The sequence below is a fragment of the Delphinapterus leucas genome, chromosome 1 (genome assembly GCF_059928025.1).
Source record: "Delphinapterus leucas isolate spDelLeu-1000000601 "Yukka" chromosome 1, BTC_Dleu_Yukka2, whole genome shotgun sequence".
Classification (NCBI taxonomy): domain Eukaryota; kingdom Metazoa; phylum Chordata; class Mammalia; order Artiodactyla; family Monodontidae; genus Delphinapterus; species Delphinapterus leucas.
In genome coordinates, this window is record NC_143129.1 from 71921614 (window position 1) to 72065792 (window position 144179).

Below are 144179 nucleotides of genomic sequence, written 5' to 3' on the forward strand. Positions count from 1 at the left end.
ACTTCAATCTTCACTCTTCAGCTGGCACTGATACAATTACAGAATCTAAGTGAAGGCAAAATAAGAAGGAAAGAACAATTCTAGAAGTCTTGTAAATTCATGTGGTAGTTCCTGCCAGGATGAATTCCTCTGAGTGTAAAACTTAATTTTAAAGCTACATGTTTTTTAACTTATAATTAATCATTTGACTTGATGATTAAGGTATGACTCAGTAACTGTATCTGTTTCTAGAAAGGTCAGGTTTTGAAGAAACACTGCAACAAAATCCTATAAAGAAGACCTATCTGAGGAGTACCTATCAAGTTCTGCCCCTTGCTTCTGAGCTCAGCGTCACCCAGTTAAAGATCGTATTCACCTATATCAAACTATAGGAACAGCTGCCCTTCATTTCAAAGGAAATCACAATGATTGAAAAGGTCTCATAATGCTGAGGTGTTGACCTAGAAACAGGATAGGGTGTCCCACAATATATAGTTCATGTACTTTCATTGATTTTGCAGGAGTGTTGATGGGTTTATGTTGAGTCATAAAATGGTCTCAGCCATTTCCTCTTAAAATAATCCTTCCATTTCTATAACACTTCACAGTTTGTGAAGCACTCTTTCCTACATTATCTCATTTGCCTTTCACATCAAACTCAACATATCCAAAATTGAAATAATTTCCCCTCTCAAAGCTACACTGCCTTCAGTGTTCTTTATTCCCGTCAATCCACTCCTACACTGTTTTTCACTCTGCTCTTCCTCTCCATGTCTCATTGCCTAGTTCAGAGACCCTCCTTGCCTGTCCTCTAGAACAGACGTCTTCATTTTTTTTACAAGTAGGAGTGCTCCTGTTTCAAAGTCTTTAGGCAGAACATTAGTATATAGAGCAGAGTGACATGAAGCAGCTGGTGAAGGAATTAAGAAGAGCTTTCCACCCGTTCGGAATATCCCCTGAAAGCCCTAAGGTTTTATTGGAACATAGCCATGTCCATCCATTTGTTTTGCTGCCTATGTCTGCATTCATGCTACAGTGGTTCAGTTGAGTAGCTGCAATACAGACTATATGGCTAATGAAGACTAAAATATTTACTATCTGGCAGGAAAAAAAAATGTGTTGAGTGTTAGCTTACACTAGAGCAATAATATGCTAAATGGACTTCCACATTAACTCTTCTCTCTCTAATTCATCTAATAAACTGTCATACTTGCCTCAAAAACTTAATACTACTAATTTTCTACAAAATAAAGTTCAAATTTCTTAACCAAGACTTCCCGAAACAGTACTTCCAAGTACCTTTCCTACACTAATTTCCCTTCACATTAATTAATCCCTTCACAAACACTCTGAAATACGTTTTTCTCTCTAAGTGGTCCATGCTTTCTTACACCCAAGTCATTTTTACCTGGAAAAAGACTCCTTGCTTTTAGTTGCCCAATCTTCAAACTCAGTACTCCCTCAGGAAGAGTCTTTTGAGCTCACAGTTAAAAGGGACCTCCTGGGGCTTCCCTGGTGGCGCGGTGGCTGAGAGTCCACCTGCCGATGCAGGGGACGCGGGTTCGTGCCCCGGTCCGGGAAGATCCCACATGCCACGGAGCGGCTGGGCCCGTGAGCCATGGCCACTGAGCCTGCGCGTCCAGAGCCTGTGCTCTGCAACGGGAGAGGCCACAACAGTGAGAGGCCCGCGTACTGCAAAAAAAGGGACCTCCTTTAATGAGGCTGGAGTGAAGATGATAAAACGTAGGGTCTCATTTTATTGTCACTTAAGGGTCATGAGAAGGCAATAAAGAACGCTGGATGTGAAAGATGAGAAACCTGAGACTGAGAAAGGGAAAATGCATATTCAGGTCACAGCATGGGGAACAAACCTCATTACAGACAAGATCTGTGCATTCTTCCAAAGGCCAGGAGAAAATCTTGACCACCCCCATAACATCCTTCATTTAAAAAAAAAAATTAAAGAAGATTAGCCACTTCTATTTAGATTAGTTCTAACCCTGGCTGCATGTTAAAATCACCCAGGAGCTTTTAAAAAATACATCTCCTTTAAAAAGAAAAACAAAAAAAAACCCTCTTCCCTTCTCTTCTACTTAATAAATGACCATAATCATGAAAAAAAAAAAAGGGACCTCCTTTCAATTTCCCAAAGTACTTTTATCACTACCTAGTATGGCATTAAGCAATTTCTGTCATAAATTCTAATCACAGACAGTCCCTGGCTTACAATGGTTTGACTTACTATTTTTCGACTTTACGATGATATGAAAGTGATACTACATTTCTACATTCAGTAGAAACGATACTATGACTTTTGGTCTTTTACTGGGCTAGCGGTATGTGGTATGATCGTCTCTCATGATACTGGGCAGCAGCAGCCACAGCTCCCAGCCAGCCACACAATCATGAGGGTAAACAACCAGTACACTTACAACCATTCGTTTTCACTTTCAGTGCAATATTCAATAAATTACATGAGATATTCCACGCTTTATTGTAAAATAGGCTTTGTGTTAGATGATTTTGCCCAACTAAAGACTAATAAGTGTTCTGAGTACATTTAAAGCAGGCAAGATAAGTTATGAGTTTTGGTAGTTTAGGTGTATTAAATGCATTTTTGACTTAACGATATTTTCAACTTATGATGGGTTTATTGGAACATAACCCCATTGTAAGTCAAGATGTGTGTGTGTGTGTGTGTGTGTGTGTGTGTGTTCTTTATTGTCTCATAAAGTCATTGATGATAAGAGGCTGACTATATTTTCTGCTTGCAGAACCTGCTGGCACCTAACATGTGTCTTGCATTTAACAAGCTTAAGCTAAAGAGTTGCTGAATGAATAAACCTGTAATCCTGTGGAGTAAAAACTATTGTAACATACATTTTACATATGAGTAAACTAAGACATAAGATGTGTGTCAATCAGGATAAATTAGAGTATGCTACAGTAACATACAGCCCCCACCCCCCACCAAATCCAAATGCACTTGAAAGAACAGAACCCTATTTCTTGCTCGTACGTGTCCTTTTACATCAAGTGTGGCTGTGTTCACTATTGTCTTCACTCCAGGACTACAGGCTGTTGTCTTGTCTTGGAACAGCCTCTGTCTGGAATATTGCTGGTATTCATGGTGGAGAGAAAGGAGAAAACATAGCAAAATATACACTATTATTGAAAGCTTCTGCTTAGAAGGGACACATTAATTCTGTTTATATTTCATTGGCTCAAGCCAATCATTTAGCTAAGCTTGATGTCAAAGGGGCAGGTCAAGATAATCTCCCCCCTAGGAGGGGCAGCAAATATTTTCTGAACAATAACAAAGTCTACCACAAGGAGACTGAATGGTTTGTCCCAAATGACACAACTAGCAAGTGACAGAATAAGCACTTGAAAGGAAGTCATTTCATTTATAAATGCAGTCTTCCTTTTCATTTTGTCATACAGCAAATAATCAGAGGGAATAAAGCAGTGCCTATAGAAGCAACTATGCTTTAACCACTTGAACTGACCCACCAGCTAAGAACCTTTGAAGGGGCAGAGAACAAATGAGATCAGTCATGTGTTTAGGTCAGTTCTTTTAGCATATCACTATTGGAGAATCAGTAGTGGCCATAGATGGAAATACAGGAAGTGACAGCTTCTATTATTGCTGATTGCCTTACGAGGATGCTGGAAACAGTGAGAATGCAGTAAATGGAAAAATCTTCAACTGCATTACCTACACTTTAAATACCATTACCAGCACTCAGGAATGAAAAGACCTGGGGAAACATGACAGCACAAGTGTTAGAGGGACATTTATAAGGATCAGGGTGACTTTGCTCATTGATGTCTCTTTAAATTTGTCTTCCTATTATTTAAATTTGGTTTATATGAGCAAAGCAGATTTTTGTTCATCTCTATGGAGAATTCAACAAACAGTTTATTAGCTTCTACTATGTTCCAGGCATGATGCTAGGACAAGGGAAAAAGATAGATAGAGTTCCTGGTTTCTGGAGATTATAATCTAGTACAAAATGCATACATTATGTAACACATCATTACAGGAGTGTTGAGAACAAAAAGGGAAGACCAGGGCTGTAGTAGACACTATTGGTGACCAGACAGGATTCTCCCAAGTCTCTTTTACTGTTCCTCTGAGTTTCTCTCCCAAGATTCTGAGAGCATTCACTTCTAATTGCCTGAACCTGACCCTCTTCTTTGAGGACTGCTTTCAGAATACTGGAGCAGCTTTGGCAGCAAGTACAGAAAGGTAGAGTTTCCTTTAAGACAAGCAAAAGCTAAAAGAATTCAGCACCATCAGATGAGCTTTACAACAAATGCTAAAGGAACTTCTCTAGGCAGGAAACACAAGAGAAGGAAAAGACCTACAATAACAAACCCAAAACAATTAAGAAAATGGTAATAAGAACATACATGTCAATAATTACCTTACATGTAAACAGACTAAATGCTCCAACCAAAAGACACAGACTGGCTGAATGGATACAAAGAACAAGACCCATATATATATTGTCTACAAGAGACCCACTTCAGACCTAGGCACACATACAGACTGAAAGTGAGGGAATGGAAAAAGATATTCCATGCCAATGGAAATCAAAAGAAATTGGAGTAGCAATTCTCTTATCAGACAAAATTGATTTTAAAATAAAGACTATTATAAGAGACAAAGAAGGACACTACATAATGTTCAAGGAATCAATCCAAGAAGAAGATATACCAATTGTAAATATTTATGCATAGGAACACCTCAATACATAAGCCAAATGCTAACAGCCATAAAAGAGGAAATCAACATTAACACAATAATAGTAGGGGACTTTAACACTTTAACACCCCACTTTCACCAATGGACAGATCAACCAAAATGAAAATAAATAAGGAAACACAAGCTTTAAATGACACATTAAAAAAGAAGGACTTAATTGATATTTATAGGACATTCCATCCAAAAACAACAGAATACACTTTCTTCTCAAGTGCTCATGGAACATTCTCCAGGATAGATCTTATCTTGGGTCACAAACCAAGCCTTGGTAAATTTAAGAAAATTAAAATCATATCAAGTATCTTTTCTGACCACAACGCTATGAGACTAGATATCAATTACAGGAAAAAAAAACTGTAAAAAATACAAACACATGGAGGTTAAACAATATGCTACTAAATAACCAAGAGATCACTGCGGAAATCAAAGAGGAAATCAAAAAATACCTAGAAACAAATGACAATGAAAACACAATGGCCCAAAACCAGTGGGATGCAGCAAAAGCAGTTCTAAGAAGGAAATTCTTTTTTTCTTTTTTTTGTGGTACGCGGGCCTCTCACTGTTGTGGCCTCTCCCATTGCAGAGCACAGGCTCCGGACGCACAGGCTCAGCGGCCATGTCTCACGGGCCCAGCCGCTCCATGGCATGTGGGATCTTCCCAGACTGGGGCACGAACCCATGTCCCCTGCATCGGCAGGCAGACTCTTAACCACTGTGCCACCAGGGAAGCCCTAAGAGGGAATTTTATAGCAGTACAATCCTACCTCAAGAAACAAGAAAAATCTCAAATAAACAACCTAACCTTACACCTAAAGCAATTACAGAAAGAAGAACAAAAAAAAACCAAAGTTAGCAGAAGGAAAGAAATCATAAAGACCAGATCAGAAATAAATGAAAAAGAAATGAAGGAAACAACAGCAAAGATCAATAAAACTAAAACATGGTTCTTTGAGAAGATAAACAAAATTGATAAATCATTAGCCTGACTCATCAAGAAAAAAAGGGAGAAGATTCATATCAGCAGAGTTAGAAATGAAAAACGAGAAGCAACAACTGACACTGCAGAAATACAAAGGATCAAGAGAGATTACTACATGCAACTATACTCCAAAAAAATGGACAACCGGTAAGAAATGGACACATTCTTAGAAAAGCACAACCTACCAAGACTTAACCAGGAAGAAAGAGAAAATGTAAACAGACCCATCACAAGCACTGAAATTGAGACTGTAATTAAAAATCTTCCAACAAACAAAAGCCCAGGACCAGAAGGATTCATAGGTGAATTCTAACAAACATTTACAGAAGAGCTAATACCTATGCTTCTCAAACTTTTCCAAAATATAGCAGAGGGAGGAACACTCCCAATTCATTCTACGAGGCCACCAACACCCGGATACAAAAACCAGACAAAGATGTCACAAAAAAAGACTATAGGCCAATATCACTGATGAACATAGATGCAAAAATCCTCAACAAAATACTAGCAAACAGAATCCAGCAGCACATTAAAAGGATCTTACACCATGATCAAGTGGGGTTTATCCCAGGAATACAAGGATTCTTCAATAAATGCAAATCAATCAATGTGATACACCATATTAACAAATTGAAGGATAGAAACTATGTGATCATCTCAATAGATGCAGAAGAAGCTTTCAAAAAAATTCAACACACATTTATGATAAAAACTCTCCAGAAAGTAGGCATAGAGGGAACTTACCTCAACATAATAAAGGTCATATATGATAAACCCACAGCCAACATCGTTCTCAGTGGTGAAAAACTGAAATCATTTCCATTAAGATCAGGAACAAAACAAGATTGTTCACTCTCACCACTATTATTCAACATAGTTTTGGAAGTTTTAGCCACAGCAACCAGGGACGAACAGGAAATAAAAGGAATCAAAATTGGAAAAGAAGTAAAAATGCCACTATTTGCAGATGTCATGATACTATATAGAGAGAATCCTAAAGATGTTACCAGAAAACTGCTAGAGCTAATCAATGAATTTGGTAAATTTGCAGGATACAAAATTAATGCACAGAAATCTCTGGCATTCCTACACACTAATGATGAAAACTGTGAAAAAGAAATTAAGGAAACACTCCCATTTACCATTGCAACAAAAAGGATAAAATACCTAGGAATAAACCTACCTAAGGAGACAAAAGACCTGTATGCAAAAAACTATAAGACAATGATGAAAGAAATTAAAGATGATAGAAACAGATGGAGAGATATACCATGTTCTTGGATTGGAAGAATCAATATTGTGAAAATGACTATACTACCCAAAGCAATCTACAGATTCAATGCAATGCTTATCATACTACCAATGGCATTTTTCACAGAACTAGAACAAAAAATTTCACAGTTTGCACGTAAACACGAAAGACCCCGAATAGCCAAAGCAATCTTGAGAAAGAAAAACGGGGCTGGAGGAATAAGGCTCCCTGACTTCAGACTATACTACAAAGCTACAGTAATCAAGACAATATGGTACTGGTACAAAAACAGAAATATAGATTAGTGGACAGGATAGAAAACCCAGAGATAAACCCATGCAGCTATGGTCAACTTATCTTTGATAAAGGAGGCAAGAATATACAATGGAGAAAAGACAGCCTCTTCAATAAGTTGTGCTGGGAAAACTGGACTGCTACAGTCCAGTTAGAACACTCCCTAACACCATGCACAAAAATAAACTCAAAATGGATTAAAGACCTAAATGTAATGCCAGACACTATAAATCGCTTAGAGGAAAAGAGAGGCAGAACACTCTATGACATAAATCATAGCAGGATACTTTTTGACCCACCTCTTAGAGAAATGGAAATAGAAACAAAAATAAACAAATGGGACCAAATGAAACTTGAAAGCTTTTGCACAGCAAAGGAAACCATAAACAAGACCAAAAGACAACCCTCAGAATGGGAGAACATATTTGCAAATGAAGCAACTGACAAAGGATTAATCTCCAAAATTTACAAGTAGCTCATTCAGCTCAATATCAAAAAAACAAACAACCCAATCCAAAAATGGGCAGAAGATCTAAATAGACATTTCTCCAAAGAAGATATACAGATTGCCAACAAACATATGAAAGGATGCTCAACATCACTAATCATTAGAGAAATGCAAATCAAACCTACAATGAGGTATCACCTCACACCAGTCAGAATGGCCATCCTCAAAAAATCTACAAACAATAAATGCTGGAAAGGGTGTGGAGAAAAGGGAACCCTCTTGCACTGTTGGTGGGAATGTAAATTGATACAGCCATTATGGAGAACAGTATGGAGGTTCCTTAAAAAACTAAAAATAGAACTACCATATGACCCAGCAATCCCACTACTGGGCATATACCCTGAGAAAAACCATAATTCAAAAAGAGCCATGTACCACAATGTTCACTGCAGCTCTATTTACAATAGCCTGGACATGGAAGCAACCTAAGTGTCCATTGACAGGTGAATGGATAAAGAAGATGTAGCACATATATACAATGGAATATCTCAGCCATAAAAAGAAACAAAACTGAGTTATTTGTAGTGAGGTGGATGGACATAGAGTGTGTCATACAGAGTGAAGTAAGTCAGAAAGAGAAAAACAAATACTGTATGCTAACACATAAATATGGAATCTAAAAAAAAAAAAAAAAAGGTTCTGATAAACCTAGGAGCAGAACAGGAATAAAGACACCGACATAGAGAATGGACTTGAGGACCCAGGGAGAGGGAAGGGTAATCTGGTACGAAGTGAGAGAGTGGCACTGACATATATACACTACCGAATATAAAATAGATAGCTAGTGGGAAGCAGCTGCATAGCACAAGGAGATCAGCTTGGTGCTTTGTGACCACCTAGAGGGGTGGGGTAGGGAGGGTGGGAGGGAGGGAGATGCAAGAGGGAGGGGATATGGGGATATATGTATACGTATAGCTGATTCACCTTTTTATACAGCAGAAACTAATACAACAATGTGAAGCAATTATACTCCAATAAAGATGTTAAAAAAATAAAGAAAATAATAAAGAAAGAAAAAAAGAAAGAAAGAAAGAGTTTCCTCACGGGTCCGTGCCGCGGAGCGGCTGGGCCCGTGGGCCATGGCCGCTGAGCCTGCGCATCCGGAGCCTGTTGCTACGCGGCGGGAGGGGCCACGGCGGTGAGGGGCCCGCGTACCGCAAAAAAAAAAAAAAAGTGTCATCCTTTTACATTCCCACCAACAGTGCAAGAGTGTTCCCTTTTCTCCACACCCTCTCTAGCATTTATTGTTTGTAGATTTTTTGACGATGGCCATTCTGACCGATGTGAGGTGATATCTCATTGTAGTTTTGATTTGCATTTCTCTAATGATTAGTGATGTTGAGCATCCTTTCATGTGTTTGGGAGGGAGACGCAAGAGGGAGGGTATATGGAGATATACGTATAGGTATAGCTGATTCACTTTGTTATACAGCAGAAACTAACACAACAGTGTAAAGCAATTATACCTCAATAATGATGTTTAAAAAAAAAAGTGTCATCCTTGTCCTGAGAAAATAGAGTGAACAGCATGGAGGCCTGTGTTCTAGGGAAATTAATTGGAAGCTGGGTGGGTATAGTATGAACAGAGAAAGACTGGCAGTATGTCTCAGGATATACTGTGTAGATTTGTCTTCCATGGTCCCAGTAGGTGCTATAGTATGAGATGTAAGGACTGCATTATTTAGATGTAAGAGGAATGACTGTACTTACTGAATTGGAAAAGGAAGGAAGGCAGGTAAAACTGACTTGCTGAATTCCACACACCTTAATTCTCTGTTGTACTGTTGAAGCTGCATTCAACTTTTAGGAGGAAAAGTCAGGTTATATGGGGAAGTAGTTACATTAAAAATCTACTTTCAAAAGCTTCCAGAGTAGGATCTAAAATCAGCATACAGTTGGCCCAAGCTCTTTCTCTGGGCCCCTCCTCTCCCTCCCGAGGATCCTACTGCATTGATAAATAAGAATTAATGGTCATGCTCGTGTTCCTACAAGCCACTGAGTCACCAGAGATTCATTTATGCTTCTCACACATTCTCCCTTAAGGCAGAAAATGGATTCGTGCACTTTAGAAAGATTTTTAGTAATAAGTCTTGAATCTGAGATGTTTTTCCTCTTAAATTTCAGATAATTGGGAAATGAGGACATGATGATTATTAACTACATTTTGGACCTAATTCTCAGTGAAAAGAGTAGTGCTAAGTATCATGGCTGATGTGAAGACAAAGAAGATAGGGCTTCCGGTCTCAAAATAGATACATACAAATGATGAGATAGAAGGGAAGGGAGAGAAAGAAGAAACATTTAGAGTGTGGATTCTGGTAACCTCAATGTCTCATTTCAAACACTGATGCTATCATGAGTTTCAATTTTAAATCCTATCATGATTTCCAATTTTAAATCCTATCATGATTTCAGCAGCAAATTATTATCCTACCTGAAACTAGAGGTGGATGCCATTAGTTCCAGGTGTTTTTAATCATTTTTGCTCCCTGGTTTTCTGACTTATGCTGAGAAAAAAGTGGGACAGAAGCAAAAAAGTGTTGACATGATAGACAATATTCTCTGCTGCCTCGTTTTTAGAGATTCTACTTTCACTCAGTCACTCCATGACTCTCAGCTAATCTAGACACCAGTCTCACGACCTCTGCTCCCAATCACTGCTATCCATCCACAGAATAGGCATTTATTGAGCACCTACAGTATTCTAGCCCCTTCATACTATGAAGACACAAACTATTTGTGTCAAGAGACGAGTAGCATTAGTCCCTTACATATTCACAATGTTTTTTCAGTTTCCAACATGATTTCACATTTTGATCATGGAAATGTGTCTCATTTTTCTCCTCTTTGGAGGAAATAGGGATGAGTTTGCTGTTGGAAATTTCTGAAAAGAAATTCATTAATATTAGATTATTCATCCAAGAAAGGAACCTGGGGACACTTCTCATTCTATATGAAGTTTTACTCTCTAGATCAGAGTTTTCTCTGCTTAATAATCAGAAAAGGAATGCATGGCTTCTACAAAAACTTACAACAAACACAGTGTGAGAGATCTGTACAGACCCCTCAAGAAATCAGGAAGCATGCATGGGCCATGTCTTGGAGCTTCAGAAAGCTGGCTCAAATCCCAGGAAATTCATTTCTTCTCTCTTGACCCAGCACAGTGCCCACATGCTTCCACACGCGTATTCTAGTGTAGCCCTCGTAATAAGTTGAGCACTGGGGGTGGGATAAGGGAAGGAAAACAGTCTTTAAACCTATTTTTTAGACAATGAAATACAGTTCAGAGAGATTAGGTTAGGGAATTATTGAAGATAATAATTAGTAAGTAATAACTAAGACTGGTACAGATCTTCTGACTTTAATTCCAGTGGTCCTCCTGATGACTCGCAACTGTTCTCTGAAATGTGGACGCTTTGAAGCCTGATTAGAGACCCATATAGAAATGGCAGGGACTTAAAAAAATTATTTTTAATTGAAGTATAATTGATTTACAATATTGTGTTAATTTCTGTTGTCCAGCAAAGTGACTCAGGGGTGTGTGTGTGTGTGTGTGTATATATATATATATATATATATATATATATATATATATATATATGACCTTGTTGTTTACTCATCCTATATATAATAGTTTGCATCTGCTAATCCCAAATTCCCAATCCCTCCTTCCCCCACCTCCTTCTCGGCAACCACAAGTCTGTTCTCTATGTCTGTGAGTCAGTTTCTGTTTTGTAGATATGTTCATTTGTGTCATAGTTTAGACTCCACACATAAGTGGTATCATATGGTATGTGTCTTTCTCTTTCTGACTTACGTCACTTAGTATGATCATCTCTAGGTCCATCCATGCTGCTGCAGGTGGGATTGGCAGGGACTTTTTGACAATGGCCATTCAGTTTCTGCTCTTACTTTGTAGAAAGCAAGCAGGAAAATGTACCAAGCTATTAGAAATTATACCATTAGAGCACTGTTGATGGGAATTGTGGGTGATTTAATCTGCCTGGGGATACCAAACAACATCCAACAGCAGGTTGCTATGGCAATGCTAATCTTATTTTAGGGGCTTTAAACAAAAATATCTCAAGAGTAGAGTAATAAGTAGATCAGTGAGTCTGTGCTGTTTCATGCAGTCATTTTCTAATGATTACCATTTTATTGTTGTGACTTGTGTTCACAGTCCTACCTAATACTGCAATTCTCCCTTGGGGGAAAATGTGTGTGTGTGTGTGTGTGTGTATGTGGTGTGTGGGTGTGATGGAAGCAGTATCTCTGATTAACACCTGCCCCCAAAACTCCTTTAGCAGGTGGCGCCATATGGCAGGCTCCCACTCAAGTGCAAATGTGATGATAGAAGAATATGTAAGACTGCAAGATACACACACAACCTCAAACTAGGTTTGGCAGGGAGTTATGAGAGCATTGAATGCTTGTCGATGTCACTTGACTAATTCCCTCTGAATCAAATTGTCATTTCCCAAGGCTCTGGAAAGGTCTTTTGCTTCTATTTCTAATGGCTGGCATCCCTACCTACCCAATCAGTCACCACCACCACCCTCCCCACCCTCCCCCCTCTTCACCCCGGAAATATAAAACTCTCTCTTTGAATTGCTTATTCATCCTAGGAGAATGTTGCCAGAAAGTGCATCAAATTCCCTGGGCTTCCTGTTGCATCCACTCCCAACATGATAGAAAAGATGAAAGAAACTGATTTTTATTGAGCACCCACTATGAGCAAGGCCTTTAGTCAGTCTTTGGATGTTTTCTCAGTAGGTCCATCCTCTCAGTAACTCAGGTAAGAAACCGAGACTCATAGAGGTTAAAAACAAATCCCAGACACACAAGGCTAGTAAGTAGCAGAGCTGGGAATATAAACTCAGGGCTGAATGAGCCTAAAGTCTTGTGTTCTTTCCTTTATACCATGTCGCCTTACTTAAGGAAGGTTTATATAGTTAAGATGTGGAAGGGTCAATAGCTCGTTGTCCTGCTCTGCTTTGGTCTACTTTCTAGATTTTTAAACACGACCTCTAACCATTGGTGACTCTCAACCAGGGTGACTTTGCCATCCAGAGGACATTTGGCAAGGATGTCTGGATCCATTTTTGCTGGTCATAACTTGGGGGCGGGGGGAATGCCACTAGCATCTAGTGGGTCAAGGCCAGGAAAGCTGTGAATCATTCTGTAATGCACATAAACAGCTCCCAGAACAAAAAATTATCCTGTCCAAAATATCAGTAGTGTCTAGGTTGAGGATCCTGATTTAGGAAATCCCTATGGATTCTCAGGAGCTGGGTAATATTGTGCCTATCTTTTACATACGGAAGTAAGTTTACTGATTTCTATACAGTCTTCAATCAGATACGACAGTCTAGAGCACAAACCTATTTTGGGGAAGACCCTGACCATCCTTCTTTCATTAGAGCTGTTGGTAAGTGTTAACACAGAAGTTAAGAAATTAAGTACAGTGGAAAGAAGAATAAGAACTGTTACAAAATGATATGATAACTTTGCAGGGGATACACAAGGAATGTAGTATTTGCCCAGGAAGTCAGGGGATGCAAGCTTTACAGAGGTGACAGTACTTGACAATACTTGAACTGAGACATAAAAAGAAGGCATTCTCCAGGTAGAGAAGTAAAGAGGCAGGCATTCTGAGAAGAGTGGACAGTGTGTGCTATGTTGTGGGTGTTTGAAAGAGTGTGGCCTGTTTGGGGGACATCGGTAGTTCAGTCTGGAGCATAAGGGAGTGGCAGGATAAGAAACTGGACAGGTACCTAGAAGCTAGATCTAAAAGGACCTTGTATGGAGCTTCAACTTTGTCTTCTAGATACCAGGAAGCTTGCTCTACTGGTTCTCAATTTCCACTTAGTAGAGGCATGATCATCACAACCTAAGGACCTCCTGCAATTCCCCATAACAGCTCATAAGAATATGCTGATGTGTTAGTTTCCTATAACTGCCATAACAAAATACAAACTGGGTGGCTTACAACAACAGAAATGTATTCTCTCAGAGTTCCGGACACTAAAAGTCTGAAATCCGTTGCCAGCTGGGCCGTGGTCTCTCTGAAGTTTCTAGGGATGATCCTTCCTCATCTTTTCTAGCTTCTCACAGTTGCCAGAAACGTTTGATGTTCCACCCCAATCTCTGCATCCATCATCACGTGGTACCCTCTCTGTGTCCAAGTTTCTCTCTTCTTATGAGGACACCAGTTAGACTAGGAACCACCCTAATCCAGTATGACTTTATCTTTACATCTACAAAGGCCACATTGACAGGTTCTGGGGGTAAGGACTTCAACATGTCTTTTGGGGCACACAATTCAAACCCACAACTGATCAGGCCATATTTCCTTCCTTATAGAGTTCAAACCCCTTTGAACTGGGTCTAACAACTGTTTGTTGCGACCTCAGCTCAAACGATACCCTATCTCCTTTTTCACATTTGTGTTACTATCTGAAATGGGATACATAAAATCTACTGTGTAAGGTTTTCTGGAGGAATTAAAATAAGTTTTATGCCTGAGACTGCTCGATTTAGGCAACATTTCACAAAGCTGAATCTGACAAGGTAAACTGTGCCCTGTCTTTGCAGGACTATCTCCCTGGCTTTTTCAGCCTCATGAGATGTGCTACTAAGTATTTTTCCTACAGTGGTGTCACAGGGGAAATTAGAAGCAGAAGTTATTATTATCATTATCTGAAACAATGTAGCTCCATTGTCACTAGGAGGGTGCTTGAAGAGTTTAGGTGTTATCTTGTTCTGTTGGTTTTCTGTTTGTTTCCAAGGCTGCCATCTAAATACAAATGTTGCCCTTGGGAAGAACCTGTGAGTTGGTTTCATGCTTTATGGGCTCCAGCTTGTAGGACAGCGTAGTGCCATGACTAAGGAGACAGTAAGGCATATCGGAATGGATTCTGGCATGAGAACTTGGACTTGGAGCTGCCATTAATTTGCTGCATGACCTTTAATAAGTCAACTTCCTCTAAACCTCAGTCTTCTTATCTAAAAATTGTGATAATAAGGCCTCTCCATGTCTAACACAAGATCATCATGCAGAACTGATCCATTAGTGTTCAGCTTCTTTTGCTCTAACCTGGAACATGGTAGTTAGCAACATTTTTGTTTATCTTTCATTATTGACTTGAATATACTCCCACCTCATTTATTCCATATAATTAACTATGAATTCTTCCTCAAATCACCTATTCACTTTCTTAAGGAAAAGTTGACATCTTACTTTACAAAACTAGTCTGGATCATCAGGCATATCCCCACACACATCTCAGCATATACTCACTGACCCTCTCAAGGTTTTCCTTAATTCTCAAAAGTTGATCCCATCTATATAAGAATGCGTCAATGCCAAGTCTCTAAGCAAAGTAAACTATGTTTTATAAAGTATTATCAAACTCTTAATTCATTCAGATTATTGAGATGTACCACAAGATTTAAAGCTGTGCTCCTCATAATTTATATACCTCCAGGTTGCACAATGGAACCTCTATTTTTCACATAAAAGGAAAGGTACACACACAAGGAAATTTGGTAAAATTAAGAAGTCATTCAAGTTTGTCTTCAACTTTCTCCTCCACATCTTTTAGGTATTCTGACTTCTATTCAGTCTATAGCTCCATGAAAATCAGAAAAGTACTTGATACTCTTTATTTATTTAAAAAACAATTTGCTGAGTACTTACTGTGTGCTAGTACTGGTATTACAAAGATCAATCAAATATCCTATGAAAATCAAGGAGACCACAGTCTAGTTAGGGCAAAGAGTAAAGCAAATTAATAAGGTGCAATAGGGCTGCATGTACCAATTTGGGACCAGTATAGCTGAGGGCAGAGATATTGGTCAGTCCTTTGCCCCTACGACCTGTTTCTACTCACAACACTTCTGACACCAAATATGTGGGGGTTTTCCCCCTCCACACCAACCATGTCTCCAACTCTACAGACCAACTGAGTGTCCTACAATTCAATTCCAACACTAACTACCCAAAGTTAGTGCAGACCTCACAGGTTAAGGCCCCTTACTTCAGATACCAGTCTCAAGTTCTAGGTTGACACCTGTACTTCTAACCAAATGGCTATAAGTTGAGAGTTCCCACAACCCCCTCCTCAGTTTTGATAATTTTCTAGAAGAGCTCACAGAACTTCGGAGGGTGCCGTATTTACTATTACTAGTTTATCATAAAGTAAACAAATGAACAGACTGATGAAGAGATACACAGGGCAAGGTCCCGAAGCTTCCTGAGCACAGGAGCTTCTATTCTCATGGAGTTAGGATGTACCACCCTCTGGCATGTGAATGCATTTACCAAGACAAAAGCTTCCTGAACTCCATGATTTTTAGGGGTTTTATGGGAGTTCCATCACAGGGGCATGATTGATTATTAACTTAATTACCATCACCACTCCCCTCCCTGGAGGTTGGAGAGTGGGGCTGAAAGTTTCAGGCTTCTAATCATGGCTTTGCTTTTCTGGTGACCAGCCACCATTCTGAAACTATCTAGGGACCTGCAAAGAGTCACCTCATGAGAACAAAAGATGCTCCTATCACTCATGAAATTCCAGGGTATTTAAGAGGTCTGCGTCAGGAGGAAAACATGGGTTTTAGGACCTCTGTGCTAGGAACTGGGGGATCTATCCATTGTTGATAGTGGAGTATTGAAGTCCCCTACTATTATTGTTTTCTAAGGGGCCTACAAAGGATGACAATACTGCAGCTTTTTAAGGTGTGATTATCTTGACCAGGTCTCTCCCTATGTGCTTCAGGACCCCATCCTTCTAGGAACTCTCCTGAAACACTATCTCCCGGATGATGATTCACTTTTGGCCAAATTGAGCCTGAGGTATCTGAGCACCATTAATGGAAATGTTCGTGAGGTGTTGGGAGTTGTATACATATACAAATATAAATATACAAATATACATATACATACAGTATATTTATTATATTGCCTGTGTTAGTTTTGATTCTTTTTGTAAATAACCATGGGCAAAAAATCCAAACCCCTAACATTTATTTTCATGACTTAAGGTAAAAATACAAACCACAGCCATTTTTTCAAGTAATAATTATGTTCTGTGGAAAAAAGTGGGTCTAATTCACCTTCCAGCTCAAACAATTACACAAGTGCTATTCCTTGGGGCAACCATTGTATTTCAGTACACAGCAGAAGCGCTTCATGCAAAATTTCCATTTCATCTTACAGGATATTTAAAAGATATGCATTCAAGGCTTAAGAAAATTAATAATTTTACTGCTTACAGTTTTTATAAAGAACATTTTTTTACATCTTTATTGGAGTATACTTGCTTTACAATGGTGTGTTAATTTCTGCTTTATAACAAAGTGAATCAGTTATACATATACATATGTTCCCATATCTCTTCCCTCTTGCATCTCCCTCCCTCCCACCCTCCCTATCCCACACCTCTAGGTGGTCACGAAGCACCGAGCTGATCTCCCTGTGCTATGTGGCTGCTTCCCACTAGCTATCTATTTTACGTTTGGTAGTGTATATATGTCCATGCCACTCTCTTGCTTTGTCACAGCTTACCCTTCCCCCTCCCCATATCCTCAAGTCCATTCTCCCGTAGGTCCGTGTCTTTATTCCTGTCTTACCCTTAGGTTCTTCATGACATTTTTTTTCCTTAAATTCCATATACATGTGTTAGCATATGGTATCTGTCTTTCTCTTTCTGACTTACTTCACTCTGTATGACAGACTCTAGGTCCATCCACCTCATTACAAATAGCTCAATTTCATTTCTTTTTATGGCCGAGTAATATTCCGTTGTATATATGTGCCACATCTTCTTTATCCATTCATCTGATGATGGACACTTAGGTTGTTTCCATCTCCGGGCTATTGTAAATAGAGCTGCAATGAACATTGTGGTACATGACTCTTTTTGAATTATGGTTTTCTCAGGGTATATGCCCAGTAGTGGGATTGCTGGGTCATATGGTAGTTCTATTTGTAGTTTTTTAAGGAACCTCCATACTGTTATCCATAGTGGCTGTATCAATTCACATTCCCACCATCAGTGCAAGAGGGTTCCCTTTTCTCCACACCCTTTCCAGAATTTATTGTTTCTAGATTTTTTGATGATGGCCATTCTGACTGGTGTGAGATGATATCTCATTGTAGTTTTGATTTGCATTTCTCTAATGATTAATGATGTTGAGCATTCTTTCATGTGTTTGTTGGCAGCCCGTATATCTTCTTTGGAGAAATGTCTATTTAGGTCTTCTGCCCATTTTTGGATTGGGTTGTTTGTTTTTCTGTTATTGAGCTGCATGAGCTGCTTATAAATTTTGGAAATTAATCCTTTGTCAGTTGCTTCATTTGCAAATATTTTCTCCCGTTCTGAGGGTTGTCTTTTGGTCTTATTTATGGTTTCATTTGCTGTGCAAAAGCTTTTACGTTTCATTAGGTCCCATTTGTTTATTTTTGTTTTTATTTCCATTACTCTAGGAGGCGGGTCAAAAAGGATCTTGCTGTGATTTATGTCATAGAGTGTTCTGCCTATGTTTTCCTCTAAGAGTTTGATAGTTTCTGGCCTTACATTTAGGTCTTTAATCAATTTTGAGCTTATTTTTGTGTATGGTGTTAGGGAGTGTTCTAATCTCATACTTTTACATGTACCTGTCCAGTTTTCCCAGCACCACTTATTGAAGAGGCTGTCCTTTCTCCACTGTACATTCCTGCCTCCTTTATCAAAGATAAGGTGACCATATGTGTGTGGGTTTATCTCTGGGCTTTCTATCCTGTTCCATTGATCTATATTTCATTTTTGTGCCAGCATCATACTCTCTTGATTACTGTAGCTTTGTAGTATAGTCTGAAGTCAGGGAGCCTGATTCTTCCAGCTCCATTTTTCGTTCTCAAGATTGCTTTGGCTATTCGGGTTCTCATTTATGACAAAAACCCTGCAGAAAGTAGGCATAGAGGGAACTTTCCTCAACATAATAAAGGCCTTATATGACAAACCCACAGCCAACATCGTCCTCAATGGTGAAAAACTGAAAGCATTTCCACTAAGATCAGGAACAAGACAAGGTTGCCCACTCTCACCACTCTTATTCAACATAGTTTTGGAAGTTTTAGCCACAGCAATCAGAGAAGAAAAGGAAATAAAAGGAATCCAAATCGGAAAAGAAGAAGTAAAGCTGTCACTGTTTGCAGATGACACGATACTATACATAGAGAATCCTAAAGATGCCACCAGAAAACTACTAGAGCTAATCAATGAATTTGGTAAAGTAGCAGGATACAAAATTAATGCACAGAAATCTCTGGCATTCCTACACACTAATGATGAAAAATCTGAAAGTGAAATCAAGAAAACACTCCCATTTACCATTGCAACAAAAAGAATAAAATATCTAGGAATAAACCTACGTAAGGAGACAAAAGACCTGTATGCAGAAAATTATAAGACACTGATGAAAGAAATTAAAGATGATACAAATAGATGGAGAGATATACCATGTTCTTGGATTGGAAGAATCAACATTGTGAAAAGGACTCTACTATCCAAAGCAATCTACAGATTCAATGCAATCCCTATCAAACTACCACTGGCATTTTTCACAGAACTAGAACAAAAAATTTCACAATTTGTATGGAAACACAAAAGACCCCGTATAAAGAACATTTTTAAGAGAAATTGACTTTTTTCTGTAAGTGAAGAATATAATGACTACAAGCACAGTTTAGTAATTTGATTCATGCTAAAGTGCTAGAAGTTTTACCCAATATTTCTTTTACAACATCAGTTCAAATGAAAACATAATTTTTGCCTGGAAAAAATGACTGACATAAAAACTATGGCAATTCAGACTTGGGTATTTGGTAGACATTTTCTCAAAAATGAACTAAATGAGCCTATAACTTCATGGGAAAGAACTGACAGTATTTGTTGCCAAAGAAAAAATTGGAGCTTTCAAGTGAAAATTAAAATTTTGGAAAACTAGTATCAGCCACCATGAGCTTAACAGCTTTCCATTACTTACTGACTTTTCTGATGAGATGACTGGTAATATTAATGGATTTTTTTAATATTGTATAAGGAAATATGTCAATGTTTGGAAGATCTGCATAACTCAGGGAACCAATATTTTCCAAAAGACCAAAATCATGCATAGCTAAAACAATCATTCGATTGCAAAAATGACGAATGGATTTTAATGTAACAAAGTGTTAAAATCGCTTTGATATGGTTTCAGAATTTAGGCTGCAAAAAATTCTCTAAGAAATTACCACCCATCAAGTTTTGGTATAGAAGCAAAGAAGAATATCAACAATTATGTTAAAAGGTTATTGAAATCTTTTTTTTTTTTTTTTTTTTTTTGCGGTACGCGGGCCTCTCACTGTTGTGGCCCCTCCCGTCGCGGAGCGACGCGCAGGCCCAGCGGCCATGGCTCACGGGCCCAGCCGCTCCGCAGCATGTGGGATCTTCCCGGACCGGGGCACGAACCCATGTCCCCTGCATCGGCAGGTGGACTCTCAACCACTGCGCCACCAGGGAAGCCCTAAAATATTTCTTTTTTTCCAACTACATATCAAGTCAATTTTCTTTCAGATGCTTCAATCAGGACCATTTATTATGATAGACTGAATGTTGAAGCAGATAAAATCTAGCTGTCTTCTTTTAAACCAGACAATAGAAATATTTGTAAAAATGTAAAACAATACCACTCTTCTTAATTTTTGTTTTGAAAAATATAGTATTTTTCATAAAAATATTATTTATACTAACAGTAATGGGGTTTTAATTGTTATTTTAAAAATATAAATATTTTTAAAGATTTTAGTTTTAAGTTCTAAACTAATTTGAAGACAAAAAACACTAAAAATTTAAAGATACGCTACTGGGCATATACCCTGAGAACATCATAATTCAAAAAGAGACATGTACCACAGTGTTGACTATAGCACTATTTACAATTGCCAGGACATGGAAGCAACCTAATGTCCGTCGACAGATGAATGGATAGAGAAGATGTGGCACATACATACAGTGGAATATTACTCAGCCATAAAAAGGAACGAAATTGAGTTATTTGTAGTGAGGTGGATGGACCTAGAGTCTACCATACAGAGTGAAGTAAGTCAGAAAGAGAAAAACAAATACCGTATGCTAATGTACATATGTGGAATCAAAACAAACGGTACTGATGAACCTAGGGAAAGGGCAGGAATAAAGACACAGACGTAGAAAATGGGCTTGAGGACACAAGGAGGGAAGGGGAAGCTGGGATGAAGTGAGAGAGTAGCATTGACATATATACACTACCATGTGTAAAATAGATAGCTAGTGGGAAGCAGCTGCGTAGCACAGGGAGATCAGCTTGATGCTTTGTGATGACCTAGAGGGGTTGGATAGGGAGGATGGTGGGGAGGCTCAAGAGGGAGGGGATATGGGGACATATGTATACATATAGCTGATTCACTTTGTTTTACAACAACTAACACAACATTGTAAAGCAGTTACACTCCAATAAAGACCTTAAAAAAAATAAAGATACATTAAGTGAGATTGATAGAAGAGAACCCCTTCTAAACTGAAGTGGAGAGACTAAAGCAACTCTGTCCGACTCTTCCTTCTTACTGATCTTAAATTTCAAATATCAATGAGAAAACCTTCCCCCCCCATAATTTTTCCTTGTTAGTCCTCTCTGTCAAAGGAATCTTGGTGAAAGACAGTAAAGGGGTACAAATGTATCATCAGAAGGGTAACAAAGTATGATTAACCTTATTCAGCCTCCATACAGCAGGAAGTCAGTCCTCCTTCTGCTACTGGCCTGGAGTGAGAAAAATAATTCAGTTGTACCTAAGTGTAGCTTAGTGCAATAATTCAGTTGCATCTATCTTCACCTCTGGAAATAACCTCCCCTGAATTCTTCCTCTAACTCCCTCACCTAAATCAAAACTAAATTCCCTTGCCTCTATGCTTCTATAGCACCTTATACTTCTATTAATAACATATATCATTTTTTCTTTGTAAGTCTTATTTTTACATGTCTTTCTCATCATTAGATTATCAATTTCTTTAATATGATGACTGTGTTTACATGATTTCTTTCTTCCCAATTAATTGGAGTGCATTAAATGTTTGTTGGATTGAATTAGCCATATGATTTCCACTGATTGTAACTGTGAAATTTCTGTGATGAGGATGCTGTTGCACATTAAATTATCTCAAATAAATACTAGATGATCCCACCTTGTCCACTTGGCAAATATCTACTCATTCTTTAAGACTCACTCATGGATCTCTACTTCCTCCAGTATAAAAAACCACACTGTCCTTTGTACACTTCACGCACAAGGAACTTTGGACCGTCAAAGACGTTATCTCTCCCTCACCAGCCTTTTACAAGGAATCTTTGCGATGCTAGAATTTAAAGCTGAATCTCCCTAGAAAAATGCTTTATAACAGCCTTTTGTTGCCTGTATTCTACAGAACATATAGTCCTTCGAGCTGTTTCTTGAAAAAGGCATCCATAGTCAGGTAAAATCTGGAGGTGCTGCATATTACATCCCTCTCTTAGAGATTTTCCACATAGAATACTATAGCGTGAAGTTAGTTTAAAGAGAAATAATGAAAACTGTTTAAATTTCTTTGGCTAGGATTTTTTGTCCAAGGATTTTTGTTTTTATTTTTTTCCTTTTACCTTATGCCTATTAACATACCAAGGAATTCCAGTTCTGTGGAAAACACTCTGGAAAATGGATAGGAGAAAAAAATCAACATTTTTTGTTAATGGTTCTATAACACTTCTTATTCACACATCATAACCAATAGTAATGATGCTTCTCATATAGGGCATATATGCTTCTCATATAGGGCACGTCAGTTTGGGGAATGTACATTTTACTTCTTTTTCTTGTACTTCTAGCTTTAATGTCTATTTAGTCACAAGGAAAATCTAGTGTTGGCTTTAGAGTCAGACGATCTGGTTTGAAATCTCAGCTGTTCAGCTGGTGTCTGGTGTATGTACCTCTACAAATCATGTCACCTTTCAGAGACTTGGCTTCTCATCTAGAAATGGAGGATAGTGTTTACCTGCAGGGATTGTTGTGAAGTTTCAGATCATGCTCATAAACAACTTCTCCAGTTCCTGGCACAAAGTTTCTGTTAGGTAACTATTTGTTCCTCTCTTCTTCTTCCAGTTCTGAGGAGTCTTAGACATTATGGGAGTGGAAAGCCTCTTTTAATGCATGCAACTATTTTATATTAAAGCATCTTCAATCCAAGAAGCCCACTTCTAAACTTCAATACTCTGAAGTACTTGAGTGGTGTAGAAATCTGACAGCTGCCATATCCTTATTGGTAGTGATAAAAGTTGAACATTTACTAGGCAGGGAATGGAGGGGTTGGTTCATATGACATGAATCCCTCCTCCCCCCTCCAGCCTGATGTTGTAATGAAGTCATCCAGCCTATGGATGGGATGAGGAAAAATCAGATTTCCTGAGAATCATAATAGCTGCCATTTACTGAACATTGACTATACTCAGGCATTCTTCCAAGACCTTTAAGTACATCATCTCTAATGCCTTTTATTTGGAGTTGTCCTTTTGGTTGTTTGCAAAGACAATTTGACTTTGTTAAGTGTTTGGCAAATATCTTTGTTAATTTAAAACAAACTGAGAACAATCTAAGTTTCCATCAATGGGAAATAAATTCATAATTTATGATATATCCATACAATGGGATTCCATGAAGTTATTAAAAAGGAAAGGCAAATTATCTGCACTGATTTGCAAAGAGGCCCGAGATACATTGTTAAATAGACCAGAAAATGGCAGAATTACATGTATGATAGACTCCCTACTAAGGTACTTATGTATACACACATACATGTTTGTAAATTCCTGTGTAACAAAAAGACCTGGATGTGGATGTTTCTAGTTAATACGAATGGCCTTGAGAGAAAGAGTAACTTACTTTTCACATTTTTTGTACAAATGAGCATATATTATTTTTATAATAAAAATAATTATTAGTAACTTTGTAAAATTGGTTTTAAAAACTCACTTGCTTTTTAGGTGACACGTTTCGTAACAAGTCAGCCAGGCTCCCCATTCTACACCGTGTTGCCCTGAGCAGAATCAAGACTTTTCTGCAGCATATGGACATTTCCAATGACAGGCTTTGATGGCCTTCCTGCTTGCAGTCAGACAAAGGGAAATCTCTGTGATAAGTGGGGAAGAACCATTGAAGGGAGAGTGGGAGGCTGAAGAGTTATCTGAAGATGCAGCATCATAAGTGATGAGGTGCACATTGCTTTCTCTTACTGATGGTGATGACATCAAATCTCATTATCTTATAAAACTGAGGCTTTTCAGAAACTGCATTTCCAAGGCTGAGGTCAAAGTATGTCTACTGTGTGGAAGAACAAACAGACAGGAGGGGCAAATCTTCCAGAAAGGAGAAATGAGGTTACTGCCAGAAGCAGAGGTTAAGTGAATCATGGGCTGATGATTCAGTAACAAATCACCCTTGGGGATTGTCCCACCTACCAGAGGCTGATTGCTTTGCAAGGAACTTCAGGGGCAAGAGAATCACCTGTACTCCTCAGGAGGTAGTAGGATAAAATCCCTTGCTTTACAAACTTTGCTTCTTAAGAATCTCTAACATCATTGGCCAGACCAGATGCACTTCCTTATAAATTAAATATGAAGTATCATATTTTCTTAATATCCATATAAATTTTAAATTCTATTATATAATTCATCTGTGTTGGTTATAATAAAAATCACTGTTATTCTCCATATTTTCAAGGATACCTGTTGACGAGGGAAATGAACTGTGTACTCCCTGAAGCATGTACAATACTGACTGGAAAGAGGAGAGATCTTGGACCATGTATATCTGGCTTTGATCTGCTTGTTAGCTGTCCTTGTTCATGACATTTAGTCACTGAGCTTCAACTACCTTATTTATCTGTACAAGAAAAACAGTAATCCCATCTCACATTGTATAGAACAATGTGAGAACTAAATGAAAACAAAAAAAAATGTATTCCAGTACTTTTCACTGCAGTGATATACTAATAGCTAACACTTACTGAGTCGCTGCAATTAAAGTAAGCATTTAGGGCCCAAGATGTAGGTACTTTGTCTTTCATTTTAGCTATGAAGTATTCAATAACAGAAGCTTAAAGAAGTTATGCTAATAAGTAGCAAAGCCAGGATTTGAACCAAGCAGGGTTTCTGCAGAGCCAGCTTACTTAAGTGAACTGCCTACCAGTACCAGGGTTGGAGACTGTCACATATAATTTTGATGAATTTTCTAAATACCAATAGGAAAGTTTGAACTTTAAAATGGAATGTTGATACAATCAGTTGTGTGTTTAAAGACAGAGATTTTACTAAAGGGATTGGATTGTTGGCTAGCATTTCATTCACTAAAGCCTAGTCAAATACAGTCTCAAGGCTTTATGTCACTGATATTTTGCCCTTGAGGGAGAAACTTCCTTCTGGCTTAAAGATGGTTATGTATATCCCTTCAATTGTGCATTCATCATTCACTGTCCATTAAATTTTGGGATTGCCCACTGTGTGCTAAGACTAGGTTCTATTCAAGGCCCTGGGAATACAAAGATAAATAAGGTAGAGCCCCTACCCTCATAGTTAGAGCAGTGGATTTTAAGCAGTTCAACCACAACCCAAAGTAAGAAATGCATTTTACATGGCAACGCTGTACAGCACACACACACACCCCTACACAAATACACACACAATACAGTTAAATTTCATAAAATAATACTTAATCTTACCGTATGCAATGTGATATATTCTATTTGTTCTACTTTACTTCACTCCTAGTCTATTCTGTTTTGTTTTTTTAAATGTTGAATGCCCCAACTAAAATTATTTCAAGACACTAATGGATTGTGACATGTAATTTGAAAAACACTAGTCTACAGAAAGAGGAAGGAAGTTAAATGAACAAGTTCAATATAATATGGGAATAGTCTAAGAGCCATCTAGACAATGAGCTCTTGGACCTTAATGAAAGAGACAAATTCTTCCTAGGGGATATTAGGGCAGGTAACTCTAGAATGAACTGAACTGAGCCTTGAGAAATGAGAAGGAAATTGTCAGGTGGAAAATGGGAGGAAGGACATTCCAAATAAATGAAACGGCATGTGTAGGTGTGAGAGGAAATGGTAAAAAGTTAAGCAAATGAGGGCAGGGTAGAATGCTAGTTTGGATTCATTAGACAAAGGACAACCATGCCATGAAAGAGTCTAAATTTACTGGAGACCCTGTCAGAGTTCAGAAGCAGCCAATTCACACTCATTAGAATGGTTTCCACATCTGGCAATGATGTACACTGACTAACTGCTTGGGGCTAGTCAACTGCATTCTGTGCTACACTCACAGAGAAGAAGAAGACTGCACTTTGAACTTGAGAGAGTCAGTTTAAAGAAGGAGCCAGACATATACACAAATAATTTTGATACCACGTAATTAGTTCCATAATAGCAGTATACACACAGTGCAGTAAGTGTGCAGTTAAAAAACTATGGGTTCTGCTTGTGAGAGCTGGGGACGTCTTCACAGGTCTGAGTGTAGGAACATACACATGAGGAATTTCAGCTTGTTTTATTGTCACTGGCTGTGAGAATGGGAGTCTAAATTAATATAACATTTCTGGAAAGGAACTTGGCAATATGTTACCATAGACTTGAAAATGTTCACAGCGTTTGGCCAAACAATTTTGCTTGTAGGAGGCTATCTTAAATGCAACTCAAAGAGTGACCCAGCCCTCATATAATGGCTTCATTTCACCATGGTGTTGTGTTCAAAGAAATATAATCTGGCAACCAAATATATTTGAACTGGTCCCAGTCTTAACTACATCTCCGGAAGAACACTAAAGGGAATCCAGCATAGCTGCCGTTAAATCTGCTGTTGCACATTGGAATGGTGTGGAGGGGTTTATCTTATCTGTGTATACATCCCACAAAAGGCCTGTGCTCCAGGCCAGAGTCAAAGCATGGGGAGGGGGAGGCATGAAAAAGGATGGGAGGAATAAAACAATCCAAAATTAAACTAACTTGGTACAAGTAAGAGCAGAGAGCCAGAGCTGGACTGCCATGAGAATGTGATCTCCATGGAAATATGTCCAACATTGGGGGAAAGGATTTTAATTTCCATATGCTGTAAAAATAGAGAAAATTTTAAAAAATTATTTAAATTTTCCCAAGTAACATCTGGATTTCATTTATAAAGATGAAAAATTTAAAAGATGAAAAATAAAGATTTTAATTTCCATATGCTGTAAAAATAGGAAGAGAAGATTTTTTTTAATTATTTAAATTTTCCCAAGTAACATCTGGATTTCATTTATAAAGATGAAAAATTTAAAACATGAAAAATAAAGATTTTAGTTTCCATGTGCTGTAAAAATAGGGAGAGAAAATTTTTTTTAATTATTTAAATTTGTCCGAGTAACATCTGGATTTCATTTATAAAGATGAAAAATAAAGATTTTAGTTTCCATATGATGTAAAAATAGGGAGAGAAAATTTTTAAAAATTAGTTAAATTTTCCCAAGTAACATCTGGATTTCATTTATAAAGATGAAAAATTATCCAAAAGTTAGAAAGTAATGATTAATTAAATGATATATTCTTATGATACAGTATTTGCATTTATTGACTGTCATATGGTAGAAATAATTGTTAAGGAAATGGAGAAAACAGAATATAAGAACATAAAAAAGAATAGTAAAAAGTATACCAAAATACTAACATGGAATATTTTTATTTCATTCTTTTTACTTTTCTGTATTTTCCACATAGCCTATAATGAACATGTATTCCTTTCTGTATGCAGAAATTTATTTTTTAAAACCATTGGCTGGACAAGGAAAATTATTAAAATTGGGGCTTAGGAAATAATTATAGGAACTGGTTTTAACATTCTAGTTGCCTGCTAGGTTTTGCAATTGTGTTTCACTGTTGGAGAAACTGGGACCCAGGAAGCTGGCAAGATAATAATAATTATCAAATGTAAAATTTGAGTATGGAAACTTAGCTGTACAAAGTACTAAATGGTGTTATTTTAAAAGGGTCCTAGAGGGCTTCCCTGGTGGTGCGGTGGTTAAGAACCCGCCTGCCAATACAGGGGACACCGGTTCGAGCCCTGGTCTGGGAAGATCCCACATGCCACAGAGCAACTAAGCCCATGCACCACAACTACTGAGCCTGCGCTCTAGAGCCCGTGAGCCACAGCTACTGAGCCCACGTGCCACAACTACTAAGCCTGCGCTCTAGAGCTCACGCTCCACAACAAGAGAAGCCACTGCAATGAGAAGCTCGTGCACCACAACAAAGAGTAGAGAAAGCCAGCGTGTAACAACTAAGACCCAATGCAGCCAAAAATAAATAAATATAAAAAGGTTTTGAATAAAAAGTGTCCTAGAGTCAAGTGCTTATTTGCATAGGTTACTTAAAAGCAGGACTTCGTGGGGCCTTTGTCATTAATAGTCACAATTACAACAACTAAACTCACAGCAATCCTGTGAGTTGAATATTGTCTACAGGTTTCAGACAAGGAAACTTAGTCTTGTGGTGATTAAGACATTTATCCAGATCCACAGATAACCGATGGAACCAGGATGCAAGTCTGCACTTGTCCTTTCTGCCACACTTTCCCTTCAACTAAGTAGTTACACTAGAGGAAATGTCAGAGCATTGCAATATGAGAAAAACAAAAGGCCCAGAAATAAGCAGATGTAATATGGGCCAAAATTTCACAGAAAAGCAAATCCCTTTCAGCTTCCTTTTTTACTTCTTCCTTCCATTATGCAATGGCACCAACTGAGCTGAGAAATCTATTCTCTAGAGCAGTGTGGAATAAGAAGCAGAAAGGTCTGTCTAAATTTTTACATAATCCTTGAGAGCTCCCTGGTATTTTTTAAAATTAATTAATTAATTAAATTTAATTTATTTAAATTAAATTAATTTAAATAAATAAACAATTTATTTTATATATTAAAATATATTTATATTAAATATAAAATTTATATATTTATATTTAAAGCCCTGTGTTAGGGCTTTCTCTAGTTGCAGCGAGCAGGGGCTTCCCTTCATTGTGGTGCGCGGGCTTCTCATTGCGGTGGATTCTCTTGTTGCGGAGCACGGGCTGTATGTGCGCGGGCTTCAGTAGTTGTGGCTCGCGAGCTCAGTAGTTCTGGTGCATGGGCTTAGTTGCTCCGCAGCATGTGGGATCTGCCCGGACCAGGTATCAAACCCATGTCCCCTGTATTGGCAGGTGGATTCTTAACCACTGCACCACGAGGGAAGTCCCCTATTTTTTTTTTAATGGAAAATGTTCTATTAGCACCACAGATGTTGCAGGCAGGTTCTAAAAGACTTTGTGAAACTCGATAGATTGAAAGTTTAGCTTATAATTCACCTTGGAAGGAGCCAGAGCTGATTATTGCTACCAGTCCCTACCTTCCTAAGATGCCCAGCTCTAATCACTGAGGCCTATTCGATTAAGCTCTGTCCCACCCAGTAATTTAAGCATATTATGGCCAGCAAAAAAGAACAGCAACCTCAGCTCACCAGCCAGAGATGCTATCCAGCCTGACAACTGTGAGTCATAAACATGACCACCAAATTGGTCCTCTTTATCCCCTGCCTCCAAATGGCATAGGTCCAGTCGAGTTTGTAAGGTTCAATTCTGACTTGCTTTTGTTTTCCAAATTCAGCTTCTTTTCTAGGATTTCCTTCAACTCCAACCTGGTTGAAGCTTGACTTTTTTCTAGCCTCTTCTCAGCCACCACACTCAGCAAAGATTGTCCTTTGTCATTGCTTGCCTGCAAAAGTTCACTGCATGACTGGTATTCCTTTTAGGAAGCTCACACAGTACCAACATCCCTCAAGATATCACTCTCAACCTTGCCATGCCATGACGTTCTAACACCTGACTTTTAATTTTCCTGCCTTGGAGACCACCTGTCAAGACCACACATTGCTCTAATATGCCCCACCCTAATGATTAGTCCTCTCCTTAGTGGCCGTCTCCAGAAATCTTCTCAATTTGTTCCCTAAGTTTCCTCGATAGGGTCATTGCTAATCTCCATTATTGCTTCTCATTCTCATGAATTGGAATTGAGGGATAGCCTTAACTTTCCATAAATATCTTTTGATTTTCCACTCTGATCTAGACATTGTGCTAAGTCCTATGATATGTGGAAATTCTTGTGACATACTCTTATCCTTATTGTATGGAATTTATTGACTTCTGAATAAGGAAAATATGGGTAAAAATAATTCTAAGATAATTTGAAAGGGGGTATGTGCTAAATAGAGCAATGAGGTTTGGAAATGAAAAGCAAAGATTAATTGTTTTGTCTGCAGCTATCAAGAAAGCTTTCTGGAAAAGGAAGAATTTGAGCTAAGCTTTGAAGAAGGAGGAAATTATATACAGGTGGAGAAAGATATTCTAAACTCTGGGAATGAAAAAGATGAACATATAAGATAGTGTATGGTAGGTTTTAGTTTTAAGAATTTTCTGTGTGGTTGGGTGTGAAGGGCTCTTGCAGGGAAATTGGAGGAGACATCTGGAAAGTTAGCTTCATGCTTGATCTTGTAGAAACTTAAATTATGATAAGGACTCTGGACTTTGTTATTTAGTGGAGTTACTGTCAGGTTTTTAGCAGTGGCTGTATGTGATACTGGCCTAATCATTTTCTCTGGCCTTTATACTCACTAATAGGAGTCATGTATAGGTAGGTGACTTGGGATATTGGAGAGGATGGATGGGAGCAAGGGAGAGGAGAGACAGGAAACCCAGCAAGAAATCTGCTCCCTTAAGTGAAGTGAGAGGATGAGAGTCTCTATCCAAGCAGAGGTGGTGGGAAGATAAAAGCTGTGACTGCACTGGGTAAAGAATCTCTACAGCCTACAGCCTGACTTAGCAGTTGCCACAATTAAGGATACAAAACATTTTCCATTATAGACCTCACTTTTGACTACTCACACTTAACTTATCATGGTCCTAATTTCTGAAAGGTAATCTCAGATCCAAGGCAGTTTTTGGAAATATTCTGGGAAAAATTCCATTTGCATCATGTCAAAAAGAAACAAAACTGCATTTCCATAGGGAGAAAAAAAAAAGAAAGAAGGGGAAAATGTTGTTTTTGTTTAAATAGCCAACATCTGAAAGTCTTCTTTTAATACGTCACACTCACACTGCCTTAAGCTGGGTACAAAATAAGAAGTAAGATTTGGTGGATTTCATTCCAACCAATAGTTTAAAATAAATAGCAATTTAATCTTGGATTTTATTGTTGTTTGTTTTAAGACCACTGAAACCTGAACTTGAACAAGCTTCTTAAATGACCACTTGGTATTAATAGGACTCTTTCCTTCCCAGAGGAGCTTGGAACTCTCCGGGCTTGGGTCCAGGGTCCCAGACGAGGAATACCCTCCTTTAAGTTAGAACTGCCACATGTTTTCTTCCAGCTTGGAAGAACCATTAAAAGATCACCAGCTTCAATCTTTTCATTCTAGGGATGATGAAACTCAGTTCAAAAAATTAGACAACTTGCCCAAAGTTCAATATTAATTTATTGCAGAACCAGAGCTACAGTGTGGGGTTTCTTTATTTCCAGATTGTATCACTCTTATGTTTAAAATTATTCATCACTCCACACCCTCCCTGAAGCTTCTCAGAGCCCAAAGCAGTAGGATGTTGGAAGAAGTACTTTCCACAACCAGTTGGCAGGATGCTGGAAGTAGAAGATGTGGATCCTTTAGATCATATGGAAAATGCTGAGACTCCTCTAAATATACACAGTCTATAAAGTTCCTCTCATGAAGTTCCCCTTCCTCCACTCTCATATCCCCTCCGACAAGCTACTTCTCTGACTTCTTTTGACTTTGAATTGACCTTAATATTCATTTCCATTTTAACTTGATTTCACCTTCTTCTTCCTAATCTTTCTTCCCCTACTTTCATGCCCAAATCCCACCAAACCAAACCAATGTCCGAATTCTTCCAATTTGAGAGTGACTGCTCGCTTGAAAATCTCTAGAGCTTTTCCCACACTGATGGGAGGCTAAGGTTGTAAGCATTGGGGAAGTTTACAGGCGTCAACTTTTTGAATAGTTTGGAGATTAGGCTTCCTAGATGATAGATGTAAAAACAAGAACATAATGAACAGGCTTACATGAATCATTTCTTATAGCCGCATCATGAATTCCCCTGCCACAAATTGTTAAGTACAGAAGGGTCTTAGAGAATACAAATGAAAAAATATAATATCACGCTTGCTCCTTCTTGTTGAGGTGGCAAAGTAATATATCTATCAAAGATAGATGAAAACTAACTACATTCCTGTGAGTGGACAAGACAAGGAAATTCATTACCACAATTTTGGTTGTCTATGTTCCTAAATACAAGAACTGAATGGTGAATAAGCAAAGAAACAATGGTACGTCTCAGGAATATGAAGCACCACAACATGCCAGGTTCTGCGAGGTATTTTCACATGCCATATCTCATTTAATATTCACTCCAAATCTTTGTAGTAGGTTCTTAATTATTGCCCTTCACTTTTACAATTATTAGGAAAAAATCAGGGAAGGGAAGAATTGTTCCTAAGCTGGTGAATGTCAAAGAGGAGATTCAACACTCAGTTTATTTTATTGAAAATTCCATGTTCTCTCTACCGTACTCTGGTGCCTCCTAGATCAATTCTTTAAGTACAAACTGTAACAGTTATTGAGCACTTATTACAGTATAGGCACTAGACTAGAATGTGCTTTGAATGTTCAGTTCCTTTCATCTTCAAAACCACCCCCATGAGGTAAGTACTATTATTTTTCTCATTTACAGATGAGGAAACCAAGGCACAGGGTAGTTAAATAATGTGACCCAATCACACAGCTATTACATGACAGCCACACCATGATTTAAAACCAGCTACTCTGGCTCCAGAGTACAAAATCTTCACCATCAGGCCATAACACCTCACTTAATTTTCTTCTGTTTTGCTCTTTTCCATTCCTTTATTTTCCATTTGTTCTTTTCCATTTCATTTTTCTCCCCACCCCTTTTTACCTTCCTGCTTTCCTTCCACCTCTCTTACTTTTTTTCTCCAAACAGTCACTGAATACCTACAATGTGCAAGGGGATCATGCATAAGATGAGTGACCTAAGGTTAAGGAACACAGAGGGAGAGACACATAAACATATCATTGTAATGAGTGTCATAAATATGAATGCAGAGATCTATACCCAGAAATACATTATACACATGCACAGTTGGAGCTACCATCTGATTTCCTGCTCTTTTGTCCTCCCACACGAAGCCATAGTTTACTCCTAGAAGAGCAGCAAGAGCTATTCTGATACAATGCTAAGTCAGATCATGCCACTTCCTCTCTTCCAGATTGTCCAAAGCCTTCAGATACCACTTAGAGGAGAAGTCAAACTCTTCAGTAGCTGCAAAGTCTTGCAAGATCTGTTCCTCATGACTACATCCCCTGTATCTCTTGCTGCTTCAGCCACACTGATCACCTCGATATTCCTTGTACATGTGAAGCCCGCTTTGACCTTAGGGCCTTTGCCCTTGCTATTCCCTGGAATGCCCTTCTCTCAAATACATCTGCATGGTTTATTCCCTTCCCTCCTTTTAGGCCTTTGCTCAAATGTCAACTTCTCAATGAGGTCCTTTCGGATGAAAGGCCCTCACTGAGAAGGTCTTATTTGAATCTAAATTCCACCCTATCCTAGTACTCTATTACACTTTGCTGCTTTATTGTCTTATAGAGCATTTACCACCATATAATTTATTATTTATTTTGTATCTTGTCAACATCCACCCCACTTCATTCCCCATAGAATATAAATAATTATATTTTATATATATTCTATATAAAATCCCTAAATAACAAAGGGATTTTTATCTGTTTTATATATTTATGCATCCCTAGCACCTAGAATAATGTTTGCCATATGGATGCACACTAAATTATTTATCTAATTCATGAAAAAAAAATTAAATAGGAGAGCAGAGGAAGCAGAAATAGGAAACTCTTCACAGAGATGGAGACATTTGAATTGATTGTTGAATGACGAGTAGGAAATATGTTGGCTAGATAAGGGTGAGGAGGAAGCACTTATATAAAGACATGGAAATAATAAATAACATGGCTGACTTAGGAGACTGTGAGTAGTTTAGCATCACTGGATTTGGGTATGGAGTGGTAGGAACAGAAGTGAGAGAGAGAGAAAGAACAGATGATGAAAAGCCTCCTACACGATGGACAGGAACACCATTGTTGTGTGATGGGGTATTGTCAGTGAGTTGTAATCGTGGGAATGACATGATTTTTGCATGTCACAAGGTAGACCCTATGTTTTCTAAATATAGTTTTTAAAAATATTATAGTAAATGAAGAAATAATAACATAGCTTAGGAATAAAGAAAACAACATATATTTTAGCACTCACAATGTGAACTAGGGAAAGGACAGTGGAAATCAAGTGAAAAAGAGTGGATTTGATCACCACTGAAAAGAAAGAACATTCATGAAATCGTGACCAATCAGCAAGGAGACTGTGTAAAGAGGAACCAAAGGTAATGCCCAGAGTTTAGGCTTGATAACCTGATGGACCTAGAGAGGAGGAGGAAGAGGGTCAAAGTTAAGCGTAATTAGCTCGGAGTGAGGCATGTTAAGATGGAAGTTCTTGTGGTATATTTAGGATAAGAAGGGGTGAGTACAGTTTTCTGATTCATCAGGAATGAACTGAGACCCACTACAAATAACGCAGCTCCATTAATTCACCTTCCACTGGGTGGGAACTGCGGAAGTCAATTTTGGAAGACTTCCAGTTTTACTGTATCTAGATAACTTACTTTAGAATCACCTGTGGTGCTTGCTAAAAATGCACATTCAGTAGGTCTGGGTTTGAACTGGCATTTTTAACAAGCACTTTTAGGTGATTCTGATGCTGGTGGTCCATGGGCTATACTTACGGAAATGTTATTTAGACAAAACTAAAATCACTAATAATGGCTCAGGTCTGACCAATTGCAGGGCAATGTGTGACTCTTCCTCATCAATCTGTATCCTGCCGTCTATCAAACCTTTCTGTCCATTTCTAATACTACCTCCTCAAGTTTAATTAGCATCCATTGAGCATACTTTGCAGTACTTGTCACATTTAATTCTCACAGCCATGAGAGGTAGATATCATTTGCTACATATTGAAGATAAAGGAACTGAGCTCAGAGACTTTCAATAACATGCCTGAGATCCTTGAATTAATCAATAATAACGGAGAATCATACTTCCATCATCAGATTCTAAGGCTTGCACCCTTTCCACTGTGGCACAGCACCTCTTCCATAAAGCCTTTACAGGTGAGTCACTTCCCTTTTTAAAAACTTTAAGTGCCACAGTGTTCAGCACTATTTAACATGCAGTGTACTGTGGTGGATTATTAGCTAGCTGGTTTCTACATATTAGAATTATACCCTTAACTCTACAGTCTACAGCTACAGACTATCCTTTAGTTTTCTGTCCACCCCAGATGGCCTGGCACTCATAACAGTATTTAGTAGGAGCTCAACAAACACTGTACTCAATTCCCCTGAGGGGCTGGCTGCTCCAAGGATGTGGCAGATGTGGACTTCCTGTGTGCTCTTGGGAGATTCACTGTCTTAAAATCCTCCTCTTGGGCTTCCCTGGTGGCGCAGTGGTTGAGAGTCTGCCTGTCGATGCAGGGGACGTGGGTTTGTGCCCTGGTCCGGGAGGATCCCACATGCCGCGGACTGGCTAGGCCCGTGAGCCATGGCCGCTGCGCCTGCGCATCCGGAAAAAAAATCCTCCTCTTTAACATGAGGAAACATACATTTTTTGGCACTTGAGTCACAGGAATTTTGGGAAGAGTAATGATATGCCATGGCCAATCTGCAGTGTATCAGGGTAAGTAGATTAATTTGCAAGTACAATACTAACCAAGGAAGGAGAGTGTTCTTTCAAAACACAAAAAACAAAAAAGAAAAAGAAAAAAAAAGATTTCTAAGTCTCTCTGCCAGAAAATTAATAGGTACTTCCCATTCCCAGAAAATCCATTTACTTCCCCCAGGACCAAATGCGTATAGTGTGCTGGAATATTTTCATGAGCAAACCTAGGTCTGGTACAGAGACAAAGGGTCAAGCTGCGGGGTGGTCATAGAAAACAAATGCTAGGATCTTGCAGGCCCAGAGTCTGGCATCTCACTCCTTGTCACTCAGCCCAAGGCAGAATCAAAAACCACCTGTACCATGAGAGATGCGTTCAGTGTCACTATTGACACAACCACAATCTACCACAAAGCTTCCACCCTGGCTCACGGGGGGCTTGCTCCTGAGAAGGTAACAGGAATAAGGACCAAATTATTTTGAATCAGGACCAAAGAGAATGATTAGATGATCTCATTAAAAATTGAGGAACATTAAAAAAGATCAAGAGATGAGAGACGTACAATTTTGCTTTATGTATAAGGAAACAAGACCCAAGGAAGCCTTTCCACCTCCAATCAATCTGGAAATCATCCCTCCAAAATCATAAGAAATTTTTTTTACAAAACAGCTAGGCAAAATATAGAGGTGGCAGTCCTATTATACTTAGAGGAAAATGGCAAGTTTTAGGCTCATGTAAATGGGAAGAGAAGCCATCCAAGACAGTAATTACTTTATAGCACTAACCCCATCAAGAGGGCACCACCCTCGTGACATCATTTTAACCTAACTACCACAAAAAAGCCCTACTTGCTAAAGGCATCACATTGGGGGTTAAGGCTTCAACATATAAATGAGTTTATGGGGGCCATTTTGTTCAAAACTGGAAAGTCAGCAACATTTGAGGTGCAGAAAGAAATAGTTATCTGCAATGGATAGTACATAGATTTATGGAAGAAAATAGCTACCTTGGACCTTGAGCAGTGAAAAAGAATGATATAGGAAATTCCATACACCAGTGACATGACAAAGCGAAGAGCATTCCCTTATCTGCAACTGGCTGAAGGTTCTTATTAATGCATTTCAAAGCAGAGTCCCATTGTATATTACTTATAGGTTGTTAGATATGATTATACTTTACTAAAATGCTTTTTGTTGTCATTCCATGGTGTGGGTTGGTCCTCCTCCATCATTTCACATTTTTATCATTACCATTGCAAAATCATGAGTCTATAAGCATTCCAGGCATTAACACTATTGCATACTGGAACCAACTGAGCCCTGCCTGAAAATTTTAAGTGACATTCTGGTGTGTTGAATGGACAAACCAGGTACACAATACCCTAAACAACCCATGACTTTGGCCAAGCTTATTGCAACTGGAACACCCAACATCCAACACATTAAACTCATATTCAAAGTAAATCCTTTCAAGATGAACAGAATACTAATTCAAAAGGAATTAAAGATGCTGTGAAGAATTGGGAATTCAAGACAATGGGAAATACTAAAAGCAAAAAAGGATCTATTGGCTTGGCCAAAAAGTTTGTTCGGGTTTTTCCATACCATCTTTTTTTTTTTTAACATCTTTATTATCTTATATATCCAACATGATGGTTTAAAAGACAAACCTTAGAGAGAACAGATTTTGGATAAGAATGCAAATAAAATGAAATTACAGAAAAGTGTGTCCTCCATTAGAAGGTGGCCCAGGAGACTTGTCCTCCTCTAGGCTTACTGCCTATAATTTAAGAATAATTAACATGTAAATTTAAATAATTATTATGGGGATATATGAGTGTGGGTCTCTATGTGTGCTGTTTGTGTGCGTGTACCTGTATGTGCATGAATGTTCTTTGCAGTAAAGAAGAAAACACAAAGAAAAGTGACCAGAGAGGAAAAAAAAATTGAGAGACAGAAAATGTTTAACATTTAACAAATCTTCAAATAGGTAAATGATATACAGTCATCATATCTCTTCATTTTGCACATTTGATGACAAAAATCAGTATTATTTGATCCTAAACAAGATACGATCACGCTTTATCAGTCTGTCACAGAAGACTATTAACATAGATATATAGCAGGGTGAAAAAATTTTTTCCATCTGGCACCAACATGTTCCTTAGGAAGGCTACAGTCTTGGTTTAAAACAAACAAACAAACAAAACCCTCTGATAAATATTTGGGGAAGGAAGCTAAAAATCTTAGGGCATGGCTTGCTAAAAGATAAAGGATCAAAGCATATACTTAAACTGCTTTTAAGAATAAACAAACAGAGCAGAAATTTCAGGGACAAGAGAAATGGCCAAATGTCTGCAATCAAGTTGGAAGAAAAGGCCTTTAATAAAGGCCATTGTTAAAATGAATTAATAAATTTTTATTGCTTTAGTACAGTTTTAGATTTAGAGAATAATTGAGCAGATAGTAATAGAGTTCCATATATTCACCCCTCACCTCTGCATGGTTTCTCTTATTATCAATATCTTACGTTAGAATAATGCCTAGCATTTGTAATATTTATCATTAATGAACAAATATTGACACATTATTATTAACTATAGTCCATAGTTTGTATTAAGGTTCACTTTGTGTGTTAAACATTTTTTGGACTTTGACAAAAGCATAATGATGCACATCCATCATTACAGTTCCATAAAGAAAAAAGTTTCACTGCCCCCAAATCCCCTGTGCTTCACCTATTCATCCCTTTATTCCTACCCTTCCTCCCACCCCCTCCCAACTTTTTACAAGTGGATATGGTGTCTTACTCATCTTGGTGCATCTAGTACACCTAGCACTGTACCTGATTTATATTTGCCACTCACATGTTCTTAAAATGAATCCAACTCAATTAAACAAATGCAGGCTTAAGGCAGGTCTTGAACAGTAACAGTAAATAACACGAGGGAATTTGAACACCAAAGGGATCAGAAATTGCTCCAGGTCAGGTCCTCTGGAAAGCAGATGCCAAAACAAGGTAAAAGTGCAGTAGATTTATTGGGAGGCAATGCCTATAAACGATTGGGGAGAAGAAGCAGAAGTAGGCAGGAAAGTGTTTAAATCACAAAGCAGGTTCATTACCTGTGAGAACAGAGAGAGTAGGAAAGAAGACTAGATAGGAAGAGCCTCAGACTGAAGTGCAGCTCTGGGATCCCAGCTAGCCCAACATGGAGCTCCAGAGCAAATAATCCATCAGAGGATTTCCACATTGCACAGAAATGACCAGGCCCTTTACCTTCACCATGCTTATGCATTGGTTAGCGCTGCTTAGGGAGAGTGTGTCTTTGGCTCCAAAGCTGCAATGGATCCTGAAGGCAATGCAACAAGAGGCTGTCAACTGACTATCCTTCATTTGATAGATTCTCTCTCGAAAAGAGATCTGAGAGACACCTCACCATGACTGCCGCAGACACTTAGCACAAGAGAGAAGAGCTAGGCAGCTTCGTCTTTATCCAAAGGCAATTCTTCATGTTGTGGTTTCATTATGCTGTTGACTGGATTTCAAAAATTTCAGAATAATACATTCTGAAAGTTGCATATATATAAATATGCTCCTTAACTAAATATGAATGTATCTATTGTTTTGAATTATGACTTCCAACCTCCTTAAAATAGAACATTAAGAGCTACTTGCCTGCCACTCAATTGCCAGGCAGTTTTCCCACCCACACTGCCTGAAATCTACCCATTTATCTATTCCTTCATTAATTTTTATGCGTGGGAACTTCTCTTGGGTGTTCACTTTCTAAAACTGGAGATGCATACATTTACTTGAAGATTTTCAAAGTTGAATATTTATGAAAATATGTCAATGCAAAACATGTATTATTAGCAGGATTTAAACTAGAAAGAATGATTCCATTTCTATTGAATAGATAACATCTCTTAAAGTTCCTAAACAAGGAAAAAAGAAATCACGTAGTTTTTCCAAGGAAAGCATGTGGATAGTGCATGCAATCTGTGAAACTATATTTCTTCTCTTTTAGTACTTCTTACATTTCTGTTTTTCTACCAGCTTTTAAAATACTAGATATGGCCCAAGACACATACCTAACTTAAAGCATTTTCTTACAAATGTTTCAATGGCTGTCATGGAAACTGCTGAGAACAATTCATTGTAAAGATCTGGCATTAATGATCATATTTGAGGTCGCTTGCCCTGGAGGATACTCGACTGGTATCCTCCAGTCGAGCTACCATCTTTTATAAAAATCCTCTGAATAGGATCATTTGGTTGAAACAGTTATATAACACAAGACTCTAGCTCATTATACAAACTAAACAAATGATTAAATTAGTCTAAGATCATTTATATTAACTGATCTCAAAACACATATTAAAAAGTAACTTTCTAGAGATAGGTTCAAGATGGCAGAACAGAAGGAGGTGTCCTCACTCCCTCTTACGAGAACAACAAAATCACAACTAACTACTGAACAATCATCGACAGGAAGACACTAGAACTCACCAAAAAAGATACCCCACATCCAAAGACATAGGAGAAGCCACAAGGAGATGGTAGAAGGGGCGCAATCACAATAAAATCAAATCCCATAACCAGTGGGTGGGTGACTCACAAACTGGAGAACACTTATACCACAGAAATCCACCCACTGGAGTGAAGTTTCTAAGCCCCACATCAGGCTTCCCAAGTTGGGGGTTTGGCAACGGGAGGAAGAATTCCTAGAGAATCAGGCTTTTAAGGCTTTAATTGCAGGACTTCAACAGGACCGGGGGAAACAGAGACTCCGCTCTTGGAGGGCACACACAAAGTAGTGTGCACATCGGGACCAAGGGGAAGGAGCAGTAACCCCATAGGAGACTGAACCAGACCTACCTGCTAGTGTTGGAGGGTCTCCTGCAGAGGTGGGAGTGGCTGCATCGCACCGTGAGGACAAGGACACTGGCAGCAGAAGTTCTGGGAAGTACCCCTTGGTATGAGCCCTACCACAGTCCACCATCAGCCCCACCAAAGAGCCAGGGAAGGCTCCAGTGTTGGGTCGCTTCAGGCCAAACAACCAACAGGGCTGGAACCCAGGCCCACCCATCAGCAGACAAGTAGATTAAAGTTTTACTGAGCTCTGCCCACCAGAGCAACAGCCAGCTCTACCCACCACCAGTCCCTCCCATCAGGAAACTTGCACAAGCCTCTTAGATAGCCTCATTCACCAGAGGTAAGACAGCAGAAGCAAGAATAACTACAACCCTGCAGCCTGTGGAACAAAAACCACATTTACAGAAAGATAGACAAGATGAAAAGACAGAGGACTATGTACCAGATGAAGAAACAAGGTAAAACCCCAGAAAAACAACTATATGAAGTGGAGATAGGCAACCTTCCAGAAAAAGAATTCAGAATAATGATAGTGAAAATGATCCAAGACCCTGGAAAAAGAATGGAGGCAAAGATGGAGAAGATGCAAGAAATGTTTAACAAAGATCTAGAAGAATTAAAGTACAAACGGAGATGAACAATACAATAACTGAAATGAAAAATACACCAGAAGGAATCAATAGCAGAATAACTGAGGCAGAAGAATGGCTAAGTGACCTGGAAGACAGAATGGTGGAATTCACTGCAGCAGAACAGAATGAAAGATATGAAGACAGCCTAAGAGACCTCTGGGACAACATTAAACACAACAACATTCTCATTATAGGGGTCCCAGAAGGAGAAGAGAGAGAGAAAGGACCTGAGAAAATATGATTACAGTCAAAAGATTCCCTAACATGGGAAAGGAAATAGCCACCCAAATCCAGAAAGCACAGAGAGTCCCATGCAGGATAAACCCAAGGAGAAACATGCTGAGACACATCATAATCAAATTGGCAAAAATTAAAGACAAAGAAAAATTATTGAAAGCATCAAGGGAAAAATGACAAATAACATATAAGGGAACTCCCATAAGGTTAACAGCTGATTTCTCATCAGAAACTCTACAAGCCAGAAGGGAGTGGCATGATATACTTAAAGTGCTGAAAGGGAAGAATCTACAACCAAGATTACTCTACGCAGCAAGGATCTCATTCAGATTCGATGGAGAAATCAAAAGCTTTACAGACAAGCAAAAGCTAGGAGAATTCAGCACCACCAAACCAGCTCTACAACAAATGCTAAAGGAACTTCTCTAAGTGGGAAACACAAGATAACAAAAGGACCTAAAAAATCAAACCCAAAACAATTAAGAAAATGGTAATAGGAACATACATATCGATAATTACCTTAAACGTGAATGGATTAAATGCTCCAACCAAAAGACACAGGCTTGCTGAATGGATACAAAAACAAGACCCATATATATGCTGTCTCCAGAGACCCACTTCAGACCAAGGGACACATACAGACTGAAAGTGAGGGGATGGTAAAAGATATTGCATGCAAATGCAATGATCCACAACCTATGGGATGCAGCAAAAGCAGTTCTAAGAGGGAAGTTTACAGCTATACAAGCCTACCTCAGGAAACAAGAAAAATCTCAAATAAACAATCTAACGTTACACCTAAAGGAACAAAAGAAAGAAGAACAAACAAAACCCAAGTTAGCAGAAGGAGAGAAATCATAAAGAATAGAGCAGAAATAAATGAAATCGAAACAAAGAAAACAATAGAAAAAATCAATAAAACTAAAAGCTGGGTCTTTGGGAAGATAAAATAAATTGATAAACCATTAGCCAGACTCCTCAAGAAAATGAGGGAGAAGACTCAAATCAATAAAATTGAAATGAAATGAAATGAAAACGGAGAAGTTACAACAGACACTGCAGAAATACAAAGCATCCTGAGATTACTACAAGCAACTCTATGCCAATAAAATGGACATCCTGGAAGAAATGGACAAATTCTTAGAAAGGTATAAACTTCCAAGACTGAACCAGGAAGAAATAGAAAATATGAACAGACCAATCAGAAGTAATGAAATTGAAACTATGATTAAAAATCTTCCAACAAACAAAAGTCCAGGACCAGGTGGCTTCACAGGTGAATTCTATCAAACATTTAGAGAAGCGCTAACACCCATCCTTCCCAAAGTCTTCCACAAAATTGCAGAAAAAGGAACACTCCCAAACTCATTCTATGAGGCCACCATCACTCTGATACCAAAACCAGACAAAGATACTATAAAAAAAAGAATATTATAGACCAATATCACTGATGAATAGAGATGCAAAAATCCTCAACAAAATACTAGCAAACAGAATTCAACAACACATTAAAAGGATCATACACCATGATCATGTGGGATTTATCCCAGGGATGCAAGGATTATTCAATATATGCAAATCAATCAATGTGATACACCATATTAACAAATTGAAGAAGAAAAACCGTATGATCATCTCAGTAGATGCAGAAAAAGCTTTTGACAAAATTCAACACCCATTTATGATAAAAACTCTCCAGAAAATGGGCATAGAGGGAACCTACCTCTATGTAATAAAGGCCATATACAACAAACCCACAGCAAACATCATTCTCAATGGTGAAACACTGAGTGCATTTCCTCTAAGATCAGGAACAAGACAAGGATATCCACTCTCACCACTACTACTCAACATAGTTTGGGAAGCCCAAGATACAGAAATCAGAGAAGAGAAAGAAATAAAAGGAATACAAATTGGAAAGGAAGAAGTAAAACTGTCACTCTTTGCAGATGACATGATACTATACATAGAGAATCCTAAAGATGCCCCCAGAAAACTACTAGAGCTAATCAATGAATTTGGTAAATTTGCAGGATACAAAATTAATGCACAGAAATCTCTTCCATTCCTATACACTAATGATGAAAAATCTGAAAGAGAAATTAAGGAAACACTCCCATTTACCATTGCAACAGAAAGAATAAAACACCTAGGAATAAACCTACCTAGGGAGACAAAAGACCTTTATGCAGAAAACTATAAGACACTGATGAAAGAAATTAAAGATGATACCAACAGATAGAGAGATATACCATGTTCTTGGATTGGAAGAATCAATATTGTGAAAATGACTATACTACACAAAGCAATCTATAGATTCAACGCAATCCCTATGAAGTTACCAATGGCATTTTTTACAGAACTAGAACAAAAATCTTAAAATCTGTATGGAAACACAAAAGACCCCTAATAGCCAAAGCAGTCTTGAGGGAAAAAAACGGAGCTGGAGGAATCAGACTCCCTGACTTCAGACTATACTACAAAGCTACAGTAATCAAGACAATATGGTACTGGCACAAAAACAGAAACATAGATCAATGGAACAAGATAGAAAGCCCAGAGATTAAACCCACACACCTATGGTCAACTAATCCATGACAAAGGAGACAAGGATATACAATGGAGACAAGACAGTCTCTTCAATAAGTGGTGCTGGGAAAACTGGACAGCTACATGTAAAAGAATAAAATTAGAACACTCCCTAACACCATACACAAAAATAAACTCAAAATGGATTAGAGACCTAAGTGTAAGACCAGACACTATAAAACTCTTAGAGGAAAACATAGGAAGAATACTCTTTGACATAAATCACAGCAAGATCTTTTTTGATCCACCTCCTAGAGTAATGGAAATAAAAACAAAAATAAACAAATGAGACCTAATGAAACTTCAAAGATTTTGCACAGCAAAGGAAACCATAAACAAGATGAAAAGACAACCCTCAGAATGGGAAAAAATATTTGCAAATGAATCAAAGGACAAAGGATTAATCTCCAAAATATATAAACAGCTCATGCAGCTCAATATTATAAAAAACAAACAACCCAATCCAAAAATGGGCCGAAGACCTAAATAAACTTTTCTCTACAGATGGCCAAGAAGCATATGAAAAGCTGCTCAACATCACTAATTATTAGAGAAATGCAAATCAGTACTAAAATGAGGTATCACCTCATACCAGTCAGAATGGGCATCATCAGAAAATCTACAAACAACAAATGCTGGAGAGGGTGTGGAGAAAAGGGAACCCTCTTGCACTGTTGGTGGGAATGTAAATTGATACAGACACTATGGAGAACAGTATGGAGGTTCCTTAAAAAACTAAAAATAGAATTACCATATGACCCAGCAATCCCACTGCTGGGCATATACCCAGAGAAAACCATAATTCAAAAAGACACATGCACCCCAATATTCATTGCAGCACTATTTACAATAGCCAGATCATGGAAGAAACCTAAATGCTCATCGACAGATGAATGGATAAAGAAGATTTGGTACATATATACAATGGAATATTACTCAGCCATAAAAAGGAATGAAATTGGGTTATTTGTAGAGACGTGGATGGATCTAGAGACTGTCATACAGAGTGAAGTAAGTCAGAAAGAGAAAAACAAATATCGTATATTAACGCATATATGTGGAACCTAGAAAAATGGTACAGATGAACCGGTTTGCTGGGCAGAAATTGAGACACAGATGTAGAGAACAAACGTATGGACACCAAAGGGGGAAAGCTGTGGGGGGGGTAGCCGTGGTGGTGGGATGAATTAGGAGATTGGGATTGACATGTATACACTAATATGTATAAAATAGATAACTAATAAGAACCTGCTGTATAAAAAATAAATAAAAATAAATAAAAAATATCAAAAAAATTTAAAAAGTAACTTTCTACAATGAGTTTCACAAAGTAATGAGAAAAATAAGCTTGAGGTTTTATTCAAGCTGGTATTGTGTTAGTACCCACTTTGTCTGTTTAATACTTATAAATAAAAGTTATCCTTGATTAAAATGAAACATATCCCTCAAGTAATTATTAGTAATTATATGAAAGTTTGTTTACTGATACCCCCCAAACTTGATTCTCTTTTAATGTTTTCCCTCTCAGTAAATGGCATCTCCATTCAGGAATACCAAGTTCTATTAATTTTATCTACAACATATATCACTATCCTCTCTTCTTCACTACCACAACTCAGTCTAAAAAAATATTATCTCTTTCCTGGACTGTTGCAATCATTTCTTAAATAATCTCATGCTCCCTTGCTATATAATTTCCAGATAACAGCCAGAGTGAAAAATTCTTAATGCAAATTTATCATCTCACTATTGTTCTTCAAACGCTTTATGGCTTCTGTTTACAGTTAGAATAATCTGAAATCTTACTCTGATACCATGCCCTGTGTTGTCTCCAGCATCCTTTCCCACCTTTCCAGGTAATCACTAGTCTCTTGACTTGCACCCCATTTTTTTTCTCCTCAAGCCTTTGCCCACCCTATGTTTGCTGCTTGAAATTGCTTGCTCCCTTTCTTTTCTGTAATGACTGCTATTTATCTTTTTGGTCTCAAGGTCAATATTGCTTCTTCAAAAAGAAAATTTTCCCTAGCAAGGAAGATTGCATTATTGGCCTTAGTTATTCTTCCCTCTCTGCATCCATGGTCTTGCTGTGTCCTCACTATGGCAGAGAGCATTCCCCTGCCTTTGACTTTGGACTTGGCTATATGACTTGTGTAATAGTGACCGTGCTTCAGCTGTGAGCCTAGGTCTTAAGAGGGCTCAGTGGGTATATCAGTCAGGGTTCTCTGGAGAAACGGGACTACTAGAGACAGAGAGAAATTTTAAGAAACTGGCTTATGTGATTGTGGGGTCTGTCAAGTCCAAAATCTGCAGGCTGGAAACTCAGGTAAGATATGGTGCTACAGTCTTAGCCCAAAATCCATGAGCCAGGCCAGTAGTCTGGAAACTCAGGCAGGATTTCTAAACTGTAGTCTTGAAGCAGAACTTCTCCAGAAAACTGCAATTTTTGCTCATAAAGCTTTCAGCTGATGGTTGAGGTCCACTTATGTTATAAAGATTTTTTTTATTAGTAGACTTTATTTTTTAGTGTCTCTTAAAAGATAGACTTTATTTTTTGAGTTATTTAGATTGACAGAAAAATTGAGCTGGTACTACAGAGTTCCTATATGCCCCTCAGGCCCTGGTTTTCCCTTTTATTAACTTCTTACATTAATATGTTACATTCTGGGGAAGTTTGGGATTAGCAGATGCAAACTATTATGTAGAATGGATAAACAACAAGGTCCTACAAGGATAAAAAACAAGGTTCCTGTTTAGCACAAGCAGCTATATTCAAAGTCTTGGGATAAACCATAATGGAAAAGAATATGAAAAAGAATATATGTATGTGTATAACTGAATCACTCTGCTGTACAGCAGAAAATAACACACCATTGTAAATCAACTATACTTCAATAAAATAAATTTTTTTAAATGTGCTACATTTGTTCCAATTAACGAACCAGTTGAGGCATATATTAACTTAAACATGAGTTCTCATGTCTCCAACTCTAATCTCTTATCACATGAATCATTCTAGCCTCCTCCCTTTGTTGTAAACTCCAACACCAACAGTGAGAAACCCACCTCCCCACCGTCTGCTGTCTATAAGTGTTCACTTCCAGTATACGTGAACAGCAGTTATCAGAATTGTTAACCCGTACCCCCCATGGGAGACAACGTTATGAACTAAAGTGCTTATATGCAGTACTTTCTGCCTTTAGTCTTACAAACTCTGTTTATTTCTAAAATTGCTTAGGTCAGACTTTTTACCCACCCTCCTCACTGAGGTTTTTTCATGCATGTGTAACTCTTTACTGCATTCTTTACTAGAATCGCCTGACCTCCAGGTATTTTTTTTTAATTTTGCACACATTAAAGTTCATTCTTTGTGTTGTACAGTTTTAAGGATTTTGACAAATGCATAATGTCATGTATTCAAGATTACAGTATTATACAGAATAGTTTCACCACCCTAAAATCCCTTACACTTCAACCTATTCATTACCCTCTGACTCCATCCTCCACTGAACCCCTGGCAAACATTGACCTTTTTATTATCTCTATAGTTTCTTTCTTCCAGAATATAATATAATTGAGATCATACAGTATATAGCCCATTCAGACTGGCTTTTTTCACTTAGCAATATGCATTTGGGTTTCCTCCATGTCTTTTTGTGAGTTGACAGCTCATTTCTTGCCGCCGAATAACATTCCACTGTATGGGTGTACCACAGTTTGTTTATCCATTCACATATAAAGAACATACTGTACTTCCACTTTTTAAGTGATTATGAATAAAACTGCTATAAACATTTGTGTACAGGTTTTTGGGTAGACATAAGTCTTCAACTCGATTGGTAAGTATTTAGGAGCGCAACTGTATGATAAGACTATGCTGAGCTCTGTGAGAAACTGTCTTCCAAAGTGGCTGACCCATTCTGCATTCCTGTCAGTAGTGAGTGAGAGTTCCTGTTGTTCTGCATTCTTGTCTGTACTTAGTATCATCAGCTTTTTCAGATTTTAGCCATTTGAATAGGTGTGTAATAGTATCTCATTGTTGCTTAATTTGCAATTCTCTAATGAAAACTTATGTTGAACATCTTTTCATATGATTACCTTTTATCTGTATATCTTCTTAGGTGAGGTGTCTGTTCAGATCTTTTGCCCATTTTTAATAGGGTTGTTTGTTTTCTTATTGTTGAGTTTTAAGAGGCCATTATATATTTTGGATACAAGTCTTTTATCAGATATCTGTTTTGCAAATATTTTACCTCAATATATTGCTTGTTTTTTCATTTTCTTAACAGTGTCTTTCACAAAGTGAAATATTTTAAGTCTGACTTAATGTTCTCATTGCTATTCAGTATTATGGCCGTGGTATTTGATTAGTTTTCAGTTTTGACCTATTAAAATAATGCTGCTATGGACATTCCTGTACATGTCTTTTGGTAAACACATGTATGCATTTCTATTGAGTAGATACCTAGGAATGGAATTGCTGACTCATAATGGATGAATATGTATAGCTTCAGTAGCTACTGCCAAAAGTTCTTCAAAAGTGGCTGTACCAATTTACATTTGCCTCTTTAGTGTACATTTGGCAGTTGAGCACAGGGCTTCATAAAACCTTCCGAGACCTCTAATGTTCAGCCAAGTTTGAGAGCCACTGTTTAAGAACTCCCCAGAAGCCTTAACTGATTGATCCAGATTCTCCATTCTATACGGTTTCTCAAGAAATTCCTGAAAATCTTCACATCAATTCTTGGCCTTTCCAATCCTGGTTACGACATAGCTACTCTTTGTCACTTGTCACACACACATACACACACACACACCACCACCACCACCACCAAGTACTTATATATTTTTTAAAGCAGGGCCACATCATGTATTTCCTGATTTTAACATCTCTAAAGATCTCCACCTCCATTTATATTTTATTACATCTACCCTGTTTCATGGGTTTCCCCTCAAATCTCTATAGATTTAGGTCCAGACACAGTGTAAATTTTCTAGTAAGTTCAAACAACCCCTCGGTCTGCCACCTAAAGTTGCCCTCAGCTGCCGTAGGTTTTGCCAGTTGGGACCCACTGGCCCTCATACAGATCCTGGTAGACAAGGATTTGCTTGTATTATATTTTAGAAGGGCACAGGTACAAGACTGGATAAACAATCATTGATTTTTTGAAAACAGCATTAGGCTGTGTTCTCCCTGTGGCTTAGCAACAAGACCATGCACACGTGGAAGGAGCATCACATGGAGACTGAATCCCGGAGCTTGGAGACACAGCTCACAGAAATGAGAAAGAAGGTCAGATGCTGCTCAAACTCCATATAATAAAATTTTGTTTTAATGGTTACATTTCTAGGAATCACATCCTTGTTTTGCAGCAGCTGGGGACCAATCTATTTCTCTGAAGTGAATTAGCAAGCAAAAAGGAGTATTCTTCCTATAGCAAGTGGAAAATGAAAATGATAAGCAGAAGCCCCCATACCTAAGCTATTTTTCCCCTAAACTCTTTGAGGGGGAGAACAGGCAGCTTTTACTACAGAGATAAATGGTATGTTGGAGCTGGAATGAGGTAGATAGACTACATGGAATTTTGTAGAACCAAGTAGTACTGTTCTAGAGTCGAACCTATTGACATCAGTGCAAAAGAACATACAAAATGTATTTATATCCTCATAAGCAAATTGTAAGAGTGTAGTACAAACTCTTGCTCCCAGTTTAGTACAGACCCATAGCTTTCAAGATTGACTTGAATATGAGTCCATCTGCCCTTCCCCTATTTATCCTTCCACCTGTTGTGTCATCCTGTCTCACTATTCACTTTCCCTAAACATGCTATAGATTTCATGACTTTGTGACTTTTTCATGCCATTCCCTTCCATTGGAATGCCTTCCTCCCTCTTCTCATGCTTCATTTTTATTTCCCCAATTTCTACTTTTAAAAACCAGCTCAAATGCCACCTCTTCCAGGAAGTCTTCCTTAAATTTTCTCAGTATTACAAGGCATGTATTTCTTTTTTCCCCAATAGTATTTCTTTACAGTTCTGTTTAGTACTTATTGTATTTGGCCTCAGTTTATGTTTAGTACATTTATAAGTACCTTCATGTATTACATGGTAATCTTTTTAGGGGCAAGGTTTTATCTTATTTATTGAAACTTTATATTCCGCATATCACCTGGACAATACCTTGGACATAGTAAGTGCTATACAAACTTGAATTATATTTGTCCAACAAAAAAGAGAAGGATTTATGGAGGTTAATCGTCTCAGAGAATGCCTTACAAAAACAAAACAGGAGAACACGAATCATCTACTGGAGTACGGGAATGGCTTCCTTTTATAGTTACTTTCATAACCACTTCCTGTAGCCGTGGGATTTCACCTATGCAATATTTTTTCTTTCCCGAGTTTCGACTCCATCTCTCACCAAGATCACCTAGTGCCTGGCAACTCCCCATTTCATGAGAAAAAGCTTTTCCCAAGGCTGAATATAAAAAGAGAAGAAAAGCTGGCATGGCTTGAGGAAGGGGTGAGGGAGAGGAACTGAGATAATCCATCTTCCCCATGATCAGAGAACACAGAGGGGAGACTTGATCAAATGTGTTTTAATGGGATTTAGATTTATTTTGTCTTGATTAATCCCTGGAGGAAATAGGTTTCCATTTCTGTAAAATAATGATTTTCTTTGCAGCACCTGCTGCCAACCAGCAATCCACATGTGCAACGACTCTCACATGGAGAATGGCCCACATCTCCTTCACCAATTCACCCCCCTCCACCCTCCAAGTCCATGTGAAAGAACAGGCACCAAAGATTCCATGGCCTAAATCTGTGCTATTTTATTCCAAAGAAGGATTAGGGCAATAGCCAGAAATTTTCCACTGTATCTGGATAAGTATTAACGAGAGAGAATTACAGGAGTCTGAGTAACTATTCAGTGGCTTATTTCCTTAAAGGTAGGTTTTACTGTCTGCTTTCTCTTGTGCCTGGGAGAGAACATTGCTCATGATAGGGGTTCTACGGAGTTTTTTAAAAGTGTTGATTTGTTTTTTGAACATTTATTTCTCTGTTGATCTGTGGATTTATCTATTAAATACTCCCCGTCTGTCTAAATTGTACCCATTATTCAAATTACTTTTTCTTCATGAAATCCTCTTGCCTGATTCTTAAATCACTTAAGGAAGAATTCTTAGTCCTTAACTGAGCAAATAGAATGAGGTTTGAGGTTCTGTTTGACCTCTCCAATTGCCTCATTTATTTGCCTGTTGCATCCAAACTTTGAGGAAATGATTAATTTGGACCAGCGATTCTCAAACTTGACCACATATTGGAACCACCTGGAGAATGCCAACCCCTAGAGTTTCTGATACAGCAAGTTTGGTGTGAGGTATGAAAATCTGCCTTTCTAAAAAATTCCCAAAGGATGTTAATTCAGCTGGTCTAGAAACGATTCCTTGAAAACCACTGATTCAGAGGAACCTTGCTACAGCACTAATGTGTGTCGGCTCAATTCTTCTTTCTAAATGTCTCTCCGTCTTTTCCTCTCTCTTTCTCTCTCCTGCTTATCAGACCCATAAGATCCTGGATATATATAAATCTTCCTACTAGAGCGTCACATTTCTCCCCAGTCTGGTTACTGCCTACCTTTGCATTTCTGGGCAGATGGTCTCCTGCTACCCTATCCAATCCTACACCAAGCCCTACCCTCTAGCTATGCTGTGCTTTTTGTGGTTTCCTGAACACCTGCAGGGCTATTTCAACTTCTTTGCGCATGCTGTTTCCTCTAGCTGGAATGCTCTTTCCTGCCTGACAATTTCTTTTTTAACCTTCAAAATTCAGCTCTTACTGCATCTTTCCTAACGGTTTTTTCTAACCAGCATCCCTGCCCCACCACCTCCCTCAACCCTGTTCCTTCTGACCCTCTCCACGTTTGCACACATGCAGCTGACTGATTTGCTTCTGGCTGCCACATGATGTATCTACCTCCCTTTGCACTCAACACATTATTTTGTCATTTTTTTTAATGCCAGCCGTCTCCAACTGAGTATGAGCTTTGGGGGGGCTAGGGTGATGTCATAAATTTGGGGGGGGGATAGCCAATAAGTATTAATATGAATGAACATCTGAGGTTTGATATGTGTTCCACTCTGCTCTCATGAAATATGATGAGGGCCAAGGAGTCATGATGATTAATGGGCAAGAATCCTAGAAGGCATGGTTGTGGAGATTAGGCAAAATGTTGACCAACTCCTTGAACACTCATGGTTGTAAAGGATATGGCTATAAAGTGTGAGACCGTGAGAACAGTTTAGAGAAAAGAATAACGCCTCGAAGGACACTGGAAAAAGCAAGGTGCTCCTTGTTCTGTGGAGCTCTATGATGGCTCCTTAGTAAGCCAGAAGCCCTGTGAACTGTATTGGATTCTCTCCAGAAGTCACCTTTCTTGCTTCACTGACAAGCTTTCCATTGATGCAAGGGAGGCTTGGCAAGTGCTTAAAAAGAGTGCCCTCACCTTGGCTCCAGAAATCCCACTGAGAGATGACACACAAAGAGAATAAAGATGGGCGGAGTAAACAAACTTGCAATACTGGATTTGGGACAAGGGCTATTTGTCTCTTCAGAATTCCCCGGGTTCTTCAAATGCATATTTAATGATATTAAAAAGAACATTTCCAGTCTTTGGAAAATGGAGAGCTTCCAAGTCAGCAATTTTCCTTTTGGTGTGGAACGTGCCAAAGAAATAACAACACTTACCAGAGGTCCAAGAATTTCCCCTCAGCTTAAGAGAACTTGTCAAAAAGGCAACATAGTCTTTTTGTCTTTTCAGTAGAATCCTTGTTGAACTCACATTGGAGCCATGTTTGGCTGCATGGCTCATGGCAAGACCAGAATGGGGAGGATTTGGCTGAAATGGGGAGGATTTGGCTGGAACGAGGAGGATTTCTGTGGAGGCGTCCACACCCAGTTTGTGGATCTATTCCTGCAATGAGTTTACTAGGACTGAAACACAGTTAAATTCCTAAGCTGCTGCACGCAGTGACCTTTTAATGCATACGCTTTAGTCTGAAGGAAAAATCTGTGCAGGGAGAGCCTGAGAGCAGATTTTAGATGGAGCAGGGCAGAGGACAAGTGAGTATAGCTTGGAGAGGAAGAAACACTATTTGGGGGAAAGCTCAACCAGAGACTGGGATTAACAGAGGGAAGTGTTGTAAGTGGTCCTAGGGGTACAAAGGGCCCATGCTTTCTTCTAACATCCTCCAAATTCCTATTTGAAAACTGGTGATGATGACCACCCCCTTACCTTTTCGATTTCAGAAAATTTTTTGTTTACACAGGGAATTATCTTCTCCACTATTGCCACCATTTTTCTTCCTGGGACCCAGTTTAACCATTAAGTTCTATAATTCATGATTCTTCAGGAGAAAAAAGCAAAGGAGGAAGAAATATTAAGTATGGGCCAATTCCTTTTGCTTAGTTGAATTTTGGTCTTGGTGGGAGTTTGTAGGGGATTGTAAGAGGTACATAGGATATTATAAGTGATAAGGGTTTTAGCTCTGTTCTAATCTTCCACCTTTACATTTTATAGATGGTTTCAGAAAAGTATATGACTTATTCAAGGTGACTGAGTAAATAGTGGCTGCACTTAAACTAGTCAGGGAAAATCTTGGACTCAGTATTCTGTAAGGTTTGCATTAGAACTTTAATTTGTATTGGCTTAGAGCATTCCACAGCAAGATGGCTTTGAGGAATGGGGTGAAGGGACCTACTCTGTCCCATTTGGGTAGTTGTTTCCAAAGCCAGACTTTGCATTCCCTTTGTCACACCCTGCTTCCTCCACTTCAGATGGGACAGCCCTGGTGATGCTAAAAGAAGATGTCATTACAAGTTCACCACTTACAGGGGGTGCTCTACTTTGGAAAAAGTCCCTTAAGAGCTCTCTTAGGTACCTGGTTGGTATTAGATCAGGAACACTGCTGCCCCTAAATCTCTCCCATGAAAGTAAAGGAAGTGATTAATCTATCTCCCCTCCCATCTTTGAGGTGCTGGGTTGAGGCTGTTTAAAGACCATATTGTTTTCAAGCAGCTTAGAATTCCTGCTCATTTCTCTCCCTTTCACCTTCTGAGCATCCCTGAAATCCAAGGTAGCTGTACCGGCTGCTATTCTGTCATGATGCACGTCTTCCCTACCTGATTCACCAAAGCCCAGTACCATGGTTGTGTCACCTGCCGAGTCTGCTACACCCTGCTCTTGCTTGCAAACAGAAACCTGGATTTTCAGATAGCATAGCTCAGTGTGCTCACGCACATACACACACATCTTTCCACAAGGCATGGCTCCTCCAACTTGCTTGACCCTCTTCTTCCAGGATCCCTTTAGGGGTTTGGGAATGGTAATTGCAGTTGTCCAGAATGAATCACAAAGATGGCTGTTACTGGGAGCTGTGGCTAGGGCCCAGGAGTGAGCTATCTGGAGGATCCTGAACCCTCTGCTCAGCAGCCAGGTACAGCTGTGTTGTGCAGGAGTAGAAGAAGGAAGGTGGTTAAGACACTTCACCATCCTCTTCCTTCTTCACCCTCAGAAGTTACTGAAGTTCTCCCACACAGGAAACTTTTCTCAAACTAGGGCTCTAAAGTGGGCCCGTGATATATTTTTAAGATATATTAAAAATATGAAGGGTTAGCAGGTGCTTCATCTGCAATATCAGGAGAGAGCTCATTATCATTGGGGTGGTGCTGGTCCTTGTGAGAATTCATCAGAGGAGAAGCTGGAGAATCCCTTCTCCACCCCACAGCTATTGAAAAGGTCTCCCTTCTTTGCCTGAGACAGACCATAAGCACCATGATCACTCCCAGGGCTGCCAGCTTATTTGCCTCTGGCCCACAGGATGACTGTGATTAAATTTCATTATAAGTTCAGTTTCCAGCTCTGGAAGTTTTGGGCTTTAAGTAGACCATAAGCTTCAGCTCCATTAAAGGGTTTTGAGTAATGTGCATTGGTACTGAATCACAGTAGATTTTCACACATTCATAATTTCTCTTCTGAAGCAGCACATACTCACTGTTATTTCTAGATAAGAGGAGCAGGGAGAACGACAATGTAATTTAACTCCTTTCTTCTAAGAGATGGAAGCAATTTGTGACCTAATTTTTTAAGTATCCTGAACTTCCTTGAGGCCAAAGAAAAGCACACCATCTTGAAAGGCTGCCATAAGGATCAAACAAAGAAAGGAAATCTATCTCCACAGCCCCCAGACCACCCCCCCAGTACCTGTGAGCAGCACTGCAGGTAAGGGCCAGAGTTTGCTTCACTGTGCTAGGCCTAGTGGTATACATAAAAATACAAAGAATTATGCATATAGGAGATGTGACTGAATCCTTTTATTATACTGGCTTAGTTTGTTACAAAACAGGTCATTTTGGTTCTCAATATGCCCTGAGTTCCTTGTTAGTGAAACTAAGCAAGATCTTACTGGGCTTTCCCAGGGGCAGGGAAAGACCCCTGTGTCCCTCCCCTCCTTCTTATAGAAAAGCTTTAGTATCCTAGACCTTCCTCCAGTTCCAAAGGGCAAATTTAATCAGAGAAGTGAGAAAATGCAGAAACAAAGAAAGACAGTCAAACAAGACAAAATAATAATAGTTTAGCCATAAAACAAAGTCAAGGACCTTTAGTTCCTCCTCAAGGGCTATAGATACTATCCTGAGCCACATCCTTGAGTTGTTTTGCAAATATTAAAATCCCTGTCAGGGAAAGAAGTTAACTGCATGATGACCACCAGCACGTAGACCAGAGAATGGTTGGAATCAAAAGACTGATGGTGTTAACTCTTGAAATGCCACCTGGTTACCCCACCACCAACCAATGAGAAGAATGTCCATGAGCTGATCAGATACAACCCTCCCCCCAATGTTGCCTTAAAAACACTTCCCTGCAAATCATAAAGGAGTCTGGGTCTTTTGAGCATGAGCTGCCCAATCTCCTTGCTTGGCCCCACGTTGGGCACCTTGCAATAAAGACTGTACTTTCCTTCACCACAACCGAATGTCAGCAGATTGGCTTTGCTGGGCATCGGGCAAGTGGACCTAAGTTTGGTTCGGTAACTTTAGGAGGATGTCTAACTCATGTGTCAGTTTCAAATCATGGACACCAAATAAAGGTTAACAATGAAATTGAGTTTCCAGAGGAAGCACAAACCCATTTAAGATTTGGGGGGAAAACTTAAAAAGCTCCTCCTAGATCTATGCCAAGCCAGGGATAAAATAGACAGGAAACCTGATATTTCAATGAGTGACCAAGGAAGCCCAAATGATGGAGCCTACACCCCATACTCATACGATTCAATATCTCAAGCCAGATTTACGTTTGAGTAATTGATTTTCCAAACACCTAAATGCAGCAGGGCATTTTCAGCTGGGGTCTGTATGATCTTTATTACCCCTCTTCCACATACATTTCCTTCTCAGTTAAGTCTGATTCTGTTGGTAGACATGGGAGTTTTTGCTGTGTAATGGAATGGAGGGAGAAATTTCAGTTAGAGAAACAGGGGCAGGGGAAAGAGAAAGAGAAAACAGAGAGGATGGTGTAGAAACTTTTCCTTTATTTCTTCATCCTTAAGAAGGCATACTCTAACTTCATCAACTAAGATTTGCTATTTTATAGTCAAGGGATATTACTACCTGTAAGGAGGCACTCTAGCAAAATCTATTCTTTTTTTTTTTGGCTGTGTTGGGTCTTTGTTGCTGCACGGGCTTTCTCTAGTTGCGGTGAGTAGGGGCTACTCTTTGTTGTGATGCACGGGCTTCTCATTGCAGTGGCTTCCCTTGTTGTGGAGCATGGGCTCTAGGCACACTGGCTTCAGAGTTGTGGCATGCAGGCTCAGTAGTTGTGGCTCGCAGGCTCTAGAGAACAAGCTCAGTTGTTGTGGCACATGGGCTTAGTTGCTCCACAGCATGTGGGATCTTTCTGGACCAGGGCTCGACCCCGTGTCTGCTGCATTGGCAGGCGGATTCTTAACCACTGTGCCACCAGGGAAGTCCCACAAAATCTATTCTTATCTTTCCATTTTGCAGGAGACCTAGAAAGAAGGAGGACTCCATGAAGGTCAGACAGCTCCTCAGTCAGAAACCAAAGTTAAAAGCATCTTCAGATTTCTACTTGTGAGCCCTCTCTAAGGCAGCATCTCTCTTCTCAGGTGCATATACAACAGAAATAGGGACTCTTATAGGCCAGAAAATCCTTCAATCTCCAAAGAAATGAAATAAAAACTATGGGAGTTCAATTAGTGACAGAATAAGGCAGAGACATTCGTATTCTGTCTACACTAATGCAATTTAGTAGCTTCCTAATGTGCTGGTGAAATGGCAGCAAAACCCTCTGGAACAAGTTGTTCTGTCTCTACCCCTCTTCCACTCCACCCCTCCCCTGGGTGTGGGTGTCTGCAGGTGTGTGTGGACCACCTGGGTGTGGGTGGCTGTAGGTGTGTGTTGCATGCTCACCACTCATTTTCTATTTAGTGTTATTAGAAACTCCTTTCTTTCATAGTCCCTACTCCAACAGGGGTGTTAAGGAAGATGAACGCCAGCCTCTGAGTCAGGACCCTTCCCACTAATGTTTAATTGACTATGGATTAAAAGATGTGTGTTTTTACAAAACCCAAATATATATGGCCTGAACTAGAAAACAGCATTTTTGAACCCCACAAATTCTAATAAATTTCATACAAGGTGAGTAGGGATGAAATAACAGCTGTGCAGCCAACTAGTTATTTCTACTTGAGGATGGTCTCACCACTCCGTCTCCAAACCAAAACTGTTCAGTGTTGATAAAGCTAATTTGATCTGAGCTGCTATGGGAACAGAGAAAGAAGTTGCTAGAAATGCAGTAATAATTGCTGTCATCTGAAAGGGCAGCTCTCTACTTCAATATCCTCCCATATGTCTGCATTAAGCTGGTATTAGCAAATGGGTTTCAAAAGTCATTCTCACGCAAATTGCTGAGAGGAAAACTTGAAGTGTTGGGTGTTGCTCTACTGAGCTGATTTGCTAAAGGAAAAAATTTCCACTGTTGTTTCTGGATTTGAATTCTTTCTGCAGTCCTGTACGACTGGGCAGCCTGGCAGAGGATCCAAACATTCACCTCTCTCCAAACACGATTCTCTCACAGTCTGGGTCAGGCTAGAAGCTGCACATTTGCATGTGGTCAGAGTGTACAGTTTGGTTTTACGTGCTTGACAGACACTGGAAACTCCACCCACCGGCATCTTTACTCAATGAAATGCTGATAGTTTAGAGGAGGTAGTGGGGGAAAGGGTGCCCATGGATACAGTGTTCAAAGAATCAACAGAATCAGAATCACAAGCCTGAAAAACAGCCTTTGGGGATCAACTGGCCCCTTGCTATTCAACATATGGCCCATGCACCAGCGGCATTGTCATAACCTGGGAGGAGGTTAGAAATGTGGAATCTCAAAGTCCACCCCAGACTTACTGAATCAAAATCTACATATTAACAAGATCCCTAGGTGATTAGTTTGCATATTGAAGCACTGTTCTGGTCCAACTTCTTAATTTTACAGATAAGGCGACTAAAGTCCTGAGAGGCCACAACAGTGAGAGGCCCGCGTATCACAAAAAACAAACAAACAAACAAAAAAACTGAAAGGAAAGGCTAGCTCTAGTCTTTGCCCTTCCTCTCTCCTCTCTCAAGGCTCCTATCAGGGGACAATGGATAAGTCATTGTGAATTACTCTAAACAGGAACACTTCTCTCATTTTCTGAAAGCTGGAGGCAAAGCTTTTTCCAGATAATAATATGAATAAACAAGTGAAAATGACAAGCACGTAAGGAGGTGTCAAATGCTTTCTGCCTTCTCAGGACTCACAAAGTAATGCTCTCTCTAGGCTGGAGCAAGTCTGGGTTCGTTTTCCATGTTTCCTGTATGAATCAGTTGGGTATCGGTGGGTATACACTGTCATTGTTTTTGCCCCTCCCCTAGTACCCCTACTGCATCTCACCCAAAGATGAGTCTATTAGAAAGTGACATGTATCCTGTTTCTGCATACTAGAGCTGCCTGAGAACATAATAATTTCCTGTAATTCTCAAAGCCTGGCATAAGCTTTGCTTCCTCATTTTTATTGCCCCGTTTCTCACACACATTTCTGCATTGACTGTTCTAGCCTAGTTAATCGTCACACTATTCCCTGCACACAATTTATTAATTCCCAGTTCCCTACTTTTGTTCTAGTCATTTATTTCTGATATCTATTGCTCCATAACAAATCGTCCCAAAACTTAGTGGCTTAACACAAGAAAATTTTATCATCTCTCATGGTTTTATGGGTTCACTGGGTCTGCAACTGCACATTTATACTTCACATCAAGTCTGTTGGGTCTGTAGGCATCTGCTATTTTGACTGGTAGCAGCATTCAAGATGGGTCATTTTATAAGCCTTGGCAAAGGTGGATGGAGAGCTGGGCTTTTTGGGGTGTTGGTTAAACTGGCCATGCCCCCCTCCCCTCTCTCCTCTCTCCCTGTGGCTTCTCCAAGTCTTCTTGCTGGTAGGGTAGGCTTTTTACATGGTGACTCAGAGCTCTCCAAACCACAAAATTAAAGACACCACACCTTTTTAAGGCTTAGTTCCTGAACTGACACAGCACTACTTCCACCATATTCTGTTGGTTAAAGTGAATCACAAGGGAAGTGCAGACTCTAGCACTCTAGCAACCACAGGGTTCTCACAAAGCCCTCTGGAAACACCCAGTTTCCTTCTTTTTGCCAATGGCTGCATCTTACCTTCTTCAAAACTAAGAGTTTTTACAGGTGAATTTCAAGAGAGTCTATCGATATTCAGAAATTGTATTTTTACACAGATTTTGAGTCTTGATGCATATGTACACTTCTCTGAGGTAGGAGCCCATGCTTTCATCAGATTCTCAAAGGGATCCTTGATCCAGAAAAGGCTACATCACAGGAAATCCTATACATCCTTCCAAGAGTGAGTCACATCTGACTCTACATACCATCTGCTCAATATTTATGCCTTGATGTGAGTCTCTGGAGGATACATTGTAAGTGTTCATAGTGTATCTCATTAACTAATTTTGAAATTCTACTGGGCAAGAATCATATCTGTTATTTATTCCCAGAATCCCTAGTTTTTAACACAATCTTTTAAAAGGATAGATGCCATATGAAGGTTGCAGGTTGATTTCCTATGAAGGATTTTTCTGGATCTTGATGTAAGCAGAACATAGATGTAACACCAACCACCACTAGCATCTTTCTTATTGACTATTTGTGTCATTCTTCTCAGTGTAAAAAGCTTTCATCTTTTTATTTTATACTTATCTAATTTGATTCTACAAGTTCAGTGGAGCAGATGTTATCATAATGTTATTTTGCACTAAGGAAACTGAGGCTTGCATAATCTGTCTCAAGAACTTAGAGCTAGTTAGAGAAAAAACAAGTGCTGAAGTCCAACTTTCCTGATTTCCACTCTCCCAGGCTGTGTGGCATAAACCTCGGTGATGAGTAGGAGGAATGACAAGAGAGACAATGTGAAAAGCTAGAAGGGTAAGAATTCAGACGTTTGGAGCAGAAAGGTAACTTTGGAAATTGGCAAGTGGAATATAGTTTAGTCTTCCTAAGAAAAACCAGAGATGGTATTGTGTATGGACAGAGCTGACTTCCCATCCCTTTTCTGCTCCATCCTGGCTATGAGGCCTTGAACTGTCACTTCACCTTTTTGTGCCCCAATTTTCTTAGCAGTCAAGCCAGTGGAATGAACTAGAATAGTGGTTCCCATACTAACTGAGCGACAGAATCACCCAACTTCTTAAAATTATACACGCCCAACTCCTACCTCAGAGATATGGAGTGTAAGTCAGCAATTGATATTTCTAAAAATCCCCTAGGTGGTTCTGATGATCTTGGGAACCCTGTACAAGATAACTCACAAGATTCCCTTCAATCTAGTGACTTGAGAAATGTAGAAACCCTGGTGTGGTAGGAAGTGGCTAGCTGTGCACCAAACCCACTTCCTTTTCCTTCTAGACACACAGCTAGACATTATTTCCCAACTTCCCTGCCTTAGCTGCGCTTAGATGTGACCATGTGACTGATTTCTGGCCAGTGAAATTTTGCCTAGTCCTCAAAACTCTCCTGGGACACCCTCCACTTTTTATTTCCCCTATCTGCTGGCTATCGCTCTTCCCTGGTAGTCAGTGCCCGAGTCAACCCTGGAAGCCATGTATTAAAGGTGGAAGACATTCTGTTGGCCTGGGTCCCTGATTGACTTGTAGAGTTCCTCTGCAACCAACTGGGATTTTTAATGAATAAAAAAAAAAGACTTGTGAAATTTTAGGATTTATTTGTTACAGCAGCTAGTAATTAGTTACCTTAACTAATACACAAGAGCATCTTAATGTAATCAAATTTTCCTTAATAACTGTTTTGATTTGCATTTCCCTGATGATTATTGATGTTGAACCCTTTTTATGCACCTGTGGCCATTTGTATGTCTTCTTTGGAAAAAAAATATCTGTTCAGGTCCTTTGCCCATTTTTTAATTGGGTTATTTATTTATTTCTATCATTAAGTTATATAAGTTTCTTATATATTTTGGTTATTAACCTCTTATCAGATATGTGGTTTGCAAATATTTTCTCCCACTTTGTAAGCTGCTTTTTCATTTTATTAACTATTTCTTTGATTTGGGGCCTACCGAGCCTCCACAATTCCTTTATATCTATCTATCTATCTATCTATCTATCTATCATCTATCATCTTCTATCTATCATCTATTTATCTACACATCCTGTTGGTTTTGTTTCTCTGGAGAATCCTGACTAGTTCAGTATCCTTGGTGCCTATTGTAATGTGTGGCCCATGGTAGATACTCAATAAAGGTATGTTTAAATTGATGAAATAGCTCATTTATTAACTGTACGACATGGGTGACAGCCAGCATTACAGCCTTAAGAGGAAGTGGGCAATAAATGGAATGAAAGCTTCACCTCAAAAGCCCTGGCTTGGTATCACATCAGAATCCTGGGGTTAGGCTCTAGATTCCTGCACATCAGTTTGCAACCACGTCTCTGTAACTTTCACTACATGGCTGTACCTACCTGAATGAGTTTCTCTGTTGGTGCTTCCCACTTTAATTCTCTATAGGGCTGGAAACTTGATCAATTCTGTCATCTAGGCCCAAACCCAATGTCTAGGTCTTCAAGTCTTTTTCTTCAGTGGATTTCCCTCCTCCCAATTCCCTTAGCCACTAATTGGGATTCTTAATTAACCCACATGGACTCTCAATCCAAACCAAAAGTCATTATCTACTAGAAGGTAAGTAATGAGACTGGATGTCTCATGTCTTCTCAGATCAATTTGATTCTGTATCAGCATACTTCTGAATTCGACCAAAGGTTGCTAACACAGCTCTTTGGACACTGTAATTTAAAATACTGACCTCTCTTCAGGGAATCTCAATTCCTCCACTATATAAGGAGTCCTCTCTGGGCCTTGGGATTGATATGGTCTAAGCCAGTGGTTCTCAAGCTTTAGTAAACATGAGAATTACTTGGAGAGTTTATTAAACAACAGGTTGTTTAAGTCCCACTGCAAGAGCGTCCGATTCAGAAGGTGGGGACCGTGGATTTGCATTTTTTGTAAGTTTCTAAGTAATGCATATGCTACTGCTATGGCATGGGGACTACATTTTGAGAGACCCTGATCTAATCTGTGGACACATATGATAATAAAAATTTATCTGAGCCTACAGTTTCCATTTATATTCTGTTCAGTAATGTCCAGGGTATGATGTCATCCATTTCTGTTCTGTACTTTTTACCCAGAAGAGAGAAGTTAGGAAACCCATTCCCCCATCCTAACCAAACAAACACACCACACTTAGATACTCCTCTCTTTTCCAAAATGAAGAAGAGACTCCTGGCAGTCAAATGCCATATCAGCCCTCTACTTTTCATTGCTATTAGAAAACTATGATGGAAGAGTTAAGCAGAAAGGTCAATAGAGTGGACTTCCTAGAATGGGGAAATGAGTGTAAATGTTACCCCCTTGCCTCTGACACGAAATGGTTGACTGTATCAGAATTTGACAATTGTGCTCATATCAGATTATTTGGTTCTTAATAATAATTTAACCAAATATATCAAGAGCTAATTTTCTTAAATATTACATCCAAACACACTTATGCACCTGAAACTAATTTTATTGCCAACTCTGTAGAAGAGAAGGGTTTCTTTATTCCTTAATGAGCATATTTAGTTGCCCTCTTATTTTTCTAAAACTAGGGCTTGCAAATCCCTGTATTTGAATTTTAAAAATTTCCTAAAAGTTTTGTTAGAGGCTTGTGGACTGACAGACTCTTCACGAATAAAATGGAGAAAGTGAAATGGGTCCAGTGACACGCCATTATGGGACTTTTCCTTTTCAGGCTTAAGGTCATCTTGCAGTGCACAGAGTATGCTTTAGGGGTAGTTATTGCCCCTTGCCCCTTTAAGGGCTCAGACTATCACGAGATTGTTGAAAGTATTTATCATTTGCATTGGGAAAGGTTAATGTATTCCTTCCAAATATAAGCTCCTGTTTATGCAAAAGCATGTCTCTCCCATTAGCCCTGCCAGAGCTCTGGTCCAAGCTTGGATTTGAAAGCTGATGAATTCAGGTAGACATTAAAGGATTTCTGGGGCAGAACATGCTCTGTTAACGCAATAGGCAGAAGTCTTATGTAGTCAAAATCATCTGGAAATGAATTGGTCTTTATCAAGTAGAACATTTAGATTCCTATTAAATGTTCCTGCGCATTAGCGGAATGGCAGTTCTGCCAGATAGTTATTCAAGCAGGGACTCTTCAGCCTCTCTTATGTAGGCATCTAGGACAAGGGAGTCTGCCAGACTCGTATGATCGCTTGTTAACAGAGCTGTCAGCCAGCTCAGAATGATTTGTGGTCCTTCATCACACAGGTCCCTTTCCAACAGTCCATGGATAGAGACAGGGGGCAAAGGAGCCTGACACACACTTTACAGATGGGAAAACTGAGGCATGGTGGAACAGAGATGATTTCAAAACGTCAGTTATGATTTAAGATAGAGCCAGCTTCCATAATTTTTGTCAGTTGTCTCTGACAATAAGGATTTGAGAACATGGTCACTTTAAAGGCATGTAGTGAAATCCACTCAACAAAGTAAGAAACTAAGGTTTATGGAAATTAATTCACAGTGCTTAAGACATATGGCTGGTTAGAAGTAGAGTCTGGACTAGACCTAGCTGTCTTGACTTCTAATGCAGTGCATAATCATCATTTTTCTTTCTCTGGGCTCAGAAAATGACCATGTGAAAGTTATTCCCAGTCACGAGAAGGACTACTTTATAATTAAACAGACATCTTTATGATGTGATTTAAAGAAGTGCTGGGTAAAACCCTTGCCCCAAATACCTATCCTAATGCTTCTTAGTTCATCACTGGAGTTTTACCCTTGAGGTCTCAAGGCCTTCTGTTCTCATGTCTCTCTATGCCAAAACTTTAGGAAACCCAAGTCTTATCAACTCTTACCTTAATCCCTGTTAATAATCAGTTTAAAGAGCAAGACTCTAAAGGAATAAAATTGGGACCAATGAGGGACACCCAATCAGAGCCAAAAAATATATAAGTGGGGCCCAAACAGACTCTTCAAGTTCTGTCAGGATTGAACAGGTCTTCCCTGGTTCAAGCCCAGGAACTTCATGGGATGTGAGAGTCCCTGAGCAGAGCTTACTGTAGACAACTCTCTCCCCCCACATATTCACATACATCCTAGGGTGTAAACTGGTTAAATTATTATCAGGAATATCAAGGGAAAACACTTGTCACTAAAGAGCAATGTGAGCTGTGGATGTGGAAAAAAAGAGGGCAGTCTTTTGCTGGAGGAGCTTGACAAGGTGTTTATAGACTATTCAATCCTGTTTTACTACAAATTAACTAACTCCTCTTTTCCCCAGCTGGATGCCTCTCTAAATCCAGTTACCTACAGCAAAAGTGTCCCATCAAGTCACAGCACAGAGCATCACCCCAACTGGCTATATGTTGGATTTGCTGGGCACATGAGTGCTCACATATTTCTATAGGATGGATCAGGATGTTAGGGACACCTTTCTCTTTCTGATTAAGTCCCCAAGCATTCTAAACATTGAGATGACAGAGTAAGAGGCAAAGTCAAGTAATAATATAAGCATAGGAATATAGACCTGGATTCAAGTCCAGAATCCTCAACTTATTAACTTAGTGATCTCACTCATGAGCTTCCTTCAGTTAATTCTTATAAGCACTTAAAATATCAGTCACTGTTCTCGGTACTAGTGCCCAAATTGACATATCTCTGTTTTCTCATGTGTAAAATGGAAATCATTTATCATTTTATTATCACTTTGCATTACCATCTAGGGATTAAATGAAGTAACATGACATCTTGATCTATAGTAGGCATACAGTAAGTGATATCCATTATTTTGGGTGGGCACATTATTTCACCCTTCAAAGTGTGCACGTGTGTGTGTGTGTGTGTGTGTGTGTGTGTGAGCGAGAGAGAGAGAGACAGAGACAGACAGAGAGAGACAGAGAGAGGGAGAGAGACATAAGGGATGAAACTATCAGAGGAGATATTTGTGGACTCTCCATCAAATTGTCTTCTATGCCCAGGTTGAACATTTATTTGGCAGAAGCCATTAAATAATTCTTTCTAGATCACTAAAGACTATTTTCTATTCCATTTTTATCACATGTGATTAACCAATCTGAAAGCCCAAACTGAGGATTTCAATGGGGTTTAACTCACTTCCAGATCCCTTGGGTTCTTAATGACTTTGTTTCTGAAAATGGGGACCCAGCCTGCTCATTTCCCATCATCTGACTCTCTGGTTCTTACTATTAAGTAATGAAACAACCTGGGAAAACACCTGTGATTCTGGTCACAGGCAGAAGACATCTGATTCCTTCTTGGTTGGATCACTTTCTCAGCATCCAGTTGATTTCCAGGAGCATATCTCTTCCAGGATGTGCAAGACCCTGGGACAGAGTATTCTCTCTCATCACCCTGCTAATGAGGTAAGTGCAGCAAGTTAAGAGGCAGCTACAGCAATAACAACAAACACTCCAACATGCATTTCCTCTAATTATCCATGTTGTATTCTTGCCAATTTGAGAGAGATTTCTGTGATGAAGTAAGGTCCCATTGCTTTTCCTCTCCTCCCCTAACTCCAGCCTTCTAAGGAATATCTGTAACATTACCTCCTCTACTGGCAGGTTTTTGCCACTAATTAAACCATTTTTTACTGAAGGCATTGTGGGCTAACTTGGCCATCTGGATCCCATCTGCTGGCCTTCCAGAGACCTAGAGGGCAGAGTTGGGGGCCAGAGTTTATCACTGACCTTCAACTCTGATACTTTGCATCTTAGTGAGAAGGTCAGAGATAGAGAGGACACTATTAAATGTCACTTGTGGGGCAGGAGAAGCTCTCCTGGCATTTTTATATGTAATCAATTAATACAAGTTTTTACAATAGTCTAATGTCATGTAGATCCTAAGGGTGGTATAAAAACGATATATGGCATGGGGACTGGCAGACAGAGAGAGAAAAAGAATAAGCACAAAGCCTCTATGAACAAGGACAAAGCCTCCGAGAACAAGAGGATCTGTGTGGTTTTGCTGCTATGCCCCCTATTGGGCACCTTGTAGAATATACTGTAACAAGAGTTTTACAATATATATTCTTTATTAACACCTATCAAATGCCAGATAATTCTCATAGATTTCTTTAATCCTGTAAACCTAAATGTCAGCCCCTGACGGTCTTTCAGTTCTCCAGCTTGATGAATGCTTGTCTTAACATTAAGAAAAAATGACTTGAATATCTATCTTAAGTCTATCAGGAAATTTAGTCCTTCTCAGTATCTCTAAGGATTCTTGAGGTGTTTCTATTTCTTCCTGGTTCTGAGTTCCTTTTCCCAAATAATGTATTTGCTATTGTCTTGCATTTTATTATGAAAATTAGCAAAAGTATGCAAAAGAAAAGAGTAACAAACTATCAGGGATCAATCACCTAGCTTCAGCAATGGCCAATTCTTGGCTAAATTGATTTAATCAATATCCCCCACTTCCTACCCTAACTGAGTCATTTTAAAGAAAATCCCAGACATAAGATTATTACCAGAAATAGTATTGTATATATGTGTGTATATATATATATATATATATATATATATATATATATAAAATGTTTTATTCAGTGTGTATGGTGAACAGACTCTAAGGTGGCTCCCTTGATTCCCATTTCCTGGTGTTCACACCCTTGTGTGATCCCCTTCCCTTGAGTGTGGGCAGGATATATGATTTAATTCTAATCCACAGAACATGGCCAAAGTGACAGATTGTACATGATTAAATAATGTAAGATTATAATATCCATCTTCCTAGGAGACTCTCTCCCTTGCTGGCTTTGAAGATGCAAGCTGCCATGTCATAAGCCTTCCTGTAGAAAGGGCCATATGGCAAGGAACCAAAGGTGGTCCCCAGCTGACAGCCAACAAGACACTAAGACCCTCAGTCTGGTGACTTGCCAGGAACTGAATTCTGACAACATTTACATAAGCTTGGAAATGGACCTTACCCCAGGGGAGCCTGAAATGAGACTCCATCCCTGGTGGACACCTTCATTATAGCCTTTCAGAGAACCCAGCTGCTGTATTCATATTTGACCTACAGAAACTGTGAGATCATAAGTGCATGTCGTTTTAAGCCTCTAAATGTGTGATAATTAACACATTATCATATATATAGCACTAGTTAAATAATACAGTATGCATTTCTAAAAGATAAAGACTTCTTTTTTATCACCACAATAACATTACCACATCAAAAGATAATTCCTTAATGACTTTTCTTGATGATATCATTCCTTAATGTGATTAAGTATCCAATGCTCTCCAAATTTCCCCAATTATAATTTTCTTATACAGTTGATTTATGACAATCAGGATTTAGAGTCCACATGTTACTTTTGGCGGTAATGTTTCTTAAATCTCTTTTATTTTGGGGATTACCTTTCCCTCTTTTTTTCTTTTCTTGACATTTATTTATTGAATAACTGGGTCATTTGTCCTATACAGTTTCTCACTTTTGGAATCTTTAAAGCTAATTGCTTCTCAGCAGTGTTAACATGGTCCTTTAGCCCCTATATTTGCAGTAAATTGATTCAGAGGAATGATCATATTCTGATTTTTTTTTTTTTGAGGGTGTAGGATTACTTCCTACATAATGCCGTGTATGTCTGACTGCATCATCTGGGGAAATCATAATGTCTAGAATCCACTTTTTTGTGATGTTAAGAAAAATCACCGGGTTCAGGTGTTGTCAGCTTGATCCATCCATAATAGTTTTTTACCAACATTTTATTTAAGAAGTTTAGCTGCCATTGATGATCATTGCCTAGATTCATTATTGCATTATGGTCACCAAACAATAAAAATAAATTATTGCTCTTCACTCCATTGCTTTCTTTTTTCATGTACTACTCTTTCCTGCACCACTTTGCTCTCTCTATAGGATACCATCCCAGTGCCTTCATTTCCCATAATCCTATTGACTCAACGTTGTGAGTGTGTAAAACTTCAATGAAAGTTCAGGGTAAGATTGGTGGAAGGGGAGTTAAATTGCAGTTCAGCAAAGCAAATAGCTTAAAATTAGAAATTAGGTATCTCTGTTCTTAAAGCCTTTGCTGTTACCTTATTCAATGTTTAGTGATGGTCTCAACCTATCAATAACCAGTGTTGTAGTTGGACCAGCCCCTGTGGTTCTGATAATGATTGAAAAATGCCCTTCAGCAGTAACCATCAGGAAACATTGAAAAAATAGAGGTTTATTGCTTACAAGGCTTGGGGCCACACAGCAAGGTCGCAGGTAGAGAGAGCTAGAGAATGCACATGGGCTTGGCGTTCTACTTTTATTGGATTTGACTGTAGGGGAACAGAGTTTCATGGACTCACTCTTTTTTTTTAATTGAAGTATACTTCATTTACAATATTAGTTTCAGGTGTACAAGATAGAAATTCAATGTTATTATAGATTATATTACTTTGTTTAAAATTATTATAAAAATAACTATATTGCCTGTGCTGTACAATATATTCTTGTATTTATTTTACATATAGTAGTTTGTACCTCTTAATTCCCTACCCCTATCATGCCTTTCCCCCTTCTCTCTCCTATCTGGCAACCACTAGTTTATTCTCTGTATCTGAGAGTCTGTTTCGGTTTTGTTACAGTCATTCGTTTGTTTCATTTTTCAGGTTCCACATATAAATGGCATGTTATCATACAGTATTTGTCTTTCTCTGTCTGACTTATTTCATTAAGCATAATACCCTACAGGTCCATCCTTGTTGTTGCAAATGGCAAATTTCATTCTTTTTTATGGTTGATTAATAATCCATTGCATACATATACCACATCTTCATTATCCATTCATTGGTCGATGGACACTTAGGTTGCTTTTATAACTTGTTATTGTAAGTAATGCTGCTATGAACATTGGGGTGCATGTGTCTTTTCAAATTAGAGTTTTTGTTTTCTTTGGATATATGCCCAGGAGTGGAATTGCTGGATCGGGAAAGGACGGTCTCTTTAATAAGTGGTGCTGGGAAAACTGGACAGCTACATATGAAACAATGAAATTAATACAATTTTTCATGCCATATACAAAAAGAAACTCAAAATGCATTAAAGACCTAAATGTAAGACTAGAAATCATAAAAATCCTAGAAGCAAACATAGGCAGAACACTCTTTGACATAAGTTGTAGCAACATTTTTTTTGGAACTGTCTCCTAAGGCAAAGGAAACAAAAGCAAAAGTAAACAAATGGAACCTAATTAAACTTAAAAGCTTTGCACAGCAAAGGAAGCCATCAACAAAATGAAAAGACAACCTACTGAATGAGAGAAAATATTTGCAAATGATATGGCCGATGAGGGTTAATATCCAAAATATGTAAACAGCTCATACAACTCAATATCAAAAAACAAACAACCCAAACAAAAAAAGGGGCAGAAGACCTGAATAGACATGTTTTCTCCAAAGAAGACATATGAAAAAGTTGGCCAACAGGCATATGAAAAGATGCTCAACATTACTAATCATCAGATAAATGTAAATCAAAACCACAGTGAGATATTACGTCACACCTGTCAGAATGGCCATCATAAAAAAGACCACAAATAACAATGTTGGTGAGGATGTGGAAGACAGTGAACCCAAGCACACTGTTGGTGGGAATGTAAATTGGTGCAGCTACTATAGAAAACAGTATGGAAGTTCCTCAAAACGTTAAAAATAGAACTACCATATGATCCAGATCACTCTTTACCGGTGAATTTAAATCTTAAAAGTGGGAAATTAAAACACAGGAAGAGAAAAAAAAAAAACCAAGTAGTTCAAATGGTCAGTTTTTGAAATCAACCAAGATCTCTTAAAAAAAAAAGGGAACCTCAGTGTGGGCATGTTGCTGGCAAGGTGTTTATTTGAGATAACTCTTTGTGGATGCCTTTTTGAAATCAATGTCTCAGCAATTAAACCTTAATCAGGCACTTGCATTACACACACACACACACACACACACACACACACACACACACACAAACAAAAAAAAACTGTCAGGACTTAAACTACAATCTACCCTGTGATGCCCAAGCATTAGAGTCAACGGTGAGGACACTAAGTGCCTGGGTAGTTGATATGCTAAAAGCTGGGGTAGGGCATGCTGTAACCTAACCTATAACCTATTTATACATCTAAATAGCTTATAGTAGCAAATTTTGTAATAATTATACAGGCGATAGTCTGAAATCCAGTCTGTAGTCATTGTTCCAAACTTGAAAACTAAGTTAGTAATCTCAGGGGCCGTAGGAATCTAATCAAAGATTTGGGTAACATTGTGGAATATTTTAACATCTTGGGTCATCTGGTGTGAGTAGGTTTGAACCTGTCCTGAGTTAGTGGATCACTCCATATCTCACTGAACCAATCTCTTAATTCTGAGAATAGGTCAGTCTGGTTAAACTTGTGTCTCACTTCAGAAGGCAGTGATGCAGGTGGGCTCCCAAAGTTAGGCATATATGGTAAAGTATTTACTTCAGGTTATTTAGTAAGAGGCATTTCTATGGAAACAAACAAAAACAATGGTTAAATGATTGGAGCAGACCATAATCCCAGTTTCTGAGTTCTGAAGGCAGCCAGTCGAGAAGATTTTTAGATGCCTGGCTTGAAGAATTTTCAGATGGACTGAGGGCAGGCAGTGACAGTTTGATAGACTTCTCTGATTTGTAGTTTGAATGTCTCTGGTGATCTCAGTGGTCCACATAGCAACAACCGTGAATATTGTCCATAGATGAACTATTGTGGAGATTGCTTTGAAGTTTATCTCAAGTTGTTCAACTTTACCTTGCTTGGTTTGGGAGAAAATGTAGTTTTAGTTTTTTAGTAATTCCAAGTCAGAAGGTTGGGAGAAAAAAATTGGAAATGTTAGTTTGGATAATGGTAGTGAAATACTGCAGGAAACTAGAAAAATTCAGGACCCAGTCCAATTTACAGGTAGACAACAAAACCTCAAGACAATTAACAGAACTAGAATCTGATACCCGCAAGTGTGCCTTATAGTTTCTACTGAAACACAAGTTTTCTCTCTAAAATTATTTCTATCAAAGATAGCCATAGTAGGACTACTTTGTTTGCAAAATGTTTAGTTTCAATAAACTTGGCCTGTTTATTTACATAAGTAGAGCAAGAATAGCTTTTGACCATATAGGACCTTACATTCCGCTTTGTTTAAATTTTTTCAGATTAGACTTTTAAATGCCTCTTGAGGCTAGAAAGCCAAGACAAAGACTTGCTATCAGACTCACCTGCAACACCTAGGCGAATTTCCCTCTTCTCAAAGCCCCCCAAATATCCTGAGTTTCCTGCACCTGCCAAGAAGTGACCTTCCTTACTCACTTGATAAGGCTGCTGGGAACCCTCTAAGGAAGGTACCAGGCTGTTTTTCCAAGGGGCCTTATGGTTCCATAAAGTCAACCTTAGCTCCTAAAAGCTGTCTGGTCATATCTTAGTCTATGCAAATCTCTCTCAAAAATGACATCCCAAACAAAGCCTTGGTAATATAATCAGTGTTTCCAATTGTGTCCTGTTAATGGAGCAGACTTTTAAGATTTGTATTTGTTCTTGACCAGCAATCTTAAGGAGGATGTGGTTTAGAGTTTGGGCAAGAGAGCCCTTTTAGCAGTTTGTATTTTAAAAGACCTTTCCCTCTCTTTTTTTCCCTTCAATTTCAACAGAGTTTTAGTTACCCCCTGGGGTGTTTACATTTCAAAGACATGATAAGATTTACATTTTCAAGGACCTGAGAAAGAAAATGGAAGTTTTCTCCTAGGAGTTTTAGTGCCTTTTGAATGGTTTTGGCAGTCCCAATAAAATGTACTAGGGCCTCTCTGTGATTAGAGGGGGGTGCCCTGTAAAAATGATTCTCTGAACTCAAGGTCAATTGGGGCCTCTTCAGGGCTGGAAATGAAGAAGGAGTCATTTGGGTCACTATGAACATGGAAATGATAAGCCAAATTGAACCAAATTGAATTAAATGGGTTCATGCCAATTTTGTGCAGCAGGAGATGGGCTTCATCTTTATGTTTTCCATTCACCGTGAGCTTTAGCAGTGATTATTGTGATGGAAGGATGGTCACATGCCAGGCAATAAATATCCAGGTGAGGAGAGAGAGGGCTCTGGCACAAATATCAGTGGTTCTCAGAGCCTTTGTCCTCCCATTTCTCTCTTCCTCCTCCACTAGAAGCCTTGATAACATTGCCAGATTGTCCCTTAGCAACGGGCATGCCTTGTGATGTGTGTTGTTTAGTTTTGTCCTATTCAGGGGAAAGCCAGGCTTAGGATCTCTGGCATCTCAGAGGCAATACGTATACAGCTTAAATGGATTTTTCTTTTTTAAGTTATAGAATTTAGGGTCTTTAGAGATACTGGCCAGTTGATGCATTTTGGCAGCTATTCAGAGCCCATTCCAAACAAACAAAACCCCTGCAATAGCTAATTAGTTCCCCTCTCTCCTTCCTGCTGCGTAAAATATTCGACAGGTTTTAATTTCAATTCAAGTATAGCTTCTGATCTTAGTTTCTGTTTTCTGATTTTACCCTGTTACCTTAACCTTATGTAATGTTACTGGAAATTTTTGGATGAGGTCACTGTGAGTCCTCTCTGTAGGTAGCCACCTTCCTTTCTCAGGAGTCCCAGGATTGGGGTTTACCTACACGACTGTGACATGCAGCAACACAACACGGGAGATTGGACCCACAATATCCCATCAGGTCAGGGCGTGAAGAGTGACGGTAGTGAGTGCGGTGGCGACACAGAAACCATAGACCGCTGTTACATTTTTGTGGTGCCTGAGGCTTCTGTCTGCAAGGCTATTTCACTGTTCTGTGTTAGGTCATATAACGTGGGCATAGCCGGCTGACTCAGTGGTGGCAGGTGGAGGTCTCCCATCCTCCTCTCCTATAGGAATCTTTTCTTCCTGACTTTAGCCCAGAGCCTCTCCGTGGGCAGTGTCAATAGCTTTGCAATCCAACCCACCCTCCTTAGCTCCCTGTCCTTGAGGGGTGGAGGACCCTTATGCACATTAATAGTCAATTAAGGCATTTTAGGCCATATGGCCTTGATCACACTGATCTGGGGAGATCATGGGACTATTATGGCAGCTGTCACTGTTGGGGTCGGATACTACGGGCAACACGCGACACAGGCAACACGTAAAAGCACAGAGCAGCGTGACAGACACCCAGCAAGTAGTGTTCCTTTCCCAGGTGGAGCTGCATGCCTGGGTGAAGTGGTATATAATCAAGTTACAGGTAAAGGGCATTCCCTTCAGTTAATTGCAAGGGCAATGATGTAATCCTGCTGACTACGTCCATTGTTTTGTGCTCCTCTCAGCCTACCAATAATCAGTGTTGTGATTAGATCAGCTCTGTAGTTCTTATTATTATTGTAAGATGCCCTTCATCAGTAACCATGAGGAAACTTAAAAAAAAATAGAGTTTAATTACTTACAAGACCTGAGTATTACACAGCACATCTGGGACCACACAGGAAGGTCATGGAGAAAGAGAGAGAGAGAGAGAACATGGCCTGGGGTTCTGCTTTTATTGGGGTTGATGGTGGGTGCCAAGGGTTCCACAGGCTCACAGTTAGTGAATTTAAAACTTGACAGTGAGTTTTTAAATCATGGGAAGAAAAAAACCGAGTACCCCAAATGGTCAACAATTGAAATCGACCAAGATCTCTAAAACAAAGGAGCTTCACTTGGGGAAGGCAGCCTAGCTCTTTATCTAGTTGTGAGGTTGCCTCTTTGAAATGAGTGCCTCAGCAATCAAAGCTTAAGTAAGGCACTTGCATTACAAAAATAAACAAAAAAATGAGAAAACAAACAAACCTGCCAGGGCTTACACTACACCCACTTAAGTTCCTAGCTCCTGCCTTGGCACTAAGGTGACCAACTTGTCCCAGTTTTCCTGGGACATTCCTGTCTTAGCACCGAAAGCCCAGAAGCCTGGGAAATCCCTCAGTCCCAGGATTGGTCTTCATACCTGCTGCTGATACCTCTTCTCTCTCCTTTAATTGCCTCTCTTTCCTTTATTTTTTTATCCTTATGCCTCATATTCCGTTTCATTTCTTAAGTAAGGTTTAGCTATCCTAGTTTCACTCTAGCCCTTCCAAGTTATGTCCAGAGGCTCATCCTCAAACTCCACCCATAATAATCGGCTTAAATTATGAGAGTTCCCACACTAAAAGGAATTTTCAACTCAGCTCTGAAAGTTAACAACTTATTACATTCCTGCTAAGTTTTTAACCATCATGGAATGTGGGTATTTGTGTTCCCATTTTTCAGATGTGAAAACTAATTCAGGTACACGTACAGAGAAGTGACAAATAATAGTGGGTTCCAAAAACGGTGAATATTTCAGTGCAAAAAAGAAAGTGGCAGGAGATAAAGCTACATTAAAATGGATGGTGAAGGGTCTTTTATTTTTTTTGGTGAAGACCCTCTTTTTTGTTAAAGAGTTTGGACTTTACTGCTGTGAACTGAACTGTGTTTCCCCCAAATTCATATGATAAAGCTCTAACCCCCAATGTGGCTGTATTTGACCATAAGGTTTTTAGAGGTAATTAAGGTTAAATGAGGTCATGAAGGAGGATCCTAATCTGATAGGATTGTTGGCCTTATAAGTAAAAGAAGAGAGAGAGAGAGAGAGATCTCTTCCCAGGCATGCACCAAGGGAAGGCCATGTGAAATACACAGCAAGAAGACATCCGTCTGCAAGTGAGGAAGAGGGCTCTCACCAAAACCTGACCATACTGGCGCCCTGATCTTGGACCCCCAGTATCCAGAGGTGTGAGAAAACAAATTTCTACTGCTTAAGCCATCTATGGTATTTTGTTATGGTGACCCAAGAAAATTAAGAAGTCTACCTTATAAGTAATGGTGAATTAATAAGGAAAGTAACATGATCAGATTTGTATTTAGGGAAGGAGGATTGGTGGCAATGTAGAGGGTGAACACAAGTTGGGATGAGTTAAAGGCAAGAAGATAAGTGAGTAGCCTAAACGAACTGGCCACATAAGAGATAGTGGGGCTCTAGAATGTCTATGCATCTTTTTCTGAAATGTATCCCTTAGGTAATAGATCACTGGTACCCCACATCCAAGTACTGGGACGGTTAACTAAGGTATCAGAACCCATCTCTTCAACACTTCTAAAGAGAAAATTTGCAAAGATACATCTCATCCACCTCCCTGGACTGTTAGTAGAGATTCAGTTATCACAAGAAAAACTTCTACAGCATTCACAGTAGCATCTGGTCAAACTCCTTATTGTACAGTTGGGAGAAAAAACACTTGTTGAAGGAAGGGACTAACTCAAAGTTAGAAATTGGAACCCAAATTCTCATTTCAGTTCACTGCTCTCTTTACTGGAACTGTTGTCTCCAGCCTCACAGAAGTTTTGAGGAACAAATAGGTCCACGATAACATCAACAGGCAGGTGAGTATGCCTGACCTGGCATCTGGAAGGGTATTTTTAAAGAGGCCAGGAGGGAAGCTGGTTAAAAGGCTCAGGGTTTCAAGCCTATCCTCACTCATCATTCATCACCCTATCATCTTTGCTGTAATGGGGAGGGTATCTAGAAGGATAAAGGGGAGTGTTAGTGATAAAAAGGAACTTGCACTCCAGCTAATTCCATCCTCCACTTTACTGAGGTTCAAAGAGGTACAGAGACTTATCCTTGGTTTTGTACGCAATTTATGGCAGAGCTGGGAATTGTACATCTGGAAGCCCAGACCAGCATCCTTTCTGCACATGCATTCTAGACTGCTCTCTTCCTGTCTGATTCTCGGGGAAGAGATGCACAATTTGAGCTACTATAAATGTGGTTGGCATTCAACTTCCCCAGAGAGACTCAGTCTTTCTTCTCTTTTCATGTTCCAACTCCTCATGCAACAAACACACACACACCATGAAGACTGCCAGCCAGCTATTTTCTGTCTTAAAAAAACTTTTATGGTAAGAGCTTCCTGATTAGGGAAAACATTAATTCATACACAAAACACAAATTATTGGGCTCTTTGACTTCTTCAGAAGATTTCTGAATCCATTTAAAAATTGTTCTCTATTGCTAAGTCACTATTATACTATATCATATGCAAGAAGGTGCCAAGAAGTATGAGTTCTTGGTGAATCACAGCTGAATTGAAGACCAGGTGCTGGGCATCTCCCTTCACCAGAGGCAGTACCATAGCTAGTTAAGTACATGGGTTCTGGTCAGTGGAAACAAAATGCCTGGTTTCCAGCATCCCCAGTTACTAGATGTGACCTTGGACATGTTACCTAAAATCTCTATACTTTAGTTTTTTAACTGTAAATAAGAATGATTTTTTTAAACAATTACCTATCTTCTAGGGCTATTGTAAGGATTAAATAAGATAACCCTTGTAAGGCACTGTGTACAGATTCTGGCATTCAAATCAGTAGAGTTTATTTCTCTTTGAATGTTAAAAAAAAATGCAGAGACAGCTTCCTTCCGATAAGGGCAAGAATCAAGACTGAGTTTCTGTAAAATATTGAATACTTTATATTACTTAGAGAAAGATGTCATGGCAATAAATTTAATACATTTAATTTTAAAGTAGAAAATTGTGTAGGAAAAACATTTATCTTCCAGGGCTTAGTCCCAAAGCTCACATCTTCTCTGAGTATTCTAACTCTTAGTATAGGGGGAATTGCCAGATATGTTTCAATGATGTCATCTATCATTACCATGGTAACCACAAGGCCAATAACTTGAACTTAGGTCATAGCAGCTAAAAAGAAGAGTAATCAATTTGGAAATAATTAAACTGAAATCCATAGCTACTTGAGACTCGACCAAGATTCTTGGGGATAGTTTAGAATCAGCTTAAATCAAGATATATCTCCTAAAAGAAGAGAGAGTAAAAACTCAAAAACAAGAAAAAAATTAAATCATCCTATCTCTATGGTGTATTTAATATTCCAGTGAGTCATAGGAAAATAGTACCCCAGAGCACAGAGACAAAGACATAACCTAGACTCCTTTCATTCAGTGGGCTTTTGATAAGTCTCAAACCTCTTTTTTTCATTAAAACAAGGCAAATTCACCCATTTTCATGTTGGAAATATTGATACATTATAGTTTTCTTTCTATAGTGTTATAGACTTCAGAATTATAGAATGTTAAAATTAGAAGAACTCTTCCAACATGATTTTATAGATTAAGGAAAGGCCAATATTTGGAAGGGTGACGTGACATGACCAAGGTCCCAGTATTCAGGAAGGATACAGGTGAGATTAGAACTCAAGTAATTTCTGAGTCATAATTTTCTGTCTTTTCTATTACACTAAGATAACTTTACTGAGAATCTGACATTTCCTCATGTTCCGCTTCAATAGAATGTTTCTTTGTAGTGAGGGGGTAGAAGAGATTATTGAATCACTTTTCAGCTGCCCCACATCCTGGTAAAAACAAATAGTGATGTGAGGGGTTGACAGCATCTCAGAAGTTTCCCAAGATGCCTATGATCTGAGGGAGGCTACAATCCTTGTTATCTCCCACTCCAGGGTATACTTCCATTCCACAGTTATTCTCCTCCACCATCTAACTCATGCTGATAGGGGGCCCTTGCAGTTAACCCATTTTCCTGCCAAATTTTCTCTTTTCTCCCATTGCATTTTCAAGCATCTTGCCAAATAGAAATGGGTCCTGCCTGTTCAAGAGATGTTGAAAGGCTCACACTTGATTCAGGCCTCTTTCCCCCTGAGCCACACATGACTCCCTGGAGCCTGCATTCTTCATTATGTTTCTTACCTAGTTCTGCAAACCTCACTTTGGCTGGCAGATTCAAAGAAGACTTTTCTGAAAGCCTCTGTTTGTTCAAGATTCACTGAACGGAATAAGAACTAGCCTAGGCCAAGAAGCGATCTCAATCTAACTCCCAGAGGCCTGCCCTGCCCCAACTCTGGCCTGGATTCTGGATGCTTTATTTTTCATACTTATACAGTACTTAGAATTGAGGCAATATCTTCCCTGATCTCTTCACTTGCAGTCCCTTGTTTGTTCATCATCTCCACACTTCTAATCCATCCATCCCATAATCATTAAAATAGTTTTTGTCAAGCCCGGTTTTTCATTGTCTCTCTCTTCCTCTTTGCTCAATAACTAAAATGTTTCCCAACTCATTTTGATAAAATACAAACACGGGATACACCCCTCCTCCCCAGTGAAGCTTACTCATTTGTTAGTCCCTCCTACCTGGCTCACTGCCACACACCCCTTTGCTTTTATCATTCCTTCCAGCTACAAATATCTTCCTATCAGGCCCACTTCCTTGCCCCAGCCTCTCTCTTCAGCTGGGCCCACTTAGCTCCACACAGAAATGAGGATGCTCAGACTGAGGTTGACAACATTTAAACAGCACTGCCCCACCTCTCCATCCCCCTATAAATCCCAGCAGTGTACTCTCTAATCTGGGCTGGTGGGGCTGCCCATAACTCACGTCTTCTCACCTGCCGTATTGGCCCTGTCCCTAGAATTCATCATTTGTCTTGGTCTTTGCTCTTAGGTCCTGGCTGAGTTATCCTGTTCACAAGATTCAGTCACCCCTCATTTTTCCCTGTTCCTCAACTTCAGCCAATACGCAGGGATCTACTGTCTGTAGACTGATCTCCAAGGCACCAAGTTCCTCTTCAGCCTGCAGACTGTCACCTACCCCAGTGCACTTAACTAAAGCTGTTTGATGCTCACAATAAGGGCTTCCATTATTGTGTTTATTTGTTAATTTAATACTTCATTTATATTATTTATTTAATTTATGTGTAGATGTTTATTTATGCTTTAATTACATGCTCCCTAACAAGTATTTTATCAACATTATCCTCTTTAAACCTCATGATAACTCTGATCAGAATATACTCATATTTGAATTTTTCACATGAAAAACTCAATGCTCAGAGAAGTTGAGTAACTTGCCCAAGGTCACATAGCTTATGAGTTATAATGACCTTTTTTCTAATTTAGCCTAAAGTCCACCTCTTAGGTGAAGGCTTTCTCAATTAGTACTTTGTGCCTCGTGTGCTCAGTTTGTGAAGTAATTTTATGGCTTCACTGTTTAACGTGCTTTTACTATTTGTGTCTCAACACTTACAGATCCTCAAGGACAAGTATAAAATAATGTGGACTCCTCCAAAAGACAGAGAATAGATTCATAGGAAATGGTTTTGGCTGACTCCTTCTACCCTCACGCACCCATGGGTGAATTGGGAGGCAGAACGATATGGTGTTCAGAAAGATAGTCTAACCCCCGTGGGTAGCCTCTCTGATCAGTGACTCAAGCTTTATTATTAGATGGGCACAGTAATGCCCAAGCCCTTGCTGCCTCATATGGACAGAGGATATCCCGCCAGAAAAAGCACACCATTTCTTATTCATGACAGCTTAGGTAAGAACAGCACTACACAGCCCCCAAACAGGGAAACATTTGATCCTCATAACAAATCTTTGTGACAGGCAAGCATGTCAATCACCATTTCAAGAAAAGAAGATGGAAGTTCATAGCATTTAAGTCATTTGTTCCAAATCATTCATTAAGAGGCAGAATTAGTTCTCAAACCCAAATCCCCTGACTCACATCAAGTGCTCTCTGTTACACCACATGGCTTCCTCTCATTGCATGAAAGAATTCAGTGATTCAAGATCCAGATATAAGAGGAAAATCAGCATCAGAAATTTCCATTTCTAAAGATAAATAGATGCCAACAACTTCCAAGTTCCTTAGCTAAAAATACTTTGAAAAAACTGTGACTGGACCACATTCTAATACAGAACTGATGGAAAGATCACATATTCTTCGGGCTCCTAAACCCGAAGGTTCTGGTAAATGTGCATCTCCCTTTTCCTTATTTCCCCTGGGTCACAGGAATTATACAGACAGTGGCTGAATGACTGAGGGCACCAGGGATCTATAATAATTCAACTACACTAACATGAGGACTAATTTTAGACCTTCCCAGGATAGTGGGCATTCTGGGGGTCTGAAGTGCTTCCGTTTGGGTTGCTGGGTCTATGACTTTTTGCTAATTATCAGGGTTGGTTTGAAGGTCACCCAGAGTGGTCAGTCCCATCATCTGGAATGGAAGAAGGGCTGGGTAGTAAAAATAACTCAAGCTACGAACTGTATTTGGAAATTGCAGGTCTACTAACAGGCAGAACGTCTATATATCTTGCTGTATGAGCTCCAACAAAGGAGTTTCATTTGCTAGCCCTTCGAAGAACAAGGAAAACCTGTTTCTTAATTGCAGAAAGGGTGAATGAGCCTCTGCTTCCCTGCAAAGGGGCAGGCAGGCTATCACACCAAAAGTATCTTCCTTACCTTCACATTTTGACAATGCTGCTACAACATAAGAAGCCAGAACAGTAGTGGTGGGGGTGTTTCTATTAGAAGAGAAGGACCCTATATATACGAATACTTACCTCCAGATAAAGAGGATCTCTAGGGAAGGAGCATACAGTGAACAGAAGGGAAGTATCCACAACAGCTGCTACCAGCCCAGCAAAATAAGTACCCCTGAGGAGTGTCAACTCAGGCCATGATAAGTATCCATTTAACACATTTTGTTAAACCTCTGTCGTATGACAGAAACTGTAGTGGGTAGTGTGAAAGCAAAAAGAATCAGTCACAGTCTCTGTCTTCATAGATGGCATAGTCTAAGGGAGAAACCAGATATATACTTCCAAAAAATATTGCAATGTTATTTATAAAATGCTTTGGGAGTACAGAGGCAAGAGCAATCAGTTCTGTCTGGGGTTGGATGAAGAAATCAGAAAAGTCTTCACCAATAAAGGGTCACTTGAACTTGGCATTGAAGGATGCATATAAACTCATTCCAGGCACAGAAGAACAAGGGGAAAGGCAGTCCAAACAAAGGAAAGGTATGAACAACGACAAAAAGATGCAAAAGTACATATTTAGAGGATAATGAGTACTCTAGAATAGCTTCAGCCAACAAAGGGTGCTAAGCAGGAGGAGGCATGGGTTCGGCTCTGCATTTTAGAAATGGGATTCTGATGGCAGTGTGGGAAATGGATTAGAATAAGTAAGCATCTGAGCTAGGGATGACCATTCAGAAAACTACTCTGGTAGACTGGGTGAGAGGAGAGGTAGTTTCACCTAAACTACCTGACCAGGACAAAGGCCATGGGGATGAGTGCAGAGAACTCCTGTCTCATGTAGACACTGGATTCTTTGGATAGATTTTTTTTTTAATCACATTTTAAAAATGAACTAAATGTGCATGTGGTTTCAGAGTTTGCAAAGCACTTCACTTTCATGATTTTGAAACTGAGCAGGACCCTGCAGGGCCCTCCCAGGTACAAGAACCCCTCTGTGTCTCCTGTTTCTCTTTTTGTAGAGAAAGGTTTTGGTCTCCTATGCCTTCCCTGAGTTCCAAAGAGCAGACTCAAGTAGTCACTAATTAGGGAAATAAAAGAATGCAGAAACAAAGGAAAAGGTCAAGAAACAATAGTTCAATGATAAAACAGTCCTACTTCCTCCTCAAAGGATATACATAACAATCTGACACATATCTCTGATTTGTTCTGTGGGAACTAAGACCCTTACCCAGGTAGAGGATGGTGACGGCATGCTGAGCACAAACACTAGACCCCAGGCTGATTGGAACCAGAAGGTCGATGATTAAGATTCCTAAATCACCACCCTCTTACCTCACCACCAATCAATCAGAAGAAAGTCATACACCCTGCAAGCCCACACCCCAAATTTTGCCATTAAAAACCTTTCCCTGAAAGCTATTGGGGAGTTCACGTCGTTTGAACATGAGCCACCCATTTTCCTTTCTGGGTTCAGCAATAAATGCTGTACTTTCCTTCACCAAAACCTGGTGTCAGTAGACTGGCTTTACTGCATGTTGCGTGAGTAGACCCAAGTTTGGTTTGGTAACAATTTGATATCAGTCATTCCCTAAACTTTTTAAGATAGGCAGAGAAAGTATCTAATGATATTAATTTAGAGAGAAATACTCAGAAGAAACTGAAAAAAACAAACAAAAGGAAGAGGTAGTCCAAAGCATGGGCTATTACTCCGGATAGCCAACCTAAGAGATAAGGACAGAGCAAGGATGCCTCAGGATAAGGGGATGTGGAAGCATCAGGAGAGCAAAGAGATAATCAGAAAAGAAGATGGGATAAACTTCTTCTGACCACCGCATCAATATACAAAGATGCTACTGTGTTTGCAATCCTTAAAAGAAAAAAGAAAACCTCTCTTGACCCCACTGTCTCTAGCATGTGCTAGCATTTCATTATCTATACTTGCTGTCTCTAAATCCTCTCTTCCCATTTTCTCTTGAACCTGTTCTAAAAAGGCTTTCTCCATCATCACTCCATAGCAATTCTTGTCAAGGTCAAGAAAACATGTGCTTCTAAATCTAATCATCAATTCTCAGTCTTCATTTCACCTAAACTACCTGCAGCTTTTAACACAATAGATCACTTTCCCCTATTTTGCTCCATTTTCTTCAGTTGGCTTCCAGGATCCCTCACTCTTTGTTTTTCTCCTACTCATTGGTTACTCCTTCTTAATCTCTATTGCCAGGTCTCCTTCTCCTACCCAACGTCTTCACGTTGGAGCAGGCCAGGGCTCAGACTGTGGTCATCTTTTCTACTCATACTCACTTCCCCAGTGATCTCAATCACTCACTTGGCTTTAAATTTTCTTCCTATGCTAAACACTTACAAATTTAAACCTTCTATACCTTCAAGTAGACAGACCTCTCTTCCAAATTCTAGACTCATAAATAAATCCAGCTTGCCATTCAACATCTCTCTTTGTTTTTCTAAATGAATATCTCAAACTTGATATATCAAAAACTAAACTGCTAACTTCTTCTTTCTTCAAACACTTGTTTCACTTTCAGATAGCACTATTCGTCCATCTGCTCGGCAAAATTTATTAAGGCCATCTTTGTCTTTTCTCACATACTTCACATCTGACCTAGAAGCAGTTTCTGTTGGTTCTACCTTCAAAATGCATCCAGAATCGAACCATTCCTCAGCAGCCCCCCTTCTACCACTTACTCTAAGCCTCCACCACTTTTTATGGAGATTACTGCATGTTACAAGTTAAATTTGGCCCCCACTCTGAAAAAAAATATATTAAAGTCCTAACCCCCAGTACATCAGAACGTGACCTTATTTGGAAATAAGGTCCTTGCAGCTATAATCAAATTAAGGTCATTTGGATGGGACCTTAACTCAATATGACTGGCATCCTTGTAAGAGGGGCAAGTTTGGACACAGAGACAGACGCACACAGAAGGAAGATGATGTAGAGACACACAGAGAGAGACTGGCCATGTGAAGACACAGGCAGAGATTGGAGTTATACTGCCATAAGCCAAGGAGCACATGGAGTTACTAGAAGCTGTAAGACACAAAGGAAGAATCCTAGATCCTACTCTAGAGGCTATGGAAAGAACATGGTTTAGCCAACACCTTGATTTCAGACCTCTAGTCTCCAGAACTGTGAGAGAATACATTTCTACTGTTTAAAGCCACTCTCTGATTGTGGTACTTTGTTACACCAGCTCTAGGAAATGAACGCACTGCAATAACCTCCTAATTGGTCTCCCTGCTTGCTACTCTTTCCCTAAATTTATTCCCAGCAGAGCAGCCCGAATAATCCTTTAGATGTAAATCATACTCTATCACTTCTCTACACAAAACCCTCCAATGGAGCTCTATCTTACTCAGAAGGATATTGAAGTCCTCATAATATGATGATCTATGTGGCTCTACATGTCTCCTATTACCTCTGACCTCATCTGCTCTCTCCCTCATGTACTCTGATCCAGCCACCCTGCTGTTCTTCAAACACATCCGGCATTTTTGTACTTTAGCAACCAGGCTCTAGTTGTTTCCTGTTCCTGGAAGATTATTTCCCCACATATTCACATCCTTCAAGCCATGGCTTTAATTTCTCCTTGAAGTGCCCTATCCTGACCATTCTATTTAATACTGCAATCCATCCTGCCCACAAAATCCTAATTCCCCTAATCTTAATCTACCTCTTCTTTTATTCCATAACATTTGAGATCTCTTAGCATACTTTATAATTTTCTTATCTATTGCATTTATTTTTATTGTCTATATTTACCCACTAGAATGTAAGTTTTAGGAAGCAGAGATTTTTGTTTCCTTTGTTCACTGTTTTATCCTAAGCATCTAGAACAGTACACAGCACACACTGGAGCTTAATAAATATTAGTTGAGGGACTTCCCCAGCAGTCCAGTGGTTAAGACTCCATGCTTCCACTGCAGGGGGCACAGTTTTGATCCCTGGTCAGGGAAATGAGATCCCGCATGCCACACAGCATGGCCAATAAATAAATATTTGTTAAAATCAAATGAATTTTTTGCCTCATTATTTTTCCTAGCGACAGTCCTAAGTTAAACACTGACAGAAACAGTGATGTGTGTGTGTGTGTGTGTGTGTGTGTGTGTGTATGTGTTGAGGAAGGGATGCAATTAGATTTAAATCCCAATACTGCCAATTTTTAGCTGGATAACTCAAAGTGAGTCGCATCAAATGCCTCAATTCCATAATCATAGAATGCACAGAATAATCCCTACATCACACAGCTGCAAAGAGTAAATTAAATAATATGTATGAAAGTACACTAGAAAACACTCTAAAAATACCGTATTTAGTAGCATTTTGTGTGTTGATTTTTTTTTCTTTATAATTCTATTTGTTGTCAATGCTCTCTGATTAACCTGGGAATTTAGTTAGCCAAGAAGACATGATGTGCAAGAAAGGGAATCTGGTTTGGCATTAGGCCTATGTTTTGGCTTATAAACTTGAGCTTGTGGATGGAGCATTTAAAGCCCCTGCCATAAAGGAAGACAATGAGGTGCCTGTAGAACAAAGCTAACTAACTAGGCAACGTAATATTGGCCTGTGCTTCCTCTTAGTTTACCTCTGACGTGCACAGAGTGATAATCTTGATCCTTGTATTTTTTTATAGCACTTTTGACTCACTGGGTATGAACCTAAGCAAACTATTTCTAACTGTGCTTTTACTTTGCTTCAAATTCAGACATTCAGACTAAAGAAACCTTTGGCTGAAGTGAAAGATTCATTTAAAATCATGTGTTCTGAACATTATCTTTCTCAACTATATTCTTACCAGACAGGGAGAAAGTCATACTGATAAGGAGAAGCAGTGCCAAAGAGTTCCAGACTCAGAGTTAAGATTCTGGTACTAGTTCTCTTTCCAAAACGTTGTTTTCAAATAATTTGCCCTCTTAGATTAGGTATGTCTGATCTTATTTTTAAGGATGAAAAAAAGGCTATTATCATTTTCTCTAAATCATGAGTTTGCCATGCTGGCAGTAAGGTCCCTTTATGAATTTGGAATCTTGGTAAATTCCACATGTATATGGCTCAGCTATGTGGGTTGGATAACAGGAACTGCAGGAATATGGTCTAGGCAACCAGCTTTGAGAGACCATCGAGATTTGGCAGAGGGATCTCTGAGCTGGATGACCTCCTGCTCTAAAATGTAGTTCCTTCTTCTGTAAAATAGAAAAATAACACCCACTCCATTACAGAAGGATCAAATGATGCAGTATGTGTGACATATCCATTACAGGGCTTAGCACATAGCAGAATTCCCCAGAACGGTAGCAATTATTGTAATTGAAATGACCTTGAACTCACATTTGTAATCACCATTAACCAAAAGGGCCATATTAACTAAAAGACATAAAATGGTTAGGAATATTTTTTTTGAAAGAGGTGAGTCTTGTATTGGACCTGGAGGTTGTATAGGATTTTTATAAGAAAGAAGGAAAAAGGCCCTTTAGGTGGGACAATCATCATGAACAATGCTGTGAAGGTAGAGAGGAGAACAGGGTCTTTCAGAAAAAAAAGTAGAAGATCAGATGATTTAGAGGGTAAGTAATAGAATCATTAGAAGATAATATCTGATAGTGTGGTAGATATTTATTGTTATTGTCTATCCAGCTCCCATCCCAACCCTTTAGTCAAGTAAAATAACCCTCCTTATTTGTGAAAAACCCATCTCATGCTGTTCAGGAAGGAATGACATCTCCCTCAAGTTAAACAGGGATTATAAAATACAAAAGTAAGCAATCAGCTACCACAAAACACTTGAAGAAATTAAAACCATTAAAGAGGCAAAAATTTCCCCAAATTGAAGAACTAAATAGTTGAGGAGACAGAGTAAATATGACAAACTGAAGCAGTCATTAGAATAAATACAAATATCTCCAGAGACATATGAAAGGGTTATATATTTATAACAAATAAACTGTAGAGAAATTGGACATTAATAGTTTTAAAAAATGAAAGAAAAAACTCAATAGATAGTTAAAGAGGGAACTAGGGGGTTAGAATATTAAGTGAGAAAAGTCTCTTAGAAGACAACACAAATGATGGAAAAGATGACATAAAAGTGGGAATATTAACCAAACCAGGCCAATTAGAATCACCATTAGAACTTTTCTAATGGAGTTTATAAGAGAGAATTTCTAATGGGTCTGGATCTTGGGGAGGATGAAATCCATAGCTTCCCACTGTCATCTGGTCCATCATATGGAAGATGAAGCCAAACAAATAAAAGGAGGACTAAGCAATACAAAATGACAACACCAGGGAGAGGGTTCAAGATGGCAGTAGAGTAAGATCCCGAACTCACTTCCTCCCACCAACACAGCAAAGTTGCAACTACACGTGGAATAATTTCCATGGAAAGGGACCTGAAAATTGGATTAACAGAGCTTCCACAGCAAAGGGTAAAAGGACAACATTGAGATGGGTAGGAGAGACAGAGATATGGAAAAACTCACACCCCAGTCACAGCAATCCACCAGCAGGAGGGATCACAAAGACATGGATCTTTTCCCTGAGGAGTGAGGGATTCAAGCTCCACATCAGGTACTCCAGTCCCTAGATCTTGCACAGGAGAGATGAATCCCCAAAACTCCTGACTTTGAAACCCAATGAGGAATACACCCAGAAAAACTATAGAACTGCAGAAAACAAAAAAATCCACTCTTAAGGACTTGTGCACAGACTCACTTGACCCAAAAACCAAAACAGAAATACGAGATTGAAAAGTCCATGGACCATAAATCAAGGGGATCTACTTATTAATCTTAAAACATCTACCAGAGTCAGGAAGCTCCCTGGGGACTGAGTCACTGGCAGTAGTCTTTTATGCAATCTCAGGCTACCTTGCTAATATTGGCACTGGTGGGCTTCTCTACCTAACCAGTTAGCACTGCTGAGAGCCCTGTCCACCCCAGTACCTTGGCTGGGCTTAACAGCCAGTCAAATGATAGCCCCGCCCACCAGCACCCTGCAGCGGCCTTGGCTTCACCACAATAGGAGGGCACACACAGCTTACACAGGGCATAGCCTTTGAGTGTCTGGCTCTGGTGATCAGGTGGGATTGTGCTTCTGAGCCCCCCAGAACAACTCTGAAACAAGCCCTCTCCTTCAAGACTGGGAAGGATATACCTAATACATAGGAACAAACACAGAGAATTAAGCAAAATGAGGAGACAGAGGAATATGTTCCCATCAAAAGAACATGATAAAACCTCAGAAAAAGAACTAAACAATAGGGAGATAAGCAATCTACCTAATAAATTATTGAAAATCATGACTGTAAAAATGTTCGCCAAACTCAGGACAACACAACAAGCACTTCAACAAAGAGATATAAAATATAGGAGAGTACCAAACAGAAGTTGTAACTGAACTGAAAAACACTAGAGGAGTTTAACAAAAATTATTAAGAATTTCAAAATGGCAACAGCAGAGCATTCAACCAAGTGCAGGGCCCTTCTGGGTGCTACGCTCTGTAAGACTAGGTTGCATACCCACGAAGGTGGCCCTGCTCCCACACATTAGTTCTCTTTTAAAACACTGTGCTTAACAGGCAAATCTTTGGTCAACAGGGATATGGCTGGAGGAGAGAAATGGAGACCATCAGGGGAATCTGACCCACAATCCTGAGTGACACTTTACAACACTTACTTCTGCTTCTATGTGTCTGTAACTGTCAGGGTCTCAGGAGAAACAGACAGAATCCTCCCATAGGGGTGGCTTAAGAAAATTTAATGAAGGGGCTTTACACAAGGGTGGGGCAGAGTTCAGAGAAAGTGGGGAACCACTACCCTTCCTGGGCCTGAAAGAGCAAGGAGAAGCCATGGTTTTACTAGAACTCAGGGATGCCTGTAACAGTAAGAGAGGACCAAGGAAATGACCAACTGCATTAAGTAAAGAAATCAAGTCCCTGTCAATCAAAGGCCCTAGGAAGGAGGATCATGAGAAAAATACCCCAACCCCTCTCCCCTCCTGCCCTCAATTTCCTGCCAGGGCTTTCCACTGGTGGAATTAGAAGCAAGAGGGCAAGGGACCTGGACAATACTGCCCATGATGGTCTGCCTTCAGGGCACAGAACAGAAAAGGGCTCTGGAGGGACAAATGGAACCAGTGAGACAGCCAGGGCAAAGGTAGCACTAAGAAGCTTCTGAAAAAGAGCTAGAAAAGAATATCAAAATAACTTCTAGGCCATAATGGTCATAAATATACAACACATTCTCCTTCCTATCTTAAATCATACCCAATGTCCAACTTAGCTCACCATGAAGGTTATACACTGAGCACCAAATGGCACCAGAAATCCAATAATATAACGCCAGCCGGGTAAAAATGCCTCAGATTTAGACAATACAAGTTCCCTTCCAGAAATAAGGAAGTCAGGGCCTAGAATTAAAAGGCATGGTGAGAGGGAATAGCACCATGGGGACATCCACCTGAGAAAAGGTGAATTTAGGGGATCTCTCAGCGAGCATGACCTCTTTAAGAAATATTTAAGATGCAAGGATGGCAGAGATTCCCAGTAGATGATTTCAATTCCAGGGGCTTGACATCATTCTGTATCCTATAAACACTGTCAATGTTCCCCTATGTGGTAAAAATCTGTGCTGAAAAATCTAAAGCAATTACTTTTGTCCTCCCAACCTTTTGAGCACCTACTTCAATCAGATGAAAAGGTTGAAACAGGAGCTGAATAAGTCCTTTTGTCACTATGAGGGCAGTGCTGTGCTTGATAGATGCATTCATGAAGCCAATTCATTCAAGCCTTTTTGGGGACAGGTGACAAAGGTGGTCAGTTGGGACACTCAGAAACAGTAATTGCCCAAAGAACTGGGGACAGGAACATTTGAAATCAATATCCCTTGAAAAATAAAGTGCAGCTCATTGTGTTCCTATCATAATTTTACTTTGCCTCTAAGCAAACAGTAATGACAGTTGAAAAACATTTATTTTCTCATTCTTTCCCCCATGGTATTTTGTTCTGTTGCATTTATTTTGCTGCCTTTTCATCTCTAGCTATATATGGGACATTTTTATTATAAAAGTCAAGGGAAAACATTTCACTGTAATGTCATCCTTTAGCTGTGTGACCTCAGGCAAATCAATTCACAGAAAAATAGCCTTTCAAAGCCGAAACGAATTTTAGCATCATCTCCAAACACTCACTTTACCAATGGGACACGGAGAGGTAGGGAATACCAAAGTCTTCAAGACAGTGAAGATAGAACTTTAACTTTATCTGCTCTAGAATGACCCCCTCTTCAGTGATGACTCGGTTCAACTCATTTTGGTCCAACTCAGTTCCATTTGTTTCAATGCAACTAACATCTAAGGCGTGTCAATCACACACAGGGTGCTCTTTTAACTGACATAAGAGATTTAACAATGATGAAACAGTCCGTATCATAGCAGAGTAGAAAAGGTGTGGATTTTGACATCCAAATCATTTCCAATCCCAACTCAGCTGCTTATGAGCTGGGGGACTTTTGGAAATTTACTTGATCATTCTTAGTTCAGTCTTCACATTTGTAAAGTGATATTCAAACCACCTACTTCACAGAGTTGTAAGAATTTGATGAAATAACGGATGTAAAATCCCAGTGCTATGCTAAAATGATTGTTTTGTCTAATCCCATTTTCCTCCCTATGGACCTCCTGGTTGGCCATTCTCTTTATTCCCGTAACACTTTGGGATACCTCTATTATAACATCAGTAAAACCATCTGTCAATAAATCTGTAGTGCTTTAAGGGGAAGATGGTGTTTTATTTATTATTGGTGATTGAAAGTGATAAGATATATGAAAGTGCTTCATTAACTATAAGACACCTGTGGTGGTTAATTTCATGTGACATGAAACCTTGGACTGGCAAACAGAGGCCTGACGGGGAGGGGGGGTGAGGATGGGGGTTACTGTGCCTTAGTCTTCTCCTCCTTCAACAACTGAATATTTATAGTATCTGAAACCAGGGAGATATTTGATGGCAAAAATGTAGACTTTGTCTCCCTTCCCACCTCCTAAAGAAAGCAGGAAGAAGGCAGGCTGCACCTGGTAGGAACGATGGTTCGTCCCTCCTCCCTCCATCCCTTCTGAAAGTCTCGGGGCCTCAGTGCCTGCAACAGCTGACTTTGGGCAAAAGAAGGGTAGGTTGTTTATTAAAAACAAATGAACTCTTAAAAATACAACAGTGTATAATTTAGTGCAAAAGCAAGAGATACTGATAATAAAAGCTACAAAACTCAGAGAAGAAATAGAGAAATGAGGACTGGAATGTGCATCATGCAGCTAATAACTTGTATTGAATATGTTCTGTGGGCCCAGCAATATAAGATAATTAAAGCTGTGACTAACCAGTAAAGGCTTCGACAGGTGAGAGGTTTGAGGTGAATTTGTAAAGACAGAAAATGTTTAGCTAGGCATATAAAAGGACAGTGACTTTCTGAAGAAGTAAAGATTTTAAACCAGCAAACTTATTACAGATTTATGCACTTAACGTATATTAATCATCACTTGGCTAGGCGATAGTACCCAGTAATTTAACTAAACACTAATGTAGGTGTTGCTGTGAACATATTTTTACAGCTGTTGTTAACATCGTAAGTCAATAGCAGTTGACTTTAAGGGGATTATCTTCCATCATCTGGGTGGTGCTCATCCAATCACTCAAAAGGCCTTAAGAGGAAAACTGAGATTTCCCAGAAGTAGTAGATGCAGTGTCAGCTCTTCCCTTGAGTTTGCAAATGGCAGAGCTGCCCTACAGATTTAGGGCTTGCCAGTTTCCACTATCATATAAGGCAATTCCTTGAAATAAGTCTCTTGATATGGATATAGATAGATATAGATATAGACATAGATATATATGGTAATCCACATACATACATACACATATACATATGCATACACACATGCATATATATCCCACTAGTTCTGTTTATTAGAACCCTGACTGATATGGATTTACCCTGACTGATAGAACATCACACAAATATCTGTTGTTACCTAAAGTCCTGTCCTAATCCGTGACCTAATCCTAAATTCAATCTCTTCCCACTTCTTATTACTGCTTAGTAAATCTTGTTAAGACACTCATTTCATCGAATTACCCTCATCGTGCCACAAACTACAGTCATACATGTATGACTTTTAGCAACTTATTCAAATTTTCAAAGTCTCAGTTTCTTTATATGTCAAATGAAATATAAATAGGATAATGTAGGCAAAGTATTTGTAAAGTGTATGGCCCTTAATGAGTATTCAATAAATGTTTCCTTATGCTTTATTATTATTTTTATTGTTGTTGTTGGCTAGGGACAATGGAGTCTGTCCATAGTGTCATCTTTCTGACTCATATTTTAAGCTGAGGATCTCATCTACTAGAAAGAATGTCAGGAAAGATGTGATGGTATGCCAGTACCCCCAAAAACCAACAGTAATAATTTGTGAGAGCTTCAGACAGTCACTTAACGTCCTCATAGCTCAATTCCTCAATGTGGTAATTGCTGGCCCCAACTTTTTCATCTCTATTTTAAATAAAATTCACATATGTACACACACAAACGTGCACAAATGCACAGTAGGTGCCAGACAAACTAAAAAAAACAATCAATAGAGCCGTAAATTAGGCAGCTCCAAGCTCTGTACATCGTGTCACAGGCCAGATGTGGAGGAGCCAGGAGTAGAAACAAGGTAAACCCAGAGAATAAGGCAACTAGAAAGACTCTACTCTGCATCATGGAAGGCAGCTCAGCCAATTGGATTTCTGTAACGTATGACACAGTGGATTCAGGCAAACAGCATCAGGAAAGGGCAGCAAGAGACACAGGTAACATGGAGGTGGATAGAGGGTGAAGTATGGGAGTGGGGAGATAGATGTAGGGTGTTGAGGGTGGGAAGATGAAGGAGGAGGATAGGGGGAAGTCAGTACAAGTTTGAGTCGGCATCTCCGGGGAGTCCTGGCAACAGAACATTAGATTCTTTCCTGAATTGAGAATATCAGTTTCTTTGAGAGATCAGACTGTCCCTATTTCTCTTTCTCTCCCGAGCATTCATTGTCAGCCACTTACCACTCTCACTTTATTTACTTCTCCTGTATTCTCATCTCCTTCCAGAGTGGCAGCTATCACCTACAAGCCCATTGCTCACATATCTATCATTTCAATCCAGACCTACCTCCTGAGAATCAGATCCATCTAATTGCCTACTGACCATTTTCACTTATAGGTCCTGCAGTCATCTTAAACACACCGTTTGCAGTGCTGAATAAGTCCTGCTTCTCCTCCAACTTCATTTTCTGTCTGTCTGGGCATCACCATCCAGCTACTTACTTCAGTCTGGGTCATTGCTATCTACTTCATTTCCTTCACCACTTTTGGTTCCCTCACATATGCACTAGGTCACTTCACCCCCAGGGACATTTCTATTGTAACACTTAATGCATTGACCTATATTATTCATTTGTTTGTTTTTCCCCCTCACTAGTCTATGAGCTTTTCAAAGATAGAGAGTTAAGCATGTAGCAAGCACTTAATGAGTGATTGCTAAATACAACCCCAGATTTTACTGGGGGCTCTAAATGGCTCAGAGCTGAATTGGTTGACCCTGAGGTGCCCTATGTAACCCCTGATATAGAACAGTTAGGGTTGCAGGATACCATTCCCGTCATCATTCCTTTTATCTTCTTGACAATAGACAGCAACGTCATCAAACCTGCCTCTCTAGGTTCCTTCATGCACCAGAAAGCAGGCACCTGACAAGCAATCAGACCAGCAGTGCCCAGTTGAGTGCATAACAGCCCCAGGCCGTTTGGCCCCATTCAAGTTCCTAATTAACGTAAAACCTCAGGGAGGAACGTGAGACCTGAGGAGTGTCTTGTTAATCCAGAGATGTTAAAGTTAAAAAGGACACTTTCCTTAAAATATATTTAGCTGAATAATCATATACACTGGCAACTGGTTTGCATTGCTGTTAAGATATAAATCTGTTATTTGATTCAAGATATATAATCTTACTTTCTTCTGCCTCAATATCTCCATTTAGTAAAAGGAATAATCTGTGCACATTATTTAACCTAGTATTTCCTATCACTTGGTTTACTCTCTTCTATAAGTGTAAGACCAAGTTCAACATCAACTTTGAAACAGACTACAGATTTTCTATGAGTTGGAAGCAGACATGTGGAAGTGTGGAGAAAATGTTTGTCTGCATCACAGTAAGTATATCCTAGAAGAGCTTTCTTTTAAAGGAAAGAAATGTATATTGCTAATCGGAGAGATTTGACTAGGTCTAAGATAAACCTCTCAGCTCTAAGAACCAAGGTTGCTCAACATTTGGGAGGGGCTCACCCAAGCCATTGTCAATTTTTGAGGCTCCCAGTATACTAAAAATTAAATATATCAAAATAAGACTATAAATATTGTGACACTTTTATATTTAAGACTCCAAATACGTTAACACAAAACGTATAATATCTGCATGTCGAACTGCATTTGATCATATGCTCTGTGAACTTGATAACTGAGTCAAACAGCCCTTCTCCCGCTCTTTCTTAGCTCACTCACTGCATAGGAGGTTCTGCTAAAGATTACTGCATCTTTTTAAAGAGCAAAGGAGTCTGATCCTCTTTTTCTTCCTTATTTAGTTCCCTATTAAAGCCAACTAATGCAGCAAAAAGAAACTAAATTACATGACATTTATTTAAGGTACATAATTTTTTAAAAATAATTACTGTTACCACTTTCCAGTAGATTTTGAAACCTAGCGACCTCCAGACCACTTTTCTCCTTGAAATATCTGTCAACTTTTGGCTCTGGATGGAAAGCTGAGGAGCTAGCAGAGGGCAGCTGCTAAGAAGCAGAGAAGTAGCAGAGCTTTCAGAAATTTTAGGAGGTTGAAAAGATGAAAATGGGAGCTCTTGGCTGTGAAAAGCAACCAGGACTTGAGGGCCAAAATGTCTGAGAGAAGGGAAGTGCAGAAAAGTGAGTCCAACACTTTACCACCAGTTTTCTCCCCGAGGAATTGTGTGATTTTAAACTATATAAAGCAAGAGACCAAGGCAATAGAAAGTGACTAAAAAGCATGGGAGAGTTTGGGGTGGGGAGGGAGTCTCATAGTACTTTGAAGGCAAAAATGAGAGCTCAAGACACGTTCCTGAATGGGAATAAATAGCACAGGCTCTCATGTGGGATCCCTGGAGTGCTACATTCTAGGAGTGGGGGTGAACTGCGGCTGACCACACATTAAAAAGATTGAAACTTGGCATTTCTACTTCCCCCTAGGGTGTAAAAAACATAATGTTGCTTCTACACTAACAGAAGAAAAAACTGAAGAAATTGCAGAGTTACTTTTCCAAGCCCATTATGGTGCTAAGGTCTCAAAGCAAGCAAGTGGCCTGAATTTCAAGGAGGGATAGACCCCTTCAAAGATAAATGAGATACGGGCTGGGTCACCTGTGGCAGAGCATGAAGGGAACGGGTGGCTGAACTGTTGGAGGCCAGTGTGGACCAGCATGCTGGTCTGAAATAGCTGATGGCCTCAGACTCAGTAGGGTTCCACACTCACCCACAGGTTCTTTTTCATGGACCTCCACTGGGTACTCATGGAAAAGATTGGGGAAAGGGGTTGGAGCGGGGCCAGAAACCAGGGTGGTGCAGGTCTGCGGAAGTTAATTGGTTGCCACCTCAGAGCCTCCCTTTGCTGCTGAATTCTTCTCTTAAAGAGAGGAAAATACTTAAGCTAACTTAAGAACTTAAGCTCTTACTTAACCAGAACTCTTCTAGTTATAGATATACATACTATCAAACAATATTAGTAATGCCACTTTGGAAAACTATATCTAATACAGCTGTATATATGCATTCTACTCTGATCCAACATTCTACTTCTAGATAAATACTCAATAGAAATAGATACATAAAGTGTTCACCAAGAGATATATAGAGAAATGTTCAAAGCCAATTTACTAATAATGACCAAAAAGTAGAACTAATCCAAATAGCCATCAACTAGAGGTCAGTATATTCCATGGTGTATTCCTACAACAGAATGTCATATAGCAATAAGAATAGACAAATTATTATTATATGCAACCACAAGAATGAATCTCACAACATAATGTTGATTAAAGAAGCCAGACATAAAATAGTATATATTATATGATTCCATTTACATAAAGTTCGAAAATAGGCAAAACTAATTAAAAGTGATGGAAGTCATTATAACTTTAGGGATGGGTATGGGGATGCTAGTAATATTCTACTTCCTGATCTAAGAGGCTATTACACAGGAATTTACTTGATAAAAATTCACTGAGCTACACATTTGTAATCCGTGCACTTTTCTGGTGCATATCTTACTTCAACAAAAATCTACATTAAAAATGTTTACAAGCAGAAAATAGTATTTACAATTTTAAAATACAGATAAATACTATTTTTAAACTTTAACAAATTTAAATTATGCTTACACTGAGCAGGCTCTATTCTAACTGCTTTATGAATAGTAACACATTTAGTCTGCATAGCAACCTCTTCATTTATTGTCTCCATTTTACAGATGAGGAGATTGAGAAACGTTAGAAATGTTAGGTAACTTTCCCAAGTACTCAGCCAGCAGGTGTCAGAGCAGGAATTTGAACCCAGACAGTTTGTGCTCTTAGCACCTTTTGCTGCAGGAGAGACTTACAGCCTCTTACCTTATTCCTGCTCTAAATAACTGTGCTCACTTGAACATCTTTTAAAAGTCACTTTATATATGTGTATATTTAGATTATAATGTCATCAATATTACTAATAGCTGCCATTTGTTTTTTGAATCCTCCTTCATAATATTTTGGATGTTCTGAGATAGTAAGTGATGGGCTGATAAACAGTGAATGGAGGAGCTTCAAGATGGCGGAAGAGTAAGACGCGAAGATCACCTTCCTCCCCACAAATACATCAGAAATACATCTACATGTGGAACAACTCCTACAGAACACCCACTGAACGCTGGCAGAAGACCTCAGACCTCCCAAAAGACAAGAAACTCCCCCACGTACCTGGGTAGGGCAAAAGAAAAAACAGAGACAAAAGAATAGGGGCGGGACCTGCACCAGTGGGAGGGAGCTGTGAAGGAGGAAAGGTTCCCAAACACTAGGAAGCCCCTTCACGGGCAGAGACTGCGGGTGGCGGAGGGGGAAATCTTCGGAGCCGCGGGGTATCGGTTCCGACCAGCACTCACCAGCCTGAGAAGCTCGTCTGCTCACACGCCGGGACAGCTCGGGGCTGGGAGCTGAGGCTCGGCTTCGGTCGGAGCGCAGGGAGAGGACTTGGGTTGGCGGCATGAACACAGCCTGCAGGGGGTTAGTGCGCCACGGCTAGCCGGGAGGGAGGCCGGGAAAAGTCTGGATCTGCCGAAGAGGCAAGAGACTTTTTCTTCCCTCTTTGTTTCCTGGTGCGCGAGGAGAGGGGATTAAGCGCGCTGCTTAAAGGAGCTCCAGAGACGGGCGCGAGCTGCGGCTAACAGCGCGGACCCCAGAGACAGGCATGAGACGCTAAGGCTGCTGCTGCCGCCACCAGGAAGCCTGTGTGCGAGCACAGGTCACTATCCACACCTCCCTTCCGGGGAGCCTGTGCTGCCCGCCACTGCCAGGGTCCCGGGACCCAGGGACAACTTACCCGGGAGAACGCACGGCGCGCCTCAGGCTGGTGCAACGTCACGCCTGCCTCTGCCGCCGCAGGCCCGCCCCGCACGCAGTGCCCCTCCCTCCCCCCCCCCCCCCCCCCGGCCTGAGTGAACCAGAGCCCCCGAATCAGCGGCTCCTTTAACCTCGTCCTGTCTGAGCGAAGAACAGATGCCCTCAGGCGACCTCTGCGTGTAGCAGAGGCGCGGCCAAATCCAAAGCTGAGCTCCATGAGCTGTGCGAACAAAGAAGAGAACGGGAAATTTTTCCCAGCAGCCTCAGAAGCAGTGGATTAAAGCTCCACAATCAACTTGATGTACCCTGCATCTGTGGAATACATGAATACACAACGAATCATCCCAAATTGAGGAGGTGCACTTTGGGAGCAAAGATATATATATATTTTTTCCTTTTTCTCTTTTTGTGAGTGTGTATGCGTATGCTTCTGTGTGTGATTTTCTCTGTATAGCTTTGCTTTTACCATTTGTCCTAGGGTTCAGTCTGTCCGTTTTTGGTTTTTTTTTAGTATACTTTTTGGCGCTTATTATCATTGGTGGATTTCTTTTTTGGTTTGGTTGCTCTCTTCTTTCTCTCTCTCTTTTTTTTATTACTTAAAAAAATTTTAATACTTATTTTTTTATTTCAATAACTTTTTTATTTTATATTACTTTATTTTATTTTATCTTCTTTCTTTCTTTCTTTCTTTCTTTCTTTCTTTCTTTTTCTCCCTTTTATTCTGAGCTGTGTGGATGACAGGCTCTTGGTGCTCGAGCCAGGCATCAGGTCTGTGCCACTGAGGTGGGAGAGCCAAGTTCAGGACACTGGTCCACAAGTGACCTCCCAGCTACACGTAATATCAAATGGAGAAAATCTCCCAAAGATCTCCATCTCAATGCCAAGACCCAGCTCCACTCAACGACCAGCAAGCTACAGTGCTGGACACCCTATGCCAAACAACTAGCAAGACAGGAATACAACCCCATCCATTAGCAGACAGGCTGCCTAAAATCATAATAAGGCCACAGACACCACAAAACACACCACCAGACGTGGACCTTCCCACCAGAAAGACAAGATCCAGCCTCATCCACCAGAACACAGGCACTAGTCCCCTCCACCAGGAAGCCTACACAACCCACTGAACCAACCTTAGCCACTGGGGACAGACACCAAAAACAACGGGAACTATGAACCTGCAGGCTGCGAAAAGGAGACCCCAAACACAGTAAGTTAAGCAAAATGAGAAGACAGAGAAACACACAGCAGATGAAGGAACAAGGGAAAACCCCACCAGACTAACAAATGAAGAGGAAATAGGCAGTCTACCTGAAAAAGAATTCAGAATCATGATAGTAAAGATGATCCAGCACGTTGGAAATAGAATGGAGAAAATACAAGAAACGTTTAACAAGGACCTAGAAGAACTAAAGAGCAAACAAACAGTGATGAACAACACAATAGATGAAATTTAAAATTCTCTAGAAGGGAACAATAGCAGAATAACTGAGGCAGAAGAATGGATAAGTGACCTGGATGATAAAATAGTGGAAATAACTACTGCAGAGCAGAATAAAGAAAACAGAATGAAAAGAATTGAGGACAGTCTCAGACACCTCTGTGACAACATTAAACACACCAACATTCGAATTATAGTGGTCCCAGAAGAAGAAGAGTAAAACAAAAGGACTGAGAAAATATATGAAAAGATTATAGTTGAAAACTTCCCTAATATGGGAAAGGAAATAGTTAAGCAAGTCCAGGAAGCACACAGAGTCCCATATAGGATAAATCCGAGCAAAAACACCCCAAGACACATATTAATCAAACTATCAAAAATTAAATACAAAGAAAAAATATTAAAAGCTGCAAAGGAAAAACAACAAATAACACACAAGGGGGTCCCCATAAGGTTAACAGCTGATCTATAAGCAGAAACTCTGCAAGCCAGAAGGGGGTGGCAGGACATATTTAAAGTGATGAAGGAGAAAAACCTACAACCAAGATTACTCTACCCAGCAAGGATCTCATTCAGATTTGACGGGGAAATGAAAACTTTTACAGACAAGCAAAAGCTAAGAGAATTCAGCACCACAAAACCAACTTTACAACAAATGCTACAGGAACTTCTCTAGGAAGGAAACACAAGAGAAGGAAAAGACCTGCAATAACAAACCCCAAACAGTTAAGAAAATAGTAATAGGAACATACATATACATAATTACCTTAAATGTACATGGATTAAATGCTCCAACCGAAAGACATAGACTGGCTGAATGGATACAAAAACAAAACCCGTATATATGCTGTCTACAAGAGACCCACTTCAGACCTAGGGACACATACAGACTGAAAGTGAGGGGATGGTAAAAGATATTGCATGCAAATGGGAATCAAAAGAAAGCTGGAGTAGCAATTCTCATATCAGACAAAATAGACTTTAAAACACAGACTATTACAAGAGACAAAGAAGGACACTACATAATGATCAAGGAATCAATCCAAGAAGAAGATATAAAAATTGTAAATATTTATGCACCCATCATAGGAGCACCTCCACACATAAGGCAAATACTAACAGCAATAAAAGGGGTAATCGACAGTAACACAATCATAGTAGGGGACTTTAACACCCCACTTTCACCAATGGACAGATAATCCAAAATGAAAATAAATAAGGAAACACAAGCTTTAAATGATACATTAAACAAGATGGACTTAATTGATATTTATAGGACATTCTATCCAAAAACAACAGAATACACATTCTTCTCAAATGCTCATGGAACATTCTCCAGGATAGATCATATCTTGAGTCACAAATCAAGCCTTGGTAAATTTAAGAAAACTGAAATCATATCAAGTATCTTTTCTGACTGCAATGCTATGAGACTAGATATCAATTACAGGAAAAAACCTGTAAAAAATACAAACACATGGAGGCTAAACAATACACTACTTAATAACCAAGAGATCACTGCGGAAATCAAAGAGGGAATCAAAAAAATACCTAGAAACAAATGACAATGAAAACACGATGACCCAAAACCTATGGGATGCAGCAAAAGAAGTTCTAAGAGGGAAGTTTATAGCTATACAATCCTACCTTAAGAAACAAGAAACATCTCAAATAAACAACCTAACCTTACACCTAAAGCAATTAGAGAAAGAATAACAAGAAAACCCCAAAGTTAGCAGAAGGAAAGAAATCATAAAGATCAGATCAGAAATAAATGAAAAAGAAATGAAGGAAACGATAGCAAAGATCAATAAAACTAAAAGCTGGTTCTTTGAGAAGATAAACAAAATTGATAAACCATTAGCCAGACGCATCAAGAAAAACAGGGAGAAGACTCAAATCAATAGAATTAGAAACTAAGAAGAAGTAACAACTGACACTGCAGAAATACAAAGGATCATGAGAGATTACTACAAGCAACAATATGCCAATAAAATGGGCAACCTGGAAGAAATGGACAAATTCTTAGAAATACACAACCTGCCAAGACTGAATCAGGAAGAAATAGAAAATATGAACAGACCAATCACAAGCACTGAACTTGAAACTGTGATTAAAAATCTTCCAACTAACAAAAGCCCAGGACCAGATGGCTTCACAGTAGAATTCTATGAAACATTTAGAGAAGAGTTAGCACCTATCCTTCTCAAACTCTTCCAAAATATGGCAGAGGGAGGAACACTCCCAAACTCATTCTACGAGGCCACCATCACCCTGATACAAAAACCAGACAAAGATGTCACAAAGAAAGAAAACTACAGGCCAATATCACTGATGAGCATAGATACAAAAATCCTCAACAAAATATTAGCAAACAGAATCCAACAGCACATTAAAAGGATCATACACCACGGTCAAGTGGGGTTTACCCCAGAAATGCAAGGATCCTTCAATATGCGCAAATCAATCAATGTGATAAACCATATTAACGAATTGAAGGAGAAAAGCCATATGATCATCTCAATAGATGCAGACAAAGCTTCAGACAAAATTCAACACCCATTTATGATAAAAACCCTGCAGAAAGTAGGCATAGAGGGAACTTTTCTCAACATAATAAAGGCCATATATGACAAACCCATAGCCAACATCGTCCTCAATGGTGAAACACTGAAACCATTTCCACTAATATCAGGGACAAGACAAGGTTGCTGACTCTCACCACTATTATTAAACATAGTTTTGGAAGTTTTAGCCACAGCAACCAGAGAAGAAAAAGAAATAAAAGGAATCCAAATTGGAAAAGAAAAAGTAAAGCTGTCACTGTTTGCAGATGACAATACTAAACATAGAAAATCCTAAAGATGCTACCAGAAAACTACTAGAGCTAATCAATGAATTTGGTAAAGTAGCAGGATACAAAATGCACAGAAATTTCTTGCATTCCTATACACTAATGATGAAGAATCTGAAAGTAAAATTAAGAAAACACTCCCACTTACCATTGCAACAAAAAGAATAAAATATCTAGGAATAAACCTACCTAAGGAGACATAAGACCTGTATGCAGAAAATTATGAGACACTGATGAAAGAAATTAAAGGTGATACAAATAGATGGAGAGATATACCATGTTCTTTGATTGGAAGAATCAACATTGTGAAAATGACTATACTACCCAAAACAATCTACAGATTCAACGCAATCTCAATCAAACTACCACTGGCATTTTTCACAGAACTAGAACAAAAAAATTCACAATTTGTAAGGAAACATAAAAGACCCCGAATAGCCAAAACAATCTTCAGGAAGAAAAACGGAGCTGGAGGAGGGCTTCCCTGGTGGTGCAGTGGTTGAGAGTCCACCTGCTGATGCAGGGGACATGGGTTTGTGCCCCGGTCCAGGAAGATCCCACATGCCACGGAGCAGCTGGGCCCATGAGCCATGGCCACTGGGCCTGCGCGTCTGGAGCCTGTGCTCCGCAATGGGAGAGGCCACAACAGTGAGAGGCCTGCGTACCGCAAAAAAAAAAAAAAAATCGGAGCTGGAGGAATCAGGCTCCCTGACTTCAGACTATAGTACCAAAGCTACAGTAATCAAGACAGTGTGGTACTGGCACAAAAACACAAATATAGATCAATGGAACAGGATAGAAAGCCCAGAGATAAACCCACGCACATATGGTCATCTTATCTTTGACAAAGGAGGTAAGAATATACAGTGGAGAAAAGACAGCCTCTTCAATAAATCGTTCTGGGAAAACTGTACAGCTACATGTAAAAGAATGAAATTAGAACACTCCCTAACACCATACACAAAAATAAACTCAAACTGGATTAAAGACCTAAATGTAAGGCCAGACACTATCAAAGTCTTAGAGGAAAACATAGGCAGAACACTATGACATAAATCACAGCAAGATCCTTTTGACCCACCTCCTAGAGAAATGGAAATAAAAACAATAATAAACAAATGAGACCTAATGAAACTTAAAAGCTTTTGCACAGCAAAGGAAACCATAAACAAGACCAAAAGACAACCCTCAGAATGGGAGAACATATTTGCAAATGAAGCAACTGACAAAGGATTAATCTCCAAAATTTACAAGTAGCTCATGCAGCTCAATACCAAAAAAACAAACAACCCAATCCAAAAATGGGCAGAAGATCTAAATAGACATTTCTCCAAAGAAGATATACAGATTGCCAACAAACAGATGAAAGGATGCTCAACATCACTAATCATTAAAGAAATGCAAATCAAAACTACAATGAGGTATCACATCACACCAGTCAGAATGGCCATCATCAAAAAATCTACAATTAGTAAATGCTGGAGAGGGTGTGGAGATAAGGGAACCCTCTTTCACTGTTGGTGGGAATGTAAATTCATACAGCCACTATGGAGAACAGTATGGAGGTTCCTTAAAAAACTAAAAATAGAACTACCATATGACCCAACAATCCCACTACCGGGCATATACCCTGAGAAAACCATAATTCAAAAAGGGTCATTTACCAAAATGTTCATTGCAGCTCTATTTACAATAACCAGGACATGGAAGCAACCTTAAGTGTCCATCAACAGATGAATGGATAAAGAAGATGTGGCACATATATACAATGGAATATTACTCAGCCACAAAAAGAAAGGAAATTGAGTTATTTGTAGTGAGGTGGATGGACCTAGAGTCTGTCATATAGAGTGAAGTAAGTCAGAAAGAGAAAAAAAAATACCATATGGTAACACATATATGTAGAATCAAAAAAAAAAAATCGTCATGAAGAACCTAGGGGCAAGATGGGAAAAAAGACAGACCTACTAGAGAATGGACTTGATGATATGGAGAGGGGGAAGGGTAAGCTGGGCCAAAGGGAGAGAGTGACGTGGACATATATACACTACCAAACATAAAATAGATAGCTAGTGGGAAGCAGCCGCATATCACAGGGAGATCAGCTTGGTGCTTTGTGACCACCTGGAGGGGTGGGATAGGGAGGGTGGGAGGGAGGGAGACGCAGGAGGGAAGAGATATGGGGACATTTGCATATGTATAACTGATTCACTTTGTTATAAAGCAGAAACTAACACAGCATTGTAAAGCAATTATACTCCAATAAAGATGTTAAAAAATAAAAAAATAAAAAACAGTGGATTGAGTTACTTATATCATTTCAGACAATTCCATCCATCTTAATGCAGAGAGATGGATGTTGATTTTTCATCTCTCCTGTAGTTCTATGATTTTATGAATCATGTCTCAGAGTAGGTCATTCCCAGTGTAAATGAGTTAGGTCGAGTCTGAAATCATTAACTCATTCATTTATTCATTCACTCAACAAATAGCATTTGAGTACCTGCTATGTTCCAGGCACTGTTTGAGGTATGGAGGATATTGTGATAAATGGGACAAAGAGTTTAATCTCAGGAGAGGATGCACTGGCCAAATAACAAACATATAACATAATGCCAAATAGTAATAGCTGTCAAGGAGAAAAATATATCAGAGGGAGGGCATAGAATATGGCAAAGGGATTGTGCAGGCAGTGCTGAGCTATTTCATATAGGATGGCCAGGGAAGGCCTCTCTGAGGTAGCAGTCTTTGAGTGGAAGACTAAATAAAATGAGAGATTAAAGCTTTAACCTCTACTCTTAGGTTAGATAGAGATGGATACACAAATCTGATTTGTACAAACATCCTAGATTCGTATCTCCATCTCAATCTCTATCTATCTACCTATCATCTATCTATCCAACTGGATTAAGAGTGGTCCTGCCAGAGAGACCAGAAAGTGCAAAGATTCTGAGGTAGGAAAAACTTGGCAGTTTAGGGAAGCAGCAAATAGCCCAATGTACCTGGGGTGGAGTGAGCTAGGAAGAGAGAGGTGGGATGAAGTTGGAGAAGTTGTCAGAGGCCAAATGCTGTAGGGCTATGTAGACTCTGATAAACTTGGAATTTGTTCAAAATGTGATATGAAGCCACTTGGAGATTTTCGAGCAAAAGTGAGGGATGGTCAGATTTTTATTTCCATGATATGACTCTGACAACTGTATAGAAAATATACTACAGGAAAGAGGCAAGAGGTAATCGCGATGGCTACAGTGATTCATATGGTCACCAGGCAACATCCGTTTGTGAATGTTGTAATATATGATGTTTAGTCCAACTCCCCTAAATACCATGTTATTGGGCTGATCTCACTCTGTGAACTGGGATTTAATTCTTTCACTATATGAGTGAATAGATTCCTTCTTCTCGAAACAAAGCAGTGGTGAGTTCGTCCTTCAAAATGGCACCACAGAGAGCCTTACTATACTAGTTTGCAAGGGCTGCGGTAACAAAGTACCACAAATGGATTACTTAAACAACAGAAATTTATTGTCTCATAGTTCTGGATGCCAGAAGTCCATAATCAATGTATCAGCAGGGTTGTTTCCTTCTGAGGGCTGTGAGGGAACAACCTGCTCCCCGCCTCTCTCCTCAGCTGTAAATGGCTGTCTTCTCCCTGTGTCTCTTTACACTATCTTCCCTCTGTGGGTGTCGCTTTCCCTTCACATGATGTTCTTTTTCTTTTCTTTTCTTTTCTTTTTTTGTGGTACGCGGGCCTCTCACTGCTGTGGCCTCTCCCGTTGCAGAGCACAGGCTCCAGACGCGCAGGCTCAGCGACCATGGCTCACGGGCCCAGCCGCTCTGCGGCAGGTGGGATCTTCCCGGACCGGGGCACGAACCCGTGTCCCCTGCATCGGCAGGCAGACTCTCAACCACTGCGCCACCAGGGAAGCCCCACATAATGCTCTTTTTATAAAGACACCAGTCATATTGGATTAGGGCCCACACTAATGACCTCATCTAAACTTTACTAATTATATCTGTATCAACCCTATTTCCAAATGGGGTCACATTCTGAGAGGGTGAGGACTTCAACATATGAATTTGGAGGAGACACAATTAAATCCTAACACTTGTAATAGTCAAAGAATAGAGACTTATTGACAGAAAGACCTCAGATATAACCCCTTCTCTCATGTGCCTTGCATTGCATGCATACAAGCCTTGTGTTACTGTCTCTTTGCAGACTGTGGTGGTGAAATCTACCTTTAACATAATCAGAGTCACTTCCATGACTTGAGCACCTACTATTGGCCAAACACTGTACAGTCTTGTACATATATTATCTCACTTAGTCTATACACACTCTCTGTGGGATAGATTATGTTACCTACATTTTACAGATGACAAAACTAAAATTCAGACAATATCAATAACGTGTCCAAAGTAACTACTTTGGGCAAAATAAAATGCCAGTGTAAATTCTTAGCTACAGCAGTATTTTTTCTTTAAATTTGTCATTAAATTAAAAAAATAATATATAGCAATTACAACAGAAAGTATGAACACTAGATAGAATCATTAAGAATGTATATTTCAAATAATATTAAGCAAATAAGAAATAGAATACAAAATCATATACATGCTATAATAATATTTCTGCAAAAAGTATCAGTGTATCTAAGTGAACACTGAAAGAAATCAGAGGGTAATATAAACTTTGAAAGTATGGGTAGATAGTTTATAGTATGATTTTCTTCTTAATGTCATTAATGCTAACATTTTAAAGGTAAAAGTGTAATTTAAATTTTTAATATATTAATCCACTTTCCATGTTAATTAACTAGAATTCAAATGCCAGCATGCACCTCCTCAATGAAATTATTTTGGGCCTTCAAGGATATAAAACTATTTTAATCTCAGCATCCAAACAATTGATAATGTTGTTTTTTCCCTTCACCCTAACCTTAAGGTCTACACTGGAAAATCTAAAGGTCTTCAAGGGTTGCCTGCTCTATGAAGTCTATAAGTATTGGAGATCAAGTCTCATGAATGAAATTGGCATAAATCCACACCTAATTAGATGTTGCAGGGAGGGTAGCCAGCCATCTGGCTTGGATTATACACATGCAAATCCAGCTGAGGTACAGCATCAACTCAGGAGGCTGCCCAGCAGAGTTTGTTTCATCTCTCTTCATCCACCTGCACCCCTTCCTCTCCTCTGTCACTTATGGAGAGGGAGCTTGCAAACAGAAGCAGTACTGCTTTCCGGAGAACTCCACTATGACTGTGTGAAGATCTTTTTGCTGTTCACTGAATATTCATGGAAATTTCCTGAATATTAATATTTATGACAATTCCCTGAATACATGTCTGGTGTGTGACTGTGAAAGAATGATAGAAATTAATTATTTTCTTTGAGTTACCACCCGTTAGATCGAATTTGCATGCTGCAGGAAGAGCTGTTGGAAGTCGGCCTCTGGCAGGAAGCCGCATCCAACACCCCAGGTCTGATTCATCTCCCTTAAGGGTATAAGCTAGTTGTAGTTGATAATGATGTCTCTAAAACTTGGCTGAAGGTGAGCTCCCTTAGCCTCATCTGACCATTGTTTTACAAGATAATTTCTCCTTGCATCAAGGGGATAGGGAAACTAGCATGGTCACATCATTAGGATAAGGAGAAAAGACTCCAACAGGGTATGGGACAGTGGGTCATGGGGAAGGAAATGCTGGAAGGACTGAGATGTACCCAGTCAACCTCAGAGTTGTCAAATGATGAAAGAAGGAACATTTGACAATTCTGAGGCTGACTGGGTATATCTCAGTCCTTCCAACATTTCCTCCCAACCAAAATGTCAGTCTTTTTCTTCTGCACCCATCCAAATCCCACCCTCTTCAAAGTCTAGGTCACATCCAACATTCTCCTCAAGGTCTCTCCTTACTCCTCTAATCTATACTGAACTCTTCATGCAATTACAGCAGAGGAGACATCTGCATGGAGAGACAAAGTTGGTCCGTGAGCATGGGTTCAGAACAAGTTAGTGAGTTCCCTTCATGGTTGACAACACTAAGAGCCTGCGACATACATCTTTGTGTGGTTCGTTGCCAACAGGACTGCATTAGCCAGATAGGGCAGCCTATCCTCTGCACTGGGATGGAGACAATATAGTAAGTTATTTTTATTTTCTCTAGGCTCCTAATAAACCACTCCATTTCTCTAAATATGTTCTTCTTCACATAAATTCTAACTCTTTTTAAAAATTAATTTTTATTGGAATAGAGTTGATTTACAATGTTGTGCTAGTTTCTGTTGTACAGCAAAGTGAATCAATTATACATATACATATACCCACTCTTTTTTAGATTCTTTATAGGTCATTACAGAGTATTGAGTAGAGTTCCCTGTGCTATACAGAAGGTTCTTATTAGTGATCTATTTTGTATATAGTAGTGTGTAGATGTCAATGCCAATCTCCCAATCCGTCCCTCTCCCTCTTTCCCCCTTGGTAACCATAAGTTTGTTTTCTACATCTGTGACTCTATTTCTGCTTTGTAAATAAGTTCATTTGTACCATTTTTTCGATTCCACACACAAGCAGTATCATATGATATTTGTCTCTCTCTGTCTGCATAAGTTCTAACTCTTGGACTGATGATGTTTTCAAAGTATCACCAAGCACCTTATGCAAAATACCTGCCAATATTATTGATTAGGTTAACTTTTTCCCCTCACATTTTTCCCTCTTGGCTCCTTGTGACTATTCATTGTGATTTGCTAAGGCACATATTTCTAGACAGTATCTCAGAGTGAATTCTTTTAAGTGTAGCTCACCTTATCAAGAGTTTAATTCTACTCATCCCAGTCTCAGACTTAAGCTGATTTTTTTAATTCTGAAGGCATCTTACTCTAGCTCTCTCTTTTTGTGAACTTCTACATCTCTAGTGATTTTATCACTCTACTTAGAACTTGGTTTCATTCTATGCTGTTTTGTTGAGTATTGGTTCTGTACAAGTAAACACTTACCTCCTCAGTTTTATTGTAAATATACAGAGGCAAGGCCATGACTGGCACATCTTTGCTCCCCCACAGGGACTAGTAGGCCTGGGCACCAAAGAAATATTTAATAATCACTCGGACTTAGGTTTTTGCCTTTAAGATGGGAGTGCCGAGGCCATTGACAAATAGCTCTGGACAAGAGACGCCATTCCAGAAAAACAAATTAGATTGTGTGAGCATCTCTTTCCTGCACCCCTTTCTCTGTGTACCTCACCTGCTTCACCAGTTTTTATCCTCACCCACATAAAATTTGGAGCATAGGTTTCAGTGTGCAACCCTGGCTACACACCACAATTTTACTTCTTAGGTCTCAGCCTAAATCTGATATCTGTTTTTTTCTTTCTTTGTATATCCCTGCTTATCTATGTCGTCATTCTGCTAAGACCCAAATCACACAAGCCATGATACCATTTTTTAACTAAAAAGTGAAAAATTAGCAGCTGTGACTGAATCAAGTTCATCTCTTTATTGCCTGGTATCATTACTTGCACACACTGCAGTTCTCCACAAACATGATTGAATAAGCGAGGAGATGAATGAATGATGGGGTGATTACTCTTCTTCTCCTGGGCACTGAAGATACTGATTACAATTTCCTTAAGATCGGGTCTTTGGGTCCTGAAATCGACACCGTCTCAAACGCACACACACATGGAGTTGTCCTTCTAAGCCATCTTTCCAATGTTCACTGGTCCCCTTATCTTCATCGCTTTCCTATATAGTTTTCCACAGCTGCATCCCTGACCTACTTTCTAAAAGTCCATCCTACAACTGTAGATGCCTAATGAGTCTGATTACCCTTTATGCCATCATATGTAAAATGGGACTGATAAAAATGTCTAGTTCTTATTCTAATTTTAAGGATAAATGATAATTCTTCAAAAATCACTGAGCTCCGTTCCTGGCACATTTTAAGTGCTCAAAAGATATTACCAATGCTCTTATTTTTATTAATTTATTAATACCTACTTTATAGATGCAGCTATAACTTAAATCTAATAAAATTTAAAATAAATTCTTTATTGTCCTTCCTAAAGATGGTCTACTGCTTCTCGATTTCTGCCACTGTCCACTCAGACCTTAACAATTAGCACCACTTTTGATGTCTTCTCCTGCAATTTTAGTCCTCTTATCTCACAATCCTGCCCTGCCTGGTTTTTTGAGCTGCAGGCTCTATTCCCTTCGGTATATGCTGATATTAGAGCTAACGGAATTTTCCTAAAATACCACTCTGATTATATAACTCCCTTCCTTAGAAAATTTTCATGGCTCCTCACTGCTAATAGAAAAGTTCAAATTCCTTAACTCAGCATCCTAGTCTCTCCATTATAAGGCTCTGGCTTCTCCATCTATCATCATTGACTCCCCTAAATATTCCATAGTTATAAGAAAATGGACTTACCCTTAACTCCTGCAACAAATTATGGCATGGTCTTTCCCCTGTCTGAATCAATTGTCCTCTTTCCACTTAATCTAAAATGCATTCTTCCCTCAGTAAGCTTTTCTAGTCCACCACAGCCCATACAAGCAATCTGTTTGACCTTAATGCTTGTATTTAGTAACCAAGCACTCATTTGGCAAGGATATTTTACTTCTAGTATTCTTCTGGATACAAAAAAAAAAAAAAAAAAACTCTTGTGATTCATGTCTTCATGAGAAGTATTAAGTTGAACATATGAAATTGACATTTATTAGGTCAAGGGTGGCCAAATACTGACAATTTCATATGATTTAATACCCAAATGCAATTAAAAATACAAATTTAATTCTATTATTCCCATATCCAGTGCTGCAGACACAGAATCTGTGTTTCTTTCCAGAAACATTTTTTTTTTAATTCACCAAACAATCCTTGCAGATTTTCTAACCATATCATGGTGAAAGAGTCTAGTGAGTGTTAATATCTTTTTCTCAACAACCTTTGTTAATCCAATCAAGAAATATATGTCTGTAGCTTGCCTGAGTCCCTCTAATCAACACATTATTCTTTGGTTCTGAATTACCCCTGAATTTCTCTATTCCTGAGGGTCTGCAAAATAAATTTCTCAGAAAGTGTCTTAGCCTGTTCAGGCAGTTAAAACAAAATACCACACACAGGGTAGCTTATAAACAAGAGAAATTTATATCGCACAGCTCTGGAAACTGAGAAGTCCAAGACCAAGTCATGGTTTCATTTTGAAGGCTGTGTCCTCACAGGTGGAAAGGGGGGACCCTCTTTTATAAAGACATTAATCACTTTTCAAAGGTCCCACCTCCTATATCATCACACTGGGCATTAGGATTTCAACTTATGAATTTGGGCGAGACACAAACATTCAGACCATAGCAGAAAGTAAGCGTCTTCTCAACATCATCGTTGTCTATTTACAAGAGCCAAAGACCTAATGAGAGAAATGTTAGATCAGACTACTGTATCCCCAACATAGAGGAGGGAGAAATACTGTCACAGCCTTTCATTGTCAGCTCCTTGAGAACTGAGGCTGACACGTTCTGTTCCAAAATGTAACACAACACCTAGTTCAAAGAATTTTTGTGAGTTGAAAACGTTAGTAGCCCTAGAATGGGATACTGAGTTAAAGGACTTCATTGTGTTTCATTTTATTCAATTACTGTGATAAATATACTTTTGATTGGCATTCTTTGATTATTCAGTTTTCAAATTCTGTCTCTACTATTTTCCATTCTTAAGTATACTTGCATTCATGTTTTTCTTGAATTTTATGCTGTTTTTCAACCATTGGATATTCAGGCTTGTGTATAAGAATAACTTGATAGATTTCTAGGAGTTGAGAAAATTCTTTAGTTAATTGATTGGGTTTTTAAATAACTTTTCTGTACTTGTAGTGATTTTTCTGCATTATAATGGTTTTTGTTTGTTTGGTTTTTGGTTTTTTTGTTTTTGTTTTTTGTTTTGGCTGTGTGGCTTGGGGCATCTTAGTTCCCAGACCAGGGATGGAACCCACGCCCCCTACAATGGAAGCACAGAGTACTAACCACTGGACCACCAGGGAATTCCCTATAATGTTTCTTTTAATACCCTAAAGGACAGGAATCATGTAGCATTATATTTTTGAAAATTTAAAATAGAATTTTGTTTCAGGTTTCTAGACCTAATAGATGATATTTGAATATTTTCTGCTTTTAGGGGTTATTTTCTTTTTAAGAGACAACAATAATTTTCAATACTTTTAACTATATATTTTTTAACTTCTACATTCAAAAATAAATCTATTGATCTGAAAATCATTAATGATAATTAAAGCTAGTTTACTGAGCATTTATAAAATTCCAGGCATTGTTCTCAATACTATAATATATATTTATATATTTAACTTTTCGAAGTCTAAGATTTAAAGTGGTTAATAACTAACTCAAGACACTACAGCTATTATCGTCATAGTTTGGGTAGCTCTTTAAATTCAAAAGCTGTTCTTAACCACTCCACTATTCTAACCTTCAGGTGTTGTGAGGGCTCCGGAAGTCTATTTGGTTGCAAAATAGGTCTGTGCATTGTGCAATTGTCCTTGAATGACTTTACTGTGGTTTGTGACTTTCTGATACCCTTTGCCAACAGAAAGCATGGGATTGGAAGTTTCTGCTCCCATGGCCACACAGAGATCTAGTTAAAAATTGTGGACTTCCCTGGTGGCACAGTGGTTAAGAATCCGCCTGCCAATGCAGGGGACACAGGTTCGATCCTTGGTCCTGGAAGATCCCACATGCCGTGGAGCAGCTAAGCCCGTGCGCCACAACTACTGAGACCGCGTGCCGCAACTACTGAAGCCTGCACACCTCGAGCCCGTGCTCCACAGCAAGAGGAACCACCGCAATGAGAAGCACACTCACCGCAAGGAAGAGTAGCCCCCGCTGTCCGCAACTAGAGAAAGCTGGCAACGAAGACCCAATGCATCCAAAAATAAATAAATTAAATAAATTTATTTAAAAAAAATTGTTACATCTGTTGTCTCACGTAGATTTTGTAGACTTCAGAATTAAAATACGGTGTGCTGAGGAGTACATGAAACTACAGATTATCATGATGCCTCTTTCTAGTTTTAAAAACATTTTCATTTTAAAACACAGATGTTATTTTGTGGGAATGGAAACTTTACACATTTTTTTAAGATGAAACATGGAACTTCAAAGAAATGTCTTGCTCTTGACCTACTCTCTTCCAACCCCCTGGAGTTTCCATTTACTTCCTCTGCAGTTAGGAGAGTGGAAAAGCTTGAGATATGCTCTTTGATCTATTTTAAAGTCTCTGCCATTACACAATGACATTTGTCTCTTAGGAGCTAGTCAATTTCTTTGAGAGAAAAGAGAATATTTATGAACGGAAAACCTCTGCAGGTAAATTGTGCACAATTAGCACCTTTTCTGAAGTTTTACAAAGCTACTGCTGTGTCCAAAACAAAAAAGTCTCCATCCATTGTATACAGAACAACCTGTTTAAGTCTCAAGCTAAGCCAGAAACATCTCATTCCAAGAACTTTTTAGCCCAGACAGAGAACCTGAGACAAGAGAAATGTTAGCAGTCACTGCTGGTTCTTCTTTCCAAGTGCCATTAACTGGCTTTATGTAGGAAGCTGTGCCAATAAGAATACTCTAGATGGCTATGTCCTTGCTATCAAGTGATAAGGAGAATGGTGAGAAGCAGCAAGGTATAAGCAAAAGCTCAAGGGCTGAAAAGTCACATATGCCTTGATTGAACGCTGGCCCTCCCACTCGTTGTTTATCCTTCAGAGAGTTACTTAACCTCTATGAACCTCAATTTCCTTGTCTGTAAGATGGATATGATGATAACAATACTTCATAAAGTAATTGGGAATACTCAAGAGGTAAATATATATGAAGTACCTTGATCAGAGCTGGGCACATAGCCAGTTACCAAAAGAAAAACAAAAAGCAACCATCACCATCATCATTAATTAGAAGGTATTAAGGAAGACCTTCCAGGTAGTCAGCCAGTTTCCAGTCACTCTCCTTCTTTATGTCTTATACACAGAGAATAAAACGATCTTTTAGCACTTTATCTTCCCATGTCATAACCATGTGCAAGACCATGAGGTAGATCCCCAAAGCCAGGAGTATCAAACCCAAATCTCAATTTTGACATTAAGACCCATCAGTAACTTCCTCTCCCAATGCTTCAACTTCTTATTTCTCCCTTTTGAACTCAGTGTTTCTGCTAACCAATTTTTCTTTTTGTCTTTTGTTTATGACTAATTGCTCTACTCTTTTTCTAGTACACCTGAAATTCCAAGATTCCCTTTCTGCCACTTCTGTGAAAGCCACACCCTTTGGGAACAGACTGGGTTGGAATCCATGCTCTGGTCCCTAGTAGCTGTGAGACCATCCTTGTTTAATTTTCCTTTTTAACCTTCAATTTCTTAATACTAAAATGAGAGCTGCAATATTAAATTCCACAAGCTTAGGGGACCTAAATGAGATGACATATGTGCAGCAACCAATAGACACATAATAGGCACTTGGTAAATGTTACTTATATTCACCTTCATAACTATCAAAGCTTAGTGCAAAATTCTTCTCTTATATGAGAACATATATCCTCATTATTCCAGTCATATCTGTGGTCTTTAGCTTAATGGACTCAACTTGAGGGTGGTGGAAGATCTCCATAGATATTGAAGTTTGAATTTCAGCTCTAGAACTTGTTCATTATGTGTGACCTTGGGTAAGTACTTCAATTTCTCTGAACCTCAATTTCCACATCTGTTAAAAAATTACAAATCACATACTGAAGGTGTGAAAATTAAGTGAGAGTGCATATAATCATAGCACAATATTTTAGAACAGTATTTTAAAAATAGTACCTACCAGTTATTAGTTTTCACCAAGGATATTTTGATTGCAGGTATATATTCTGTTTTTGCAGCTTGATCTTTTCAAAAGTATGGGGTTTTGTTTTACAATTTTAGCACAATTTAAAAATTCTTACAAGTGAGAACCCCAAGTTTTATGGTAATTTTTAATGGATAAAGAGGGTATGTTCCATTGAAAAGGATTTTTGCTGATTTAGAACTAAGTAAGGATACTTCTTAGAATACTAGGATACTAGATACTAGAAGGGAAAGTTTATGGAAGAGCCTAGACAATGGTCAGTAGAAAAAGCAAGAGAAGGAAGGAGAAAGCTGCCACTATCCATCCTCCTTGCAGAAGAGATGGGCTGAGGTTCTCTGTCCTCCCAGTCCAGGTGTAATTGCTCTCAAGTTCCTCCTACCAGAATCCCATGACAATGTAGACCTCCTCTTCCAATGCCATCCTTCTTCAATGCCCAGGCCTTCTGGCCGCCACAACTGCAGCTCAGATAAGTGTAGAAGTTTCTGTTTTAGCCTATTGTGTTCAACAGAGACCTAGGCATGCCTGCTCATGGTGGGATGATTGGTCATAGGAGCTGGGCTGAGAAGTCTCCTTGGAAAGAACCAATCTAAAGTCAAACTTCAAGAGCATAGCTCAAATCCTGGGTTAGGGGAGGGCAACGACTGAGTGGGACTGGAAGCAGGGCTGGTCCATCACAACAAATATGGAGATATTTTTTCTCTTTTAAACAGCATTTCTTTAGTACTCCTTTGAGCAAAAAATAATCAATTAAAATCTGAAAATGAAGCTACTGTCACAAGAAGCTTCCATTCTAAGAACCAGAAGATCTAAATTCAGAATCTAGATTCTGCCTCTGAACTTGAGTATATCCCCTAACTTTTCATGGTTCTCAGCTTCCTCCTCTGTCAAAGGAGAGGATTCAACTAGATGGTTTTAAGTCTCTCTCAAGTCCAGTGTTACCAGGCCATAGTCTCTTACTCAGACAGACTAAGTGTAGTTACAGACCTACAGACCCTATTTGTGTAAATCATGGCCCTGTACTATGCCTCACATTTGCTCTGTGAATTAGTTATCTTGGCTACTTTGGTCTTCCATGATTTTCCTCCTCTCATGTTTGGGCTCAGAGGCAATGCCTTCTGTAGTTGCAAATGCTGATGCCAAATGTGACACTCACATTGCCAGGACCCACTACTTTGCCACGCACATAAAGCTGACAGTGACTGGCTGCGTGGACACTGAAATCCCGCTGGTTAAACCACCTCTGTCCCTGTTACCGTCATGGGAAACACCTTGTGTTACTGGTGAAGGTCCAGGCACCAGTGCTCCTGATACCTTGGGCTCCCAGGGCACCACAGAGATTTTAGGAAAATAGCTATTTTACCCATACCTTTACTATATCCAGTTCACTCTAAGATTCAGGCTTGGTTCTTTGTGGACTGGGGTGAATTGCAGCCTGCACCTCTCACAATCATGCCTCTCTCCAACCCTGGCCCTCTGGCCTTGAAAAAGAAGTGGAAAACACTTCTCTCTCTTCTGCCATTCTATTGTACTCCTTCTCCTCCACTTTTATCCCTCTCCTGGGATGACTAAAGAACCATAGCCTGCCTGTTAAGAAATATTTTCTTCTGGAATTCTGAAATATCATAATTTATTTTCTTAAGTATTTCTAAGTAAGAAAACCAACAAACCAATTAGCATTTCATCAATGTTGCTACCACTAGATAAGGCAAGGCCTCTATTTGTCCTGCGCTTCGAATCTCATTAGGATTTACCTTTTCAATGCTAACCAAGTGTTCACTAAGATCAAAGAGCAGTTTCTCTCATTACTTTTTTCGAATTAGTCACTCTTCCAGTATAAATTCTTGATGTCCTCATCCCAGGAGTGCTTCATAATGCCCCTGGGTCTATAGGTTAAAGTGATTCTTAACAAGATTCTCACATTCATTTTTTTCATATTCACCTCTGCTCACTCCCAACATAGCTCCAAAAGACCACACACACACACACACACACACACACACACACAGATACATACATGGTACATAACATATGCACATACACATAAGTTATCAACTGTGAAATCTTGTGGTGCAACCTTTACTTGTTATTAGAGTTCAGAGAAGAGACACCTCTGGAATACTGGGAAAAATGGAAGAAAATATTTCAGGACAGTGTGTTCAAGAAACATGTATTACGGGGGGCCTTCAAGATGGCGGAGGATTAAGATGTGGAGATCACCTTCCTCCCCACAAATACATCAGAAATACATCTACATGTGGAACAACTCCTAGAGAACACCTATTGAATGCTGGCAGAAGACCTCAGACTTCCCAAAAGGCAAGGAAATCCCCACATACCTGGGTAGGGCAAAAGAGAAAAGAAAAAACAGAGATAAAAGAATAGGGATGGGACCTGTACGGACCTGTACCTCTGGGAGGGAGCTGTGAAGGAGGAAAAGTTTCCACACACTAGGAAGCTCCTTCACTAGCAGAGATGGGGGGCGGGAGGGGGAAGCTTTGGAGCCACAGAGGAGAGCACAGCAAAAGGGGTGCAGAGAGCAAAGAGGAGAGATTCCCTCACAGAGGATTGGTGCTGACCAGTACTCACCAGACTGAGAGGCTTGTCTGCTCACCTACCGGAGCAAGTGGGAGCTGGGAGCTGAGGCTCGAGCTTTGGAGGTCAGATCCCAGGGAGAGGGCTGGGGTTGGCTGCATGAAGACAGCCTAAGGGGGCTAGTGTGCCACAGCTAACCAGGAGGGAGTCCAGGAAAACGTCTGGAATTGCCTAAGAAGCCAGAGACCATTGTTTCAGGGTGCATTAGGAGAGGGGATTCAGAGCACCACCTAAACGAGCTCCAGAGACGGGCACGAGCTGCAGATATCAGCGCAGACACCAGAGACGGGCATGAAATGCTCAGGCTGCTACTGCTGCCACCAAGAATCCTGTGTGCAAGCACAGGTCACTATCCATACCAAACCCCTGGGAGCCTGTGCAGCCCACCACTGCCAGGGTCCCCTGATCCAGGGAAAACTTCCACTGGAGAACACATGACACGCCTCAGGCTGTTGCCACGTCACACTGGCCTCTGTTGCCTGCAGGCTTGCCCCACATTCCAATTATGGCTACCATACCCTTCCTCCCTCTGGCCCTGAGTGAGCAGGAGAGCCCTGATCAGCAGCTGCTTTAACCCCCTCCTGTCTGGGTGGGAACAGATGCCTGAGGGCAACCTACACACAGAGGCGGGGCCAAAACCAAAGCTGAACCCCAGGAGCTGTGTGAGCAAACAAGAGAAAGGAAATTTCTCTGTGCAGCCTCAGGAGCAGCAGATTAAACCTCCACAGTCAACTTGATGTACCCTGCATCTGTGGAATACCCGAATAGACAACGAATCATCCAAACTTGAGGCGGTGGATTGTGGGAGCAGCTGTAGACTTGGGGTTTGCTCTCTGCAGCTGATTTGTTTCTGATTTTATGTTTATCTTAGTTTAGTTTTTAGTGCTTATTATCAATGGTAGATTTGTTTATTTGTTTGGTTGTTCTCTTCTTTTGTTTTTTTAAGTTATTAACATATTTTTATGTTAATAATTTTTTTTTCTTTCTTTTCTTCTCCCTTTTCTGCTGAGCTGTGTGGCTGAAGTGTCTTTGTTCTCTGGCCTGGTGTCAGGCCTGAGCCTCGGAGGTGGGAGGGCTGAGTTCAGGACACTGGACCACCAGAGACCTCCCAGCCCCACATAATATCAATCTGTGAGAGCTCTCCCAGAGATCTCCGTCTCCACGCTAAGACCCAACTCCACACAACGGCCAGCAAGCTGCAGTGCAGGATGCCCCATGCCAAAACAACTAGTAAGAAAGGAACATAAGCCCACCCATTAGCAAAGAGGCTGCCTAAAATCATACTAAGTTCACAGACACCCCAAAACACACCACCAGACACAGCAATGTCCACTAGAAAGGCAAGATCCAAATTCATCCACCAGAAGACAGGCAACAGTCCCCTTCACCAGAAAGCCTACACAAGCCACTGAACCAACCTCACCCACTGGGGGCAGACACCAAAAGCAATGGGAACTAGGAACCTGCAGTGTGTGAAAAGGAGACCCCAAACACAGTAAGTGAAACAAAATGAGAAGACAGAGAAATATGCAGCAGATGAAGGAGTAAGGTAAAAACCGACCAGACCAAACAAATGAAGAGGAAATAAGCAGCCTACCTGAAAAAGAATTCACAGTAATGATAGTAAAGATGATCCCAAATCTTGGAAATAGAATGCAGAAAATACAAGAAGTATTTAAAAAGGACCTAGAAGAACTAAAGAGCAAACAAACAATGATGAACAACACAATAAATGAAATTAAAAATTCTCTAGAAGGAATCAATAGCAGAACAACTGAAGCAGAAGAACGGATAAGAGACCTTATCCACTAAGGTAAATTCCACTAGGACAAAATAGTGTAAATAACTACCACAGAGCAGAATAAGAAAAAACAATGAAAAGAATTGAGGACAGTTTCAGAGACCTCTGGGACAGCATTAAACACACCAACATTCGAATTCTAGGGGTCCCAGAAGACGAAGAGAAAAAGAAAGGGTCTGAGAAAATATTTGACGAGATTATAGTTTAAAACTTCCCTAACATGGGAAAGGAAATAGTCAGTCAAGTCCAGGAAGCACAGAGAGTCCCATACAGGATAAATCCAATGAGAAACATACAAAGAAACATAATAATCAAACTATCAAAAATTAAATACAAAGAAAAAATATTAAAAGCAGCAAGGGAAAAGCAACAAATAACATACAAGGGAATCCCCATAAGGTTAACAGCTGATCTATCAGCAGAAATTCTGAAAGCCAGAAGGGAGTGACAGGACATATTGAAAGTGATGAATGGGAAAAAACCTATAGCCAAGGTTACTTTACACAGCTAGGATGTCGTTCAGATTTGATGGAGAAATTAAAACCTTTACAGACAAGCAGAAGATAAGAGAATTCAGCACCACCAAATGAGCTTTACAACAAATGCTAAAGGAAATTCTCTAGGCAGGAAACAAAAGAGAAGGAAAAGACCTGCAATAACAAACCCCAAACAATCAAGAAAATAGTAATAGGAACATGCATATAGATAATTGCCTTAAATGTACATGGATTAAATGCTCCAACCAAAAGACATAGACTGGTAGAATGGATACAAAAACAAGACCCATATACATGCTGTCTACAAGAAACCCACTTCGGACGTAGGGACACATACTGACTGAAAGTGAGGGGATGTAAAAATATATTCCATGCAAATGGAAATCAAAAGAAAGCTGGAGTAGGAATACTCATGTCAGAAAAAATAGACCTTAAAATAAAGACTGTTACAAGAGACAAAGAAGGACATTACATAATGATTAAGGGATCGATCCAAGAAGAAGATATAACAATTATAAATATTTATGCACCCATCATAGGAGCACCTCAACACATAAGGCAAATGTTAACAGCCATAAAAGGGGAAATCGACAGTAATACAATAATAGTAGGGGATTTTAACACCCCACTTTCACCAATGGACAGATCATGCAGAATGAAAATAAATAAAGAAACACAAGCTTTAAATGACATGTTAGACCAGATGGACTTAATTGATATTTATAGGACATTCCATTCTAAAACAATAGAATACACTTTCTTCTCAAGTGCTCATGGAACATTCTCCAGGATAGATCATATCTTGGTCACAAATCAAGCCTTGGTAAATTTAAGAAAATTGAAATCATATCAATTATCTTTTCTGACCACAACATTATGAGACTAGATAACAATTACAGGAAAAAAACTGTAAAAAATACAAACACTAAACAATATGCTACTAAATAACCAAGAGATCAATGAAGAAATCAAAAAATACCTAGAAACAAATGACAATGAAAACACGATAGCCCACGTAGAAAAGCACAACCTTCTGAGGCTGAACCAGGAAGAAATCGAAAATGCAAACAGACAAATCTCAAGCACTGAAATTGAAACTGTGATTAAAAATCTTCCAACAAACAAAAGCCCAGGACCAGATGGCTTCACAGTAGAATTCTGTGAAACATTTAGAGAAGAGTTAGCACCTATCCACTTCAAACTCTTCCAAAATATAGCCGAGGAAGGAACACTCCCAAACTCATTCTATGAGGCCACCATCACCCTGATACCAAAACCAAAGATGTCACAAAGAAAGAAAACTACAGGCCAATATCACTGATGAACATAGATGCAAAAATCCTCAACAAAGTATTAGCAAACAGAATCCAACAGCACATTAAAAGGATCATACACCATGATAAAGTGGGGATTATCCCAGGAATGCAAGGATTCTTCAGTACACACAAATCAATCAATGTGATACACCATATTAACAAACTGAAGGATAAAAACCATATGATAATCTCGATAGATGCAGAAAAATTTTTGACAAAATTCAACACCCATTTATGATAAAAACTCTCCATAAAGTAGGCATAGAGGAAACCTACCTCAACATAAAAAAGGCCATATATGACAAACCCACAGCCAACATCATATCAGTGGTGAAAAACTAAAACCATTTCCTCTAAGATCAGGAACCACACAAGGCCTCTCACTCTCACCACTATTATTCAACATAATTTTGGAAGTTTTAGCCACAGCAATCAGAGACGAAAAAGAAATAAAAGGAATCCAAATCAGAGAAGAAGAAGTAAAACTGTCACTGTCTGCAGATGACATGATACATAGAGAATCCTAAAGATGCTACCAGAAAACTACTAGAGCTCATCAATGAATTTGGTAAAGTTGCAGGATACAAAATTAATGCACAGATATCTCTTGCATTCCTATACACTAACAATGAAAAATTGGAAAGAGAAATTAAGGAAACACTCCCATTTATCACTGCAGCAAAAAGAATAAAATACCTAGGAATAAACCTACCTAAGGAGGTTTGCAAAGACCTGTATGCAAAAAACTATAAGACACTGATGAAAGAAATTAAAGACAATATAAACAGATGGAGAGATATACCATGTCCTTGGATTGGAAGAATCAACATTGTGATAATGACTATACTACCCAAAGCAATCTACCAATTCAATGCAATCCCTATCAGACTACCAATGGCATTTTTCACAGAACTAGAACAAAAAATTTCACAATTTATATGGAAACACTGAAGACCCCGAATAGCCAAAGCAATCTTGAGAAAAAAAAAAAAAAAACGGAGCTGGAGGAATCAGGTTTCCTGACTTCAAACTACAATCCAAAGCTACAGTAATCAAGACAGTATGGTACTGGCACAAAAACGGAAATATAGATCAATGGAAAAGGATAAAAACCCAGAGATAAACCCACATGCATATGGTCACCTTATCTTTGATAAAGGAGGTAAGAATACACAGTGGAGAAAAGACAGCCTCTTCAATAAGTAGTGCTGGGAAAACTGGACAGCTACATGTAAAAGAATGAAATTAGAACACTTCCTAACACCATACATAAAAATAAACTAAAAATGCATTAAAGACCTAAATGTAAAGCCAGACACTATAAAACTCCTAGAGGAAAACATAGGCAGAACACTCTATGACATAAATCACAGCAAGATCCTTTTTGACCTACCTCCTAGAGAAATGGAAATAAAAACAAAAATAAACAAATGGGACCGAATGAAACTTAAAAGCTTGTACAGCAAAGGAAACCATTATCAAGACGAAAAGACAACCCTCAGAATGGGAGAAAATATTTGCAAATGAAGCAACTGACAAAGGATTAATCTCCCAAATACACAAGCAGCTCATGCAGCTCAATATCAAAGAAACAAACAACCCAATCCAAAAATGGGCAGAAGGCCTAAATGGACATTTCTCCAAAGAAAATATACAGATTGCCAACAAACACATGAAAGGATGCTCAACATCACTAATCATTAGAAAAATGCAAATCAAAACTACAGTGAGGTATCACCTCACACCAGTCAGAATGGCCATCATCAAAAAATCTAGAAACAGTAAATGCTGGAGAGGGTGTGGAGAAAAGGGAACGCTCTTTCACTGTGGTGGGAATGTAAATTCATACAGCCACTATGGAGAACAGTATGGAGGTTCCTTAAAAACTAAAAATAGAACTACCACACCACCCAGCAATTGTACTACTGGGCATTTACCCTGAGAAAACCATAACTCAGAAAGAGTCATGTACCACAATGTTCATTGCAGCTCTATTTACAATAGCCAGGACATGGAAGCAACCTAATTGTCCATCGACAGACGCATGGATAAAGAAGATGTGGCACAAATATACAATGGAATATTACTCAGCCATAAAAAGAAACAAAATTGAGTTATTTTTAGTGAGGTGGATGGACCTAGAGCCTGTCATACGAGTGAAGTTAGTCAGAAAGAGAAAAGTACCATATGCTAACACATACATATGGAATCTAATAAAAAGAAATGGTTCTGAAGAACCTAGGGGCAGGACAGGAATAAAGACACAGACATAGAGAATGGACTTGAGGACACAGGGAAGGGGAAGGGGAAGCTGGGACGAAGTGAGAGAGTGGCGTTGACATATATACACTACCAAATGTAAACTAGATAGCTAGTGGGAAGCAGCTGCATAGCACAGGGAGATCAGCTCGGTGCTTTGTGACCACCTAGATGGGTGGGATAGGGAGGGTGGGAGGGAGACGGAAGAGGGAGGGGATATGGGGATATAGGTATACATATAGCTGATTCACTTTTTTATACAGCAGAAACTAACACATCATTGTAAAGCAATTATACTCCAATAAAGATGTTTAAAAAGAAAAAAAGAAACATGTTAGCAAAGAGAGTTAAGTCTGGAGAGTAGAGGTGAGAAGTGGAAAGGTCTTTATTGCTAGGATAAATGTTTGACTCAGGATAAGGGTTTGACCCAAGGAGCAATATAGTTCAATTATATTAGGAGACTGATAGAAACTGACTGCATTAATACTGTCTTGTCATAAGGAAGGCCTGAATTAGGATTGTAGCAGGAGCACAGGGGAGATATGTTATAAGTAACCAAGAAAACAGGAGGGAGCTTCCATTCCCTGGTGGCGCAGTGGTTGAGAGTCCGCCTGCCGATGCAGGGGACACGGGTTCGTGCCCCGATCCGGGAAGATCCCACATGCCGAGGAGCGGCTGGGCCCGTGAGCCATGGCCGCTGAGCCTGCGCGTCCGGAGCCTGTGCTCCGCAACGGGAGAGGCCACAACAGTGAGAGGCCCGCGTACCGCAAAAAAAAGAAAAGAAAAGAAAAGAAAACAGGAGGCATAGAAAAAGGAGCAAAACACAGATATCGCCACTGTTTCCAGCCTGGTACTTTAAGTCCCCTCTGAGGCAGCTGCTGTCAATTGTCACATTATAGCCATTCTTGTCTTCTCCCAATGAAGAGGGCTCTTGAGTTTTAGCTACACACATGACCTGTTAGAGTATAAATTACATTCTCCAGCTCTCACAGGCCGTAGGTGTGGCCATATGATGAAGGTTTGGCCCATGGAATGGAAGTGTAAGTGAGGGAACAACTTCTAGGTCCTGCCCCTAAGAGAAGGATAGTGCCCTCTGTTTCTTCTCCCCTTCCTCCTGTGCAATGGGATGTGACAGAGGGCCGCCGTGGACGTGGAGACAAGAGCTACACCCCAGGAATGAAGATTAACAAAAGAGGAACCCTGGCCCCTGTTTTTCCCAGAATGGAGCCTCCATACTAGCTCTAAGAGTGAGAAATCTAATTTTGTTTCAGTCACTGTAATTTTGCATCTCTGTTTTGTGTTTCTGAATCTATATCCTAACTAACACACTTTTCTATCTCACAGGCATGAAACATTTCAAAAGCTTTTAAATTAATGTAAAAATAACAGATATTGTAAAAACAAGGAGATTTCATACACCAGGAATTATCCCAGAGATACCACTATCTTATTTTGAAAGAAGTCTTGAAAAGTGTTAGTATTAGTTGGTAAGCCTCAAAATCCTCACCACCCACCCCCCCACACACACCAGCTTCTCAGGGATCAGTGAATGCCAAAGCTTCAGATAAGGAGGAAGTTGCTTTTTTAACAGAGAGAAAAGAATCTGGAGTTCTTGGAGGCTAATTCAAGAGGGACAGGTTGGGAACAAAGGTAGGAGAGATAAAAGAATTAGAAAGTCAGCATTGTGCAATGTGATGCCCTCTCTATGATTTCTCAGAAAGGGTGTTTATTACGAGAATGTCTGATATGAGTGCCTTTTGGGGGATAGACCTATTCAGAGACTGAGTGTCAAGTCTAGACTGATGCAAAGTGAAGCAGACAGAAACTTTGGGGAGAAAAAGGCAGGAAGCAGAGAGAAATATGAGATTATAAACCCCTGGGTGTTAACAGAAATCTGGGTGAAAGGGCTACGTATTCCACAGTGTATGGATAAAAGCAACAACACCTTCTGGATCTCTCAGAACTGGTCTTCCCGGCAGACCTCTGAGTCACTCTATAAGTGTAAGTTCCTGTTATTATCATTGATCAAAACAAGAAAAGTAGGCTGGGTTTGGTTCTGAAGTAACGTGATGTAAAATCCAAATAGAAACATCTTAGACACAGGTGAAACTGAAGAACTGGAGCTTAAGTGAGGAGGCCCATAGAGCAGGTTTTTCAACTTAGGCGCTATTGACATTTTGGGCTGGATAACTGTTGTTGGGAGCTGTTCTGTGCATTGTACGATGTTTAGCAGCATCTCTGGCCTCTACCCGCTAGCTACAGTAGCCATTGCCCCAAGTATAACAATCAAAAATGTCTCCAAGTGTTGCAAACTGTCCCCCAGGAGGCAAAATCACCCCCAGCTGAGAACCACTGCTATATAGATTGATGGGTCACCAATATGGAGGTCATTGTTAAAAGCGGGAGTCAGTTTTTTTCATTGGCGGGCAGAAGAGGAAAGGGCAGCATACTTAACCTTGGAGAATTCTTAAGAAGAACCAGCTCTAAAACATGCACTCTGTATTACTCAAAGACCATGCCATGAGATTTATTGCCTGATAGCTTAAGATTATTCTATCTGCAGAAGGAAGAAATGTTAGAAAGAGAGAAGGAACAGGGCATCAGTGATTGAATAGAAAGGACAGAGAACAGGGTTATATTCTACCTGTATCTATTTCTTATCTGGCCACCTCTTTCACATCTCTAGGTGGCCTTTCCAGAACCCCATCCCCCAAGCCTATGTAAGGTCTTCCTGCCATGTACTTGTATACCTTTTCCCTTCAATAGAGAAATTATTTTACTTTATGACAACCGCTTGTGTAATTATCTCTCATCTAGATCTATGAGAGGAGAAAGCATACCTGCTTTACTTACCATTGTATGCCTAAAGATAGCACATGCCTGGGACATCACAGATGCTCAAAAAACACTTTCAAATGAATAAATGCACAAATCAACAACAAAATAAACTAATCTAATGAGATATATTTTACCACCTTCACCTTATAGTTAAGGAAACTGAAACTCATAAAGGTTAAGTGACTTTCTTATATAGGGTAAGGCAAATTACTAGTTAATAGCAAAACATGACTGAAACCCAAGCTTGTCTAATTCCAAATTCCATATCCTTTCCATGGCACTTCACATATGTCCCATTTGTATAATGGCATTTTGAGCATCTCCATGGCCTCTCTACTGCAAAACTCCAGGAGATACAATTCTCATTGAATACACTGTGAATGGTGTCCCTGCAGATGTGGGGCCTCTCACTTTTAAAACCTCCAACACAGGTGTTATCTCTGTTCCTGAGAATCTGGGTCATATCAAGTTCTGCTCTGCTATCGAAATATGACTCACATTCCGATTAAAATTCTGTCTAGATACATAACTGAGTCCTTTCAGGGTATTCTCTTCCCCGAAACTTCCTCCTAACTGAAAATTGGGTTGAGAAGTAACAAACAAAAAGTACAAGCAGTCTGATTAACTAGCTATTTTCCCAAAGGTTATTTAAATGGGTTGTTTGGAATTTAGAATATACTTTTTTATTTAAAAACACTATTATAAGGAGTAGACAGGTTTCCAGGTTAGACCACTGGAGATAATCTCACACAATAGGAAAAATAAATTTCAATACAAGCCTTTCTTCAGGCTCCTGGAAGTTGGAATAAAGTTTCCTAAGTGAGGGAATAGACCTGGAAAAAGCCTTAAAGAAGATATTTGAAATTCTCTTACCTTGTCCTGCCCAGAGAACTAGAATGAAGACTCAACATCCTGTAAGAAAACTACTGTTAGAAGGACTTACCACTGACTTTTCTAAGACCCAAATCATAACTTTTAATAGACATTCTCCAAAATGTGCTTGCCCTATCGCAAAGTTCAATGCTACATATAAATGTTTCATTATTTAGGATTGCATTTTGCAAAAAAATTGGCTTGGAAGTTTGGTAAGAATGTTACATTGATGGATGATTGTCCTTCTGACAACTTGCCATTTCACAGGTATATCTGATAGGCATCTAAAAACGTATCAAGGCCAAAACACATTTTCTCCTTAGTCCCCTCCCAACCCCAGCCCAAATTCTTTCTTTCCAAAATCTTCCCCGTTTTCACAAAATGATACATTATCTACTTGGGTTGCTCAAGCCAGACACCTAGAGTTCAGAATTAATTGCTCTTTTCCTTCATCATCCACTCTTCACAACCAAAGCATGATAAAGTTCTGTCCATTCTACCTTTAAAAATCTGTTCTTAATATGGCTACCTTTCTTCAAAGTCACTGTTACCAACACAAATACCATCGTCTGTCATGTAGACTATTGGGAAAGCCTCTTAAGTACTTTTCATTAGCAATTTTTCCTCTGTTGTCTATCCTCCATACATCAGCCAGTATGCAAGAACACAGGCTTTGAGGTAGAGATAATCAGCCTAGGACAGAGCTGCCCTTTACTAATTATATAGCCTTAAGTCCTCTTGGCATTTTCTGTTGCTTCCATCTGGCCCAGGGAGATGACCATTGGACCCTTCACTTCATAAGGTCAAATGGTTATAGTCCTGACTCTCATTGAGAGCCAACATCCTTCAGGTTTTAGGCTACTCAAGTGTAAGCAATCTATCAATCCTTTTAAAATATATGACTTAAAGTCAAGGGTGCCATTACTTTTCAAACATAGAATTATCTTCTAAATTCAAACGCTCCTATTATAATCAAGTTTTATAAGTATATTTTGAGGATAACCTGATGAATAAAAATATCATGAAGTAACATTTGATTGGAAGGTCCCAGTCTCCACAGAGCAAACTGATTTAGCCATTCCTTATCAAAGCAGCCTTCTAGGATCTTGCTACATATCTTTAAGAACTTGGCTCACATCGACAATTCTGCTTTTTTCACCCTGATAACTTCAGATGGGTTACTCAGACAGGGCTCTACATGGCCCCAGGGACCCGACCTCTATTTCTGGCTTACTCCTTGCCCCACTTACTCAGCCCAGCTTGAGCAGTAAGAGGAAAACCATTTGATTTTCACCAATTAATTTTCACTAAGCTAATTTATCTAAATTTGATAATAAGTATTGATGGCCCTTTAACTCTTCCGGATATATTGATACTTTTAAAGAGACAATCTTAACAATTAGTGGGATCTTAGAAAATATAACAACTTCTCTGATAATGCATAGAAAGTTTTTTGGGGAAGGAAACCATCGCCTAAGCAGCTTAGCTCTATTTAGAATTCTAACCCCGGAGTTAGTTCTGCTAAGACATTTTTTGCTTTATCTTTTGAACCCAGACTACTATGATGTTTGTAATTTACTTTATCATAAGGTTTAGGTGTTGGTGAGTTTAAGTTATGCTTTAGGAGCTATCCGTTGCATTAGTTATCTATTTACCTGACAGCAATCAGCTAATATTTAATTTAAAAGGCCAACCTTCGTAGGAAACTACTACCAATAGTTCAGCTCATTATTTCTTATTAACATAAGAGGTTTTGCTAATCAGCATAATTAATGATAAAAATAAGTTTTAATTGGTGAAAATACTGACATTTTAGTTTGCTTAACAGATATTAGTAATGAGTGGCTATTGATGAAAATTGGTGCTCAAAGCCTCTGGATTGTCTATAATATTCTAGAAATACTCCCCTCACTTGTACGAAATGAGGTATAAGAATCAAATGAGACATAGTGAGGCTTGCTCCCTAAACAATCCTATGTTGAGCCATTTGTCTGAAAAGTTCTGGTTACCTAATGCTGACTATAATTCTGCTTCTAATATTGCTGGTGCAGACACATCATCTAAAAGAACAGAAGCTGGATCCTGAATGAGCTTACAGAACAGGTTTTATGAACTGTTGTTCCTTCTTGCTAATAGAAGTTTATTTAATACTGTAAATGTGGACAATTCAAGCAGAATTTGGTCTACTTTTTTGCTTTCCTTATCATATTGTAGCATGATTATCAAGATATAGTTAATCTCAACCCCTTCTCACCATTAATGCCTACCATTCATAGCCAAATTGGCTTAGATACATAGAAATAGAGAGAGTTTATAAATATTTCATGTTAGTCCCCATGTCCCAACTTCATAACACAAGTAGCACATGAGGGCAGCAGCAAATGTTCAGGAAATATATAAGATTCGCTCTAGTAGGCTGGAGGGTCATATGATAATTTGTAAGTCAAGGACTGTCTGTAGAGAGACAGGTCACTGAGAAGCTAGTGAAAGGCAGCGGGTAGGGAAGGCTGGCTAAAGCTGGTGGTAGAGGCAGAAAAGAGACAAATGTTTTTGAATAAAGCTTGGTGAAAGATTCTTTCTGTATGAGGCGGCGGTAGGGGATGCTGCTAAACTGGGGGCTAAGGATAAAAAGAAGAGCGCCTATTAACTACTACCTTCCAGTCATGCACACAGCACTTGTTGAATCAGCCATCCCTGTGACAGAGATCTTAGTGACACTCATGCATGTGCTGGCTGCTCCTTTCAAAGAACAGTAATACAGACGTGTTGTATTGACGTGTTGTATTTCCCAAACAACAAAGGATAGGTACATGTGCTCACGTGGGCCCGAGCTCACGTACACACACACACACACACACACACACACACACACACACTCTTCATGCTGACTTTGGCAGAGCAAGCACATGGGTTTGAGCCAAGTTTATGTGGAAGCTTAGAGACCCCTTGCTACTGAAGATTTAAAACAAACCCAAAGAGTTCAGCAAAGTTTTAAGCTAACGAATTTATTCCTTCTCCATCCCCTGCCTTCCACCCCCATTATGGAAAGATTTTCAAATCTGAGACATTCAGGAAAATAGAGCAGGTCTTTTCTTAACTTGCGCAATTATTTCTGTGTTTTACCCTCCATGGCACAAACGCCCTCCATGGTAGCCTAGAATCAGAATTCCTGGGGAAAAGGTGAGGTGGAGAACGTGTACTAGTAAAAAGTCCCCCAAATGACTCAATTCGACAAAGTTTAAGAACCAGAGGCTTCTATGTATGCCTCTGAGGACTTGCCTTCGATCCTCTTCTGAAAGTCTTGGGGCAGGGTCAATCAACCTTCTCTCTCTTAGGTCCTTCTCCCCACAGAGTCAAAAGGAAGACAGGCATGGATTGCCAAGTTCATGGGAGCAATTAGGGGCCTTTGCAAAGCCCTTCACTTGCTCCAGTAGAACCACAGAAGCCACCACTGAGCCCCTATGACCAGACAGATGAAAAGATGAGAGTTGGGAGAGAGGTAGGAGGAAGTATGTGAGCAAAGTTTGGCAGCGGAGAGAAAACAGAATCTGCAGAAAAGTTGTAAACATTTCTGCCTCCATAAAGCTGGGAGTTGAATTCACCTCTTATCAGCACTCTGTTCCTTTGCCTGAGAGAGTAACCCAAAGAGGCCATTTAGACACATGAGTTTTACTAGAAATGTAACTTCACAGTATGGATGAAGTCTGGAAAGTACTGTTTATTATAAAGGGCTTGGTTTTTTATTGAACTGTTTGAGCACTACTTTCAGACATAAATATTTAGCATCAACAATTTAGACAAATGAAGTTTTAAAAATGTAAAATTAACTTCATATTTTATAATGATAAGATCAGCCTCAGAAACAGATCTAAAACTTTCGCCACCAGTGAAATGCAGAAAGATATTTTTATGCAGGGGGAAAAAGAAGGAGGAGAGAGATTTTGCATTTGGACCCATTTTTACTAGCTAGTCACAGAGCATTATCCAGGCTTTTACAGATATGGAGGAATTCATGAGATAAAGACTCTTTGATAATCAATAGGAACTTCAGTTGTGGTTGTAGATAGTACGGGTACTTCAAAATGGTCCCTAGTGCAGGCAAAAGATGAAATATATCCTAGGCAGAAGTTTAACTGGAGCTATAAAGGGAAGAAGAATGAGGAGAGGAGAGAGGAGAAAGAGGTACCTGGTCTCTTGGTGTTCCTACAGTACTAAGTAAATTGTAGAAGATTAAAAAGGAACAAGGAAACCAACATAGCACGTTCAGAGGTTTGGACATTGATAGGCAAAGGGGAGCCATGGAAAGGGTTTTAAGTAGGGAAATAGATCGGATTTATGTTTTTTGTTGATTGTGTGGGTTGCAAAGTGGAGGACGTCTACTCTCAATTCATGAGAAAAACATTTGGGTCATAAGAATTATTATAGTTTTTTTTACTGTTTAATGGACTATATAATTATGTGTGTGTGCACACACATGCACATGTACGTGTGTATGTAAAATTTGTTTTGTTATATAGTACTTTGTAGTTTGTTAGCACTGACTAGCACAAGGAGTCTGTGATGTAGGCAGGCATTATCATCTCCATTTAACAGATAAGAAAACTAAGACTTGAGAGATTCGTGACTTGTCCAAGATCGCATAAATGATGAGGGCTGAAGTCAGGTCTATAAACCAGATCTCTTCACTCCTGGTCTTGCATTTTTCTGTGACTCTATATTTTCAATAGTGCAGTCTTCTAATATACTCTACTGAACCCTTTAAAATTTACAGAATCAGGAGCGAGTGGGGAATCACTTTGTTTTATCACAGGAAAGAAGTGGATGGGAAACACGTTGAGTTTTTCCAGCTACAGAGGCAGGATGAGCAGAAGCCTCTATGCCTCCATGCCTTTGCACATGTTGTTCTTCTGTCTGGAACACTTTCCTTCCTCAAATATTTTCCTGTCCTCCCTGTGGCCCTACATCTCACAGTTATCCCTTCCTCCAGGAAGCCTTCCCAGATCTCCAATGCTGGGAACATGCTCTTCCTCTACATCTAATAATATTCAAGGGTCACACTTATCATAGCACCCATACCATACTGTAATGCTTATTTACTGCTGTCTTTCCCACTAGACTGTGAGCTCCTAAAGATAGGAAATATACCTCTTTTACTCCTATAACCCCAATTCCTGGCACAAGGCTCAGAACATTTATAAGTACTCAAAAAGTGTTGGTTGGAATTTGTTGAATAACATTTGCTGAAGAAGCTGCATGCCACCTACCAAGGTTAGAAATGAATCTGTTCCTCCCTGAGAAAAATCCCTGCACCTTGCACCAATCCTATCTCTTGTAAGCTCTAATCTCCTATGCATGATTTATCACCAGAGCAACCTTCTGAAAATGCTCTTTCCTTATCTCACAGGGCCATCATAAAAGCTGGTTTACTTTAAGCAAACGGCATTTATTTTCTCCTTCTATTTTTTTTCTCTTGCTATTTTTTTCCCTTCTCTTTACTTATCTACTGGCAAAAAGAAAAGAAAAATGACTCTGATCTCTGTTTAGATATTTGATATACAAAATGTTTAGATAGGGATAACTATAAATTACTGGTTAGGCACAATTTGACTATCTAAAACTTGTTCATTCTAATTTGGATTCCATTATGGCAGAGCAAAGAAGAAGGGAAAAAACACACACACCACAAACGGGTAAACTTAAAGGTTCAAATTTTTATTATTTCCAAGGCAATGTTGGAGATCATGATCAACATCAACCGCTGAAAGAAATGCATTGTACACCAAGAAAAATTAGCAGCAATCTTCAGAATTCAATGCAATCAGCCTTGGTTGAGTTGACCACTAACTGGGTGTGTGAGCCTAGGCCAGGTATACGTCTCTCTATGCCTCAGTTTTGTCACTTGTGAAAAGGAAGAATTGGGGTTAGATGAAACCTTGAAATATCCCATTCCACTTATTTCTCCCAGGAGTCAGCCCAACATGTCTATACAGTTTGATATCCCACTGAGCTATTTGGTGAAATCACATGTTGAGTGACCAGGCTCCAGTCCCATCTCTCTCTACCAGAGACACCCACTCCTTACCTGGAAATGCTCTGACACTGTTTCCAATAAAATTGTGCTTCCAGCAACCTTTCCTTTTTCCTTTATGAAGCGGAACATTAATATTTCACAAATAACCCAATTTATGCTGCATCAGCCACTTCCTAGTCACAGGTGAGCACAGTATAAGGAACACGTTTCCAAAGCTGTAAATCAAATTGATTATTGATTTTTTAAAAAAAAAGGATTCCTTGAAACAACAGCTTCTCTTAGTGCATTTAAAATATTTGATTTTTTAAATGAGTTTGATTTGTGACATTTGATGTTCACACGGTTATGGAGAGATACATGAAATGCAGTCAAGCACTGACTTCGTGGAGTCCTCCAAAATTTCCATTCCCAAATGATAAATAGGTCTTCCACTTATCCATCCAGAGCTGAATAGCTATTAAGCAGCTCAAATACTCTCCTTCATGCCCACATCTTATGACTCAAAAATGTTCCTTGACCTCTCAGCTCTCGCTTCACAATCTGGTCTTAATCTACTTTCCAGATAGATCTTCTACTAATGCCTTCTCTTTCCACCAAATTGAACTAACCTGTGTTCCCTGTTTTCCTTGCACACTCATCTTTGCTTAAATACCACTCCCTCTGCCGGTGTTACAGAATGTTGTCTCATTCCGCAGCTGTTTAAATGGGATAATGCATATGACCACTCTTAGATCTGTGCCTGGGCTAATGTAATAGGCCCTCTATAAATGATGCGCCTTAATTCACTCATTCATTCATTTGTGGTTGTCTTACACTGTTGACCAACCTAGGCTCTGGTACACGAGGGTAAATAAGAACAGAGTGGGCTACATAATTTGTAGGCCCAGTATAAAAAGAAAATTCAGGCTCTTAATTTTAAAATTATTAAAAAATTTAAGACAGTGGCAGTGGAGCAATACAAGCACAGGGCTCCTCTAATTACAGAGCCCTATGTGACTGCACAGGCTCCATACCCACTAAGTTACCCCTGAATAAGACTCAGGCTCTGACCCCAGGAAGCTCATTATGAGGGTAGAGGTAGTCAAAAAAGGAAAAGCGGGCTTCCCTGGTGGCGCAGTGGTTGAGAGTCTGCCTGCTGCCCCGGTCCGGGAAGATCCCACATGCCACGGAGCGGCTGTGCCCGTGAGCCATGGCCGCTGAGCCTGAGCGTCCGGAGCCTGTGCTCTGCAACCGGAGAGGCCACAACAGTGAGAGGACCGCGTACCAAAAAAAAGAAAAAAAAAAAAGTAAAAGCAATTGTTATATAATATGATAAGTGCTGTGAAATGTGTAAGTACGGGGTTCAGTGGGAACCTGGCGATGAAGCATTCAACGCCCACTGGAAAGTGTGAGGGAATCGAGTAAATCTTATGGAAAGAGGCCAGTGCCTAAACTGAGTTTTGAAGCTCAAATCAGAGTTGGGAGGGCAAGAAAGAGAGACTAGTAACACAAGGGTAGCTCAAGAAATGACATAGCTGAGTCACAAAGAACAGGAGTTCAAAGAAACATGTCCAAATCCTACTCATCTTTTAAGGCAATGGCTTTCAAACTTTTTTTTGACCATGAATTACAATAAGAAATGGAAATTTTGACCTAGTATACACATTGACATGAAAATTTCAGAACACAGTGCTTATTCTTACCATGTATAGTTTCTCTTCTCTTTCATATTTTTAATAAATTTACAACCCACAGTCTGAAGGACCTGCTTTAAGGACTATCTCAAATGTCACCTTCTTGGCAAACCTCCTTAATCCATTCAACCCTACTGTAGTGATTTTCTTTGGGCACTTTGCTTTCTAGTGCCTATGATGTGCCATGCATCTCCTATTCAACTATAACTTGAAGGCAACTTCAAATGACTTGCTCATAGTCAGGTCCAATAAATGTTTATTAAGTGACAGTGCAAGCAATCCATTCTCTTCTTCAATCCTGACATCAGACATCCTTCTCAGGACCACCAATTCTTTGTCTTACCCTCATTTCCTACTGGTTAACTAACTTTTTCTTGCTCAAGAATTAAAGACAAGTCCTTGGGCTCAAGTTAATAACCCCTCAACTTTGGTCTACTTGGTCACTGACATCAAATCACTCTGACTCTACATCCTCCTCTCATTGCTTTTCTATTAATCTAATACCAAATTCTGGTTACAGAGTCCTAAGATTTCATTGTGCCAGAGCAGTTTCTATATATAATACATTCTCTTAAAGCATAATCTCTCTTGACTTTTTGCAGGTTTTTAAATATTTCATGGAATTTAACCCTATCTTTATGTAACCAAGTTCCAGGAACTTTCATATACATTTTATCATAAAATCCTTAAGTCAATCTGTGAATCAAGTATCATTATTATTTTTAGTTTTTATTTTATATATTCACACAGATTTTAAATGTCTGATCCAAAGACCATGCTCTTTCCATGATGCTAATCAAATTAAAGTAGTGACAATTTTTGTTGATCGATTCTCACTTGGCCAACAAAACAGCTGAACATAGCAGCCAGCAATGTGACTCTGGGCATGAATGTAAATTTGTCAGAAGAAGACTTGCAGCAAACCCCAGCTCCTACTGTCTGAGTTTTGTGTGAGGTCCAGACCTCCTTCCTCCATCCCTATCTTAGTATTGATGGCCTTGCTCTACTGTTTTGTCATGGACACTGGCTAGTTCCACACTTACACTGCATGGGTCATGTCAGATCTAAAGTTTAGCCATCCTATTTCTGTCACACCACTTTTTTGCTTTGTGGAGTTGGTTTGTTTTATTTCCCCTTTGGTAACAGGAGGAAGAAAGAATTTCCCTGCTTTCCTGGGAGGTATGTATAGGATTTAATGTAAGTTAGAATTAAGTCTAAATGTTTTCAGAGATTTTCCCTTGGCACATTGATTTACACCCACTTCTGGAGAAAAAAGGATCACTTTCCATTACAGAGGCCAAGTCTGCACACTGCTTGTGTCTGCAGGTGCAGAGACACCTCTTCAATGTCTCTGCCCCATCAAGATACTTGAGACAAAAGTATCCTATAGTATAAACTCCCAAGTAAGAAAAAATTATGGGCTGTAGAAAATGTGAAGCTCATTTCAAATCTATAACAAGAAAATGTGTGCCAGGAGGCAGCGAGAAGAAGTGGAAGAAGACTGATGAGAAGAATAAAGCCTGGTTTCAACAATTGCAGAATGAGGTCTGATTCATACAGATGACCAAGAGACACATGAAAAGATGCTCAACATCACTAATTATTTGAGAAATGCAAATCAAAACTACAATGAGGTATCACCTCACACCAGTTAGAATGGGCATCATCAGAAAATCTACAAACAACAAATGCTGGTGAGGGTGTGGAGAAAAGGGAACCCTCTTGCACTGTTGGTGGGAACATAAATTGATACAGCCACTATGGAGAACAGTATGGAGGTTCCTTATAAAACTAAAAATACAACTACCATATGACCCAGCAATCCCAGTACTGGGCATATACCCAGAGAAAACCATAATTCAAAAAGACACATGCACCCCAATGTTCATTGCAGCACTATTTACAATAGCCAGGACATGGAAGCAACCTAAATGTCCATCAACAGACGAATGGATAAAGAAGATGTGGTACATATACACAATGGAATATTACTCGCCATAAAAAGGAACAAATTGGGGTCATTTGTAGAGATGTGGATGGACCTAGAGACTGCCACAGAGTGAAGTAAGTCAGAAAGAGAAAAACAAATATCATATATTAATGCATATATGTGGAATCTAGAAGAATGGTACAGATGAACCGGTTTGTAAGGAAGAAATAGAGACAGAGACATAGAGAACAAACGTATGGACACCAAGGGCGGAGGGGTGGGTGGGACGAACTGGGAGACTGGGACTGACATATATACACTAATATGTATAAAATAGATAACTAATGAGAACCTGCTATATAGCACAGGGAACTCTACTTCGCTGTACAGTAGAAACTAACACAACATTGTAAAACAACTATACCCTAATTAAAAAAAAAAAAAGAATGCGGTCCGTTGGATGAAAGTGTTTTCTGCACTGTAGAAGTACCACCACCATGAAGAACCATGACTTATTTTTGACTCTTGATACTGAAAAGTAACTTGGGGAATCATCTGGTCAGCAATCTCATTTTAGGAAGCTGAGACTCCAAGAGGAGGGTTGCCCAAAGGGTCACAGTTGTCTATGACCAAGCCAGGGTTGCAGCCTAGACCATCTGGTCAGACTTCCCATGATGCACATCACCTCTAGGTATTGCTTATGTGTAGCTCATAGTTTCCAGGTGACACCTTTTTCTATTAAACTAAGGACCCGTGTTAAAATAAAAATTACAGTGCATTCAGGCCCCTATACAGATATTTGGGAATCCAATTCTGAGAGAACCTGATGTCAGCAAGGTCACTTCCGAGCTTTCAGATGAGAGTCCCTGTCTACCTCCTCTGAGAGGAAGGCTCATATGGACCCATGTCTTTTCTAGGTATTGTGTAATCCGAAAGGGCCTTAAGGGCCTCCTTCCAGCACTCTAATAATGCCAATAATTCCATATCTCTTCTCAGCAGCTAATGCCCTTGCCTCAGCAGATACCAACTCCAATGTGAAGAACCCCATGATTACTCCCAAAGTTAGAACCTACAGGAAGACCAAAAGCAGTTTCTTTCTTCCAAAGTTATTGCTTCCTCCACAGACTAATTCAAATTAAGCCCACAGGATCTATAGAAGCAAACCCCACATGGAGCGAAGGCTAGCTTCACGGGCCTGCAGCTTGTGCCCATGCTCAGAAGGGCCCTGTGCTTGGTTTAATGCTCTGCTGTTGCCATCCTAAAATTGATTGTTTTTAAACAAGGCACTCTGCATTTTTATTTTGCACTAGACTCAGCCAATGATGTAGGTGGTCCTCACGGAGCTGAAACTTTCATGTCTTCTGAAAATGCCACACATAACCTCTGGCTTTCCCCATGCCCTCCTGAAAACGATTTGATGTGTGTGGGTTGAGGTGGGGGTAATTACACAAAGTTCTCACAATCCCTTTCTTCCATGACTTAAGCACATTCAGGCAAATGGGCTTCCATAATGGAAAATATGCAGAAGGACACCAAGTATTCATCCTGGACTAAATATGAATTATTAATGTTGCATTTTCTACATAATTCATCACATTCAGTGTAACTCAGGGATTCTAATTCAAACAGAGTGCATGAGTGTTTTCTACCTGTCTAGTCATTTTTTTAATTTTTTTTGTTGTGGTAAAAGTCACATAATATAAAACATACTATTTTAACCATATTTAACTGTACAGTTCAGTGGCACTAAGTACATTCACATTGTTGTGCAAATTTCACCATCATCCATCTCCCAAATTTTTCACCTTCCTAAACTAAAACTCTGTCTCCTTTAAATACTAACTCCCCATTCCCCCTCCCCACCCTACCCCACCCCCCTAACCCCTGGCATCTACCAGTGTACTTTCTGACTCTATTACATACATTTTTTTATTCATCAGAATTTCTCACTGAAGTTCCAGTTACAAACACCATCAATCTATTCATTCAACAAATATTTGTGCCAGACATTTTTCCAAGTTTTTGGAGATACAGCAATGAACAAAAGAGGCAAAAATTAGTACCAAATATTGTTCAAGGGCCTTTGCTAACCATACAAGAATACAAAATGTAAAAGACACAGCTTCTATCCTCAAGGGGGCACAGACTCTAGGGAGAAACAAATGAAAATAAATCAAGATGTATACATCCATATGTCCCGGAAGAGAGGTGCAAATTAGTGATGATGTGGAGGGGCTTGAGAGGAGAGAGACAGAAAATGACTAACCTGGTTTTTTTGCTTTAAGGTTTTGTTTGTTTGTTTGTTTTTGATGTGGACCATTTTTAAAATCTTTATTGAAGTTGTTACAATATTGCTTCTGTTTTATGTTTTGCTTCTTTAGCCACGAGGCAGGTGGATCTTAGCTCCCTGAAAAGGGATTGAACCCGCACCCCCTGCATTGGAAGGCAAAGTCTTAACCACTGGACTGTCAGGGAAGTCCCACTAACCTGTTTTTTAATAGACAGAAAAATTATCAATTCCTGTGTACAGGTCTGATACTGAAAATCTACCCAGCTTATGCAGCAAGATGCTAATTGAAATGGGAGACTGATCAAATCTTCCAATATTGAATTTGAATTATGCAATTAAATCATGAAAACACACCTTTATAGAAATTTAAGCTGGAAATGCTACTGGATAATTCAGGAAATGGCAATCCTAGGAACAGGCAAGCAGAAAATTTAGGATTATACATAAATAACTAACCTTATTTTGAGAAAACAACTGATTCATCCACGTAAGAAAAAGCAAGAGGTTGGAGATTCGACACCAGAAAGGGCATGGAGCTCAGATTTAATTGTCAAACTACGTTTGTTATGAGACTGAGCAAGGTTAGATTAGATCATAAGCCTTTTGTGTTCTGAAACCCAATTTCGAATGTGTGTTTGTGCAGGGGAAGATTTCCCACACAATCAACAAATAATTCTCTGGACACCAGCAGGGTGTCCTACAGTTCAACTCAATTCAACTCAGTTCTAACACCATCTATCCAGAGATACCATCAGATTCTACAGGTTAAGGGTTCAGTCCTACTAGGCTGTTCCCCCCACTTCAGACACTAGTGATGGGGTTCAGGGCAGGCTGCCCCGGAATGTGCCACTTTGGCATGTGGATTATTGCAAGCTGAAGACGATCAAGGCCCAACAGACTTAAAAGCTTTTTACCTCTCCCTTAACTGCCTAAAAGACTTTAGACAGGGGACTTGTACCAGGAAGAGAGCTTATCAGAGTTAACTTTCTACATAGAAAGACTTACCTGCAAGGCATGGCAAACAGTTGTTAACCAAACATTTGCTCTTATCATCTTCCTGTGAATTGTCTTCCTTCCGTTTGAAGCCCCAGACCCCTACTTCCTTCTCCTTAGCTCAGGATGGCATATGGGTCTCAATTGCCTGACTGTCTGGGAACCTCATATCTTCGGGATTCCCGTACGTATGAAATTATTTTTTTTTTCTCCTGTTACTCTGTCTTATGTCAATTTAATTATTAGGCCAGCCAAAGAACCTAGAAGGGAAGGGAAAAATGTTCCTCCCCTACACCAGTCACCAGCCCACACTTTTACCTGTACTTCTGACTGACTGTCTAGGTTCGATTAGTTCAACTAATTTGCTAGAGCAATTCACAGAACTCAGAGAAACATTTTGCTTACTAGATTACTGATTTATTATAACAGGATATAACTCAGGAACAGCCAAATATAAGAGATTTACAGGGGAAGGTATGGGGAAAGGGCACGGAGCTCTATGACCTCTCTAAGTACTACTCTTGGTAAACCTCCATGTGTTCACCAACCCAGAAGCTCTCAGACCCAGTCCTTTTATGGAGACTTCATTACATAGTCATGACTGATAAAATCATTGGCCATTGGTGATTGATTCAACCTCCAGACCCTCTCCTCTCCAAAGAGGTTTGGGGCTGGAGGTTGAGGAGGGGGTGAGTACTGAAAGTTCCAAACATCTAATCACATGTTTGTTCCCCTGGCAACCAGCCCCCATCCTTGGGCCACCCAAGGGTTTCCCAAGTCACCCCATTAACACAACCAAAGTCACCTTTGTCGCTTGTATCAAAGGAAAATCCAAGGGTTTTAGGAACTCTGTGCCTAGAATGAGGTCAAAGACCAAATATATTCCTTATAGGGCACAGTATCACAGTAAGGTAAATCAGATGCAGAACTGGTGGGTTGTACAAATTCAGAGAACATCATTCATATGAATATCTATGTAAATGGCAGAAACAATGTAAACAATATACCTGGACAAGTGCAACACAGCACTAGTGACCAGAAGGGAAGAAATCTGAGACTGCTATGCTTAATTAATTCTGAGCAACAGTATTGTGCAAATCCAGAAATCTTGTAGGATGACCTTTCCACAAAGGACAATCTCAAAAACTGTCTGCTACTATTTTTTAGTCTATGTGTTGGTTGGTTGGCTGGTTGGTTTCTGTTTTTGATTACTTGGGAATGATTATAAAAACAACTTTGAACTGAGAGCTACCTGAGTAAATTTCCCCTGAATAGGAATTTTAAGCCTAACAACCTCTTTGTATATAGTAGCACAGAACTTTTGCTACCCCCTTTAAGCCCACTCATCTGTGTATTAAAATGCTTTGTAAACTGTAAAGAGTTTGTTACTATTACTATTATTACCATTAACCAGAATCTAATCAAAAATAGTTTAGAACATTTTGAGAGCACATTAGTAGATGAGAACTACACACATACATACACATACCAGAAATAAATCAGAAGGTAGAAGCAGTTCTCAAAATGAACAAGAAGAAAACCCAAGACTTACTTCCAGAGGGTGAAGTTTATGTAAGATGGAGCTGTTACAACTGGAGTTTCAGAGGTAATGATCAGAAATGTCAAAATAAAAGGGCAACACTGTGAGGGTGGTCACAGGGGGGCTCACAGGAAGATGGCACATGGTCCTCCTGGGGAAGCTTCTGTTAGGATGGTGCATAGATTCAGAAGCAACATCACACTGCAAGTGACAAAGACTTTTCACAGAAATTGATTTAGTGTGAAAGCAAAGCTCCATCTGGCAACCAGAAAATGCAGCACCATGGAAGGTGTTGCTTGCAAACATGAGGGATGTCCTGTATGTCCTAGACTTGTAGAGAAGGCAAGAACATTAAATAGGAGAAAAGGTTATGAAAGGCAATGATTTGAACCAAAAAGAACCACGCAGTAAACCCTAAAGTAAGTCTTACTATTTTGAGAGGGCCTAAGTAAAAATATTAGTATCTTTCTGAACCATGAACCAAGGCAAAGTTTTTGTGTAGTTTTACTTTTTAATTGTTCTGTATATGCACATACACACAATATCAAGCTAGTAAAACAGTACTTAAAGCAGGTGCTACTAAGTTTTGAGTGTCTTTTCTTCACTCCTCCCATTCACTTGTTGAGATAGTCTGGCTTACCCATTACAACATAAATACCCATTTAGGATGCTTTTTGAAGTAAAGGAGGCTATTTCCACCCACTGCCCTAGGGTCTGTGAAATGAACTAAGAACACCTCCTCACCTTCCATTAGGCCTTCAACAACCACCCCAAGTAAACAAACCGAGAATAATTTTTTTTTTTTTTTTTTTTTGCGGTACGCGGGCCTCTCATTGTTGTGGCCTCTCCCGTTGCGGAGCACAGGCTCCGGACGCGCAGGCTCAGCGGCCATGGCTCACTGACCCAGCCGCTCTGCGGCATGTGTGATCCTCCCGGACCCGTGTCCCCTGCATCGACAGGCGGACTCCCAACCACTGCGCCACCAGGGAAGCCCAACCGAAAATAATTCTAACTGCTTTGGCAGTCATTTTGTCACTGCCTTTTGCTGTACCTGGAACGGGGGCCCTTGTGCCTGGTCCTCCTGGGCTGATGTGTTGATGAAGCTGTGGAGAAAAGGGAACCCTCATGCACTGTTGGTGTGAATGTAAATTGGTACAACTACTGTGGGTATGGATTTTCCCCAAAAACTTAAAAAAAGGACTACCATATGCCCCAGCAATTCTACTTATGTGTATTTATCCAAAGAAAACAAAAACACTAATAGGAAAAGATATAGGCACCCCAACGTTCACTGCAGCATTATTTACAATAGCTAAGATGTGGAAGCAACCTAAGTGTCCCTCAGTAGATGAATGAATAAAGAAGATGTGGAATATATATACAATGGAATATCATTCAGCCATAAAAAAAAGAATGAAATCTTTCCATTTTCAACAACATGAATGGACCTAGAGGGTATTATAAGTGAAATAAGTCAGAGAAAAACAAATATCGTATGATTTCACTTACATGCAGGGTCTGAAAAACAAAACAAATGAACCAACATAAGAAAACAGAAATAGACTCATAGGTACAGAGGATAATCTGGTGGTTGCCAGAAGCAAGGAGGTAGGGGAATGGGTGAAATAGGAGAAGAGGATTAAAAGTTACAAACTTCTATCATAAAATAAGTCACGAGGATGTAATGTACAACACAGGGAATATAGTCAATAATATTTTAATAATTTTGTATGGTGACCGATAGTAATTAGACTTATTATGGTGATCATTTCATAATGTATAAAAATATCAAATCTCTATGTGGTGCACTTAAAATGAATATAATATTGTAAGTCAATTATACTTCAGTTAAAAAAAGAATTACAAGATAACTGGAAATACTAGGAGAAAAAACACAACATTTCAGAATATTATTCCACTATATTACTTATTACTACAACAATACAATAATCATATTCATTTTAATGGATAAATGTTATTTAATGGTTACCAGAATTTCTAATAAGGAACAAGGTATGGATGAGAAAAAAATGTGTAGAATGTTTAAATGGGAAAGATCTTAGAGATCATTAGTTCATAATTTGTTTCCAAATCTTATCACCAGGAATTCCTCGGAAGTCTCCTCTCTCTATGAAGTAGACACTTTGCTCTGAAAAATCTTATCTGTCTGTCAATATGTGTTATCAATTGCTTGATTTCCTCATTACTGTTTGATCCAAAAGTCTACACTGCCTACTGGTCTTTTAATTCAGCATGAGCTAGCCTTTTAGGGTGAGACCTGGACCATATATAAAAAGGAATACTGGTCAGAGGCAGGAGTCTAGGAGAGACATTACGAAGCTGCTCTCTTCCCACTTCACTCCTTACATGGCCCCCATTTCCATACTGACCACTCTGTGCATGTTTGCAGATGGCTACCTGCCCAGTTCCTCTAAAATTAGCATTAAATTTTTCTGCTCCTTGGTGTATAGCTTCCTCTGGCATATGTTGCAGGTCTTCCTGTAGCCATCTT